The sequence below is a fragment of the Streptopelia decaocto genome (genome assembly GCF_964273445.1).
Source record: "Streptopelia decaocto genome assembly, chromosome: 2".
Lineage (NCBI taxonomy): Eukaryota > Metazoa > Chordata > Aves > Columbiformes > Columbidae > Streptopelia > Streptopelia decaocto.
This window is the reverse complement of record NC_138655.1, coordinates 30394583-30516478: the sequence shown is the minus strand read 5'-3', so window position 1 is coordinate 30516478 and position 121896 is coordinate 30394583. Positions and strand designations below refer to the sequence as shown.

The 121896-nt window shown below is 41.9% G+C and overlaps 1 protein-coding gene across 2 annotated transcripts; it reads right to left on the bottom strand.

The window, feature by feature from the left end:
- Positions 1 to 290: 290 nt before the first annotated feature.
- Positions 291 to 107321, bottom strand: PAG1 (phosphoprotein membrane anchor with glycosphingolipid microdomains 1). 2 transcript variants are annotated; one of them, XM_082046235.1, is made up of 9 exons: positions 107192 to 107207; positions 81530 to 81589; positions 41822 to 41886; positions 16587 to 16798; positions 14434 to 14485; positions 13840 to 13936; positions 10498 to 11093; positions 6206 to 6265; positions 291 to 4259 (listed from the first exon to the last, which is right to left on the bottom strand). In XM_082046235.1, exons 4-9 carry the CDS (start codon positions 16709 to 16711, stop codon positions 3909 to 3911), a joined length of 1281 nt encoding a protein of 426 aa, XP_081902361.1. In that variant the 5' UTR covers positions 16712 to 16798; positions 41822 to 41886; positions 81530 to 81589; positions 107192 to 107207; the 3' UTR covers positions 291 to 3908. The 2 variants fall into 2 exon arrangements, with proteins under 2 accessions (XP_081902361.1, XP_081902362.1); XM_082046236.1 differs by lacking the exon at positions 81530 to 81589 and having other exon boundaries at positions 107192 to 107321.
- Positions 107322 to 121896: the final 14575 nt, after the last annotated feature.

Here is a 121896-nt window from a genome sequence, read left to right as displayed (position 1 = left end):
TGGTTTAGGTATGTGGCGAGAACTGGTTTAAGTATGTGATCAGAACAACTCCCACATGATTTATGGAAAAGATATCTAAACAGCATTTCCTATTTCTACAAGTTCCCAGAAGGAAATCAGCAAAGACCTTTACACTAGTGTAGTTAAACACACATTACAGGTTGTCTTGGCCTCACTGTGGCAACATGATGTGAGACCTTATATTGTTATGACAAAAAATGGGGGCAAAGCAATAGACCAGGGGTGTCAAACCCATTTTCACTGGGGGCCACATCAGCCTCGCGGTTGCCTTCAGAGGGCCGAATGTAATTTTAGGACTGTATAAATGTAACTACTGATGTGGCCCCCAGTGAAAATGAGTTTGACGCCCCTGAAATAGACTGTGAAGCCTCCCCAGAAAAGATCACCAGGTAACAAATACTTAAATTTGGATGATGGCATTTTATTTAGGCATACAGTGAAAGAGAAAAAAACAGCAATTAAGAGAAAAATAGAAGAGACTCCCTTCTCCTTCCTGTCAGATCAATCTATTTGGGGATTACTGTTGGAAAAATCTTTCCATCCAGTATATTCGCAAAAAAGAAGCATTGGCAACAGCTATAAAGGAACAGATCTTACTTCTGGAAAGAGGGAATGAAAACAGAAGCTTGATTATTTGTCAAGATGTCATTATTCACTTAAGAACCTTGGACCGAATTCTAAAATGTTTTTCTTCAGCATTAGACTATAATGGAGACTGTAGGCGAGTTATGGACTCCTCTGTGCGTCCTTGTTCAGAAGAGTAATTCCTTTTTGCAGCTCCCAGTGCAGGGGGGTTCTCAACAGCTGAGGGCAGATGCACATGTTGCCAGCAGCAATCCACAACGCGAGCTCCTTCCCCACCTGGCTGAGGGTCTGGTGGATGCTGAAAAGGTGGTGACCAGCCCAACGGTCATTTAAACAGGAAGGAACGTGCCGGCACCACAGGACTGCAAACTCAGTACCAGCTCCCAGTGCAAGGCTGGATGAAGCCGGTTCGAAATAAAAACACAAGAAAAAAGAGAGGGGAAGGGATTTCACTGTGGAAAAGGGATGTCTGGTGGTCTCAAGGAACAGCTGTTGGAACAGGGGAAAGAAAGGAAGGAGCTGAGTCTCATAGCCCTTTCCCCAAACCAATACTCTTTATTCTGCTCTGAAAGACCACAGAGAGCAGTGGGGCAGCCCTCCTCCTCGCTTTGGCTTGCTGATCTCCATGGGGGCACTTCTACAGTGACGTTTAATTTTCTCCTCTTCCACCTTCAAATTCTATAATCAAGAGTTCAGTTTTATTCCTCATTATTGTTAGCCGGCATTATTTTTTATTTTTACACTGGTCTTGAAACTGCATCTAGTGAACCTGACAAGCCTCACGTTGCTACTGTTTCTCCAAAAGCAGTTGTCCACATCATGAGCAAGACAACCTTTAAGGGATAACTGCATCTTGAGATGTATTTGGGAATTTCAGGAGCTGGGGTGTGCCTGCCACTAAGATGCAGGAGTCAGTCTGAGGACTACATATATAAGCCCCTACCCCTGAGCAAGGAACAGACCGCAAACACATAAAGACTTCAGAAATTCTCCAGACTTAGCACAAAAGATCTTATGAAACATGGTGCATCTTATCTTTGGCCTTAAACAGTGTGAAGCAGAAGGAGAGAACAGTCAAAAAGCGAACTTAATGAATTCACAGTAAAGGGAACAGAAACCTTTTTTTGAGAGAAAAATTTCCAGAAAGGAAGTCAGCTTTAAAAAGCACTGCAGTGAAGTGGAAGCAAAAGGTTTGCTGCAGCTCTGGAAGCATGGTGGCGTGGTCAAGAACCCGATGGATGTAGCCTGATGCAAACTGCTTCTCCTTGGAAGAAGAGTCATAGCTCACACATACTGCACTGTCGCGTGAGGTCAGGACCCACAAAGTCTGAATCACTCTGCGGGCAGAGTTTGGCTGCTCTCCTCAGGGCCATACTCCTTACAAGCAAAGCGCATAAATTAGTACACTTCCTTCGGTTATGAAGTTATTTCTAATAAATGTGTATAACCAGATGTTTGTTTGCGCTTTATAGTACCAACTAATGTTGAGCACTGGCCACTGATCTGAGAAGGACTCAACCTGATATATCAAAATCCAGTACCAACCGAACTGAAAATAAACCTGTTCTAGGTTACTATGGAATAAGCCAACCTCAGTTTATGTACTATTTACTTTGAATTGAAAAGAAAGTACTCTTCAAGCACATGCCAAATATTACATATGTCAATGTTATTTGAATACTACCAGGTTCAGACCATAGTTTATGCTTGTGTCCAAACTACACGTGTATGCTTATATACATGGGGATATATGCACATGTGTACACATAAATGTGTACAAATGCATATCACACAATGCCAGTTTTCTACTGTTGGACTACTCTTGTACTATTGTACTATTCATTGCACTATTCTTGAAGAAAATAAACGTATCAACCCAGTACCTACTTATTTCATACAAGCACCGTACTTTTTAATAGTAACAGAATAACTTGATAACTTTGAAGAGCCAGTGGCTATCAAACTGCCTGTCAGAGGCCCAAGAAGTTCTTGGTCGCCCTCCTGCTCTTTTTAGCAGAGGAACAAGGAGGACCAGCGGCCATCCCAGACTAAATACCACTGTCTCTTCTGCTTCTTTTTTTTGCCCTTAGGCAGTGTTCTTTTACATAGGCTCCATTATTTTGAGCTTAAAAACAGCAAGGCATGTTCCACATCCCTGTTCAAGAAGACCAAAAAAAAAAAGCAACTGTTCATTTACATACTTCTGAAATAGAAAAAAATTTAAAAATATTAAAGGAAAACTGAATAAAGCCCAAAGAATGGGATTCCTCCTGTTACATAAAACAGTACATTATCTACAAAGACTTTGAAGATGAAAAATAAGTTGTAAAAATAAAAAATATCACCCACTCAGAGTACATAAATTTTCCTATATAATAAACCAGACAAACATTAAAATATTTTCAGTCTTACAAAAGGACAAAATTCTTAAAAAAAAGGACTCAACACTGTTAAGGTTAGACTAAACATTAAGCCAATGCATTCGTTTGCACAACTTTTTTCAACATGATAATTGTCTGGTGTCTATGTGTAGAAATATGTGTTCACGCGAGGGGAGTGGCACAAGAATACTAAGGGTGTCACTTGCAGTACTCCACAAATAATTAAAAAAAAAATCTACAAATACCAGTACACATCTCAAATATTGCAAGTCATATGCTACAGCCCTTGACATTAAAGAAAAGAAAAAGCCGACAGAATGAATTCAAGTACATTTGGATTAGGTCCCTTGTGAAGTACTGTTGTTTGCACTTTAGTTGCAATGAACATGGACAGAGCTCCCCAAAACACACAGAAGTGAGCACACTGACCCCAGCCCTGCTAGGTAAGTCTGAGCTGAGGTACGATGATCTGTGATTTGCTCAATGTTGTGGATGCCCGCACTTGAATGAAAAATGATGCATGAAAAACTGCTTGGAAGCAAATGACATAAAATAATCTTTTCAAATGAAAAGTTAGCTTTGTGTAAAGGCAGTCTTTTTGGTATTGAATCCTATTGGGGTGACAAGCCCTGTACTCCATCACAAATTCTGGTTGTTGTGGAGCTAACAATAAAGAAGCCTTTACGTTGTCCTGGTCGTCATTCTGACCTGACATACCCTTTCCCGTGAGCCTCCATCCACCACCCAGAATAATCTATGGGTATCACACCCTGGCTGAAATGTACGCTGCTTCTTCACAACTTTTGCCCTCTACTTAGCTTTGTTCTTCAAAAGGAGAAGCACTTCTCTCTCCATGTTTCACATGTTCCTTTGAAAATACCAGCGAGTAAAATACATGCTGAAATCTGCCTGCCGGAGTAGTTAAAGTCTGGTGATATCCCTGTGGTGCTGCAAGTCCCCTATGCTCTCATAGTCATTCTCTCCCAAAAGAGCAGAGTGGTTTGTGTGAGGCACAGACAAGGTCCTGTCTTCTTCTTGGCTCACAGACTGGATAGCTTCATAGTCAGGCTCCAGCTCCCCGTTTGGTCTGTCCGCTGACTGAGGCACAGTGGTAGCATTTAGGGTGTTTTCAAAGTCCTTCACGCTTGCATAGAGGCCACTGCAAACCGACGGGGACCTCTGTGACACAATTTCTTGGATACAGGTGTAAGGAGAATCCAGTGCTTTGATGGCCTGTCCTGGCTTACTCACCGATGAGTACATAGCTGAGATCTAGAAAAAGGAGACATTTGCTGAGTGTTTAAGCATGGCATAAAGCTTGTCTGCCAGTTTGTACCTCTTCCACCACAAGGATGTTAGTTATTTAAGACAAGACAGGATCTCCTAAACAAACATATCCTTTCTTACAAATTTCTTACACATCCTTTCTTTTCTAGCATGCATTTCTAAATGGATTTTTGTTCAAAAAAGAATGCTTTATAAAATAAGTTCATCAATGTAAAATTTCTTTGAACATAAATCCTGTGCAGACAAATTAGACCCAGGACAAAAGAGAATGGCTTTGTGAGCTGGAGCTCTTGCAAGTTTTGCTATGGTCCTGGAGCCAGCTTGGGCTCAAGGGGGTGACAGGTGTCAAAGGGGTGATCAAGTTTAGCTGCTGTAATGTAGGAGAATGACGTTGTCTGATCCTTGAGGTTTTAAAAATTATTATTATTTTTAATGGTAGCGGCTACTTTTCTGTTCTCAGAGACACCCCAATAGGAGAGTAGTTATTTGTTGTGTTCACAGGCGGGACCAAGGAGGCACCAAGCCATGTGAAGAGAACATGAAAAATCAGGAGACAAATTATGCACAACAGAAAATGGCAAATAGTCAGTGCCAATCTGGACACTTAAGATCTGTTATTTTGACTAAACTCTGCCTACAAGGAGGTACTGCATCTCAGTCACTGCATTGCAGAACTTCAGCCCAGAGACTGAAAACTCTCAGCTACTACAAACACAAGAGAGGGAGCTGGAGTCTCACTCCTCGCTCTAAAACTCCCCTCTGAGAAGGTGGTGTGCTTAAACAAGTCTGTGAAGAGTCAAAGGAGAAGCCTGTGTCCACATGCCCATCTGCTCAAGGCTTGCCGGGGCTGGCGCCGAGCACGGGGAGCTGCTCTGAACTCCCTCTCCCAAATAACATCCCTCAAACTGGGCAGCTGGCTGAGATTCCCTGCGCTGCTTCTCTGGGACCCAACATCGCATTTGCAGCACAGCTCTTCTGTTACATTGCAAGTCTTTCCCAGGCACACAAGGCCACTCTGGATTTGTATCAACCCAGTTTAAATAGTAGATTGGCATGAAAATACCCATTACCATTAAGCAACACTGAGTGGTGCAGATGAACCAGATCACTTCTGTTAATTGTTAATTCTGTTTGTTGTTGTGTGGTTTTTTAGTTTGTTTGTTTTTAGTAAAAATAGATATCCAGTTGCAGACGGCAATACTTCTTACTTTTTACTTACTTCAGCCAAACAAACAAAAAATGGCTTTTCTGCTCATCCATACTTCAACCCTTTTCCAGCATTAAATTGCATGAAATCAGTTCAAGGATCAATTTATTCATTAATGTCTGGGAGTGCTCCTCCTGGCAGAAAGCATTAGTTCACTCAGCTCATTGCCAAGTTTATGTTTACTTTTATGTCCGAAGAAAATATTTATAAATTGCATGGGTGTATTGCAGATGATCACAAGCAACCTTATTTCTGTTTAATTATTCTGTCTTTGTTTCAATGTCCTCAATTTATTTTACTAACAAACATTCTGAAGAGCAGTTTATGTTCCAGTGCTTTTACTGTGCTTCCTTTTATTTCCCAGAGCCACAAACACTCTGCATAGGGCAGGTGGAGCATGTTTCAAAGGGCTGCTCATTATTATGTTCAAGTAGAGCTCGTCATCCAAACCTAGGAAGCTGCCTTAACGATGAGCTAGTTGTGGCCTCCCGGTATTTTCTGACACCATTTTTTAACCTATTGGCCTGATACAGCCATATGCTAGAATACTACTGATTTTTGGCATGTGGCAGCACAAACTCTGTGCGGAGAAACTTTGGCTTTCATTTTCCCTTCAGACGAATTTCACCTTTTTTAGATCTTGCTTAATCATGCAGAGCTTATGCTAATTTCTGCCTGAAAAAAGGTCTCTAGTCAGTTATTGAATGTTGTGCAAGAAACCTACCTCATCTTCTGTAAGAGATGGATCTTCCTCTCGAGACTTGTAAGACATCGAACTAAGCCTCTGTAAAAAAGGAAGAAAGAAAGAAAGGAAAAAAAAAAGCTCATTACCAGTCAACAGTGTGAAACCTGTAATAAAACCCTCCCATTACAATCAATCCATTATATTTTATGGTCATTTGCTTGCTAGTTCCATTTTACATAGCTAATATCCCTAATAACCAGAGTACATCTCTGGAGATAACAGCCCTGAGGTTAGCAGAGCTTTTTAATGTCTCTCCTCTTGTCCTGACCTGAAAAGGGTAAAAATAATGTAATGGTTAAAACAAGCTCTGTTCTGCTGTATCCCTGCCTTTACACTTCTAATGAAGCAAGAAAGAGTCTGAAAAGGCTTTTGAACAATTAAAACTCAGCTGTTGTGACACACTAGTTGGCCTTCCACGTGCTTTTCAGATATGGTTTTAGATGACAAAACAACAGTACTCAGCTGGCACCTTCCTGACGATTATGATCCTTCATTCAGTGGATCCTGGAGGTGCTGTGAGGGAGGTGCCATGTCCAGCTCCCTCAGGAGATGCAGCAGCTGTGCAGAGGTGCCCACCGCTGCCTCACAACTGCTCGGACCCTGACCACGGAGAAGACCTGCTGCAACACACCTTGAGACGGGCAGCTCAACCCTCAAAGCCTCTGGCTGGGTCCAGTTCACGTATCAAAGTCACTAAAGGACATAGGCCTTGGTTTGGTGTCATGTCTAACTTCCAGCATGCAAAGCGTCATATAGAAATTAGGTGATGAAACACTGGGGGAAAAGCACTTTGCTCTTATGAAAAACGTCTTAGGACCTTTATGGCAAGGAAGACCCTGGTGTCTGATTTCCCGCTCCTGGGGTGAGAAGGCTTTGCAGGAGTCCTGCTCCACAGTGATTCGGAGGGAACTGTTTGTAAGGGGCTGTATTTTGGAGTTTCATGGACATTCTCCACCTAAAATACTTCAGACCTCCTCCAGTGCAGACCAAAGTGGAGTAGAGCTATTTTTAGCACTGTTGATTGAATCCCGCTTCCAGGCACATACTAGACACACAAGCCTTTTTTTTTTTTCCTTTCTTTTTTTTTTCCCCACAGAGGCTCATTACAACAGATTCTTTCCTACTCCCATTTTTCTTGGTGTTTTTACTTCTGGTAAATATCAAGCTTCAAACCCCTGGGGCACTTCCGATAAAGACCCTGACCCAAAGCACACAGAGGTCTGCCCGCTGCTCCCAGGAGGCTTCCCTCATGCCTAACAACTCCCTGGCTCCTTTCTGACCATCTGGAGAATGTGCTCCTTAACCTGTGGTTTGTTTACTAACCAAAAAACAGAAGGGAAAAAAAAAAAAAGTAAAAGGAGAAGTTCAAATGTATTTTTGCCCTTTATTAGTTCTGCTTCACTGCAGCAGCTCAGTTTTGTTTTTCCTTATTTGCAGGATATTTTTTATGTTCAGAAGTAAGTTACTAATTTCTTGCTCGCACATAAAAACAAATACACATTTGCAAAATTCTGCAGTGACTTTCTCTCATCAGTGCGTCTATAAACATCAAGTGTCAGGACCCCTTCTACAGTTTCCCACCCAAGTACTGACAAATACCCCAGAGTGTTGGCAATCCTGTCCTCGTTTCCCTAGGACCTAGCGTTCTTTCTTCTAAATGTGGAACTTTTGACACATCAATTTTGAAGGCTATCATCATCTTGGATACTGAAAAAAAACCTTCCTCCTAAACATTTTGTACTTAGCAATATTATAAATAATACCTGAAACCTCAACAGCAGCAACGCAAACAACATGTGCCCCTATTTGCCTTCCACTTTCCTTTTGTTCCTCAACAGCACTTGATTTTTTGCTCTTTGGCTCAGCTGCTGCACCTGCCTCAGGCATCAGAACAAGAAGATCATTCTCTTCTGGTGCATTTATAAGAGATGCTTTGCCCATCCTCAGGCTGCGCAAGTCTGAAATCGGATGGCAGCAGCCAAATGTACACACAGAGAGCATTTCCACCAGTGCTCACTTGGGAGAGACGTGGGTGAAAAAGGAGATCTGTAATTCCCCTTTTTAATTAAAAAGGAAGAATTAAAAAGAAAAACTATTCTGCCTCTCCAGTTTTATGAGAAGAACTACACCCAAGTTTTTCCAGGTGCTGGAGGCCTGTAAGAGGCATCATACTGTTAAAGGTGCCTTGCTTCACCAAAACCTTCCAAAGGATTTGGCTGGGTCATGGCCAATAACCAATCTAGATAACTAATTTTAACCCGGTTATTTGATGCCTGGCTTTATCCTTTCCATGCTGTTATATACTGGAATGATCTCTGGCTTGGTCCACTTAGTGCTCTCCCAGATGAGTGTCCTTCAGGAACCGGCATAGGCTGGATATCATCCTGGCTGCCCTAGTAAAACAAAGCCTAACTGCAGTGAGAGAGACTCACATGACTGCAGCCTAACCTCTCTCTTCATCAAGGTCAGGGCAGAAGGTTGAAAAGCCTGGGAGACAGACGTCAAGTTAAGCAAGGCAGCCAAGTAGCCTCACAAGAGAGGAAGCAAAACCAGACACCTATGGAGTCTGTTGAACTAAAAGAGTTATCAGTGTAACATATATTTCCATAAACATCTTGGTTTTGGTTGCCACATCGGAAAAAACACGCATTGCTGTGCATTGTTTGAAGCAGCAAAACAGAGGGGAAAATTACCATCATCACAACAGAAAAACAATCCCGTAATCCCACACAATGCCAACAATAATGACATTTATATATTCCATCAATTACCATTTCCAACTCTGCAGCAGCTGTAGCTCTGAAGGACAGCACAGGCGCTCGCTTCGATGCATAATGCATGTACCGAGCAGCGAACGCGGGAACGCTCTGATGCTGCCCAAGCTCTAACTCGGGATGGCTTTAGCTCTGAATAAATTTTAATTAGACAAACACCTTTTTTTCTGGCACTTGGGGGACTGCATGTGTCATCTCTTGATTAATCCTTCAAAACCTGAACCATCTGAATCAATTCCCACTCCTTGCAGTTACTGATACTGTATACACGGTGTGCTGGGGAGCTACAGAGCAGCAAATGCTTTTCCTTTGTATTGGTGCCTGGGAAATACAATGATTTTCTGCAAGGCTTTTCACACCTGGTAGGAGTTATGTCACTGTTACAGAAAGCTGTTTCTCTAGAAGTTTAATTAGAAATTACATATGGCTGGAATTTGGAAGGGGAGAGCGTTGGTGGTTTATTGTTGACAATCACATCTTAATTTTTTACTTAATGAGCTTGTTATTTGTACGAATGTGCACTGAAAAGTCCAGATAAACAATTTTTATATTATGAGTAGTTATTCATTTCAACTCTATTATGCTTTATAGTTTACATGGTTAATCAGTTATTTAACAAGGCATTTTTCTGCCCTTTGCCTGGATTACTGAAATGCTTCAAGTAAAAGAGTAACCACAAACAGGCAGCAATACCTCAGCTCTGCTATGATTTTTCAGGTAAATGTTTAAAATGCCACATCACATCTTAAGAACTTTTTGGAAATTTTCATCAATACCTAATGTTATTTGATGTCTCAGACACCAAAATTATACTAGCCTGCTAAAATCACAGTTCTTTCATTCACAATTAATAACAAGCTACGTAAACTAGTTCTGAAAAATGCAGACTCAACACTTCATGAAAACTCTGGGCAATGGTCTGAAAGCATCCTTAAAATTAATTCTGGTGAAACACTAAAAACAGGAAAATAACTTGTTGAAAATGTCATCATTCTGTATTTTTCAAGAACACCACTGACTTATCCCAAGGCTGGCAGAAAGAATAAGCTGCTGAGGAAACATAACTTTTGGCCATGATTTCAGCAGGTAGAAATTCATTACGCTGTTTACATGGGACATACGGAATTTGACAAAAATAAAAGCTGACAGTTGCAATCTCTCTCTCTTTCTGTCCCTCTCTCCCAACAGAGATGGATGAGACAAATGGCTTTGAGCAGATGCCTCACACACAGCTAAGCCTAAGTGGCCCAACAAAGTATATAAGGCACATACTGCAATGATCCAAAATATAGGTTGCAAGAAAATGAATACATGCCTAAAATATGAAGGCTATACTGTACATTTTAATATTTCCATATTTTACAGTCTTGTATCACCTTGAGTATTTTTGTTTGTTTCCTTGGCATTTTTTTGTTATTAAAAAAAAATCCTCTCCTGTCCATATCTTCTCTATCATTATCTGCCTGTTTGACAAGGACAAGTATTTGCAGTATTTACCTTCTCTGGTTTACTTGCTCCTTCCGTCACTTCTTCTTCCACTTCTTTCTCTTGCACATTCTCATTTTCATCAAGAAGCTTCATGGGTACCGGAGGGGGAAGCTCATCCTCTACATCTGGTGTGTTGTCAAGAGGGCTTTCTGAATTAGCACTTTGCCGACTTTTTTTATTTCGGTCAACAGATGCATATTCTGCTGATTCAATTCTGCACTCAGGAATCTGATCCTGACCTTCAGAAATTGTCAGTGAAGCCTTTGATTTGCTGTTACAACTCCCTTCCATGCTGACTACTGCTCCAACATCTTTGATTTCCTTCACAGTTTCATACAAGCAGTCTTCGACTATGTTCTCTTGAGAGGAGCTGTCTTTCAAGACTTCGTAAGGCCCTTCCATTCCAAGACCTTGATCATTTTCTGCATTTCTAGCTGAGATGATGGTTTCCATGGTATTGTTAGGGGGAATACTGGGTAGTTCCCGGCTCTGGTGACATTTTATAGACTTTCCGAGACTATCCTGTTGATCTAGCAGATCAGAGACAGATGTTTGTACTTCTTCATAAGGCTGGATACAGGCAGTTGTACTGTCCTCTGAGAGTACTGGAGAAAATGATAAAGAAGTATTTTAAAAATTGCCTAACTAAGAAAAGTGAGTGCGATTTGGTACTCTACATGATTTTGGACTCGTGTTTCATCTGAAAAGTTAAATGATACTTAATGCATGGAAACATCTAGTGGTCATCACACTTTTTGTTTATCAAAAGGTTTCAGCTACAAAGTTTTCTGCATTCTACTGTTAAAATATCTTTCTTTCAGCATCTTAAATACTCTGCGCACCCCCACATCACATTACACAGCAACAGCATTGACGGTATGAGCTGGGGATGGGTGGGTAGATGTGGGTGTGCATGGATGTTCTGCTGGCTTGTGCTTGGCTATATTGAATTCTGACTGACTGCTCAGTAGTCTCAGATGGGCAACACTGGTGGGAGGCCTTGAACCAAATGCCTGTAATAAAAGCCTTGTGAGATTTTCCCCTTTCCACTTCCCTGTCCTTTGGAATCAAAACGGAAAGTGTTCTGGCTTGCTCCTCACCTTGTTTAACACGCTGGCCAAATTGTCGTTTGGATCACCCCTCGCCCAGCCCTGCTGCTTCCCTGCACGCCACGCCAGAAGCTCCTGGCTGGAAGGCTCTGCTGTACTTAGTCTCGCAGCACATAATGTAGGTTGACAACCTACTAACGAGCCAGCCATATGCACAAAATAGAAGACTAGACTTCAGAAAGTAGTGTTAGGCAGAACATGTTTTTTAAGCCCCAAAAGTGGGTCACATGTCACTGTCACTAAAGGGTGTTAGGGACTGAGATCTGTGGGACTTCTCATCTTAGAGTGCACACGTATGACATTTGCCTGTGTTCAGGGATGTATACATGGGAACACACAAGCATGTTTCAGGTGATATATGGCATGTAACTTTACATGACAGCGTTTCTTTGAAAAATCACTTCTGAAGAGCTTTACTTTTCTTAGGATAGTTCCTATGGCACTCTCTCAGCAAAATCAACCTATTCTTCCATTTCCATCAGTGTGTTTGATAGGATGACATAAAGTGCAGCTGAAGCAATCAGTACCCTTGATTTGGTGAATGTTATGGATGTTGCTTTGTCCTGTGCTCAGGGCACAGGAACTCAGGCAGCACCCACAGTGAGCTGCACCCTGGCAGCAAAATTCTTTGTGAAACTCGAGGTGTGAGCCAGTAATTGCTGTCTGGATGGGAGATGGGAGGAGAGGAAAAGGAAAATATCCTTTTTCATTCACTTGGCTCCTGCATACAACTGGGGAGGAATAGATGGAATAGGAAGAAGTGTCCACTGTGCCCTGACTAGGACTCAAGATGTCCTAGTCACTACCCAGGATGGCTGCAGACTTCCCGAGGAACATCAGGAACTGGCCTGGAGAAGCTGGAACGTTTTCCCCTTCTGGTGCTTTCTCTCAGGGGTTTCTGTGCTATGCAGAGTACTGTCACAGACTCTAGAGAGCACCCACTCTGTTCAGCCTGGCAGGGGGGATAAGCAGAAGTAATGAGAGCTCACATTTCCATGTTCCTGTGGTTATGGGTAGTGACACAGAATGGGCTGGTGTAAATAAGGGGTTGGCGTAGATAAACACAATGGTGCCACATTGGGTAAAGGAAAAAAACCACAACATTTGATGGTGCTGCTTCCATAGCCCTGCCCCTACTCAAAAGGCAGGCAGAAAAAAAAAGAACTAGCAAGAAAAAGAACACATGAAGTATAAATAAAAAAATTAAAGCATGTTGGTTCCTGCTATTGAGAAGGCTTGTTACGCAGAGTGTAAACTGTGTAGCATCAGACAGTCTGAAAACTGTCTGCTGCTTGACAGCACAGCTTTTAGTAGCAGCTTTGGCAGCTGCATGCGTGGTGACTCATGGCAAAGAGAAATGCTGCCCTTCTGCAAGGCACTGCTCTGCACATCCACTCATTGGTGAGCCACGCACACCTACATATGCAACAAGCCAATGGATGGGAACAGCGATTAGCTGCAAAAACAAAGTTTAAAAATTCCCTTGGATACTTGTTTCTGAGGGGTAAAGACTGAACAGCTTATCTCCAGCTGGGCAGTGAGCTGAGGAGGTAGGAGATGAGGAGCGCAGCCCCCGGTGTTGGTGCCTAGTGTGAAGACAACAGTTGGCTCCCGGCGGTTCTGAGCTGAGACTGTGTTTATTTTTAGGTGCAGCTGAGTAAAATATTTTCCAGTGATACTTCATTGTGAATCATTTTGAGTGTTCAGCAAAACAAAGACTAAGGAAAAAAAGGAAGCCCATTTATGTTGCCTGTTTTCTAAAATACAAAAATACACAGCCTCACACAGCACAGGACTATGTTCCAACGCTGTAGTTCCTGGAGGAGGACCTGAAATATTTCCACAGCCTCCAGGAGTGAAGCTCCAAGGTAGCTGGATGAAGTCTGGGAATACAGCAGCATTTGCCTGCTGGCCTGGTCTACCTGCAGGTATGGCTTGGTGGCCCAGAGGAGGACCCCAGCACGTTTCCAGTGTTGGCTGGTGTGGAGGACTGGGAGTCAGGGTGCAGGACTGTGCCAGGGCATGCCCAGCAAGGAAGCACAGATGCAGCCTAAAATGCCAACATCTCCATGGGATAGGCTTCTGCCTTCCCAGCAAGGCAAATGCACTCACCACATTTCTTAATTGAACATAAGTTTTGTGTGAATTATGTTCTGCACCATCAACGTGCAGCTGCGGTGGGAGCTGTGGGCAAGGGGACAGCACCGCTCACCCACCCACCCGCAGGGGCTGCGCTACTCACCCTCGCCATTGCTGAGCACCCCGTTCTGGTCACTGCTCGGAGGGGGCTCTGTGGCCGAACTTGTGATGGAGTGGCTGAACACCTCCTTATCGGAAGGCTGCAACACAAATTAGTAAGATCTAATCACTGCTGGATCAGAACAAATGTTTGCATAAGTAGATCACGTGACAAATTTCATTCTGATTTCGGAACCCTGACTCATGGCTGGGACTATGCTGACTATGCTCAAAGATTTAGGTGCTTGGGTTTACAGATGTTTAAACAAACAAATACATATATGTCCAGAGTGATCTCCCTTCCAACTTTTATGGTAATAGAAATTACCATGGCTTTAACCTGTGAAAAGAGAGCAGCTGACAAACAGGTACAGTGAAAGAAAAGCAGGAGATCTGGAGTGAAAATGGTGACAGAAAGAGCATCGAGAAAATGCAGATTATTGGTGTCTACACAAGTTCTCCTCCTTTTCCTCTTCTGCAACATTTAACATTTCCCTTGCTCAACCATCTCCAAACTCCTGAACTATTTTCCAACCTGCAGTATTTTGCAAGGAGCTTGGTGCAAGCCAGCCACAAGCTGCCAGAAATAAATACTCACCACATTCATCAGATTTTCATGATCTCCATTCTGATGTTTGGCCTTCTTTTCCCTTAATGAAAAAGATGTATGAACTGTTACTACAGGTTATGCTAATATACAAATGTCAGTCATTAATAGATCTTACACACTTGCAGGGAGCAGAACCGTGATTCAAAAAAATATTGAAAATGGAATAGCTGAAAATTTATTACAGGGACTAATATGGCCTCTGTGTAACAGTCCCAGGAATGGGGCATCCACAGCTTCTCCGGGTAACCTGTTCCAGTGTCTCACACCACCCTCACAATAAAGAATTTCTTTCTAATATCTAATCTAAATCTACCCTATTTCTTTCTAATATCTAATCTAAATCTACCCTCAGTTGAAAACTGCTACCCCTTGTCATATCCCTCCACTCCTGGATAACAGTACCTCCCATCTTTTCTGTAGGCTCCCTTTTAGTACTAGAAGGCCACTAAAAGGTCTTCCCAGATGCAAGTAAAAAGGTGAGAAAATATTGTTAATAGAAAATCTGTGCTTCTTCTGAAGTCCGCAATGCACTGTACTTCCCACATTGAAGTGAAATAAGAAAATGGAGCAAGTTAAGTCTGCATCAATGGCGAGCACGGTTAAAGTTTACAAATACTTATATCCTCTCTGGAATTTTTCTGACTGACATTTTAGAAGGAGCAGGTTTTATTCCGTTTTTCATGTCCTTAATCATTTTTGAAGACTAAGCTAGGAAGAAATTTTACATAATTGCATTTATGCATGAATGACCTGCCCTACAGAACGACCTGAAATAAAAGATAATGCGTCCAGACTAGCAACACTAGAATTTATTAAAAAGCATCACTGGTTTCCAACAATATATGTCTGTAACTGCAAAGACATAGTCAGTGGTTTGATTCTGTCTTAAAAATGTATTTATAGAGATGTTTCAGGGGTTGGAGTTTACAAGACAAAACATGGTACCTAACTGCAATGTTTGTTGTGGGCTTAAAGGTTTTTCAAATAAGTTTTATGCTTTTAAATAAATTTTTAAAAACCCCTAAACATATTTCTACTATTTTTGTTCAGGTATCAGAGGAAACTGCGATGAATAAGACACTGAAATGTCATCTAACAGCTAATAATGCAACAAAAGCATTTCTCCTGACTCACATGAAATTATGCTTTTTAGGGTTTCAACCAACTTCTGGGGTCTGGTCTTGCCCATGAGTGTTTTTTGCAGCATGGGCATTAAAGAAAACCTGTTGGAAAACAGGCCCTTCCAATAGACACAAATGTCAATATAGGGTATTTTATGGCTGCACAGGTTCCTTAGCACTCTCAGTGCTGAAAGAATGTGGTCCTATACGCATGAGGGTCCAAAATAAAGATTTCGCTGCTAGACTGAGTTATGGATAGAGGTTTTTTTTCCTCATACACTTGGTTTATAAAGCTATGCTGGCAAAATGTAGTGATATGGACCAAAACAGCCCCTCTCCTCACGGCAAAGGGTCTGAGGTGTTGGAAGGGTGTCCTGGATTGAGCGCAGGCTGCCCAGCTTCCCTGTGCAATCAGTGGGTCTCAGCTTATGTGTCATGAAAGGGCCTTGAAATGTGAATAAACAAAGTCAGTAGAAGTGCTTGTATTGGTAAAACTGAACCCTCTTACGGAGAAGAAAATAAGGATAAGGTACAAGTACAAGACATTAAGTAGTATCACTGATTCTTACTCATTTTGGTTTCAATGTCAGGATCAATTCCCTAGCCTTCAGAAATGGCCAACGCAAAGTTGAGATACATAGAAATTATTTTCCTTTCCTTTTTATCTATACTTTTTGGATCCTGTTTGGCCAACCTAATTTTCTCAGTTTCCCATCAGTGGTGTGATCTGCCAAGTGTCTGCCTGAGCTCCAGGCTTCAGCTTAGGAGAAAGCACCAAGCAAACACATAAGTGTTTTTCCTTCACAGCAAAAGAAAAAAGAGAATGTAGATTTTGGAATGAATAGAACTGTTCGAATTCAGGTTTGCTCTGAAAACAGATTTTGTACTTTTTCTTTTTTTTTTTTTTTCCTGTACCTAAGTCCTCAGTATTTCTTCCTAACTAGTTATTCATGAAGCTATTTCAGCCCCTGCACTTTTTGACTCAAGAACTGCTACTGCCCCTAAGCTCCTGAGCCTTACCTGTTGCAGCTGGAGCAGAGGAAGATGAGGAAAGTGAGGAACAAGAGTGTTGTCACGGCTGCCAAACTTCCCCACAGGATGATGTGGACCTGTCCACTGCCTAAGAAACCACCCTCTGGCCCCATGGTCCCAGCAGGAGCTGCCGTCACTTGGGGATGAAGAGGTTATTCCTTGGAGAAGGCTGGCATCTGTGCTGCGTGCACCTTCTGTTTCTGCAGAAAGAAAAACACCATTATAGGTTAATGTAAATTTTGAAAATAATGAATCTGACAGCTAGAAATCTGACAGGAGAGGTTTTCAACTAAAGATCTTACAAAAAAAAAAGTTTTGAGTACAAGCCAGTCAGCCGAAGAGATTTTTAGCTACATTCCTGACAGTGACATAGAATAAACCTTGTCAAATATTAATGAACGCTGTTACCTATCTACAATCTCAACACAAATAAAAGGTAGTCCAGTATCTCTGTAATCGTATTTTGAGGCAAAAGTTTATAAATCCACTTTGAGGGACAGAGTAGTCTACTTTACAGTGATATTTGTTAACTTCATTGAAAAGCAAGCTTTCAAAACCAACTACAACTTCTGCAAAGCTGACAAGCCAAAAAGAGAGGTGCAGCAGGTGTTTACCTCCTTATTTCTATGTGAAATGCTTCCTAATAGTATATCTGGTGAGTAATAATCCTGAACTTTCTTTTTTTGCTTCTTCCCCCCAAGTCTAAGAAAACAACTAATGAGAAAAATAGAGAGTGGTTTTTAAGAACTTGGATAAACACAACTTTTGCTACAGCACAGCAGCCCCTGGAGAAACATCCTGGTCAAACGGTATTTACGCTATAGAAGTTTTGGTATACAATATATTCTAAAATTTTATACATATTTTTTATGTCATACATAGCGAAATTAAAAAGTTGTCTTTCATTGTGCACTGCAGAAGATATAAATTCCTCCATAATTTAGGAAAGGTCTATGCAAAGTCTATTTACAGGCTTTCAGCCACACTTCAAGATTAATAAACACTGAAATATACCACAATGAAGAAATAAGCAGTAATTTTTGGGGAATTAAAAAGTAGCACAAACATAAGAATGAAGTCTAAAGTCACTAGGATTTACTTTAACTTTATGCATATATTTTCATATATATATTTTATACATGGAATATATAAACTTTTTTTTTCTTTGCAGCAGAAGCACACTTTGTAGTAGTAATTCAATTAGATACTAATATCATATCTGTATCAAAAAAACATCATGTCACCATTTTGTTATTAAAATCTCATGAGAAATAAGATTAATTTCCAGAAGAAGGCCATTCACACCAAAGGAAAGCTGGTGAGTGAGCAGAAGAAATTTCTAACAACTAAGCTATGTGACTGGGTAGCTCTTACAAGTAACCAAGTAACAATTCTGTTCCTACATAAAATGGGCTCATTGGTTTCTACCATGCAGGATCAGATTTCTGGACACCTCCCAAGAAGAACCAATCCTTATTAATTTATCCATGGTGACCTTAACGGCATTTCAATAACTTGAAATGGAAAGAAACAAAAGATGGTAAAAGTTGCCGATCCTGGAAAGACAAACTTCAAAATACAGTTAAATAGTTCTAGCTTGGCCAAGTTATAAGAAAGATAATCTGTAACTCCTCCAAAACTCCATAAATCCCCAGGATGGGAAGAGCAGGTGTCGTACACCTTGCCAAAGCACAGAGATGTCTCACTGGTGTCCTTGAGCACCAACACCAAAGAGCCACCACTCTTTGGGGATGACAGCTGCTGTGCAATCCATCTCTCTGTGGATCTTGGTAGAGCTTGAAAAATTAAACATGTAAAAGCAATGGCAGACCAATCTAAAAGCGACGTCTATTGCAGACGTCAATCTGATACAGCCCTGCCTCATCCCTACTTTAAAGCAAATCTTGGGTTATGTCTATGCTGAGTCACAGTCCCATCACTAACTGTGACATGGGGACATCTTAAGAGAATCAGAATCAGATTTAGTCAGGAGAAAACTTGGTGCAATGCCCTCAGAGACCTCTCTGATGAAGTGCAAGGGCATTGTACACTGGGATGGATTCCTGGAGAGGCGACAGGCCATCCTCATTTAGAAAACCCTACAAAGCACACTGCACTGGCTGTCCCAGCTAGCTACAAACCTTTGTTAAGTGTTTTGAATAGGAAGTATTTTTCTTTTCAATTTTTATTTTTTACGAACCTTCAAAGACATTTTCTGACCTGTTAAAGTTTTAAAAAAGGTTCTTAAAAGATCTTTCACTTTCTTTTTTTCCCCTCATCCTTTTGTCTTAAAAAAAATACTTTTTTCCTTCTTTAGAAAAAAAAATAAAATGTGAAAAAAAACCTGAATAAAGTATTTTTTCAGCATTTTTGTTGTCTTATCTTGCTTAGTCTTCCCAGGAAATAAAAAGAGAGAAGGCAAATGAAAAAGAAATATATTTTGTGTTCCCCCCTCCCAAATATTGGGCAAAGAAAAGCATAAGAAAAAGAATAGGGATTTCATAATATTTGCTTTTTCTAAAAACAGAAACACATGATTATTCAGTTTTTAAAGCAGACATAAAGTTGTCTTGAGTGCTATGACTGAAATTATTCCTACCAATAAGTTAATTATTTTACCTACTCTGAAGAACAATACCATACTTCTCTCAAAAAACTATGCAATATACCAAAAGCTAGTACAGCAGGAAAAGTGATTCTCTTATTCTACACATACATTCTTAAGGCTGCTAGCCTTCAAATAAAGAAAAATTTTGAGCTAAGAAAAGCTAAGGATGCATGGGGAGCAGACCCATAGAAAAGCTGCATCTTTGAAGACTTCAGTAGAGAGGTAGGAAGTGTTGAGATGAGCAGGAGCAGATGAAGTTGAGACTGAGCTTAAAAAGGACTGATATTAGAGAGAGAGAGTTGAGGGAGATCCACGTCTGAATGTCAGGAGTGAAGTACAGGACTGAAGCTGGACGAGAGACATCCCACTGGGCAGAAGCCAAATGGAGCAAAGAGAATGGCCAAGGACAGACACTGTAGTTAATCTACAGCAAACAAGCAAGAATTCAGATACCAAAGCTTTGACTGTAAGTTGAGAGAAAGAGGTCAGAAAAGGTTGGAAAAGTACAGTGGCACTTGATCCAGGGAAGGCAGCTGCTGGAGACACTGGTTACCTGTGCAAGAAAAATAGAAAAATAATTCAGAACAGCCTGATGACAGGTGAAGCCCCATGTGAGGGAAGCTGATCAGGCAATAGGTGACCAGTGACTCCTCTCAGATCCTTGAACGATGAGAGTTTAGCATAAGTGCTAGAGGACCTAGAAGCTGCTCAGCATACAGGACAGCCAGAAGTAAATGTAATTGTAATACAAAAAGAGCATGCCTACATTCACCCTCTGTGAACGCTTCTCATGAAATGCCAGCAGAGAGCTTACTATGACTGTTGAATGCCTCCCAAGCAATAAGGCTGAAATAGTATTCACTTGGGCTGGTGCCTTTAACACAGAAGAGCCTCTGAAATACTTGAAGCTGGACAAGCATCCATCAGCTGCCCTGACCAGCCCTGGACAGAAAGCTGGCAGGGAGATACACTGAAAACACAACTGTCTGGACTCCCTCTGCTTCTGCTTGGTGAATGCCTGGACACTAAAACGTTAATGTATGCCTAATATAATGGTTGTTGGAGCTGCTTCAGAAGCTGGCTTTAAAGAGAACCTTATTTGCAATAATAACTATGAAACAACAAACAGCTAATTTCAAAAGCTCTTTTGAAGGGCTTTTTGATTCTGAAATGGTTAACACCTTATTTTACAATAAAAAGTGATATTGTGCTGCCCTCTGGTGAATCTCTCCATTTGGGGACAGGGATCTGTGGCTCTTGTGAAGGTGCTTCAGAGCTGGATGCAAACCCTGCTGCTCAAGATGGAGCTTACACAGGGTCTTTCATGTGCTGGGTTTGAAAGAAGTCCTACCTCCATTCCTGAAAGACTGCCAGACTCAAATAGTTTAGCCTTGCAGACAGACATCGCTGAAACAGGATAACGGTCAATTGAACTGTCTGAGGTTGTTGTGTTTGGTTTTTTTTTTTTCTGTATGTGGCAATCCTTTACGATGAAGATTTTTGTTGTATCCTTTCCACAGACATCTCCACACAAGTTGCCAGTGATGCTAAATTCTAAAAAAGAGTTATAGAGACAGGCCTGGTATGAAAACTAGTTATTTCGTCTAAGGCAAAATACAAACCACAGTTCACGCTCACATTTCAAAGCCATTATCAGTTCAGAAAACTAATCCTTAAATTATATTGCATAAAATTTCTCCATGTGGCAACTTTCTCTTGCTTTTTAGACATCAATGTTTGCCATCAGTGGAACCTATGTGACACATAACGCCCATAGCCATTTCCTCAAAATTGCGCTTAAATGCACAATTACATTTGTGGTTTCAGAAAGACGGATATTTCATTGCATGACCTGCATTTTCATGGTGAATAATGTGTCATTTTCCTTCCAGCTGTTGCAGGGATAAAGCAGAGCTGAGGCTGTTCAGCCCGAGTTGGTGATGAAGGGACTGCAGGATGTGCAAGTGCAAATCTGTTGCCAAACTGAAGAATAAGAAATGCATCTGGGGTGAAGCAGTTTTTAGCGTAAGATACCGGCTGCAATTTTAGGGAGCACATGGAGTGACAATTTCAAGTAGTGAGGACAAGCTTGGACTGAGACCTGAACTCCTTTGAAGCCTGGGAATGGACATGTGCTTTGGGTCCAGGATCTGATCTGGGTTTTCTGAGCAAAGACCCACATAAGGGGATGTGCTTTGCGAGAGGTGGCTACCATGCCCTGGTGGCCTGGGAGGAGATGGCATCATGTCCCTCTCTCACCTCTTCCCCTTGGCTTCTGGATTTTACAGCCCTTCATTCCTGTCCTGCTGCAAACCACACTTCGCCCATGCTTTCCAAAGGAGAAAGGAGCACCTCTGTGCTTTTATTAATGAATTATAGATGGAACGTAGGCAAGGGAAGAAATTGTTCTGACAACTGAGCGACTTTGAATGCGAGAAGCCAAACGTGACAGGACAGGAGGGATTCGGAGAGGGCTGTGGGATCTCAACTCCCTGTCCGGGACTGTCAGGCTGAATTTCGGCTAATGGGGGCACTGCCCAGGAGCTTCACATGCTGAGCTTTGGTTACAGGGCTCCCTCGGTCTCCTGCTGCTCTCTTCTCCTTTCCACCCTTCCTGTTCCTTCAGTTATCTGCTGCTGAACTGCACAACAGATCAGCCAGAGGGGATCAGGTAGATGAACAGATCAGGTAGAGGGGATCATCCAGATGATCCCCTCTACCTCAACTCCTTGGGAAGGAGAGGGAAGAGCAGGGAAGAAGGCTGTAATTTTTAAGGGAGAATTTACTGGTCTAGTAGCAAGCCCCCAGAGAGCTGTGTTAAACCAGAAAATGGTGAAGTACAAGATATGTGGAACCATGAACTGAGACAGGAGCTGAGAATTATGAAACTAATGTCCTCTTGTCTACATCCAGCTGCAAATACTGTCATTCAAACAGAAAACCGGAACAGAGACCCGGGCTACAACAAACAGGCAGCAGCAGAAACAGTTCTGCAGGTGTGAGTAACATCTGTGGATGCTGATCCTTTTTATCTTCTGTTCCACCAAATACCAAAACAGACTTTTTCTATGAAGCTAGAGTCCTACAGGAGACCTAATGAGGTTCTGTTACTTTACTCCATCTCTCCAGAAAAGTCCCGCTGCAACTTGAGACCCAGGTCAGGCATCAGTGGGTACAGTGTATTTCCAAGTGCCCAAGGACTGAGCACATCCCTTGTATGTAACATCCTCAGGCCACCCTAAAGAAAACACCTGAAGGAAGGCAGGTCACTACCACAACTCCTGCACGAACAAGACTTCACACCAAACCATGTACTTGATGTAGAGAAGAGGGAGGACACGGTAGGTGCATTCTGCTCAACCCAGAACCATTTCCATGTCAGAACTGTTCTCTGCACACATGGAGACGCTACACTGCTGGCAGGGAAATACCATTTATGCTCCTTGAAGGAACTTAGGTGTGAGGCTATGGTGAACTGGGTTGAAATGAACTCAAAGCATACTTCCTTCACCCAAACATCCTTTCTCTAAATCTTTTGATTTTAAATTGAACTGGTTTTTGACCTCTTTCACCATGTGGCCTCACCATGCTTCAGCAGCGGAGCAGCTGGAGGCAGCTGCTGAGTGTCTCCTTTTGTAGCTTCCCACAGCTGGTGGATTCCTGAAGCATAACCCGATATGGCATTATGCTCAAATATTGTGACGCCATTAGGGCTGCATTTGTTCCTGTGTGGGCTAAATACTTGGGCCAAACTTTTCACAGGTATCTCCTACTGCAAGTCCTGGTTTGGAGCCTGTATGCACAAGTTGGTGGGAGTTGTGCTCTGAACATTAAGGTTACATCCATAGCAGTAAATTAAACATGTCAGGGATAATTGTCTTGTACTACAGCCAGTTGGCACGGTGCAGCCCTGAGCCCACACTTTTAAACTTTCCCATTCTCTAGAGAATGGTGGTTGTATCCAAACTGTCTTCAAGGAGTGGTCCCTGACCAGAGCTAACTCCTGAGTGGTGCTTGGGATTAGTTTGGGAAAAAGCCTTTTGACTGCAGCTAAAACTATGCCTCAGGCTGTTCTAAGTTGGTAAAACCAAATCCCTTGTATCTCAGACTGAGAATGCAATAACAGCAGGTCCTTTTGACCTCGATCCCCCTTCCGTCAGTCCTCCTCCACCACAGAACATGCCCAGCTTTCTACCCACTCCAACTCCTCTCACCAGTTCTGTCTCTCTCACAGTTCCCAGTTTTGTTTGTTGTCTGGGGCAACCACCTCTGTTATAGAAGACAAAAACTACATTAAGATATCAAAATAGCAATAACATGCATGAGTACCTAATAAAGTAAATACAAAGATGTTGACATTGTATCAAAATGAGAAAATTCAGATAATTGTCAGGCATTGCTACACTGAAATAGATGATGCTATGGAATTGCCTCAACACACAAACTTTATCTTTGCTTTGAATTGGTGCTAGGTGCATAAGAGCAATTGCTATTAAATGCTTCTGGAGATGACAGGCAAGAGGACTACTCTCTGGACTGAGGTCCTGCTTGGCAGGACCTCTCCTAACACGACAGTGTCATCAGAATCAAGATTGTGAAGTTTCTCCAAATGCACCGTAAAACAGTTTCAAGACTGATTTATGTTATTGTTTCTGCATTTGCATTGGCTTGTTTCAGCTGCTAGCTGTTTATATGTAGATTCTGTACCGAACTATGCAACCTGAAAATCAAGATCACCTTTCTCATGCGGTACCTACTGCATTTCACTTTTGGGGTTTCTGTGCACTAAATCAGGATAAATCCTTTCCTACAACAGATAAAAGCTCTTCTGGTGCAGCTGTGTTTCGAGCTGCTTGGCTTGGCAGCACCAATTTAACAAGAACAGTTAAAGACAGACACGTCTGATTCCAAGCAGTGAAGAACTGCTGCAGAAGACCAGATGTGCACATAATTAAGGCCTGGTTCTGAAAGCCTGATGCTGGAAGGAATTACTGACATGGACTGCGCTGCTGTTGCAGACTGTCAGCCGAGCCTTGCAGAGACTGTGCGTGCCGTAGCCTTCGAAATAGCTCATGTTTCTGCTTTGTGAAGCGGCAGAATAATGAGGTTCTGATCTAATTCCCCACTGTACCTACTTTTACAGAAATCATAGCCGGCTTATCAAAGGATGTGTGTGCTCTATAATGCAAAACCAGATCTAAGACAAAACTGAGCAGTCCCAAAACACCGGTCATTTTTAACCCCTTCTAAGTCGTAACATCTCCTAAAGAAAAAACAAGCCTCTCTGAAATGATCTATCTGTGACATAGCAGAAAAAATTAAAAAGGCTTTTGCAGCAGTAAATGCTGATCCATGCCACAGTCTACATTCATACTCCAATCAACTCATTCATGCCTTGTCAGACCATGTCACCTCAAGGTCAACATATTCAAAGTTGACCTGACTTCTGCCTCCACACTTTCCCCTCTATTCCTACTAGAACTTTAGCGATTCTACATAAGCCTGCATCCATAGAATCATAGTCATCTAGTCCAACCCCAATGCATTGCATGCTCCCTCTCCTCCTCAGAAAGACATCTGGGAAAGTCAGAAGGCTCAGGACAGTTGTACGAACAATTAAACGTGGATTCAAGAGCCTGATTCAAGGCGGTGGAATAGTTTCTATTAAAATGCTGGAGAATCTTAGAAAATAAGAGATGTTACTAGCAAGGTTTTCTAGTACACCGTAAAACTAGATTTTCAAAGGAAAGTGAGCATAATTGTATGTGAACATGATTATGTCCCAGCAAAACGCAGTCTGCATCACGGGGTTAATACATGTGCATAATTACGTGCCTAAATTATCACATAACTAGGACATTTATTTCCCATATTCTCAAGGTCTTTCTGCGTATAACCCATACGTTCACAAATCTCTGCCAAAGGTATCTTCCATTATAAATCAGGTCCCGAGCAAACAGGTTTTTAAACCAATAACTTGAAGCTCACAAATTCATTCCACGGTGGCTAATAATGTTACCGCCGCTTCACTCCCAGCGGTACAACCCCCCCGGGCACAAGCAGGGAGAAGCGGAACGCTGTGGACACAGCCTGTAAGCACAGAGCATTGGCTGGGCTAGGCCAGCTGCTGAGGAAGAAACCAATAATGAAATGTCTGTGAAACAGCTCCCAGGAACACCACCACATATTCTCCGCAGGCCTGCGCAGCCCAACAATGACTGTCTCGAATGCGACAGCAGAAAAGCTTTATCTGACGAGTGACCATGCCAAAGATTACAGCTTAATTGTAGCATATTATTCTCTTTCCCACACCCCACAATATCCCATATTGCTTTCTGGCTGCAGTGAGGTAATTAGAGCACGATTACTGCATACTTCAGAGTGCATAGAAATGAAAGCTGTCTTTGTGAAGTGTTTTCCAGCTCTGACACAACTACTCCTGATAGCTTTGCTTTTCCTGGAACTAGATGCGACTTCTTATTAAACACAGCCTGTTTATAACTGCACTTTGCTGTTTATGTAAATCTACCACGCCAAGCCCGCTGTTAGTCTTTACAGTGCAACAACAATTGGAGCAGCCCTTTTGCAAACTCAGGTAATAATGCAAAAGCAGGCACACGCAGAGATTGCCTCTGTAGTCTGACCTAAAAGACCTCTAAAATCCATGGCAATTATACTTGTTCTCAAATTGGTGTTTGAATCAGGCCTATGAAACGCAATGGATAGTACTTTTCCAGAGGCTACTTCCAATTCAAAAGACTCTGAAATTACAAAAATACAGAAGATTGCAAAATATGCAGCAGCAAAACACAGTACTCTGATTGTTCCCAATGAAATGCTGCTGAAGAAGTGTTTTGTTTTGTTTTGTTTTTTTTAATAATAAGCAAGACTTCTATTTGGAGTGGGATTCAATTTACGTATGGCTATGTCTCTAAAAATAAGCTTCTGTTCACCCGGACACTATCTATGGGATCTCACCTCTGTTCTCACCACAGGAGAAAGCTAAATGACTTCCACCAAACAGATACTTAACTTCTAGATTGCTCAAATTTTATTACTTACAGTGAGATTAACTCCATCTGAACGGAGAAATTTACAAAACGCCTTTTATCCAACTGTCTGGATATTACAGCCTTTTAAGGTGTCTTGAGTGAGATCCCTCTAAAATGAAGCCCACCAAAATCACCCTAACTTTGAAAAACCTAAGCAAATAATTTTAAATCTAGAAAGCCCAGATTACTGAGTACCAACACTAGCATATAAATATGATATTGGTAGATACCATGACTGAAAGACAGGAGTGTTCCAGGGAACCTAAGTGATGGTCCTCAGAGGTGCAGCACAAATTACATCAGAGGGGCTTCTTCATATTTCAGATTAAATAGACTTGAAGCAAAAGAAATTAGTGACAACTGAACTGAGTAAAACAGTAACTCTCTCACAACAAGAGAAGTATCCATCAGTCATTTAGCTTAGCAACATAGCAATTTCACAAAAACAGTGTTCACTCAATGATGTGCTTTGTAAAGGTGAAGACCTGTTTCAAACTCAAATTTTTTTATTCACTCTAATTCATTCAGCAAACTGATTTTAAACTTTTTAGCATTTGTATTTCTTTAGGAATGTCAGCTTTTCTTAAATATTTGGTGCATACACGCAGGGCCGCCTTCATTGCTGGAGAAGGTCCCTGTCCTGAAGAGTTTACATTTTGCCTAGATAAGACCAAGGCAACACATGAGAGAATCCCTGTGTTAAAACCTTCCTTTTCATGAAAAAAAAGTCCAAGACAGAGAAGGATTTGGTGGTTTATGAAGGGCTCTCTGGCAGAGATGAGAACTGATCCCAGGTACCTGGCGTCCCCAGCTAGTGCTGCATCTATGTGATCTTCCTTTTCTCCCTTGATGTGGAAACAGCTGTGTGGCCCTTGAGGGGAGGCGCTGCCTTAACTTCAGTCATCTGAAAATAATGTGATCTGGCTGCCTGTGTACTCTGCATGGTCATAAAGACTAACTTCTGCCTGTGGAGAGAGGACTACTGTCAGAGGTGGAGACCAGATATGACCTTCAAACCTGGTCATACCCAGTCTCCTCTATAGACCAGTGAACTTTCAGACACCTAGAATTAGCAGAAGAGATACCTATAAATCATGGACAAAAGCGGGGGAGATTAATGTGTGGTGACCTGATGGGAAAGGTCTTCAGACACACTTGTTTGAGTTGACTTCCTTGGTTGACGCATCAGAACAGAAAACGTGGCTAAGCCATTGTGCGGCGGCAGCAGCACCGACAGACCATGTCTTCTCATGGCCTCATATTGCTGCACTGTTTCACTGCAATTTCTCTCTGAGACCAGCATAATGATGTCATTCTGTCCTTTCAGCTGGAAGCAGGGCTGGAGCAAATGAAAACACCAGGACACTCTGGTGGCTTCACCTTCCCAGTGAAGCACAGGCACTGCCCTGCTTGCCAGCTGGAGGAGCGTGGGGTAGTGAGGCAAAATAAACCTCACACCAATGTACTGGCACATGGTGCATCTTATCTGCCTGCTTGCCTGCTGCAGAGAGGGAAATATAAAAGTCTAGGCTTGATCCCAATGGACCGCGGCAGTACAAGCTAATCATGGGTCCTGTGGGAATGATCTATGAGCTGGGTTCCCCCTACGCACACCCAAACCCTTCACTTCCTCATCATGACACACAGCAAATACGATTATAAGATCTAATGAACTGCAACTAATGTAATTCCAAAAGTCTTCACAGCTAATGAAAACCAGGTCTTTCCCTTCTCAATTTAATTGAGACATTTGGTGCATACTCGGTGGAAAAGAAATAAAGCTATGTATGAATACTGCATTTACATACCCAGCAAAAGCAGCTGCCTGTCACAGTTCTGGGCTCTTTCTCCTGACTCCAGGACATTTAATGGTAGGAAACTATCTGCGAAGGGAGATGGGCTTCAGAAAATAAATACTTTATCATGTTGTTTCGAGGGAAATCTCCAGTCTGAAAGTCTACTAACAACTACTTTGCAGCCTGAACTTCATATAAACAGAACATTTCCTAAACATGAATGATCATGATCTCTAATAAAAATATACCCCCTCCTGCACCTAAGCAAGAATCAGAAGACAGAATTTGGTCTGTAGCTTGTAAATTTGAATTTGTCAAATAACATATGACTAAAAAAAAAAAAGAAAAAAAATTCATTTTTTTCCCCTTCCTCCAGTCTGTTCTTTTTGCTGCCTGTTGGCATCATTTTTTCTGCAACTTAAGCATCACTAATTCTGTGAGACTTCCCCTGCCTCTGTGCTTTCCCACGTTACTATCACGAGCACTATTTTAGCAGGAAGCGCTACAATATGGGTAGCACTGCAGAGAGAAGGATAAATACATCATGCCTGGTGCAAAAAGTTTTGCCACTACTCTGAGTTAAGAGCTGCCAAAGCATGATGACAGAGAAGCAATTGCTGGTAGGCAAGACAAGCATCTCATCACACAATCGATAACCAGCCTGGCTTTTCTTCTTCGAGGTTTCAGTTTTGTGCTGACCAAAATCATTACTTTTCCCCACAGAACTTGGTTCTTGTTAAGGTTTTGATGGAGAATAATAAGACGGGAATTTGATGAAGACCCATACTGGATACAGGATAACTGCTCCCCAGGGACAGGAGAGACAGTCAAGGCAGAGCAGGTAAGAAGAACAACAGCCTCGCACTGGTGATGTACGAGGGGAAGAGCAGACAGCAAGCTCAAAACCTTTGTATGGCTGGTCAGTACTGAGCATGTCTCTTTCACACAGCAGCTGAGCAGAGTCTTTCAGCCATGCAGATTTGACCACATCATGCACATGGGTCTGAGCCTATGTCCACATGCATGCACACCGTGACGACAGCCACTGTCTCCACTCCCGCACAGCCAGGAAGCCTCCGCCTCTGTTGTCTTGCCTTCTTCTGGTACCTTCACCCACCCTGTGACACACATAGAGCCTCATTCCTCCTTCCATATCTGCCTCCTCCTCCTTTCCAGAGGCCACACCAGTGTTTCCACAGCTCACTTCTGCATGATGGCTCCATGAGCTGCCATCAGTTCTCCAACCACCTCCAGGCTTGGTCCTTCTAGCAGGGCACTGCCACCCTTGCCATTAGCCGAGTATGTCCCACTCTGGGCAACATTCTTTTCTTCCCCCCTTCCCCCCCCCATTATTTTTCTATAATAATATACCAATGAAACATACTCACACAAACTCCTCAGAAAATTACCAGTACTGATATCAACATCTATTGATTACTTTGGTTATGGCCTGTTTATATTAGGATGCCCAAGTGATAAGAAAAGGCAGGGTATGTAAGAAATACAAAGGGCAGATGATAAGAAATACATTAAAACACTCTCTCAGAGAATGAAATGGTAGGAATGAAGTCATAGGAGTGCTTACCTAAAATGTGATAAATTAAGTAACACACGAGACTCAAACATATACATGATAATCAGATGTCAGCTCAAGAACATATCCAGGTACAATACACCCACTCGTCCCCCCAGTAATTTCAACAGCTAGTTAACTTTTACAATTTACCATTACATCGCTGTTACAATACACTGTTCAGGTCTGCTTTTCCTTCACCAAGCAGTCTGGGTTTAATCCGCCTTATCTTTATTCTTTGAGAAATTTGCCATGCTCAGCCTGCTGCAATACCCTCCTGAACATGGCTCATTTTAAAGGATAACCTAACGCTATAAGGTGAACAAGCCTCTTTTTATCCTTTTCCATCGCTTAGGGAGACAGTTTTATTGTAAAGCAATCAGATTCTGCAGAAGGAAACAATTTTCAAAGAAACCATTCATAGATCAAGAGGGTGACCATTAGTTATTGAACACTGAAACACTTACAGGTTAATTTGATGGCAGCAATACCAAATTAATTTTTCTTTTTGTTGAAAGATTTTCTCGACTGTGACGAAGAGCTGGCCAACTGCCTGAAAAGCAGAGGTCACCCAGCTCTGCATTTACTTAGATGCAATATCAATTGAGACGTGCTACTATCAGAAAAACAACTACCCCATACTTTCCAAGAATCGTTTCAAAATTTTCAGCTGACTTGTAGCACATGACTACAGACTTCAGTTTGAGTCAGCTGCGAAACTACTTGCTCCGCTATGTATTTCTATGAGTTATTCAGCTAACAGGAGAAAAGCAAGACTGAGTTTGGCTGCAAGAAAGCAAAAACAACAGAAAGACTCCTCACTCTCTTTACCCCAGTGTCACAAGTCTCAAAACAGCAGAACTGAGCTAGCAGATATTATGTGGGCAAGAACAAGAACTCAGATTGGTAAGGGAAAATTTATTCTTAGAAAATCCCTCATTTTGGAATGATTATACACAGGCATGCACTGACCCAAATAGATCATGGCTTCTATCATCCCCTAGTGCATGCAGATAAAATGCTGACACGCACCAAAAAGGCTTGGGGCAAAAAAGCAAGCAAAATCCGCAGGGAAACTGCCAAAAAAAAGAAAAAGCACAGCAGCTGTTACACAACTGCTAATAGGCAAAGACAGCACTGCTGGCAAACACAGGTAAAGGCAAGGGAAAGGCAAAATTATAATGGAAAATTCAAAGATCAGCCAAAATGGATGGAGGAAAAAAAAGCCAGTTACCATGGAGCACCTACTGGTGTCTCAGAAAGACAGTCATTTGCCCCATTTCAGAAGTCCCAGTTTATTGCACTGTGCTGGTGCTGCCCAGTGATCAAGCCTCAGGGATACTGATTTCCCCCAGGGCAGATTTCTGACTTGGCCTGATTGCCCACATTGCTGTTCTGTGGCTCTGCAGATGAGACAGGACAATCGGGAGACCATGGGTCAGATTCACAGTGCATCTCACCAGCTGGGTTACAGAGCACAACAGAGCAGTAATATGAGCAGCAACTACAGCTTTCTCTCCTTTCTTCCTCTCAGCCCTTCCATAGTTTTCTCATTTTCTGTCAACGAAGTCCCAGGCGGCACTGCAGGCTCAGTGAAATGTCACACGTGTGATGTGATGGGTGGAAGTCAGCCACCCATCATGAGATGCGTGAGATGCCCATGCGTGTCTATGTGTGAATGATGTGTCTGAACGCTCCCAGGGGCTACCAGGCAGTGATGGTTCACAAGGGATGTGCCTGACCAGCCCATGGGGGTGCCATTTAATTGCCTAAACACGGGCAGCCAGGATCATCTGAGCTGGCTGGGGACATCCGAGCTATCTGGATGTCTATGCAAATATGTCTATAGAGATGAGCAACTTAATGCAGGAACTGCAGAAGAATTGTGCCCTTCTGGAGTGGCAGCTGGAGGCCAAGGGGCATAGACTGTGACATTTAAAACAGTATTCAATACCCTCTCTTTAGGCAGATGAAACCTGCATCTGGATATGGTTAGCAGAAAACGCCCAGGACCTACAGAAAACTCTGATGCTTCTCAAATAGAGATTAGAGACTATGAAAAATGTCCCAAGGCATCTCAAATGGCACCAGCTGCTTCTGGGTGGGCAGCTGAAGGTGGCTGCTGACTCTTAACAGGGCCTGAAGGAGCCTTGCAAGCACTTGCCTAAATGTAGCCGTTTTCATTTGCACTTGAATCTTTTACCAGTAATTTCATGCTTACTTTTTACACAGATACAAGCACCTTCCATCTGCAATCATTTCCTACACGAGGCTGAATGCTCTTACCACTAAATCATTCTCAGAAAGACATAAGGATTTATGCAGGGATAAAACATTTTAGTCTAACACTTTTCTCCAAGCAGAACAACGCCTGAGCATCACACTTCTTCCAGCTGGCAGGACAAAAAATGAACCTCCAGATTTTCAAATGTTCACTACCACAGACTCTATAATGTTTAATTATCTGATGGTGCTCAGGACTCGGGGTAGAGAAGAAAAGAAGCAAATAAAACCACATGAGTCTGGCCATCATATGAATATTTAAGACCCCTCTACTGGAGCATCAATGCATGGGCTCATATCAATGTTGCATTAAACATCCCCGTGCAGCTACAGAATGCAAATGTAAGCAGAAGATTAGCAAACAACTGTCAAAAGACCCATATTCAGGGGAAAAAAAAATTAACATTTCCCTTCATGAACATTTTTAAACAAAGTGTTCATTTCCCTCTAATTTTTCCCCATTAAAATTTTAGGTTACTGCAAAAAGACAGGTATGCAGGGAACTTTTGGCCCAATTCTGTTCCAATGGTTCTCATAAAATAACTGCAGGCAGAATGTGGTCCCCTCTGTGGAATTTCGTGCAGCTCTAGGTTTCTTTTTTTTAATACATTAACATACAAATCGACACACTAAAATATTAAATCTGCATTAGAGGCAACTATTTGCCAACTACTTTACATAAAAGTAGAATAAATAATAAAGCCTCTTATTATCCAGTTAGAGAAACTAGGAATACTTATAAAGCTACAAGAAAATGCAGAGACTTTAAGAAAAATACAAAAGTATTCTTTCTGCAAGAGAAGGTTTCCAGGAATATAAAAAACTGTAAGTCAAATCATGGACTTATTTTGTAAGCTATTCTCACTTTGTCTTTAATACTGGTGTGCTGCTATGAAAAATAGCTAAGTGTCCTGCAGTTAGTGCTAAGCATTAGTTACCATTTTGTGAAAGTAAGCTGAAACTTAATTGTCAGCCTTCAGTGTAAACCTGCTGAGATTTAGCCTCTTCCCAGAGTAAATCTATCATACTTCAGTAAATAGATGGGATATAAATAAAGTAGGAGCTCTGCAGAGTTTAAAACAGGAATTGCCACTGTATTAACAGGCTTATGGCAATGTTACTTAGAAGTATTTGTTTTAAAGTCTCAGCAGGCTTGTCCTGATGCCGATTGTGTAAAACCATCTGCCAAGCAGACAGAATCGATCTCTGAGTGTGTCCTGCTTGGTTTGTAGAATTACCTACTGTGACTAAGTACATAACTCGTTATTAAAAACAGTCAGACCTGGTCTTTCCTGAGGGTAAACTAATGTTTCTCATCATCCAAAAAACCAAAAAAAAAACCAAACCACACAACAAGAGATAAGGAAAAGGTAAAGAATTTAAATAAGAGACGTTATTTGAAAGGCTTACTCCTATGGCCTGAATCAACATGCAAATGTGGACTCCCAATCATTTTCACAAGATAATTATAATTCATAATTGGCACTTCTAAAGCATTTTCACAGAGCTGTGCAAATATTGACTAATTAGCCACAGCAGAATCCTGTGGGGTAGATGAGCAGGTACATTAACCCCCTTTTGTATCTGAGCAAATTGCTGGGGAGAAAAACCCCAAGCTTTGCCCACTGAGGGGGCTGGGAAGGTGGGGAGGTGTCCAGCCCCATGCCCCTCGCCCAGCCCATGTTGCTCCCACCCCTGGTGTGTGACCTGCTCCTTTCTTCCCGAGAACAGATGAGATGAGCTCTGTTCTAGCAGAAGTCTGGAAACAGTGGCTAAAAGTCAGTTTGTTACCCAAAGTCCTGTTAAACAAAAAGTCTAGATATTCAAATGTCAAAATAAAGCCTGAGGATTTGATACAAGTACATGCAGTATTTACATGAGAATGGTAACCTCTTCTGCTGAGAACACTCAAACAGGGATGTACCGCACAATTGTGGCTTAATCCCAGAAACAAAACATTACACAGGTACTTCTAACTAATAGAAAAAGAGCTCTACATGTATGGAGTAAGACACTCCTTTACTCAAAATTCAGAGAAATCTTATTATCCACTGTGCACACCGCGCAATGAAGGGTGAAGAAACCATGGAAGTCCTGATAGAGCCCCTAAGAGGCTCTACCTTCATCATGTAATAAAACACGGAAGGCAAATTTAATGTCATTAGCTTAGAAGAAGGGTCTAAAAACAGAGTGAAGATCCTTGGAGGCCACAGCATCTAGAAAATCAAATACGACACTGAATATTGCCTACATTAAATCCAGCTTTCCAATTAAACTGCCCTTAGGAAAGCAATGATTAGTCATTAGTGTCTCAAGTTTTCTGGTTTAAACCAGCAAACACTAATGATGGTTTTATTCCAGAGCTTTGTTATTAATCACCATATTTAGGGTAACAAACAGGTCTTTTCTAAGTAACTGTATTATCACAAGTTTACAACATATGCAATATACACAACATGAATCATTTTTATTTGGTGTAATCCTGCTTTGTCTATTGAAGCCATTGGTTATATGTTGTGTCTAATTTCAGCTACAATCTCTTTAGGGCAAAGATTATGTCCCCGTGGTTTTGTAAAGCCTCATTCACAGTTATGATGGCATACAAATTAAATAAATAAGGAACTGCGGGAATTTATTCTCTCTTTATCAGGAACTCACAAGTGAGGATTTACATATTTTTAAATGGATTTTATTAAGATAATATCTTCCAGACATCTGGTTCACTTCTGTTGTTTGGAAATTGGGAAATGGCTTTTAATTTAACTGCCGCAACTATCTAGGTAAAAATAACAACAGGCCAAATCAAGCCAGTCTGGTGACTGGTTGAATACTAAATTCAGCGTTATTCTACTGTGAAGCTCATTCTTCATCCTGGTTCATGTACAACTGCTTCTGAGACAAGCATAGAACATTGACATGACAGTATTTTAACCACTGCGTTAGTTATCTAATCTGAGCAAGGTTAGACAAAACACATAGTAGGAATAGAGCAGAACTAGAGGCTCTAGTGAGCAAAATCCAGCAAGAAACACCCAAACCCAAGGATTAGGTGACTCAGGTTACAATACAACAGAAGAACAAAAAGGACTCTGTGCTCAGAGGGTTTATATTGGTGGAAAAAATAGAGAAACAGTCCAACAAAAATTACTAACATTTTCTACATTTGGCACTCTGGGCCACTTGTCCCCGACATGCTGGAGCAGGGGCTGGGGGATCACACTGCCAGTGGTAACACAGAAGAGTCTTAAGCCAAAACAAGTCTATGATAAGGCTCCATATGCTACATTTTTTTTGTGCACACATCTTCATCCTCTCCAGGAGGAAGAGAGAAAAAATAAAGTGTCACTTTTTATATAGAAATACGTTGATTAAAATATGCATTCAGTCTGTTCTGAGGCTTTGATGAGCAGCTCCAAGGGCCTCAGGTGACTGCTGGGCTTTCATACCTGGGGCTGGCAAATTAGTGAAAACACAGGGCAACTTTGGTCTGTACATATAGGGGATGAAGAATAGGGTGAGTGCCTCTTTTCAGGCACGTAAGCGTCCATCTACAGTAGGTAAAACACAGCAGTACTGATATAATGAATCAGCTGCATTATCAGAAATGTTAATTGTCCTGGCTAGCCTTCTGCCCTTAAGAGTCCTCCAATTTCACACACCTCTAAGGTGACAGTCTGGTCCCTACAGACCAGACTGTGCAATTACAGATGGACATTCTCCATCCTTCAAGATACCAAGCCTGAGACATCAAGCTCATAATTTTTCTTGTTTTTCTTCTTGGTTAACAAAACTACAACCTGTAAAGAGAATAGCATGTGAGGTCAACTCTGTGCACTAGGTTGGAAAATGCACCCATTTGCACAGAGTTAATAACATGTCCGAAAATGGCCATTCACCCTCAAAAGACATCAGCATCTAATAGCAGCTGCTCATTTTCTGAGTGCAGACGAGTGTTGGAAAAAGGTGCTGAGAGGCTTTGTCCTAGAATTACATGTCACTGTTTTAAACGTGATGTGAGGAAATTATTTTAATTGCCCACATCAGTCTAGGACTGAAATGGCCCTATATTGGTCACTATCATGGTAGGACGGGTGCAAATGTCTTTCTCTGGCCAGGGTGTTGTTTGAGAAGAACATGTACATACCTGAATGTCTAGAAAGCCTCTCTACAAAATAAAATGAAAGAAAATTGCCCCAATAAAATAACTTTGCAAAATATTAGCTAGTAATGAGAGTTTTTGACCACAAGTCTTACATACAGCAATTCGATTTCTTGCAACTATGAGCACTCAAAGAGCAAGAACTGCTATTTTTGAGATAAATGTTACAGTTCAAGTGTCACAAACTGTATTAGAGGCATTCACAATTGGCTCTGGGATTTAAAGAGAAAAAAAAAAAGACACTGTTGTAGGAAGGTTGGTGGTGATCACAGTGCTAATGACCATGAGAGAAATACAAGATTTTTTTTTAAGCATCATTATCTAGTGGCTTTGACTGCTAATCTAAACAAGGACTATAATGCCTGCTTTAATGGGGTTTGTCTCAGTAAGGCTCCTAAATGGAATAAACTACATTAAACCCAGACAAGCTACAAAGAGAGACAAATGGCAAAACAATACACTGAAAACCTAAAGATTCTTTTAATCTACTGTTAACTGAGTTACCATCCATGGCATTTGCAGTTAACTGGGGCTGTGTAATCCATTTGCTGCACATCACAAGAAGGATGCCCCGGGCAGACCTAGGGCCTGGCAAGCTCCCTCACAGACCACTGCCATTCCCCGTGGCTCCAGGGCTGCAGGGACAGACATTAACTGATCTCAGTAGGCTACAGATTGTCCTCTTAATGTTTAGGGGATAGGGCATTGAATGCCAGGAAGATTAATTCATTGCCATCATCCGCCCTCCTTGTTCCTTTGGCCTTGCTCATCTCTCCTCTGCATGTGCTGGCCCACAGCATAGCCATGCTGAATATCTTCAGCTCAATACCTTAAAATATCAGTTACATTCGGATCCCTCAAAATCAATTAAATGGGCTTTCCGATGTATTTGTTTTGCTGTACGTCTCACACTGAGACGGGAGGATCCTCAGCAGCTGGGGGGGGGAATGCAGACTACAGGGTGGATGAGAGATTGGCCATGAGCCGGCAATGTGCGCTTGCAGACCAGAAGGCAAATTGTATCTTGGGCTGCATCAAAAACAGCGTGGCCAGCAGTTCGATGGAGGTGATTCTGCCCCTCTGCTCTGTGCTGGTGAGACCCCACCTGGAGTCCTGCATTCAGCTCTGGGGTCCTCAGCACAAGAAAGACATGGACCTATTGGAGGGGGGCCAGAGGAGGGCCACCGAGGTGATCAGAGGGCTGGAACACCTCTGCTATGAGGACAGGCTGAGAGAGTTGGGGTTGTTCAGCCTGGAGAAGAGAAGACTCCAGGGAGACCTTATTGTGGCCTTTCAGTGCTTAAAAGAAGGCATTGAGAAAGATGGGGACAGACTTTTTAGCAGGGCCTGTTACAACAGGACAAGGGGTAATAGCTTCTAAATAAAAGAGGGGAGATTGAGGCTGGACATGAGGAAGAAAATTTTTACAATGAGGGTGGTGAAACACTGGCACAGGTTGCCCAGAGAGGTGGTAGATGCCCCATCCCTGGAGACATTCAAGGCCAGGCTGGACAGGGCTCTGAGCAACCTGATCTAGTTGAAGATGTCCCTGCCCATTGCAGGGGAGTTGGACTAGATGAGCTCTGAAGGTTCCTTCCAACCCAAACTATTTGATGACTCTATGATTTTAGGCAGATACTGCAGGAAGAGGTGACAATTTACAGACGAAATGACAGCCAAGGTATAGAAGCAGTGATACTCTTACGTTCATTTAGAGGCAATAGCGCAATGTTTCCAATGGTCCAATCTTGGAAAGCTGGATTAGCCCTTTGTTCATGGTGTACACAAAATGTAGGTTCGTGCACCTTATCTTAAGGAAATTTTCAATAAAGGTTTTTAAAAACTAAAGCTGTAGCTTAGGGAACATATAATTCATTCTGTAGTTAATGGGTTCTTCCCAGTATTACATAGAAAAAATTCCTATGGTTTGTATTGCTTTTGTAAAACGGTTGCTCTCCTGCTCTCAAGGGACTGCGAAAGGTCAGTGGTGTTGAATATACATGATTTATACAGTACTCTGGGATGAGAGGTGCTGTGCAAATATAAAATATTATTATAGCATACTCTCCTTAATTGACATATACTGAAATGGAATTGGTTGGGCCACAAGAGCAGAACTAAGAAACCAATTTAGCCTGATGATAGCAGATTGTCTGAGGCTACTGACAGACTACGACAGCGCAAATACAATTTCACCTCACAGACAGATTTACCTAATGCTGGAAGTTAGTGCTGTTCATCTGGAATAGGTGATATGTGGATATGAATCTGAAAACTCTCTTACACAGAAATGACTAAACAGGCAAAGTTCACAGATTACTCTGTACCATGATGAAAAAGTGGCTTCTGAAGCAATTATAGACATGGGAGTCCCATGTAGTCCATCCACCTTCCACAGAAAAACTGTCTCACCCAAGGCAGTTCTCAAATATATGCCAGAGATGCTTGGGATGCCATGGTCTTCACGTGCTTTGCAAAGGCACCCTCAATGCACTTTTGTACTCAAGATATGCATCCTATTTATCCCTGGCTGTGATAGAGACTTCCAAGTTCTCCTTGCAGAGTTGAACCTTGAGATTTATTCACTTACAGCTATGTCCAAAGTGGCTTCCTAAAAACCAGTCTCTTAGCAAACTGAGTGAGAATGAGCCGGACTGGACTAGTGGTCCCATATCCTCTCAGGAAGCATAAATTATGCTTTCACTCCACTTTTTAGGATCTATTCCAGTTTCTCCTTCTTTTGACAACAACAGTCCATACTTTAACACTGCAATAAATAATCAGTTTGAAGTAGATTTTAAAATATTTTAACAGCTAGGGCAATGACATTATTACTCCACTTTACCGTACATGGAAACACTCCATTCCCCCTCCCAAACAAAGACTGAGATTGCAGATCATATTCTGAATTCTTTTCAAAACCTAGGTCAAAAGATCTCACCAGCACAGTCTGTTCCCCTTCACATTATTATTCTTACTCTCACAGTTTCTTTTATCTAATTCCCTTTCTCCCTGAGGTTTACACTGTCATTCCAAACATTTTTCAACGATACTTCTCTTCCCTCCTCTTAAATTCCCTCTTTCTCATCAGCCATCTAAAACCCTTCTTCAAATAATGCTGTTTTCTTTTAGAAAAATGATGCTATGATGCTATGCTGTTCCTACCTTTTTTTCTGGTGCTAAACCAAGCCATTTTAGATTTATTTTTTTTTTAATAAATAAGGCAAGCACAATACAGCACTTTAGCAAAAGTATATGAGCTTCCTGCTCCTAAATGGAAAAAATGAAGTTCTTACTTTTCAATGTATTCATGCTTTCCATGAAAATTGATACGTCTGTCTGGGAGGTAAAGAAGATCGGGATTATCTGTATTTGCGAGAATAGTTGCATGAATTTATTGCATAAAATGATTGATTTTCTAGCAACAGAATTTTTATTCAAGGATAATATCAAAGGTATTCTCATCTATTCTCATCACTTCTCACCCATACAAAAAAAAAAAAGGCTCTTAACTTCCTCCACACAGAAAAAAAAATGCTATTGTAGTTTTCTTTTCACTGATGACTTAGGTGTTTGGTTTCTTCTACTTTCTTTAGATAATTTTCACTCTTAATAGATTTGCTCATTTGGCTACATCTAAATTGCTGTAGTAGTGGCAGACAATGACACTCTTAGGCTACTCTATGCTGATTAATCTGTTCTTCAACAGAAAGCATTTGTCATCTAGGGGCTACCCTTCCCATTTGTCTTCCCCCGTGTTTCCAGCTCTCCCTTCCTAACAAGGACAATGACAAAAATCAGTATGGGTTTCTAACCCTGGAAATGACATTTTTAGCCCTAAAGCCTATGTGTTAATGTAAATTTCCAGCTGTAAGAACAAAGAAATAGCAAATGTGAGATAGATGTTAATATATTACCCATTGTTAGCAATACAAGCAAAAATCAACTTTAAAAAGTCCTAGCTATTCCACTCCGTATCCTATGCTATAGCACTGTTTCTCGGGACCATATTCAGCACCAGAAGTTAAACCCCATGTCTGGTTTCCATCAAGTACCACTTGACCGTAAGTCTTCAAGCACTTATGAAGCCACCATAGGCAGCTGCTCTGAGCTCCCCAAGAGCTCTGCTTTCCTTTGAATCCACCAACTGAAAAACCCACAGCATGTCCATAAATGAAATAAGGCAGGGGTGTCAAACTCGCTTTCACCGGGGGACACATCAGCCTCGCATTCAGCCCTTGGTAGGCAACCGCGAGGCTGATGTGGCTCCCGGTGAAAGGGAGTTTGACACCCCCGAAATAAGGTGCTTCTTTGTTTTATCTAGTGTCTTTGTTGCTTCTACCACCTTCTAACCCTTGAAAACTTTTGAATTAACTGTCCTGGCATGGTGACCACAAGTCACAGCCAGAGGCATGGAGGAGAATGGATATTCAGAGCACACTTAGAGTTTAGGTTCTCCTCCAGGGTCTCCAGCCTCCCCCTAGTTCTTAACATCTCACATCATCTCATCTGTCATCTCACATCATCCTTCCCATGGACCTAAGATTCCAATGAATCCTGGAAGTCCTTCCCACTAACATTAATAAAACAGCGACTTTTGACCATCTTGTGTCAGGCACATTTGTGTTTGTGATTCCTTTCACACTAGGCAATTCATTAAGGGCTCTGTTTTGATTACCAAAATGTGTGAACACAATTTTGTGTCTCATCTATCCAGGGTCACTCTTATGTCAGCTAATTTTTGACTGTGACATTCTTTTCCCATCCTACAGGCAAAACAGTGTTTACATTTGGTTAGTTAAAATATTTACATTGCACATTCAAATGATGCGTTTTCCCAGTGACAGGGCTCTCTGTGGTATTTCCTCCTGTACCTACTACAGAGCGGAAACAGATGATTAAGATGAATATTCCTGGTGTCTCTAAACAAGCAGATTAAGGAAATAAGCAGTCCAGATATACTATACTAACACTGCTGGACTTTGTAATATCCATGTGAGCTGTGTAATTTGCCTAATGCTGCTTGAAAGCCTGTCTTTTAGGCCCCCAAATCAGAAGAGCTACACAATTTCCAGTCATTTCAAATACATTCTTAATTTATTGCCTGTTTGTTTGTTCACTGAGTGCACGAGGTAAAGTAAAACACGAGAGACACAGTTCCTGGGAGAAGAGGTAAGAATGATGCTGTTTGCCGATGATCAGTCTGCCTGTGGGTAAAAGCCTCGAGCCATGAGGTGCGTGTTTGAAGGGCTGCAGAGACAATGGGGACTCCTACCCACAAGGAGAAGAGAGAAGTGAAGCTGAGAAGGAAAGGTGACACTAAAGCTGGCAGGGGAAGGCCATGAAGTGATGGTATTTCTGGGAATCAGAAAACACACCAGACTCTGCTATTTTAGTTTAACACTTCGAAGATTAATAAAATACTGCAAGTGATGCTGCACAGGGACCTGCTGCGCCAAGAGGTACACCAGACACATAGCACGATCCTTTCCCCAAAGGGACTGTTTGAGGCTCACAGGAGAGAAAACCTCACAAAACAGTGAAAGTCAACATCATGTAAGACATTTTATCATCTACACAGTAAACAGTTAGTTCATTTTGCTCACGTATTTGTTACTACTGAACATATATAAGTCCTTCTGAGAAGAAATCAGATGCAGAGTGAAGCAACTTCTCACATGGGAAGTCTGTGGCAATGTAAAATTAGGAAGAAGAACCTAAAACCCTGGCTCTCAGTGGGAGTATTCCTTACCTTACAGCACCGGCCACGCTAGTCTTCATACAGCCTCTCCCAGGGAGGAAGCAAAAGCTTCTGTGCTGAAAAAAAATGATGAAGTGCTTGTTAAGAAGTTACTGCAAAGGCTCTGCCTGTACTTACGTCCATCACTAACTCTGCTGCATCTTTTTGTTTACAGAAACATATACAATAGATGAAAGTTGACTGTGTAAGCAAAAGCTAATCTATTTTAAATTGACCCTGCCCGCTTAGTGTCATATACTCTGGAGGAAATAGGTTATAAAAGTCACTGTATAAATGAGGCATGCAGCATTTAGCAAACAAACTTTAAGCAGGATAATTTAATGTGTGGGAGACACATTTTCTCCACTTTTTTAAACTAACAGCGAATGAAACTTTGTCAGTTAAAAAACAGCAGTAAAACAAAGTATCAGGCTCTACAGCAGTGTAAGTCCATGTATTCACAATGATAAATGTCCAATTTTGATTTAACATAAAACCACATTTATCCACATATATTTTTATTTCCTGATAAGAGTGCCTATGGTAAAGCATCCAGTGAAAAAATGGGTGTGAATTGCAACCCCTTTAATTACAGGGTGTTTCAAAAAGATGGACTCAATTTCAAAGCAGTATATTTCACAATGGCAATGTTACAATTACACAAAAAATTACAAATGGTTTAATGAGTTATCAAGTAATCATTTGAAACTTTCTGCCCTGCCCTTTCAATTGGTATGAGTTTCTTTCATGGGTGGCTCACGGTTGCAGAGATATAGTGATTTCAAATTGGGTCCATCTTTTTGAAACACCCTGTATTCTGGCTCCATTTTTTTGGTTGTGTGGACTAGCTCTGATTTGGGATTTCCACACTTGCTGGTCCTTGACAAGTGCAAGAAAATCACTCTGACATAAAGAATCTAATCTAGGGTCTCACTTCTCTCCCTTCTGGAGGTAAGGAGTGTAAATATCTCTCATTTGTTAGATTAAAAAAAAAAATGAACAGGTCTAAATATACTTATTACTCTAAAATGTCCCTCTTTACTGTAGCAGGTAATGTCTACAATGTGTTTCCTTGATGAGAAAGGCATTGTTAGGATGCTGATGTCCAAATGGCCAGACCTGCGGTCCAGCATCATCCCTCCAAGCCCTGCTGCCCAGCCAGGGAGCCCTCCCTCTCCCTCTCCCTCTCCCTCTCCTTCTCCCTCTCCCTCTCCCTCTCCCTCTCCTTCTCCCTCTCCCTCTCCCTCTCCCAGCAAGGAGGGGCACAGGGGTAAAGCCTCCATGCAGGGACTGAACAGGCTCATGACCTGCCTGCCTGGTGCTGATGTGGCCCCACCACTGAGCAGCCTGGGGGTTGTGTACGGATCAGCAGGGCTGGGACACCCACAGGAAGGGGATGCCTCAAACCCCCAGTCCAGGATGAACCCAGGCACCACGTTTTGAGCGAGCAGTTGGCAGCCTCGTGTTTTCCCATGGATAAGCCTTATTTCTTCTGGCCACCCTCGCTTGCTGTCCCATCGTGCCAGTCCCCTCACGGTCACACAGCCTGCAGCTCCCCGCCTGCGAGCAAAGCCCCGCCGGGTTTGGCAGCGGGACGTCCAGTGTGACGGGCAGCGGCTGCCGCTGTCACTAGCAGGATGTTTTCCAGAGTTTCTCCTACAAGGCAATGTGTTCATGCTTGGAAACAGTTGCTCCCTAAAGATTAGAGCCGAACAGGAGCACAAAAGCAGCATGTGCTCCTCTGGGGCTGCTACGTGCCATCGGGCAAATGGGAGGTACAAGCTGGATTCTCCCACATTACGTGCCATGAACAGTGCTGCACTGGGAGAAAGGAGTGAAGTCCTTCAGCACACCAATTATACTGTTCTCTTTTTTACCCCTCTCAGAAACACACACACCCCACACCCCCCCGCCCCGCCCCAGCTTTCAAATGCCACTTGTGACATTAAGAGCTCCAGATCTGGGGTTGTGTTGAGGGGTCCCCAGAACAGCTGAGCCCATTCACCCCAAAAGCACGTCAATATGGCCACACAAAATGAACAACCACCGCAGCTCCAAGGCATGCACTTACTAGACCCTGTTTGTTACCATCCTCAAATAGCAGTATGCACCCTCAAAAATATAGTTAACAATTACAGGGGACAGACTGCAATACAAACAACAAAAGACCTGGAGAAGTGCTCAGACAAAGTATATCTTTAAACTAGAAAAATAACAGTAATTTTAAAACTACCAAAAATTTCATTGAAGTAGTAAGAATATAGGAGAAATATCTGCACAAAAACATAAATTCTGTTTAGAATAGTCTGCATAATCTTAGTTATTACAAAGTGGCTGAAAAAAAAAAAAAGCAACAACAATTATTCTTTCTGCTGAGGTGTGTGGAACAAATGTTAATTTTTTACCACTGTACAGGATGTTTTCTACCCCAGGGAGCACCTGTAGGGGAGAGGAACTGTCTCTGGTAATAGGAAGAAGTATTTACCTTGCCTAATGGCTATATGCTAATGTATTTCTATTAGCAAAATCCATTTAATATTGCATATACACAGTAGCTTTTGGCTTAAAAAGTAAGAAAGCTGGAGAAAAGACTAAATGGTCTTTTTTTCCTCTGATGGGAACACATACAGATTTTCTCATTATGGGTAACACGAACGAAGCCCACATACAGGGGAACAGACAAACTTCAATAACCCTCAGCTCCAGCACGATGCCAGCCTGAAGCTTTATTCTCCTAAGGAGTATGGCAGACTTTACAAACTCATCTCCCAGTACTATCACCCACATTTTAATTAATAACTGAATAGCAGCAATCGCTACCATGCTACTGTAAAAATAAAAACATTACCTTCAGTTAACAAGGACTCCTCATCCCGAACCCCACTTGCATTGCGCAGAAGACACCAGGACAAGCTGCCAGCGGGGTGCTGTGAAACTCCCTCCTGTCATTCAGGCAGCTCTCGGAGTCGCGGGACCCCCGTCCTCGGCCGCGGGCCGATTCCGTATGCGCCGCAGACCCCCACCTTCCCTGGCTGCCAAGCTGGCCACAGCCGGGGAACAAAGCCGCCTCTGTCAGCCCGAGCCAGCGCTGGCACAAAGGCACGCTCACGTACTGCCCCAGACTTTTCTTTTTGCTTCTTCTTGGAGTACGGACTGATGAGAATGGATGGGAGAAAAATGCATATGTATTTGTGATTAGGCAAAGCTCTGGGATGTTAGGGAAGATGATGGTGTCAGTGCAGGACGGGCACCCCAGCACCCAGAGAGGAGACGAGATCTGCACTGGTGAGAGTGCTCCCTGCCTCGCTTCGCACATTTTTGTTTCAGATCAGTGGGTGGCTGCGTGAGCAAGCAGCCGAAACAGGGGAGGAGTTACATGAAATACAATTTATGACTTGAAGCCTTGTCTGCCTTTGAGAACAGGATGGAGAGGCGAAACCACAGTGATGACACAGCAGCATGCCCTACCCAGCCCACCTGCCACCACCTGTCCTCTGAAAGGGGCCAGGAAGGTCCCCTCCCTGCCACGGCGTTACCCCCGGCACACAGTTCCAATGCGGCAGCTGCTCTTGCCCTGCTCCAAAACCACACTCTGGAGAGCCTCTGAGCACGCTGGCTGTTCGCTCCCTCCCCATGGCATTACCAGTTTAATTTTCAAGAAGGCACGGCGCTTCACAATCTTAACGAGCAACTGTAGGATGAGATAATGAATGACACCCTCAGCAGATGTTTACAGCTGTCACTAGGATGGGAGGAAGACGGCAACATCTTAAATCTCAGTTTTCTCCAAAGCTCCCCTTGGAAATCAGAGAGGCAAAGCAGAAAGCCCTTTTAAAATCAGACCCCTGTATTTTTCTTGTTTTGAAAGGACTATGGTGTGCACGTTGCAAACATTTCACATAACTTCAGGTTTGTTTTCTTTCCTATCAGAAAACGAGGAGCGATCTGGCCCAGCTCCAGAGAAGTTGGTGATGATTCCTGCTGAAACCAACTGGAGTTTTACAATTTAACTCAAACATTCCCAAGCCAACTCCACAATAGATGGCAGTTGTTTCAGATTCCTCCACATTAATTATAATTGAGATCTCAAAACACTGCAAAAATGAACAGAGCAGCAAGCAATAAGCAGTATTCTTCTAGAAGCAAGTACCAAGGGACACAGAGCCCTAGGGTGCAGCACAGCCATTAACTCATTCCAGGTCCCTGATGAACCATTGCAGCGTTACCATAATTTCCCATGCAATTAGTATTAATTGGTGACTTGCTGGCAATCCCCCAGGGGCCCTATCTCACCCATTTAGCAGGTCCTACCAGGTCAGGCTTGAGGATTATCAGCGAGGCCAGGCAGCCATGGCTGGTGCCCCAGCTCTTGGGGCTTGTTTTTACTGCTAAATTTTTGGGGAACTGGCAAGGGTTACCTTGAGTAAAAGACAATTACAATTATGCCACTTCCACATTAAAGCATATGAGCTTATAACATGAGAAATCTAATTAAGAGGGAGATTTCTAGAGAGAATTTATAAATATTTTCAGAAAAAAAACTTGTTTGAAAGCATTTCACTGAGGCCAAACTCCAACACCATTTTCAGGAGAACTGAGTAACAGAGCCAGTGGATATTAACTTCCCAGTAAGACTCTGCATGTCAGACTCAAAATTAAGCTGAAAAAGGAAAGCTGTAAATGAGCAACCACCTCTTCTAATTTTATTCTTTAATAATAGTTCTTAAGGAAACTTTTGCCTTTTATCCATTAATAAGATCACGATATTTGTCTTAAGCATCTTGCCAAATGGACTTAAGCAGGATCAGAATTGCTTTATATCAGCAGAGCCCCATGACTCTGTGGTAATACACAAAATCAAATGTTCTTTGATAGAGCATCATAAATATCTAAACCACCTTTTAAGTAGCTTCCAGGGTCAGAATCACAGCCGATGGATCTCAAACACGATCTATTTTTGCCCTGTAGAATTACATAAGTAATCTCAAAAAAACATATACTTCTATCCTTTAAAAAAAGTGCTGAGGCGGTTACTTAGAGTCAAAAAGATGCCCTAAATGAGAACTGCCTAAGAGGTCTGCCGACATGAACCATTCAATAACTTGTAAAGAATGCAACATCTAATGGTAAAATACATTAGGAGATGCTTGTTGCTAGAGGCAAGAAGATTTACTTCAGCTAAAATAGGTCAAGTATAATCAAGAGCAACGTCCTGCAGGCCAGCTTTATTCCTCCTCCCGTTTCTGCTTCTCCTAAGTTTCTAGTCCACACAAACCAGTGGTCCTTGACACTACTCTTCTCCTACCATTTCCGTCCTTTACTTCTCTTGCAAATCTTAGGTCTGGAGCAGAGGAGAGTGCTACAGCTTGCCTGTGCCATCTCACTTCATCTCTAACAATTTGCACCTCTACATTTTACTTGAAGGTTCATGCTGTACTTAGCGTACACAAACTCACATGTGACAATCAAAATTTATAGTATTTGCATTGGTCAGCAGATGTGTAAAGATTTCTCATTTACATATATGTGGTTTACAGGGCATAGCTTACTGATTTTTTCCTTAGAGATCCTTCTCTCTCTCTTTCTTTGTGATCTTATTTGATTTTGTTTTTTCAAAGGCCTGTCTTTTTTTTTTCCTTCCATGTCTATGGCATGTAAAGATCCAGCCATTATTTTTAGTGTCACGTGAAAAAAAAAATGAATTCTTTCAGATAATTCTTACAATTATTTTGAAAGTACATAAAATTACTTCATTTTCACTGGTGTAACCCCACAATAATACCATTAACTTTGGAAGTTAATGTACATCTTTGGATGTACACCACCCATCCAAGATGTCCCTCACATATATCTCACACATCTTTAGCTCTCAAAGAGTATAAAACCACAAAGATAATGCTCAGGGAACTTTAGGTCACACAATAGTTTTTCATTAAATGGAGGGATGGATTATGGAACCACAGAATTAAAGTTTTGGAGATCTTTTCCTTAAAAACGTGCAAGAGGAAGGAGCACAGTGTGTGCTCTGACAGGGATAGTAAGGAGCAGCATGTGTCTTGGGAGTTGCAGAAGGATTATTAGATTTGTTAGTGTGCTGCTACTCTGAAAAATCTGGTTTGCTCACAGGTTGTTACAACACACACACACGTTCACACTCCTACTTTACATCTACAACCAAGAGACAGAGGGATGCAACATTTAGTTTTCAGAAAACACAAGACCAAGAGTTTCTTTCTCCAATGAAGAGTGCCAAGACTTACTGCCACTCTTATACCCTGATATCAAATTCAATCTCTACAAATATAGAACAAATATCTTTAAGCAAATTATGAACATCTCTGTCCATACAGATAAAAGTTACACTTGTAAATTACTTCTCTAAATAGGTGTTACATCAAATCTTCCACCAGACAAAGAAAGACTTGTTCAGGCTGCATCAGGTGATAATGAAAACTTAACGCTAGAGATCTTAGTTAAATTTGGATTAGCTGTTGATGAAAACTAATTTGATAACACTGTTTATTTTAGACTTGACTTAATTACAGTTTTTCCAGTCAAACTTGCTGCTCCTCCTTTCCCTCCTGCATTAACTTTTTAAGAGAGTTCCTTACAGTGAGAGTTCTGTTTGTAGCACAGCATGGCATTGGTACGCACACCTCATCAGGTCCTTCCAACCTGTCTGAGCCCAGTGCTGGGTTGTAGCAGGTTCTCTCCATCTATGGGAGATCCAGGGACTAAATACATAATTACACTTAATCAAGCATCACCTTTTGCTCTGTCTGGGAGCTTGTCAATCCTGGGAAGTACCTGCATATCTCCTATGCACGCTGAAGACATGCACAGGTTGGACTGTCTCCACTGCTGAAGTATTTCCTACAGAGCTATCCATCTTACTGAAGTATTTCACTTGGACATAGACCATTTGAGCCTACAGTCTGTTCTCCACTCAAGGCTCGTGACTAGGTGAAGACATCAGCCACACAAGTTACAGAAGACTTATCACCACGAGAATTTTAAAAGCAGTCAAGTCAAAGCCTTACAAAGATTTAAAATGTAACCAACACAATCTAAGTTTTTGTATTACAAGGACATGGGGAAATGGCCTCACCAGGGGAGGTTTAGACTGGATATTAGGAAAAAATTCTTCATGGAAAGAGTTGTCAGGCACAGGAACAGGCTGCCCAGGGAAGTGGTTGAGTCACCATCCCTGGAGGTGTTTAAAAGGCATAGAGACGAGGTTCTTAGGGACACAGTTAAGTGCTAGAGTTAGGTTATGCTTGGACTTGATGATCCTGAGGGTCTCTTCCAACAAAAATGACTCTATGATTAAAGAATGCAAATAATTTTCTTAAATACTTTTTTTAATGGAAGTTGTTTTGCAGCATTACAGCAATAATTAATTATTATACATTCAGGGATGCATTTTATTAAGACCACCTGATGTTGTCTGCAAATTTGTTTCTGCTCTTTCCACCCGTCTGATCGGCACTGATAATGGAACTGAAACTTCCACCTCATCTGCTTCCAGTATTTATCAACCAAGTGAGCAAGGCTCTTCAGTTTTTGTTTCCAGTAACCAGAATTTCCAACTTTTTTTTCACCCAAATGCTTGATAGATTTGGGCTTGCTTAGTCCAGGCAAGACCAAATGTATTCAATCTGCTGCAGTCAGGACTGAATACTTACATATGATTTCCAATGCTGCTCATTGGGACATGGATGGCTACAAATGTACTTCATTCAACTTCAGCTTGCCTCTCATTCTTCCCTGCAGCTTGCTCATTTTTATTAAAAATGAACAAAGAAATCACATTATTAAGTTTTCATTTTCCACTCATCCTAATCTTCAAATATAACCCATTTACAAGGCCCAACTATTCTATGGCAAGAGCTTTTTAGATCATTTAACAAGAGCAAAGTCTTGAAAGACCAGGGACTTTCTTTTCTGCTTAATCCTCTAGTGCATCCTCCCACTTTTCCTATTTTCCAATCCCTAATCAAATTTCAGGTCAAAGCTCTTTCTGACTCACGGCATTCAAATGTTTTCAGATTTGGTTAAAAAATAGTGCAAATCCGTTATCCTGTATTGTCATAGATAACCAAGAGAAACTCTCCTGAATTATTTGGATATATGGACAAGATCTGATTACCTAAATCAAATTGCTAAACTCTAAATGCACAAGGGATTTTTTTTTTTTCTTTTTTTTTCCTTTAATGTCAAATCTGATTAAGCTGTGCTCAAAATAATTGGCCAGACCATAGGATACTAGTGGGCAAAGGTTCTGGAAATGGAAGTGACACCATGCTAATTGAAAAAACAGCCAGCAGAAGACAGAAACCTATTCATGATTTGAGGATTTCATCTTGAGGTTATAAATGCAAAAGACAAAGAATGACATCCACCTGTCACTGGCAGGCAAGTTGCGATAGAGCAGCTGCGAAGAATGAGACCCCTGTCACTACAGCATCACCAGCCACGACCGCTCTGCCTCCCGCCTCCTATGGCTGACTCGTGTTTCCGAGACCTGTCCGAACTATCTCAGTTTTGCTGCCAGAAGTGGTGGCATCATACTCAGCAAAAGCATAAGAGATAAAACTGTTCGTATTCAGCAGTATATGAAAAGTAATTATTAAGATGTAATTTTCTCTGTCCAAGCAAGTATTTTCACAAACTAATACAAGTCCTCTTACCAGAGCTACTGCTCTGTAGAAAGTGTTGGAAGCACACTTAAGTACTGAATCAGTGCTAAAGATGTCTGTAGCATTTATTTATACAGAAAACAAGAGATAACCAAAAAAAAAAAAAAACAAAAAAAACCACCCCACACTCTTAGAAATCTAATTTTTAACCACAGTGAATTGAAATAGTGTTTAACACTGGAAGATTCATTTCAGGAAAAACAAGATGGGATGCAAACTGTCAGCTAACAGCTCTTGGTCCATTTGATTATCATCACTATAACCTTCATAATGAAAATTAGATTAAACAGCAAGAAAAACAAGATGAACAACCTTAATCTTCTTCAACATATGAAACTGATTAATAATGTCAAACATTTTTTTAATGCCACCGAGACTGTTTTGTGCTGTTCTAAGCAACCACAGGGCACAGCAGAACAGAGTGCTGGGTGCCCGTGCACCTGCTTCGTGTGGCACTAGTCTGAAATCTGGCAATATTGCCCAAAATTTGACCTATGTTGCAGGTATTAAAAAAAGCAAAACAAACAAAAACAAACAAACAAAAACAAACAAACAAACAAAAAACCACAACAAAACAGTCTAAAGAAGCCGCTGGCAGCTCAAATTCATAAAGCCCATGGAGCAGATGAACAACACATCAGTAAGAGAAGGTGTTTCCAGGTTCTTTCTGCTACTGTTGTCTTGGGATTTTATGCTTTTTGCCTGGACTGCACACTACCTATAAGAGATCAGACTTGGGTTTATATCTAATATTGTATTGTTCTTGAATACAGTGGTCTTCCATGGATGTATTCAACATGGATGGACTGGCATATATCTGGAAGCTTCACCCAAACTTGGTTCATGAGGCTGGACTGAAAGAATTTAGAAAGTAATTAAGAAGAAAACTTAAAAGAGCAAATCTCACAAGTGTCTGATAAAGGAAGTCTTACGCAAGGGTGCTGAGAAACTGGTCCCTGCCCTGATTTTCAAGTATGCTTTCAACTCCATGGCACATCTGAAGCAAACACTTCTCAGGGTGAAGAGGCCCAGTAAGCCAGAGGTGCCTGATCACCACAGGAGCTCTCTGAAAGTTCTCTTTTTTTGTTAATTTAAGCAGATAGATATACACTTGAACTCTTCAGATGAGTTTCAGTCCAGAAATGCTCATCCCCACTGCAAAAAGCCACTGAAGCAGAATACTCAACCTCTCTTCCACTTGCTTCCAGCAGCAGTAATTCATGTGGGAAGTGCAAAAAATAAAATAAACTAGAACTGCCAATTCCTCCCTTCTTGTATCTGTTCATAAAGGTTTTGCCCTGATCACACAGCATAGCTGTGACAAAAAGTAGGTTGGTATTGGTTTTTGTTTCTTTTTAATATTTAATAACAACATAATAAAAACTATTTTGAGCATCAAGAATCAATCACAGCCAGCAAGCGGAGGCTCAGCCTTCAGCATCCCTCCACTCCATCAGCCCTTGACATACGAAAGCCAGTATCAGCAATGGGGACTTCACCCTGTAATTATTAAGTAAGCCTCAGTAGAACCATGGCTCAATAAAGCGGGTGATGCCAAATCGAAGCTGCGGAGGCAGACTAGCACCGACAAGCCTCGGTCTACCATGATGCCTTCAGTGGATGAGTTTTGCAGGTACCAGCTGCCTGTGTGCCATCACCCACTGTCTTCCTCCCAATGTGTTGGAGGTAGCAGACAGAGTGGACTGATGGACAGGGAGTGCTCCGGGGAGAGTGCATCACCACCAGAACATCTGTATGTCTCTGTCTTTGGGAAATAACCTTTTATAACCTTTTAAATCACTCTGCCAGTTGGAACTGAACACAATGCTTAAGGAATCCTGCAATAACTTGTGGATGATAAGATTTTTTAGAATCTTTGAGTGTGACCTCTGTCATTTTACATAAGCTGCTGAGATATGCAGCAGGTTAGCAGAACCCTGTTCACCACCTCCAGACTCCGTGATGGACAAAATACAGTGGACAAGATAGTAAACAGTATTGCCTATGCCAACTTATTGAACTGGGAGGGATGCTAGCATAAAACCCTAAAACATAGATCAGAAGGGGGATTTGCTTAATCAAGCAAGCTTTGCCAGAAGATGTACAATAATTGCACGCCACAGAGGATCCCATTAGGCTTCCTTAGGAAAAAGCCCCACACTTAACCAAACCCTGAAATTCTTATTCAATATTTGCATTAAATCCATGAGAATTGTATGGGCTCCAGCATGTGTTTTCTCCCACACCAAAGCAGCCAGATGGGCAGACAGGGATGTGAGAAAAACATTTTCCATTAAGCCTGCGAGGAGATGAACAAGTAAAGAAGCCCCCAAGTACATCACGCCCCTGCACTCAAAGCCTGGCTTTCACAGAGCTGCCTTCCCTTCTGCACGGAGACAGCAGTGGCTGGGCAGCCAGCGGGGCTGAGCTCCTGCCAGCACCTTTGCCACAGCTGGGAAGCATCCCTGGGGTGCCCATGCCACAGTGGAGTAGGGGGCAAGCCCCCATCCAGCACAGCCCCGGGAAGAGAGGTCATCCTGTTTCATAGCTGTCAGTTACCACAACACTGAAGGTGGCTTTGTGTAAATAGTTTTCCTTCTACTAAACTTCATCTTCCCTAGCTCGTTTCCTTCCTAACAGTTGTTAATGGATTTCACTACAGTACTTTTTTAATGCACACCCCTGCCTCCACGAGGAAGGTGCCAGGGCAGCTGCAGCCACATGTCAATGTGCCCACTGCTGCCTCAGTGACAGTCCTGTGATGACATGGAGCATCCTAACTTCAGACGAGATCACTTGCTGCTGCCACCGGAGCCCGGGCAGTAAAGTGCTGCTCAATTTGCATGAGTGTGCCTTACACAGTGTGAGCAGGATAAACATTTCAGCCGAAACCAGTGGGGCAGAGGAAATAATCACACAATATGTTTAGGAAAGCCTCAACTCCTCTGAAGTGTTCCAGGAATAATGGTGATTAGACCCTCCCTTTGCTTTTACTGTCTGATGAAGGGAAAGATAAAATATTATCTCTCTTTTCCCATTACTTTTAAAATCAGATTTTCAGGGTGGCTGTTAGCAACCTCTCTGTATTACACCCCAGAAATCACAGTGAGTCGAAGCCTAAACCTTTGCTCAGACAAATCTCCAAGGAACAACAGCTTCAAAAACATCCCCCTGGAAACCAATTCCTGTTCCCTGCCACTGGAAGCATCACAGCAAATAATCCCAAATGGCAAGAAAACTAGTGTGGGTCTCTTGACTTTTTTACTTCACTAATTTTATAGAGCACAGAGAAAATAAACTCAAATAGGGGCAGGTTATCTCACATGGTTAGCCTTCTCAAAAACTAAACCACAGAAATTAAGAATATGTCGTATACTGATCTTCTCCAAGAGATCCTATTAGTGTAGACATACAACCGGGCTGGTAGATACACTTCAAAAACTTACAGGTCTTGTACATGCTCTTAGAAATCTCCTTGCCTCTCTTTATTAAGCTGTTTTTCTGGGTGTTGTTTTGGGTGAGGGGTTGCTGGGTTTGGGTTGGTTTTGTTTGTAGTTCAGAATTTCCATTAATTCAAAATCCTGATTTAAAACAAAACAAAACAAAACAACCCCCACACACAAAACCCAAACCACAAAAATACCTCGAATTTATTTTGCTTGTGTTTCATGGGCTTATGACCAAGAGCTTCAAGCAAAAATTGTGTTGTTTAGTTGTTTGCTTATTTAAATAGGAGGCCATTCTTTGCTTTAATTTCATGTTGTCAGTAAGCACAGGAGGTGTCAGAAGCTTATGTTGTTTCTTGCTGATACAATAATTGCCAATAGTGCCTTTTTTTAAATGTAAAACACAATGATTTTTTTGTTGTTGTTGTTTTTTTAATAACAATATTTAACATGGGGGGGACATAAATGGATAAGCAGCTGAAGTCATGCCTCTAGACAAAGTATACATTTTCCACCCAGTACAACTGCACAGACAAAACCACTGCTAACAGACAGAAAGACCAGACCTGGTTAAGGTCCACTGTTACCTGTGAGCTACCACCTGTGACTTCTGCTCCATGTTTCTGCTCCAGCCACCCCTTTGCTGCAGATGCGTCCCCGTCCTTCCCCTCCTGCGGCAGCCCCAAGCAGCATGGCTCCCAGCACGGGATGTTGCTACTTGATTCATCACTGGATCAACACAACATAAATCCCCCAGGCATGCCTAAGCATCACTACATTAATGCTTCAGCTACGCTGCAAGAGCATCTCTCAAAATGACTGGAAAATCATTTCAGATGATCATGGCTTTGTTCTCACTGCACTCTGGCCAGGACACAGTTAAAACAGATGGCGAAAACCACAGCAAACAATCTGAAAGATTGTATTTCCATCACATTTGCCAATTTAAATCCTATTTTTGCCTATATAAATCTTAGTGCAATGCTACCCTGTTGAAATCCTTAGAAAGGCTTTGGCTTCGTGCAGGTGGACAAGCCCAGAAGCTGATCCAGTGGGCAGGAGCACCACCGCTTCACTTGCCACGGGCTTGCGGTGCCGTGTCAGTCATTTATTTATTTCTACACTCTCTCCAGACATCCACCTGCTTAGGACAAAGCTTTTGAAGGAATTGTTTTAACTACATTCTGTCACATGCAAGCATGCAGTCAAAAAAAAAAAAAAAATTAAACCATGCTATTGACATAGTTTTTTTCAATACAGATAGAATTATAGGAACCATTTATCCTTCACAATTCACATGCTCAAGACCCCTTGTGATATCTCACTCTTATTTTAGTGCGAGCCCTACAAGAGTTACACATACAGTTGTTTTGACTGAGCTTCACCTTGCTATGCTCAATTCTGCCTTAAAGTAAAAAAGGCAAAAGCCCTACCCCTCCAAATAATTTTATGTTCTTACTAATAGTGTCCAAAGGGCAGATGAACACATGAAAACCTAACAGAGCCGCACATGTGCAATGTGAAGGATTGCTATTGCTGCAGAGACCTTATCTTTTGTGTGTTCCTGACTCTGTGGTAAATTAGACACTCTCGAATGGCAAAAACTAGTGAGGAAGTTTGCTTTGCAAGCAATTCCTTTTAAAAAAGCCTTGCAAGGAACTATTTGGTAGTGTTAAAGTTTTTGTCTCTTAAACATGCAATTCTCTACCCAAAGTGAATAATGTGAAGTACCGGAAAATGAAGCAGTTTAAGATTATACACAGTCAGTTGGGTTTTCTGTAAAGAAACATTACACGGACCCTTCACAGCTTGCAGAGCTGCGTTTCTAGAAGGTGAAAGAAGAAACATAGAATAACTTAAGGCTTGGGTCAAAGGACAGTAGCAGACAGGACGCCACACAATGGGTTTGCATTGCAACTACACTAATACCCTCATCAAAGGAGTGATAAATGGTAATGAACGAGATTAGTTCCTGGTGGTTTTTAGAGCTAGCAGCCAAACCATCAGGGCAGCAACACCAGCCAGGATGCTTTGCTCCCCATGGCCAGGTTGGTCCCTGCTCTGAATTGGGACCTCAACTCTGCGGCATCACAAGCAGAACACCTCAGAAACACTACCGATGAGGAGGCTTTGGAGAGCTGAATGTGGAAACTATACAAGGATGCAGCACTTGTTGCTTTAGGATACTCAATTTTGGCCATTGGACCAGCCCATCATTTCTCCATCGTCAGTGTGGGAACATTTCCTGCAGGTTCACACTCCCCGTAGCACTGCAGGAGGGTCTGCCAGATGGAAAGGAGAAAGATGGATTTTCAAGCCTCTGGAAAGATAGGAGCATCTCAGGATAAGCAGGTTAGATGGGTATCTGGGCTAAAAAAACAAGCAGTGAGATCAAGGCACTTGATGGCTGGGCTGGATGGCCACCTGAGATTCGCCAGGCTGGAGCTTTCTTTCAGACAGAGTTTTGGAAAAAATGCTCTGAAACAACCTTTAATATCTTTCAATTGAAATAAAAGTTCAGAAACCCCAAGATAACCTTGCATGAGTTCCCTTTCTCCAGTGAAATACCGGTTTTGTCTGGTAAATACTCAGGAGCTCCACAAGGTCAAAGCTTTCACATTCTCTTGTGGAACATGTGTTGAGAATCTTAGAGCATTTCTAGTTCAAATAATCTCATTCATGGCTTTAACTTTTGAAAAGAGTAAAAATAAAAGCAAAGGAATGACACTAGTGATGCTTGCGATCACTGCCAAAAAGTGGGATCTTCCATATGAGCTGAAAAATTTAAAATATAAAAGAAGAGTTTAAGAATGTAGGAAGAACAAGGTGAAATCAGAACAAAGATGTGTCTTAAAACTGACCTATGAGAAGAGCAGTAAATAGAACTAGCAAAAATACCGGTACACTTCAAAAAAATACAAACAATAAAAATTATTGAAGTCATCGAGTTTAAATTAAAACTACTTAGACTTAGCTACAGGTATGAAAATAAATATACCTCTAAGGAAGAAAATAAAGCAATATGTACCTGACAAGGAATGTAACTATGCTAAGATAAAGCCATATAAAATTGTGTACAGGTTGAGAAAGACGTTTTGACTTTCTTTTTTTTTAAATAGGACAGCTTCCCATCTGCTTGTGGACAGCAGATGAAACCTTCATGCTCACTCTAGTCTCCCATAGCACAACCCCACTAAACTTCAGCTCTCCATACGTCACCACAAATGTCTCCAAGGAAACTGTGGAGCTCTGCATGGAGAGCCACTGGCCCCCAGCAGAGCTCACAGGCCCAATGGACAGAGTGGTACTCAGAAGCACCAGCACCCAAAGGAAAACATCCGTTCATTTTGGCGCTAAGCTTATGAAACAGCCTAACACAACCGTCCACGCCAATCTACAGAAATTAACGTTCCTCTTGGGTGCGACAGCCGGTGCGATGCACGGTAGGCAGCCAGTGGTGTTGCCCCTGTCCCCAGGCACCATTTCGGGAGCCAGGCCTGGGGCTGGCCACAAGGGAGGGCTGGCCAGGGAAGAATAGCCAAGAAACACAGTGAAAATGAGACAACAGTTCCCTCCTTCATCTCTCCCCGCACAAGGACATGGACCTTCAGTTTTTGAGCAATATCATCACTTTTCAATTTTTGCTCCTCTCCTCCCTGAGCACGGATACCGTGACCCCTTCCAGGCTGAAGCAGACCGCTGCCACACCAATATTCGTAGAGGAGATCCTGAAGAAAGTTCATTTATTTTTCAGCATTATTACAGTTAATTGGAAACATCTGCTACAAATATCTGTATGCCAGAAGCATCCCAATCTACTAGGCAGTCTCTGCAGGAATACCCACTCCATCCTCTCTGGATAGGTTTTGCCAACGGCATCTTTATTGTCAAAGACAAGACACCATAAGACTAATCGGCCGAATGCAGAGTTTAAATTGTCTCTGCTCATTTTCACACAAAGTAGTAACATATGTTGTGCTGTCACAGCTGTGAAAGATATTTTCATCTCCTTATTTGGCTTTTAACTGGTTTCTTGCAGGGAACCAGGTCAAAGAGTTTTGGGAACATTGCTCCATTCTGATACTCGGTAGCATCTTAACATGCAATTAACATTTTACATTTCTATTGAGATTAATGTCAATATATTACATTAATATAAATACATTATTTAATGTAATGTGAACGTTAAATATTTGTGTAAGCATTTATGTGAATAAAGTATAATTATTTGAATGTCCAGTGGAAAAAAAGTTCCTGTGGGAAAACAGCTCAGCCTACGTACAAATTCTTTGCAAAACCTAATAAAAATATTCATTGAGACCCTCTGGAAATCCAGGCTGGAACTTACAAACACAGAATTTCTAAACAAGTTGTCAAAAATAATGAAAAATTTAACTGCAGACTGGACACTCTAAATATTATTAGCCCTCTGTCTAACTCTGCTGTAATTTTCTTTTTAATAGTCTGGAATATGAACCATGATCATTTTTAGTAGAAAAATTCTGTCAAAATTGTGAATAATGAAAGAAAAATAACAATGTCAATTATTTTTTTTTTTTGGAGGGGCAGGAGATGAACAAAGACATTCATATTAAGGAATAAAGTGTGGTTATATCTCTAACGAAGACAGATGAAACTACACAATGTCTATACTACAGAGCTTGCCTACAACAACTGGAGACTTCTTGCTGGCTGTACAAGGCAGCATGATGGAAAAACTTGAAACAGATGCTCTTCCCTGAGATGCCAGACTAGGAAATTTTATTCAGGGAGAACAAAAAAGCAAAACAAAACAAAAAGGCAGCTGAGATTTTGAGCCAGATTTTTTTTTTTTTTTAAATAAATTACTATGGATAAAATTTTCACACAGATGGTCACTACAAATTCTTACCTCCAACCACATTAGAAACAGATTTCCATTTTACATGAAGAGCACAAATCAATCTTCTGTAATATAATCTTTTTAGATCCTCTCCCACCCCAAGGCTAAGAAGAACCACGAATTTATATTTTAACAGTGTGGGAATGGGCATTTCTTTGTTGACACCATCAGAAAGCTCCAAATCATGGTGAAGGAACGTGCACTCACTGACAGACAGAAAAAAACAAACTGTGAAAAGCACAAGACCACGTAATGTCTGGACACATTTTCCTTTGGCAGAATCGTGATGCTGCTAGTAATAGAAGAAAGATAATAAGGCCTCTGACAGAAAGAGCAAGTATTCCCTTATTCCCTGTAACAGAATAGTTCCCACACCGCATTATAACTGCAGCAACAATTAGGATGTGAACTTCTGTGCCAGTTTTCTTCATTTTACGTAATGATTTTATGAGGACCATCATCACTTCATCTCTCATGCTTGCACAAGCTAGTTCGTACTTCTTTCTGCCTTCCTCAAGAAGCAGCAATGATAAGCAGTGATTATCACCAGTACTAAATTCAAGAGATATTAAGTGAAAAAACCCATGAACCTCAGTGTTCAAGTTGAAGATCAATACCACTTAAGTAGTATTCTTGAATCCTCACCACACTGCTGTATAAAAATTAATACAACTGCTCCACAATTTTAAGGCATAATCAACCAGAAAATTGTATACTGAAGTGTGTATTTCCTAAGCATGTTCACAGGTCCTTAAACCATGAAAAATAAAATTATGCAGTTTTGCTTATTTGGACTGTGAAGCAGCTTTCTCTCAGAGAAGTAGTGGGTTTGGTGGACAGTGCCACAGCTTCCTCTGTCCCCTTTGGGGAAAGCCCTGATCAAACTTTTCTGGATTCACTGCAGAAATGCAGAAGTTGTACTCATACGAAGGTGGGAGATGTGCCACTTCTGTTGGTATTAAACAGAACTAGACGGGGGAAAGAAAATAGCACATTCTTGCTTGTATCATCGAGTCACTCTTGATTCTCACGTCTGCTGGCTTGCCATGCTGCGCGTCTTGACACAAAAGACATCATCTTACTCTCAAAGCAGAGTAAATCAGCAAGTAAAATTCTTGGAATGACAGCAGTGAAATGTGTCCAAGACTTTCCTAAAAATGCATATTAAACCTACTTCAGCCATGGAAACTTGATTAATGTGTTTAATATATTTGAAAGAAGTAGTCATTCATGTCAAGGGTAAACAACGTAAACACAGAAACTGGGTGAGAATAATCTGAAGAAAAAAAAATGAAGCAGATGCTTCAGGATACAACCTCACTACCAATAACCATTGTTATGACTAGGGCAAAAAGCAAGCTTCGTGCACTCAAAGCAGAATAAACTGTCATCTCCGCTCCTTCCTTTGTTGGCAGTTAAGGAAACACGAGCATTAGCATATGAATGCACGAAACAAATGGCTGGTTTTCCTGTGAGATCTTCAATTCTGCTTTTTCAAGACTAGAGAGAACAGAAACGGTGACACAAACTTTCTCCTAAAATCCACAGAGCCCTATTAACCTCAGGGGACTGCAGGCAAGGAGGAAACAGGAGCAGAGAGAAGAGGCGGCACCTGCTCCAACCTGAGCATCAAAAGCCTGGTCCTGGCGCAGACCTGCCCGTACAGCTGGGGCTGACCCCAGTGCCCAGCAAACCACCCGCTGCACCTTCCTCTCATGCCTCAGCTGCCTCTTTCACACATCCAAGGTCCTCTCCCAATGGCAGTAGCTACGCAGCAGAGAAGCCATGCTTTGCTCAGAGCATGGATGGCACAACCACAGTATCTCAGGGCACTTATCTGTCTGACTCGGGCTGGAAGACGGCACAGTGGAGCTGGTACTTGTCTCCCTCATCTCCCGTGTGGCACCTCACTGCAAGCCCAAACCTTCCTGTAACTGCCTGGAATCTTCACATCTAATGCCTGTCTACATGATTTCAACCTACCTCCACAGAGAAACTTCCACAGTAGTCTCTATCCTTGGAAATATTCAGAAGTTGCCTGGACATGGTCCTTGGCAACCAGCTCTAGGTGGCTCTGCCTGAATAACAAATTGGACCAGATGAGCTCCAGAGATCCTTTCCCACCTCAGCCCTCCTGTGATTCTGAGAAACAGCTCAAGTTTCCTTCACAAGCACAAGTAGGGAAACCTATGTGCTGTAGGAAGGGAGATTTTCTATTTCTCTGCAGGCAGGTCAATACTTCAGTTGTACTCATGAGCAGTGATCACTGATTATTAAAAAAGGAGCTGAAACTAAGCACATTCCCACAATAGTGAAGGACCTGGGATAAGTGGATGCAGCTGATGACCGTCCCTTGAGGACACGCAGAGTTTGCTGTCTCTTAAGTGTTCCCTTTTTCTGCTGCGTTGCAGCTGCATGCACAAGAACACACCTCCTGTTACGCTGCCTGCAGCACACAGACACATATACACACCACCGGGGAATGCTTCAAACACACGGAAGCAGGTAGCAATTTAATTAAAACACTCACACAGCGAGGAACGTGCACGTCCCATTCCTCAAGAGAAACACCTTAAATAAATACATGAGCGCACGACTGCAAGAAAACCACTGAGTCCCTTCCATCAACTGAAGAAACTCCATCCTAGAGCTGCTTCTTATTTTTACCTCTGCTGGAATAATCTGGGAACAGGATACAGATACCAGGAATAATCTGTTCACGAACATCAGAGATAACTGAGATAACTGTGGACTGTCTTCTATGGCCTGGCCTCACTCCACCCATGGCCCGTTTACTTCCCCAATGGCCCACTCTGTCATTTAACCTAAAATTTAGCTCTTTTCACTCCCTGCTGTTTACTCTCCTCCTGTATATTTATCCTCCTGAAGAAAGGAGTATCTCAGCCTCTGCTTTATTCTCTGAACAAGCCGAGGTTTTTACAGGGCCTTCTGGTACAACACATAATTTATTGTCCCCCCAACTGTTCTGTCAGCCTGCTCCAGGTTAAACTCATCTTCGTGTAACGTGAATGGTACACACTGTTCTCACTGTGCTTCTTCAACAATTCAAAATATGTTGTTAATACTTTCCCTGCTAGAAATACCTCACCCACTATCCTCTTGGCATGCATTTCTCTTATTTACAGCAGCATCATACTGGTAGCTTAATGCTAGATTGGATAGTCCTGTTGCTTTACAACAGGTCATAGATGTAGGATCCTGGTCCTAGATGACCTAACACAGCTGTAAGTATTTTTTCCTGTTTTTTAGCTGATGAGTTGCCAGCTCACAGACTAAATTAAGATGATTATTCCCTTAAAGCATGACCTTGCACTTTGCACAATTGCATTTCATGCCGTATCTATTCCTCCAACTTGGAAGAAAACCTAATCCTTCTTGTATGATGTTATGATCCTCTCCTGAAATGTCAGTGACTCTAACCTTCGAGTCATCTGTAAATTAATACGCGTACTACTGCTTATTTGTGACAATGATAACAAGATATTAAACATTTCACCTCCTTTGAAGAACTTAATTTGCAGCTTCCCTTTCGCTCAACATTCCTGTTTCAAGACTAATGTTGCAATCTCCTCTTTATTCACTTCTCTACCTATTTGACATTTCTTCCACAAATCTCCTTCTTTTCTTACCATACAGATAAATTACCATGCAGGTACCATATTCAAATTCTTTATCAAAATTGAGACAGTTTACATCTATTGCCTTTCTTCAACAGCAGATATTAAGAAGGTGAAAGAGCTACCTTTGGCACAAATATTTATTAAATTTTTTTTTATTTTTATCCCATTTCCCATTTGGTTCCCTGACTTTATTATCTTGTTCAAAATTTGCTCTAAAATATTACATACTCTAGAGATTGGCCTAACATGCTGTCATTTGCCCAAATCCACTTTCCCTGACTCTATGTCATAATTTGAAGTATAAATTTTGTATTTCTCATTCCTATGCCTCATTGTTCAATATATTCATTGGAAACTCTGCAATCTCATATAACAATAGATGTCTTTCCAGGGAGCAGCAGAAATTGTTTCAGAAGTAAAATTTGATGCCCTCTCACTGTCAGTCTCTGGAAAAGAAGTGCTGGATATTGTTTCTCTAACTTGGCCCTGAAACTGTATCGCTGTTCTTAATGTCACACTGGACTGTTATTGTGTTGCATGTGGTGTGTTTTTTTTTTGTTTTAATAGCTAATACAGGGAACATGTGGTTCCTCTTTCAAGAGGCCTCCCGAGTCAAACTCAAAATCAAATACCTCCCCATAACTTAATTTAAAAGGTTAAAAAGGTCAAGATTCTCTTCATCACCAAAGTACTTGTCCAATTCTCAATAAGAAATTTAATTTCTCTCATCTGGAACAAATGTGTATAATGCAAGTGGCAATCAGAAATTCTACCGCACTTTGGAATTAAACCCAGTTTTTGCAGCTGCAGAGTTTAGAAATGAAACAAAGCCTTGTCTCATTGACATGTTCCTGTATTAATATTAACTTCAACAAATGAGCTGAAGTGGTTTTGGCCACCAGCTGTGGAACTCTGCTGTATATTCCATTGTACACTAGCCCTCAACCTAATTAGCAGCACTGCAAATATTCTAGATAACTACTGATATTACGCACAAACAGTTAACTAGAAGTGTGTGTGTGTGTATGCAGATACATTTGAAAAAAGAGAACAAACATACAGCTCCAAGTGATATGTTTATTAACTCATTCTCAGTGGCAGTATCATATACAGGGTTAGTGTGAGGTTAATGTATACCCCACACTGTGACCTTTCTAGACTGAATTTAATTGCATCCCTACCAAGGATATAGAAAAATGATACGGTGCATGCTGACTGATTTTCTTCCTTGCAGACCACAAGAGCTCATTTCAACAAAACCTTGCCATAAAATTTACAGCACAACTAAAAGAAAGTTTAAAATTATATACACTCTAATCTGATTTTTGAAACAGTTATATCAAAGACTATCCATCATAAGCTGCAAAATCCCCATCTACTTCTTCTGTAAGCCCTATATACTGCGTACAGTATTATCCTTCAATTGGTAGTATGCTTAAAGTGTGTGTAGAACATTGTCAGAGCCTTGCTGTCAAGCATTTAAGAGCACTTCTAGGCATTCTGCCTGTGTTGTCTTTGGGGACTTCAATAACTACAAGTCAAAGTAAAAAGAAAGACAGGTCATCATGAGTCTAAATGCAATGTAATCTCATGATAGATGTTTCTACTACACATGCACAACACATTTAGGTTCTAAAAGAATTTTACTGTCCTCACTTTAGTAAAGCTAGGATGAGAACGTTTGTGAATGTACCAGCGTACAGCAAACTACCTGAATTGGGAAATTTTGTCAGAATATTTTACACTGTGATTGATGTATAAAATATTATATGCCTCATTATAAGGGTTTTATTTTAAGCTTTAGTTTCTATTCTATGATACCAAGTTAGAGTTTTTATCAATTTTTCATTATTCCTTTAAATCAATTTTTGGTGATATTTTCAGATATTCAATAGTAAGACTATATTCTGCACTAAAAATGCCCATGGGGAACTTTGCAATATGGGTTTGTTTAAAACAGTTTCTCCTTGCAGTGGATGAAAGTAACAGCCAACCACACTGGGGTTTCAGTGTTTTTAAAGGAGGTGATGGCAGACACATTTTGTTCTTAATGTGTAGGGGTTTAGCTATTGCACTCATCATCGTGGTCAGAATGACCTGTCTACATTAAAATACTGAAGAGCACTGTGCACTTGGATCAGTTGCATTTAGAGGAACAGAAACTTGGATGAGCCCCAAATTATGGTAGACCTAATATCTCATTTGCCAGCAAATAATTTGTATCAGAAATCACTTTAAATGACAATACTAAAATTAAATTTGTCCCATGTTTAACATGCCCATTAAAAAGAAATCCTTCAATGCCATTCACTGAGGCACAGATGCAGGTAGCCAAAATGACCATGTGGCTGGCCACAGCCCACCCTCAGCAATATCCCTGACAGGCAATTTGTAAATGCTGTGGAGTCGAGGATGAAATTACTCACTCAAAAATCCACCTTTGTAGCTACTCTGTTTCCATGAGTCTCTGATGCACAAAGGTTCTGGGAGGACCACCAGGAGCCTCAGAAACCAAAACTTTGGGTAGATTGGTAGAGTCTGACCTGTGTGAGTTTTTGTTGCTTTACCAAGACTCGATTTTAATTTCACAGCAAGGCTGTAGGCGAAGAAGCGCTGGAGCCTCCTGAAGCCTTCAATCACCCACAGCTTCCATCGGATGACCCTCAAGAAACAGAGCCCCGTGGCAGCAGCAGGCTGGGGGAGTTTCACAGAGCTCTGAGCAAGAAGTCAGTGCTATAACAAAGCCATCTCCTAAGAGCCCACTGTGAACCAAAACTCATAATTTCTCATTTAATTCATCAGAATGGAAGCTCAGTGTGAACAACTCCATTAAGGCAAAGACAGAACTAGCCTCATCACACACGTGGCAGCATATGCCTCTTTCAACATGCACTGCAAAACAGATATCGAATGGAAAACAGATGATTTTTAACTTCCTATTCTGTCTACTGGTAAAGAAAACATTCTCAAAACCCTGCATATCTTCATGTAAATTATCCTATTGCAAAGATAAATATCAAAGTTATGTGAGATGCTAGATAAGTAGGACAAAAAGGCTTAAAAGAACAAGGAAGGAATAAAAACACCTAAAAAATCTTCAAAGACTAAAAATAAACAACAGTTTACTTGTGTTCCCTGGAAAGCCTAAAGCCAAACATTACCATTTTCTTTTGGAGGCAACTTTCTGCATATTGAGAACCAGCTTAAATAAACGTCTGGCTTTTCTTTTTAGAATATTTGGGCATTCTGCAGATTTTTTTCTCCTTTGAGAAAATAAGCATGCACACCAATGCAGGAAGAACTCCACATAGGAGTAGTGCAGAAGAAATTCAAATGCCTTGGTATAATTATGAATGAAATCTTGGACTGGCAGAAATGCAAATGAGATGCTGTCAGGTGGGAGTGTTTGCCAGGCATCCTTCAGGAGCAACAATCACAGAAATCCACCCTTGTCATCTTCTTGGTGATCTCCTTCCCCTACCCTTCATGAATTTTATATGGCTTTTCATTTTTATTCTTATACTTCTTTCTTAATTTTGCCTTAGTCCACTCCCTGCTAGATCCCAGGGTTCTTGTTTTCTATTCTTAAAATCTCAGTTGAGGATTTGCTGGTATCTAACATGAGAGGTTCAGGGGCTCCACTCAGCTTTAGGATGCAGTCATTTTTCTCTAGTTAGTAAAGCCTGGAGGAAAAATACTTTTCCTTCCTTGCTAGATAGTAAACAATCCTCTTCCACTGGGCAAACAAATTATCTTCTGTTATTTGTAGAGACACTCAAGTAATATTCTTGTTTACCTTCATAAGTGTCTTTGTGCTATCCATAGCTTAGCTCAGGGAACTGAGCCGAAGGTGTTGCAGCTAATAACAACATTTGGGGAACAAGAGGAAGAGCCTGAACACTGGAGAGCAGCACCCAGAGAAATCGTGGGCAGGAAAATACAGAAACAATCACTCTGAAATCTGAGTTAGTGCTAAGATAGCAGGAGCAAAATGGATCACAAGACAATAAGTATCTTCGGTGAGCTACTTCATTTTACTCATCAACTCAGCAGAAACATAGTTTTCTGCCTCCAGGGAAGGGTGCAGCATGTACTCATCAATGACTGTTTATACAGATCAACGCTACCACTGTATTAATCCTTCCCCCACCTTACATGAGTTATTTCATGATCAAAGTATTGAAATCAGCAGTGCCAAAGCAACATTGCTTGAGCAGTCAAGTTAAGCACATGCACATCTGAAGGATCAGATCTTAATGAGGTTTTCTGGTTGTTTTTTGGCACGAATACAACAAACACTTCAACACAAATATAACTCTGCCCATGCAAAGTGAAGGGCTCTGTTCATGTAATTAGCATCTACAAGCACAAGTATTTGTTTATAAGAATCAAACAAATCATTAAATATTTACTAGATTATTTCATAAATAGACTAATTAGTTCTGAAATAGCTGTTTTCTTAAACTAAATGACCAATATGTCATATGTTACCTTTCATTTATCAGTTTTCATTGAAATGAATCCTGCAAATCTGACACAACTTCATTAAAACCAACAGATGGTTGGTCAAATCTCTATAGGTGGTACATGAAACTCAATGCATCCAAATAAAAACCAGTGTACTGCCATTCCAGTCAATAAGGCCGTAGACAAACCCAAATCTTTAACTTGGGCATCACAACCTCAACTCTTTGATGTGCATCAGCATAGACACCTTAGAGAACATAAAGCCTGTTAACTGATAGGGTCCTTCTGAAAATGAGAACACATCCACTGTTCACCCGGGTTAGTTTAAATTACCAAAGCTGGCTCTGAATGTATCAAATTTAGAAGGTGACTAAAACGTTTTGCACCAATAAGTCACTTCCTAAGAAAGCTGATGTTTGAAATATTTCTCAGACGTGGGTTAAAATTTCAAGATGAATAGAGAGAGCAGGAGAAAGCAGGAGCTACGTGTCTCTGACCAAAAGCTGCTGACTGTATTTGACAGCATTAGTTCAGGACGTGCCACATGAGAGATCTGAGGCTGGGTTCTTGGTGCTACAGTGAAGTGCCTGGCCAAAATACACTTGGCTGCTTTGGGATGAATTTTTCTCCATATTGCTTGATTAATGTTTCCAAAAGATGCAGTTTTGCTTCTGTATAAAAAAAAAGCAAGTTTCAAATCTAGCATTTGGCACCAAAATAAATTTGACACAAGCACCCACGCTTCCAGTGCCACTCCTGAACTACCAACGCATAACAGAAGCTTAATATAAACTCTTAATAACATTCAATATAAAAGCTTACCTAAGCATCTCTTTCAAAGTCCTATTAGTATTTTCCATATCTCAGACTACCTTTTTCTTTTTCTGTGCATTTTCCACATTCAAAACCATTTTAAACTTACTTATGGCATCAATAAGTTACATGAGGAAAAAGGCGACTGACATAGCAAAACCAAATCTAACACAAAAGGTCTCTAATATATACTGTAATGCTGTCAGAAACGGACAATAACTGAAGAAACATCATAGAAATAATACAGGCAATAAATTGAAGCTATGTGAATATCTATTTTTATTTTCAAGACAGCTCCTGAAATTATGAGATCAATTTGGCTTTGTTTTTCTCTCATCACTTTTCCCTTTTGTCAGAAGGTAGTGCAAAATCACTGCAATCAATACTCTCTTGCTAGTCTGGATTAATAGACTGATGTTAATTGCAGCCATCTACAGAAAAACACTCCATAGTATTCTTCCATAGGACTCCTACTGAGGATGAAGTTCTGAACACACATATAAGGTAAAAATAAATGATTTTTTTTAGGGGAAAACTTACCTTGTAGGCACACTTTCAGCAGATGTCATGAAGAGGTCTGACTGCTCCCAATGGCTTTGATCTTGCTACCATGCAGCCGTTCCTGACTGAAACAAGTGACCTCAGGGGGACTGGGCGGGAATGGGGATCGCTCAGCTCAGAAAGGGTCTCCTCACATCAGACATGCTTTTTTCCTACTTCATTTATTTTCAGGCTGGACTGTATGAACAATCAAATCTCTGCAGCTCCAGCTAATGGAATGGGAGTTATCAGCTCCTCAAAGGTTCATTCCTCTCGGCTGCAAGGACAGCAGGATACCTGCTCCCACCAAGACCCTGCTGATTCTCGTAGGGGATGCTGGACTTCACCTTGGTTCTGCCAGGAACATCCAACAGCAAAATTACAGAAAAGCAACTAGCCAGTGTACAACTTCCAGCTTCCAGATGGGAAGAAAGCTAGGAGAAGAAAAAGCCTTAGCCAATGTTCTGTTTGTTTTGTAGCATTTACCATTTCTTTCAACAGCATGAACTAAGCCTCGGTAAGCATCAAGTGATGAATGAGTTGCTTGTCATGGCTAAATGCTGAGCTTAGATCATGGGACAGAAACTAACAAGAAAAATAATTGAAAATGCAGCTGCAGCACCTGTTGACATTTTTCAACACGCACTGACCTTTCCAGTACCCTTACATTTGGCTTTGCAGCACAATCACATTGTTTCAGCTATACATATCAATAGGATCCTCGTTATCTGAATCCTATCAAAATCTCTACACTTCTAGCAAGAGCAGAGAAAAAGACATAACTGAAAAACAACTGTCTCAAAGAAGTGTCAGTGACTTCTGGTGACAGTAGTAGGTAGCTAAAGAGCACCCAATGCAATATTCAAGGACAGAGTATAGAAAATGAAATCTTGTAAACACAAGCACACCTACAAAACAGAAATCCTTTCATGATATGTGAGAAGAGTGCAAGATAAGTTATCATGCAGAACACAAAACTCCCTATTCTCCCTTGTTTAATTCACCTTGTGAGGTTATAATGATTAGTTTTATTTCTAGAAAATGTACGAATTTGGTTTCCTTCCCTTCCCTTCCTCCATTTATATTTGCTTAATATGCAAAGGTAACGTGTTTTATTGAAGAAATAAGGAAGACCTACATTAAGTCACGTTTGCTTTAGAACTCAGTTGACTCCCCACCAGATGGAACCTATTATTTGATTAAAAATGCTGTTGTGCCAGCTGCCATGCAGCATGTTTCACTCCCCCGATTCCTGGTGGAATTAAATCCATACCAAAAATGTAGTCTAGCATGAATCAGCCTCTTCTCAATATTAATGCATACCTGGAAAATGAAAGCATTAAAAAAAGAACCAACCCTCCTAGACCTGGCTGCCCAATCTCTAATAGAGGAGGTGTTCAGTGAGGAAAAACTTCATATTTCACATATTATAAGGGAGTAATTTCATAAGGCAATTTCCTACTTCTACACTCAGGTTTTGTTTTTAAAAGTGATCTCTATTACCATAAAACCAAAGCAAACTTCTCTTCCAACAGAACCAGTCCTGAAATAAAAGATGGTTGCTGAGTTTAAAGAATTAAAAGCTCTTGTATTTCACTGATACAGTGAAGTATTTACTAGTGGAGGGCAATTATGAGGGAATGTGCCCAGAGCAAAAAATAATTTAAAGTTAAATCTGTTACTGATAATTTAGTTAGAATGAGAGACTGTGTCAGGCAAAAAGCCCATTTAATTCAAGGGGGATTTCTGCCTGATGTGGACTGCAGGAATATATGCCAAGACTATATGCTATGAATAAGCACTGAAAGTGTTGCTCAGCTACTTGCAATGCAAGAACATTAAAAGCTTTACAGCAATCATTTGCAAAGACATGCTGAAAAGGCCTCTAAATAGAAACAGCATATAGTATATTGATAGGACTGATTCTTCCCATTTTATTTTTCAGTTACCTCGAAGCGAGTTTCAGACTACAGCTTCACTAGCTCTGAAAAAAAAGTCCATCGGTGGCTCTGAATAAAGTTTATATACAATGAGAAGTTTGCCACTCTCTTTGTTCAGTGGATGGCCACAAAACATCTTGACAGCTTCAGACAAGGTATAGTCTCTTAATATGCAGAGGTAAGAACATCCAGAGGTAAGGCTGAAAGCTGAAGCCCACATCCATTCTTGGTGGTGTCAAGGCAGAGAGTTCTAAATATTTTCTTGAGAAAAACTAGAGAATTAATATGTGGATATTTCACTAATTAACAATAGTCAATCTAAATTTCCAAGTAGCCGTTAAGTTATGCCATGTATAAAATACTTGGAAGAGAACTTGGTAGGTTTTAGTCCCGGTACTGAACATAATTGCTGGTCAAGCCACTACTGAGCCAAGTTGCTACGATGGGACGGTTGCTTGACCTGAAGGGATGATCTGAGCACGGCTGGGAGAAGCCCAGCGCCCACACTACAGCAAGTGCCATTGTCATGGGCAGCTTTGCTGACAGTGTCTGCAGGGAGGAGAACCCTGCAGCTGGAGTCCCACACGTACTGAATTCCTCTTCTGCCCTGAACACGGATTTCCAGGTCAGACTCTCTGGAGGAACAAAAACAAACTAACTTTGCTGCATCTTAGAGATCTCCCTTCCAAATACATTTTAATTCAGTTTGGAAAAGCTTGACCTAAATACTTCTGATTTTGTGGGTTTTTTTAATCTCTATTTTCAGATCCATTGTATAACTTCCTCAATAAGCAAGAAATGTATTATATCATATATTTTTAGAGACTGAGCTTTGGGTATTTAAATTTTCACTCTATAACCCCTTTCCCACCAGTAAAAAGTGTTGTAGCGTAGCCTCAACTATGTTTGTTCAAGCAACAATTAGAAATGCATTACACATGCACATACTTACAAACATCCTGCAAATACAGAAGACATGCTAATTATGTTTATGTGCTTCTCCTATTCACTAATTTTTCTCGCAGCATACGCCAGCAACCCCAAGTCACCATCATCAACTGAGTCAACTTGTGATGGATACATTCCTCTGGTCTATCATGTGAAATGGAGACATTCTCCACACCAAAGACACAGGGTACCTGGACCTTCAACCTACTTTACTGAAACAGAGCAACAGCCCATCTAAAGATATCACAAAGAGGATTTACACCAGTGAAAAGGCAGTTTAGTTTCTCCTTGGTACCTACTACTTGTCTCAAATGTGTCACAGACAGTGACATTTAAAATCATGATGTTCCTATACACTAAAAAAAGCCATATATTGAGATTTAGCATGATTTCAGGAAGGGAACACCATCAAAATGTGTATAATCAAAGTCCAATACTGAGATTTGCCAACAGAGATATAAAAAAAATAGATTCCATGTCAATTACAATATTCCTATCCCAAATGGTAGCTAAACTTTATCCCACCTTATACTGGCATGTATTGTGTGTAGGTCCTACTTTTCAATAAAAAGGCGCAAATGGTTTTAACAGCACACTGGAGTGCTTTTATGAGATATGCAATCTACAGGAAGACTACTGTCCCTCAATAAACATTTGTTCACTAAATGTCCTACTCCAATTTGCATAACTCTTATTGAAACAATAAAAGACACTGAAGTTTAACTTAAATTGTAAGAAAACTACTGAGTAGTAACAGCAATAAAACAACAAAAAAATATTTAATACTTATATCTATTATAATATTTATATTTCAATAGTACTGGTGTAAAAATCCTCCACACACGTGGCTGATGTGGAGGAACCTTTTGTGGTGCGAGTGCAAAGCCACCCACACCTGCCCAGGCTCTTAAGAAAAAAGACACTCTGTATTTCAGCTCAGATATTCAAAATTCATAGTAATATTTTAAGAACATTCCTTATTAAAGGCATATGCCTTCATTTTTCACCACTGCCATATAATAATTCATTTTCCTCACATGGTGCTGTGAAGAAGCCTATGAAAGCTGCGGAGCATTGAGCCATCGCAGCTATTTTCTCTTCCTTGCATCATGGTAGCACCTAGGAACCCCAGGTCAGGATACAGGCACACTGGAGGCTGTGCTGAAAGAGAACAAAAACGATGGTTCTTGCCTCTGAGAGTCACAATTAAACATAAAATAAAGGCCAGTAAGCAGATAGGGATGGTTGACAAGGAAGGAGGAGGAAACAAAGAACAGCATCAGTCAACACAGGAGGCAGTGGCTGTAACACATCACTAACCTACTTATTTTATTTTTTTTTTCAGGGATTATGGCAGAGGAGATTTTAAGAAGGGATTTAAAAGGAGAAAATGAGGTTAAGTATGTTGATGTCTGCCCACAGCTTATCCTTAACCTCAGCAGTAGCAGCGAATAAAGCCCACAGATGCTGGTTTGGATAAATGGCAGGTCAGCAATGAAGCAGATACGCAGATGAACTGGAGGGATGTGTGAACGGATGGGCCGGAAGGGCTTTGAATGTGAAATCAGGCTGCTTCTCACTACCATTATTATGAGAGATAGATGAATATTACAGAAATGCTCACAGGAAAACAGGTTTCTTTTTACAGCAGGTTTGAACAGGGTAAAAGCTAGACAAGCTATACGTGGACTGTGCCTGACAGAGCACTGAGGGTTGGCATTGCTTCACGACCACAGGCATCCCTAGGGCTGGCTCCTAAACACCTCTTGGCCCACAGACATCTCTGGAGTTAGAAGAATGACTTATTCAATATCCTTCACAGTTGATTTTTTTTATCCCAGGACATTGTTAGCTAAGTTAGTTGTTTTCATGAATTATTATCTTCTAATGACTCCTAAAATATCTGTACACAACAGCTGGAAACTTCTGTGTTCAACGACTAATTTGGTCTTTTATAAATTGATTCACATATGTACTCGCTATTTAATTTTGTTAGAAATATTTCAGATAAGGTTTTTTTCCGTCATCTCCTTTGCTCAGCCATTTTACAAAGTTAAGAGAGCAAAGGCATCTGGGTTCCATTTGAGCTCAGTAATGAACCTTGGTCTTAAACCACATTTGCCTTTCAGTAGATGACAGTCTTGACAGCAGTGCTGCCTTTTATTCAACTGATCCATGACATGGACTAATATCTGCCAGCCTCTTACTAAGCCTCTGAAAATATGTTTGTTTGATGGGGCAAGGTGTTTACCCAAGACATGTTGACCTTAGGTAAACTATTGTTTAGGGGGAAAAAAGGTACAAATAGAAAAAGGCAGATGTTTTCTTCCCATACACGACCTTTTTAACGGTGGTTTCCAAATCAACCACTTTTCATCAAAAGCTCCAGCAAAGCATGAGAAGAAAGCAATTTTAGGAACACAACATCACGAAATTAAGGAAACTCTTTTTGCAGTACTGTCTTCAGATAAACCTTAACAATGAAATGCCTTTTAAAAATATGCTTACCTTTCATTTTTTTTTTGCTTAGTGCTCTTCACTACATCTTTTAAAAGCTATTAAGAATTGACACCCAAAGGACATCTCCACTGATGTGAAGGGAGATGCTGTGCTCACACGTGGACCTAGATGCTCAGAAGTAACTCAACATGCTTGTCTCAGCCTGAAGCTGAATTCCACCCCACAATCGGGTACCTACAATCCCTTCAGACTACAGCATCCTGTAAGGCTCTTATAAGATGCAACTTACCATACAATAAAATAAGCCTCCAAAATATGTTAAATGAACCATGTCCTAAAAGTGGCTGCTTCTCCCTCCTGACTAGTGGGAGACCTTGGGTGTCATCCTCTGTCTGAGTGTCCTGAAGAGCACTCCAGGTTGGTGAAGCAGAAAATGCCTGCATTCATGTTTTAGTGCTTTATCTAGGGGTAGGTATTCTGCTGTCAAAAGCAAGAGAGTTATGTTCCTGACAACAGTAATGACAGAACTAAATTAAGAATATAGAGTTCAGAGAGGCAGAGAGATGCAGTTGAGCTTTGGATGAACAAACTCCATTAACTGACTGGCTACCAGCTTTCTCAATAGATTAAAAGAATTATTATTACAGCTGTTGTTTAACAGTTTGGAAAAGTGACATTTAAACCCACTAAACATTCAGACACGCTTAACTCTATGCAGTATATTTGTTATTTAAAACCTACTTGTAAATACATCGGAACTCCTGAGAGTTAACAGCAGCATTCAAAAGAATTGGCAAGAGCAAATCAAAATGCATGCATTTTTTAGAAAAGAAGTATTTTCATGACTTCATATTCTCATCAGATAGCAACTGTAAAAAATGTGCCCATTGCAACATGTACAGTAGCCCAGAAAAATGTCATTTTTGCTACCCTTTCTTCAGATCAAGTCAAGTGAAATCGGATTTTCAAATCCATGAAAGGCAGATGGAAACACTGTAGTGCTTTGCCAATGCCATCATCTTCATATGTCAGAACACTAAATGTGAAAGTTCATACATTTGATTTCCTAGAAGATACCAACAAGGTATCACATTTTTCCCTTATTTTTAAAATCATACCACTTCCTGGGGAAAAAAAAAATATAAATGTGTGCATGCTTCAGGCACTCTTCCTTTTTCTGGATGGACGCAGATTATGCTGTCCCAGTTGAGTGATTTAAAATTGCGTTTATTGTGATGTTTAATGACTGAAGAGGTCAAAGACTTCCCTGTGGAAAACAGCTATAAGGTGTTCTGCAGAACGATTTAAGGAATGTGCATGAACTTCGTAGCTTCGTGAGGTTACTGTGTGCCTTGGTTTCACTGTAAATAACACGACCTTTTTATTAACCAAGAGAAAGACAGGAACTTTCATGTCTATAGAGTAGAAACTAATTATTTTCTTATATTTCCCATCCCCCCCTCAAAATATGCAAAGCAAATTTTGAAATTCCCAACCCTAGATATCAAAGAACATTCAGGTTCAAAGTCAAGTACTAGAAAGTCAAGAAATGCCAGAGCAAATTCAGTTCAGCTCTCTTGTGTTTATATATTAAGATGAAATATCTAATTACATGATTATTTTTTTGACTGCATTATTTGTGTTTTAAATAACAAGAAACAAATTCCACAGTGGTCTGATTTGATGAGATATTCAGATGTCCATCTCATTTCAAATATAATACTTAATAACTAAAGTTATTTATTTGGCTGAGAGAAGCATAAGGTCAGATAAAAATTTTCCTAAGATTACCCACCAGTTCAATTTTTTTTCAATAGACATTTTTGGAAATAAAATATATCTGCCACCAGCAAATACTGCTTGATAGTATGCTGTGATCTAATTTTGAATGAACAAAACCAGAACAAATCTCCTTTTGCCTTATTTTTTTTCCAACAAGTCTATCACAATGACTAGCTTATCAAAATATTTCAACTCACATTCTAAAAATATCAGCTGTTTATTATTTTAATCTGCTGTATAGACATCAGTCTAACATTCAATTAGAGTAAGTGGTTATGAATCATGCACATTTTAGGAATATCTGGCTCCCTGAACAAAGTTCAAGTTTCAAATCTTTATTGATAAAAATATCCCATAGAAATCTACATACAAACATGCAAATCAGGGCTAGAGCAGCAAGGCTGCTTTAAGGCGGAGAGGTGCCTGGGCTTGGCCAGCTGCCTTCAGCTCCTCCTTCCACCTTGGCTCGGATAATTGGAATAAAGATGAATGAAAATTTAGGCCTACAGTTTTCATAGTAACTATTTGTTATTTAAATTCCCTTTTCCACACTGAATGATTGCAAGAATGTGTGCTCAGAATTAAAAGGCTGCTCTTTAGCATCAGCACATTGATTTCTTGGGGTCCTTGCAAAGCTTTTCACATTGTTTCAGGGCTACAGCTCTACACCCCTCTAACTGCCTGTCAGACATCATTTCTGCTTTATGAATAAATAATATGATGCCCAGGGGAAACGTTGGGCTAAGACAAAAAAAATCAATATGTGTCTAGCACGTGTTAGGCAGTTGTTAGCTGAAGTCTGTCTCAAATATGTGGAGTAATTTTAATAACAAAACCAATGCTTTCTAAACTGAGCTTAATGGAGGGTTATTAAGCAAGCACTACCACTATGTCACTCTGTATCTTATTTGAAGAATAATAATATTATCCTCCTAAAACGTGAATAGATATTCTGATTGCAAAGTATTTGGTGATTACTTGTCTATGAATTTCAAATACTCATGTTATAGAGATACAGTAGCAACTGATTTTTTAGTCTGCTCCTCTTGCAGTAGTTTTGGTGCATAACTGTGTAGTTAAGCTGTTATTAAAACTGATTTATTTTTTATTTCAAAAATGTCTTCTTCCAAAATTGCCTTTTTTTTTTTTTTCTTTTTCCCAGAGGGCCTGGAATTGAAAGTGAAACAAAATCAGTGTAATTTAATCATTCATGCATCTCAGTAACAACCTTGGTCATTCCTGCAATCTAAGCCTATTTTTGCAGTCAGCGCAGTTCGTGGATCAGACACCCACCACTGTAGCCCCACAGATGCAAATCCACCACAGGAATATTTGAATCCCTCCACTTCTATAGGACAGGTCTAAATAAAACAACTCCTGTTGCAAGGCAGCTCTTTAATTCCTTTACGTTATGTCCGAGAAGGATGGTTTATAAATACCACAAGGGTGGGTGTCAAGAGGACGGGACCAGGCTCTTTTCAGTGGTGCCCAACAATAGGATGAGGGGCAACAGACACAGACTGAAGCACAGGAGGTTCCATCTGAATATGAGGAAAAACTTCTTTACTTTAAGGGTGCCAGAGCACTAGAACAGGCTGCCCAGAGAGGTTGTGGAGTCTCCTTCTGTGGAGACATTCAAAACCCGCCCGGACACATTCCTGTGCAACCTGCTCTAGGTGAACCTGCTTTAGGAGGTGGGTTGGACTAGATGATCTTTTGAGGTCCCTTCCAACCCCAACCATTCTGTGGGTTATGTTAAACACACCATATAGTGAGCACCATCGTAGGAATTGCTGCTCACTTGCTTTCCCACATCTAACTGAAGGTGGACCTGCACAAGCTTGACTCCTGCACCTCCCTCCCTCCTTCCTTTCACCTACGTGTCCTCCAGCACCAGGAAAGCTGGGGCTGTGCCAGGTGGCAGCGCTCAGCCCCTGCTGATGGTGCTTCACCTCCCTGCCCAGCTCACTGAGGGCCAGCGAGGCCATAGTCTCACGGATCCTCACCTCCTCCCACCGTGTTCCTTGCTCCTCAACCTGACACTGGAGACCCATAAGGAGGTGGCTGGATTATTTTGGCATGGCAGCAAGCTGCCAGTGGTCACTGCCAGCAGCTTTCACAACAGCCACAAGCACCCAGGCTCAGCAGTACGGTCACGCAAACACCAAAGGAGGAAGAAAACAAAGAGGTAAAGACAAGACAGCAAGCTGTAGTCAGACCCATGAATGACCTCTGAGATCACTGACTCCAAGTCACCCACACCCAGCCCAGGGACATTGCCCTCAAAAGGGTTCTTTCACCCCCTGCGCCATGCTGTTATGCAGACATTTTAGGGCAGATCCTCCCCTTGGGAGCATGTGGACACAGCAGCTCCTCCTGTTACATCCACTGTAATGAAAAGCACAAACTTCATGTATTTATGACTCTTTCAGACTGAGAAGCTGCAATGAGTGCCCTTGCCTGGGGGTGCTTCCTCCTGCAGGAGAGCTGGCCATCTGGAAGGGCAGTCTACAGAAAGCAGAGGGAAAACCTGATGCCCTGGGGAAGGAAAGCTGCAGACGTGCAGAAGCTGCCACTGACAGCGGAGATAAGAGATGTCTTGAGGTCCACCCTAGCCAACATCGCTACCATTGCCACAGACAGAAAACACTTCTATCAACTCTAAGAAAGGAAAATGCTAAAGACAAGGAGGCTTTATAGGAAAATCAACCAAACAAACACAAAAAAACCCCAAACCATCCAACCAAAAATCCCCCACAAACAAATAAATCACTCCCCTCAAAAACCCCCAAAACCCACACAAGCAAAAAGGAGAAGGCTCAGGCTGAAGCTTGTACCGCTTTTTATTTATGCTGAATATATGCAAGCCTCAACCCCTGGGCGCGGCAGTGGACTGTTTGCATGTGAATGTTATTAGGGAAACAGGATGGAAACCACAAGCAAAAGCAGTTATTCCTGAATTACTTCCAACACAGGCAAACCATAAATTTCAAGCACCAAACCACACATCCCATGCATAGAAGCCACTCTGGGAGAAGCACATCTTCATCCCTTCTCACTGCCTTTCCGGCAGCTGGCATGGCCCCGGCATGGCTGGGCTCCTGATGGTGCTCCTCCAGCCTTCGTGAGAGCTCAGATGTCAGTAAGCCCTCTCCTTCAGGCACCTGATCACCAGCTCGCACCCTGTCCTTCAAGTCCATGCCTCGTGCCTCTGCCATGCCAGCGCCAGGCCAGACAACCCAAAACAGAGACATGGAACGTGGCAGACCACTGCAAAGCCCAGCAATGGCCATCATGCACATCAAACCAGGCCTGTGCAACTTATGCAAGATGTAGGTTTGCAGGGGTGGCCTGTAGACACCTCGGCTGTCCAGCTACAGAGACCTCTACTCAAAAGAGCCCTGCCCTGCTCTTCACCTCTCAGACATCCCTCACCCCACAATACCTATTCACAGGAAACCACTGTTCCTCCACTTCTAACAAAATGACCACACAATACATATTTCTGCCAAACCCTTGGATGACAGGACCACTTGACCAACAACCACTTGACTTGTACTCTTTTATGCTTCTTATGCTATTAAAATGAATAATTATGCTTCCTAAAGCTGAAACATGCTGTAACCTCACAACCTCAACATGGCAGAGCCATACCAACCTTGGGGGAGGAAGCCCTCAGTGAAATATCCAGACCCATCTGCGCATGTAGCACCTGGAGATGTGGTTCCATGCTGACAGACCCTTGGTAGCCTAACTGGCTCAAAAAAATCCTTTATCACTGGTCACACTTGCCTTCCCTACCTCCATCTGAAGGTACTTCCTTTGGTTACTCTCTAAACCGTACCTGCCAAGTGACCCATGGAGGGGTTGTTTGGTTTTTTACACAGTCAAAAATCCCACACTAAAGTTTCATACTATTTCTCCACCAACACAGCTGGTTGAAAGGATCCTGTCTTCACCTTTCAGCCTCATTCAAGGCCAAACAGCTGTTTCTGGGCTGTACTATAAAGGGGATCAGAGAAGTGCATCCAGATTTTTAAAAGACCCTAGAACCCCGATAAAACAATCTTGTTTTTTCAGCTCTGAGACTGCTAGCTTTTTTGAACTGGTAAGATAATTCACTGGACCCACAGCTGTGCTCATATAGTACTGTGCGACTGTCTAACATTGACAGAGAATTACACGGTGTGATAATCTGTTCACAATTTCTGATTTCCTGTGCAAGATTTCAGGTTATCCAGGTCCTTTAGAATAATCAACACATTTTTATTGCAAACAGAATTTCCAAAATGATAAGCTATTAAATAGGAAAGAGACAGAAAAAACCCTTACCTTTCAGAGATGTTTCATTTCTAGATCTGAGTATCTTTTACAGAGAATGAGAGTTCAAAACTAAAAAGCATCATCTTTGACACATTTGAAAACAACTATCACAATCCTCTGGCTTCCACAAGGTAAGACTCCAGAAGCATGAGTGGTATTAAATTAATTTTACATTAATTTTATCTCTAAGGTGAACCATCTCCATGGGGCGAGCTCATGGATTTGTATGTTCATTTTAAATCCAAATGCTACCAAGAAGCAATGACTGACATATGATTAATAGAAACATATTTATGCATTTCTCATGAGCTCTGGATTTGGGATCAAAGCATCTCTGTACTGTGTACAGATAACAAAAAGAGACTGAGAGAGGGACTCGGAGCACATCCACACAAACTCATACAACCAGTCACTGTGGTTCAGGAGGCACCTGGTCAGACAAGTTGTGGTAACCAAGTATGCTACCAGAGGTGTGCACTCCACTTTTTCAAAATTAAACCAGTAAGCTTGTCTCAGCAAAGCAACTTCAGGAAAAGCCAGGAACATGCACCAGGTCAGTTAATGCAATGTGGTTACGTTGAAAGTTTTCTGCTTGTGGTCTTAACAATATGCCCTAAGCAGAGACCACATGCTTGGTATGCAGTAACAAACACTGATAGCCTGGAGAGTTTAAAGGCTATCACTGCATTAAGAAAAGGACTTGAAATCTTCCCAGTATTTCTCAATCCAGCCACAAATTGTGTGCGTTACATACAACCAAATCCAGTCCGGTACCATATCATCATTTATGAGAAACAGCCACCCAGCAAGGGCCAGGATACGTGGAATACAAAATAACTGCATTGTTTGAAAATTCACCATCTGCCAGATGTTGGGAGATGTTAATTATTAAAGTGGCAACCCAATATAAATATGATGTTGCTCAAATCTCATCAGACCTCCAGTAACGAATGCAAGCAACACCAGTCTGGACATTGAAGACTGGATCTCACTGGTCTCCATGGAAAGGCACCAGATATGCTTTTGAGGCTGCACACCCAGACTAACTTCCTAGCCACGGTATTCTGTTCTGCACGCTCCTTGGTGGGATAGCTTTGTAACTGGAACATGAACTATGAACCCCCAGTTGTCTATTTTGTCATCTAGCTACGCTATGCTATTAGCTATGCTTTCAAAACAGGCTTTGAAACAAGCCAATGCAATGTATAGATCTGTGCCATCTACAGCAATTACAACAGAAACAGCTTTTAAGAACCTGGCAGAGTGATCAAAGATAGTAATGTCTGAGGAGACAGTCATCGCTCTGCTTGACCAAAGCAGATCCACCGCCCAAAACCTGGGGCAGGAAAGGCTGTGGCAGCACCGCAGAGCACCCGGTGCCTCCCGCACAGCTCCTGGAAGACAACCAGCTAGAAGGCTGAGGTGCTAAGGAGTAAGGAAAGGCTTTCTGAGTGGCCATATACAAACCCATACCCAGCTGATTGATTTTACCTTTCAGCTGGGACTGGTACTGCTGCTTTTTAAGACGTGAAAACAACAGCTCCATTTTCAAAATGTATCACATCTTTATTTTATACACGCACACTGGCATCTCACATGGCACCTCATGGATCATGAAGCTGTAAGCAACAGCTTCTGAAAAAGCTTCTTGTAACATTGCTGCTACCCAGTTGAATTACTTAGCGCTGGCATCTTCATAAATTACAGGGTCTTCACAAAACTGAACTCAAGCCAAGCCGACCACCACAGGAAACAAAAAGCAGTTGCATAAATAATTACCCTGGAGCCTCTGTAAAGCTTGATGTTCAAGTGATATACAGTATTGACAAGCGTTTTCTCCTAGGCAAGAAAAATAACAACTTCACAATTCTGAATTCAGTTATGCCACACTATGAGAGTATAACAGACAATATACATCATCTCTTGTTTCTTCAAATTTAAAATCATACCCAGAGAAAAGTACTTCAGAAAAAGGTTTTCTTCCTGTATTTAAAATACCAGAGAATAACTAATACAGTTTTTAAACTCCTTTTTATTATTTTTGTCTGTTTACTATCTTCTGACTTTCAAAAATCTGGTAAAGAAGTTAGGCTTAGAATTAGGACATTTTAATGCTCTCACCTATGTAATGTTGCCAATAATATGGATTTCATAGACCAAATCAGAATTAAAGGCTCTTTATATGTAAAGTTAGGATGGTTTACACAGATGCAGTCACAGTATCTTCAGAGAGATTTCTGCAACTGCTTGGGTTTTATAAGCAGAAACGCATTGTTTCTTAGAAATTGCATTGGTTCGGCATCTAAAGAACACCCAAGTCAGCCATGAGAAATTTACTAGGAACAGAGAGAGGTAGAAAAGTTGCCAACTTTCCCTTAGCACCAGCCTTGCAACACATACTTGTAGTTATAGGATAAGGGAGTTGCCATATGGTTGCAATCAATCCTTCAATGCCTACGTAATAAAAATGTTGAACATCTCAGACTGATTTTCGTTCCATTGCCTAAGTGAAAAATTAAACTAACTTGGTTTGTAAATTGATTTAGCTAGAAGAGAGCACCTTCCTTTCAATGGATGTTTATTTCAGATTGAAAAGGTCTTACACCATTTGTAGCGAACTGGCTTGCTATAGTATTGTAAGACTAGTCTAAACCAAAGTTAGAGTCTGTCTACAGCAAGTGTTTGCAATAACTTATTTAAAGGACTTTTCAAATTAATTTAAACTACTGTCCAACTTTTCAAATAAATTAGGTTGTACAGTACTAACCAGTAAGATTAGAAAACCTAATTACCACCGAAATAAGCAGAAATAGATATAAACCAGAATATTTCTGAAGGAATATGCCATTTCTTCTACATCATTAATTTTCAGAAGAGCCTCAAGTCTCTAAAGGAGCTTAAGAAATTAGAGATACTGTCAGAGTATCTGCTTGTTCAGACCACAGAAGGATATACTGATTCAATTACCTTCTTTTGACATAAACTCAAATTAAAGTTGGTATAAGGGTATATTACAATTCAAACTTTTTGCACAAAGAAATAATTACTTTTTTGTAAGTATTAACCAGTTGCTTTGCTCGTTCAGTCCCCCCCGCTGCCCTTACTGGTGCAGTCTACTAAAAATAAAGCAGTGCAAGCTCCTGGAGAACTGTTGCTTAGTTACATTCTCAATTATCACAATGCTGGCCTTACTTATTCAGTGTCAAGGTCAAAGCAATTGTTTCTTTACTTTAATGATGAAGTATCCTGTTTATAAAAATCTTATCTGTTTCCTACTTGGTAAAATATTGCACATTTCAGTCAATCATTGCTGGCTAGTCCTCCAAAGAGACAAAGTGTGAGAACATAACCAGTAGTGTTAATTTTTGCCCGTAATGGAGAGCTTTTTTCCCAACCCCACCCAGAACGCCAGCTGCCTCACGCTGACACAGAGGCTGCCAATTGTACCAACATTTCTTTCCTTCTTCACTGTAGCCACGCAAGTATGGCAGAAATGCAGTAGTTGTATATTTATTCCTATTCTTCTCCCCCTCCAATGAAAAGCATAAGTAAAGCGGCACTTTTTAATTACCATGCACCTCTAAGTCAGCACTGTGGGAAAGCACAGAAGAAATTTCCCCATCAGTTTTAAACACGAGAAGTTTTTGGTTCCTCTTTGCCTTTGGTTTGGCTGCAAAAACTGCAATTCTCCCCAGGCTGGTCCTCGCTGTTGAATATTTCATAGCCCCTGAGAAACGCAGCTGTAATCAACTTGCAAATAATGAAATGGGCAGCGATAATAGAGCAGAGGTAAAGTGCGCCATTAGAAAGCATCAGTGCTTTGGCTGCTGCTGCAGTAGTCTTGCTGTAACAATTTATCAGGTTATTTGATAAAATAATAATGCTATCAACTACAAAATCAAATTGAATGTTATACAAAAAAAAAAAAAAAATTAGAAAGTGTCTCAGGTGGCCAATGTGAATAGCAAAGAGAAAAAAAGTCAGAAAGAGTGCCAAAGGAATCACACTGAAGATCAAAACTCCATTAAATATCAATTACACACAGCCATGTTAGGGTATTAACAGATAAGGAGATTTACAAAAGTTAGTTAAGGCAGGAAAAGTTTTACAAAAATTACTGTAAAACAAAGGAAATATTTAAGAAGCAGTAAACACATCCATTTTAATCAAAGCTTGTAGAGTAACTCAACTGCTGCCCTAACAGGATCTTGAGGTTTGATATTTGGAACCTCAAATGTTTACAGTGTCCTCTCAGTATTAAGCACCAAAAGACAACAAAAGACCAACAGTAAGATTACTATAATGGCACTTCCTGAAGATATATATGAGCTATGACTAAGAATTTCATGTTGAAAACCAAAATTGAGCAAGAGGTGACATGAAACAGGCAGTGATCGGGCAGATAACAAGATGTATCTGTGAATTATGCAAGGAAACTCCACAGAAGGTAATTCTTCATCTCACCCCCAAAACCTGACTGTTCTTCATCTGCCTCGGGTTTCTGAGGAACAAAGCACTGACTGCTTGTACAAACATAAGTTAATGTCACAGATGAGGCTATAATAGCTATGAGGTAAAAGAGGCAAGTTCGTACATAATATGACCCATATGGATAAACAGTGAGATACCCTACGTGAGTATTTCCTACCAACAAAGATGACCTCTACACATCTTTATGACTTTGGATGGAGGTGTGATGCAGACCACTAACTTTCTATCCTGATCTGCAACGACTAGCATGGGTAAGTCAGGAAATACCATCTGCATGTAGGAAAAGGTCCCCTCACAAGACTTTCTCCTCCAGCACAAGGGGAGTGGTGACTGAGGCACATAGGCTCTCACAGGCATTGCTTTTAACCTCATAGTCTGCTATGTACCATTAGCACAGGTGAATTCCACGGCATAGCCAGTGTCCAGACTCTAAAACATTAGAGTAGAACAGACTTTTTCAGTTGGAAGGAACGTACAATGATCACCTAGTCCAATTGCCTGCCCACTTCAGGGCTGCCCAAAAGTTAAAGCATATTACTAAGGGTAATGTCCAAATACCTCTTACCCACTGACAGGCTTGGGGCATCAACCACCTCTCTAGGAAGCCTGTTGCAGCGTTTGACCACCCTCTCAGTAAAGAAATGCCAATGCTAATGTAAAGTCTGAACCTTCCCTGACAGTTGCAGCTGTTAACCGTTCCTACATGTCCTGGAACTGGATCCCAGGGAGCAGAGACCAGCACCTCTCTCTCCACATCCCCTCCTCAGGAAGCTGTAGAGAACAATGAGGTCACCCCTCAGCCTCCTTTCCTCCAGACCAGATTAACCCAGAATCCTCCATTGCTCCTCATAGCACATTCCTTCCAGCCCTTTCACCAGCAAACAGCTGATGAAAACAAACTTATTTCAAGTGACTCTATGTGATGTGCAACTGTGAGGAAAAGCAGATAAGAAACAAGCACAGGCTGAAAAACACAGTGCTCCAACCTTGCTTGCTGGAAACACAGCCATCCCCCAAAAGTGCCATGTGGACTCTCCTCTTATGGACCAGAACATACTCCAGTGCAGAAAAAGATACAGACTGTCTTCCTCAGCCCACATTTCCCCAGGCCCCAGAGGAAACCCAGCTGAACCTCGACTCCCACGGCTGCAGAGTCCTCTCCTGTTCTACCTCTGAGCAAGGACTGACACGTGTAGCTGCTTTCTGACAATTACGTGCAAGTAACATGCCAAAGTGGCAGGCAATTCACAGAAGGCTAACATTGGCTCCATTACTTCTCATAAGAACAAGCTGAATCTTATTCTTAGAAATTAAAGGAAGGCCTGCATGCAAGAGTGCTGGTAGGTTCACCTGCAGCATTGCATGATGCAAAGAGAAGTCTTGACAGAAGTGTGAGGTTGCTCAATGGGATACTGCAAACACGTGCAAGCACAAAGCCAACAGTAGTGGGAAATAAAAACCACTACACTCTTTGAAAAAGAACCTCTACATTCAGAAAAGACTTCAACTAATGTCATCTTAATCATATTTTACATGTTTCAAAAAGTAGTTCATAAAAACTCCAAGAATCCAAGCAGACTGTAAAACAAATATTAATGACGTTGATAAACACATCCTTTTCCTTCAGTTCCTTTGTACTTGCTATATTCTCTACATGCATACTCTCTATTTTCCTTTCCTCACCAGCAACAGGTACAGAAAGTGGATAGCTTTAATATCGCTGAAGAAAATCTGGCGTACACACATTCAGTGCAGCAGGGGTAAATCAGCTCTAACATCCTAGAAACATCACCTGTCACTCTGAAAGAAGATCGTGTCTCAGGGTGATACTGCACTGAAGTAATTCCCATGCTTTGATAATCAAAGGACTCCTCCTAGTGTTATCTACCATCTGCCAGATAAGAGATCACACAGATAGACCTTCTAGCCAGATGGAGTCACCAAAATATTCTCTTCATCTATCAGGAAGCTCAGACATAACTGAGATACACTCATTCATATTCTCCTGCTCGCCCTCCTGCAAATATCCAAAGATAAATTACTCAGACAAACTCAGATTTAGTCTTTAAATGTCACAGACAAATCTTATGTAGCTCATTTTTCCTTTCACTTTTTTCCCCCAGCATGAAAGAATTATTCTTATTAAGTCACTGGGGATCATGTCTTCCTTTTACTATCTGGGGAAAAGTACAACACAACAGACAGATCTTGTACAATATAAGCCTGGCAGAACTGCTCTCTGAGTTTACCCATTAAAATCCAAAAATCTATTTCTACAGTTGTAAATTTTCTGCAGCATCACCAACTGTCTTCTGGGTGCCAGCTTCCCAGTCTGACCCTTCTAGAAAACATAAAGGCTACAGTGATACAGTCTCCTGCAATTGGTGAGGTGTCTTTTATTTTTTTGATTTACATATATAGAACTAGCCTTGGAGCACGGATGATTAGGATATATATACACACACACACACACAGAGTCCTACCATCAAGGGACTCCCAAACAATGTCCAGCTCCAAAGTGGGGCTCTCACTCAACTAACTCTCACAAGCCAGCAACACAGGCAGCAATTCACTGCTCATGCATCTGCTTCTCCTTGGACAACTGACTCTACCAGGAGCCTTGTAAAATTTGTGGCATCGTTATCAAATCTTCCCAAGACTACATATTTGTCACCATGTTGAGAAAAAGGAATTGGAAGACTGTAATGGCATTTCCTGATGATGAATACCAGAGATGAAGCTGGCAGCAGAGCTGCTTCTCACAGCTGTTGGGCAATTCCCCTTGCTCAGAGCCAGTTTCAATGGTTAAAAAATGCAGCCTCACACTAAATATGATTTTGGGTATCTCCATTAAAATGATGCACATGTATCTGAAAATAAAGCCAAAGTACTTTTCATTGCCCAAGTTAGAAGGTCTTGGCATCCTTTTTCTTTGAGAAGCTCAAGTATCTCTTCTCTTTGAAGCAGGGAGTTGACATGACCTAGGAAAAAGCTTTATGTCAGAGATGCTTTTTACTGCCTTCTGAAATGGCAAAGGCATAATCCTGTGAAAAGAGGAACAAGAGTAAGGAAATGAGAGAAGAGGAAGGAAAAGAGGGGAAAACTGGGACCGAGAGATATACGGGGAAAATGATGGATAAGCATAGGCAAAAAAAATTTGGTTGGGGAGCCAGAGAGACCTGAGAGTTGCATGGGCGGCTGGTGACAACGCGGAGTCAAGTGAAAGACAGGACAGTAACGCAAGTCCATTTGGGCAAAAAGAGAAAATGGACAGATTGCTAAGATAGGAAGAGTGGCTACAGAGGGAAATACACCTAGGAGCGTGGTGAAAGTGAGGCAAAGAAAGAATAAGGCTTAGGAAAAGACAAACAACCTATGAGAAAAAGGAACAGGTCTAGTCAAAAGAAGAAGGTCAGAAAAGACCAGAGCCAAGTCCATGAAGGAGCACAGGTATGCAGCCACAGTAAAATATACACTCTGGGGACAAATGGGCTAGAACGTACCTTTTGCTTTACCTAATTTCTTAGCTCTGCTGGCACCAATAGCACAGAACAGTAATAAAACGGACTGATATTACAGTATAGCTTGTTCAAAACATGAAACAATAATGTTCTGTGCCTGTGTTAAGGATGCAATACCAATCTACACAAGCTATGGATTTTGTTCAAACTGTCTTTCTTAGACATATCAACAGCTCAAGGGTCTGCCACAGGGAGACCTGTAGTCTCTCCCACCCAGCATTTGCTGGACACCGTGAAGAGCCAGCTACAGCTCTGCAGGGCACTGATGTCCCACATCCTTGCAGTGCCTCCAGCACAGCTACTGTTCCTCACATACAACCATGAGGGTGGAATAAATGACCCTCAGCTTCTGCTGGACAAGACAGGGACAACACTGGCAGACTGCACAAGAGGCGAGCAAGACAGGTAGCCAGATCTTTTTGGTGCTTGTGACTGAAGGATAAAAACCACTCGCTGAAGTAAACACAGGTTTCAAAACCTGCCAGAAATACTCAGGTGCTCATGTCACTACATCCCTTCCCAGGTTTCTGGAGGCTGGCAAGCAAAGCAAGAGTGTGGGCAGCTCCCTTTGAACCCCACACCCAGGTGCCATTCCTGCAGAAACCACGCTGCAGGGGAGGAAGAGAGACAAGAAGAGGGGGACACCTGCCCCAGGCTCACCCTGATGGGTCACACTTATAGTATCCCCAGATCTGAGGGCTCCTGGGTCCACTAATTTAAGTATACCCTTAATTATTTCCATGGTAACTGGTAGGTACACAACCACCCTCCCTTTGTGCTGCATTCTCTTTGTGCATTTTAATTCAGGGATCTGGTGTGCAGAGCCCAGGAAAAATAACTGTGAGATTTATTTCTTTATTGAAAAAGCTGCAGAAGTGGTGCTGCTGATGGCTGCCCCTAGAGTTATAGATGCATCAGGGTAAAATACTGCACTGAAAACCTTTCCCATGACCCAGTACGGAAGTAGTTTTTAAAGCAACTCAGCAATACACTTAGATGTCAACAGCAGCCTCTTAGCTACTGGAACAAAAGTGCATGCAGGAGACTTCATTGCTGCTTGATGCAGTCATTCTAATGAAGTTCAATTTCACATAATCAGTTAGAGCAAGTTCAAGGGAAAATCCAGGGTGGGGGAGAGGAGATAGGAAAGGCAAGAAAATATGCAGCTGTCATCCAAAAACATAAAAGCCGATTTCCTGGTATTACACATTCCCATGAACTGGGGTTTCTGAGCCCAAACCACCCTTAAACCATTGGGCAACATATATTTCAGTCCTCACCTTAGCTAGAAAAGTTCAGCTATCACAGAAACTTAGAATACAAAAAAGTATCCAGCAAGAGTTTACTATATACACCTTGAAAGAAGCGTGGGAGAATCTGAGCCTCATCTCCTAACACCAACCAGTATAAAACACACACTATTAATAGCAGTATCTAATTTATGGATTTTCAGAATAAACCAAACAGAATAAGTTTATAAATGTTTTCTCCCAGAACTTCCCCATGCCCTGCAGAGAAGACCAACATGTGGTCTGGTTCAAAGCTCTTGAGGCAAACAAAGAAGTGAGGTTCCTGTCTTGTATCTCCAGGGACCTTTCAGCAGTAATATCCCAGTAAATTCACATCACCCTTTGCCCTGGGGATGCACCACTTATTTCTGAAGCAAAGAAACCAATTTCAAAGGGTTGGGTAATTTTAGGAGTGTTTTATATTAACTAGGGATTAGATGATACCCTGCAGATTGAGGAATATTGTTGCTACTGCTTCTACCACTTTTTGCTTTTTTTATTCTTCTTCATCCGAAGGCTGACACAGTACCTCAGACTACTCCTTTGCCTACACAGTCCCAAGGAGATGGTAGCAAGTATGAAAGACTGAAGGTCTCCATGTACCTCTGTCGAAACCTCCCATACCGACCACATTTTAGAAGAAAACTGATACTGGAAAAAACGCTCTTCATCACAGAGGGATATGTGGGCTGCAAATTATTCCTTTACAAGTGAGTTACAGTAAGATACAACTAATAAAATCGCTAGTGGCCCAACAGCCAAAATGCGCTATCTCCCCATTAGTCTAGACCCAACTGCAAGGCACCAAGGGCACATGATATATTTAAAAACACTATCCAAACACAGTTCTCTTTACCTTCCTTCCAACAGCCCAGCACAGACCAGCGCTAACTTGCCCGAGGAACACAGAGCACAGCAGACAATCATTGCACGCTACAATCTTAGCAGACTTGACTTTAATCAGGCAGCACAGTTCAGAGCCAGTTCAAAAAAAGGCATCTCGCTAAGAAAATACCTTGCATCTCAGCCACAGAGAACTTGCTTCAGGAAATCTGCAGACAACACTGAAAAATGTAGCAATTTAAAAGGAGTAAAATTGGACAGTAAGAGCATTTACCTTTTATCTGAAAATGATTCATGAAACACCTCTACAAAGTGTCAGACAACAGCAAAGCAGTTCATCTACTATTGATAAACCAGCATTCCCAAGCCATCAATAGCTGTTTGAGTACTCCTAAAGTAAATTTAGCTTCATCTTCTTTATTTTCTGTATTGAAAGGCCAGGAACAAATTCATAGATGTTTATGCAATGGCAAGAGAGCGCAGTATTGTAAGTTTTATTACACTACCAAAGCAGAATCTCGTTCAGACACAGCTAGTGTATAATTTCTGTCTCTCTAAAAGCTGTAAGGCAATCATTAGCATGTTGGATCTGGCAAGTTCGTATTATCTATCTGATAATTATAGAAAGATGGAGAAGACTTCAAAATAAATACCCTCCAACTTCTGCACTTACTACACACCTGATCAAAATACTATCACCATTACCTGAATTAGAACATCTTTCCCATAAACCATTATTCAGAACACACTAGCATTAGTATAAAAACATCACATAATTATTAATGGCTGTAGTGTATTTTCTTTGCCTTTCCAACTTCAAAAATATAAAACTATACAACGACAACCTGAATGCAGGAAAACATTTTATTGACAGCAATGACAAGCTAAGCTATGCAGTAATTTGTTGGGTATTACCAGCCCAAATGAACGCTACAATACAGCTCTAGTTTTTCAAAAGATGTATAATATTAGTCAATGCCATTCATACTGCAGCAGCATCAATGTGCCAAATACACACCAAAAGATAATCCCATCCTCCAGAGACTGCTGTAGGAAAGGACAGAAAAATGAGAGACAAGGGAGTAGGTTAGAGCATACATATGCATACACATACACATACATACACAAAGTAATTGAGATGACCGGTCTCTGTCTCATTATTTCATTTATTCATGCTTCAGGTAAAGGGGAGACAAGGAGGTGCCAGGCAGATGGCAGAAGCTGGGACAAGATGGCTACAAAAGGAGCTGGAAAGAGAAATCAAGCAGAGCAAGGAAAGTGAGGCCAGGGAGAAGAGACCATGAGTGAATGAGTTCAGCCAAAAACACTGAGGGTAAAGAAAAAATACAAATGCAAGGCTGAGACCACTGGGAGCAGAGGGGTGCAGGAAAGGCCTGTGAGCTGCTTTGATAGCTCCATTCTCAGGCAGGAGCTCCACACGCTGCGGCATCTCACACACCCCTGGTAGGCCCCATGTCATGGCCCGAATGACACCAACTGAAACGCCAGAGCTCCTTATCTCTCTGGCTTATGCACCATTTTAATTACACTGGTTGTGCTGGCCCTGGGCGGGTTGTCCCCACAGGGCTGGCTGCCCAGCTCAGGGCCAGTGAAGATAACCGGGGTGTCCCTGGGGAGCCCCTTCAGCCCCTGGCTCTTGCTCCAGCCCCCCGCCTAAGCTGCAGCACTGCCGACCCCCATCCTGACCCCCACCCGCTGTTGTTTTTTTTTCAAAGAAGCCTTAGGATAAGGTGAGGCTACGAAGGCTGCAGTAAAAGCACATCAGCACATGCATCTGCTCCCCGCTAATTCCCGAAACTACAGCAACAAACAGATTCAATTACCGAGCTAGACGCTAGCCCAATTCAAGGGGATTGGCACATGTGTTATAACAAGATGCTGGAGCCGCAGCCTGATCGCATTTACATGAAGAAATCATTTTATGCAAATCTCTTATCCACGAGTGAAGGCCATACAGGAGAGGAGAAACAGGGCTGTAAAGAGATTCACGATGCATGGCAGATGGGCAATTTAAGGTAAATCATACAGTTCAGTTATACAAGACATATAACCTGGGGAGAAAGTCTGTAGCTTTGAAGTCATAAATTATTTATAAATAATACAGCCTTCTCATGAAATATCAAAAAGGCCAAGCACCCATTTTTCCCATTATTTTTCTCTGCTTTCACAAATCAGAGAGAAGCTGAAGATTTGTATCTTACTGAGAATGAGCTAGTTTTGGGTGAGGATGGGCTTAGATGGTGGAGTTAGTTACAAGTGTGTGGGCAGGAGAGCAGGAACTGAAGGCAGGAGGACCACTGTGCCCACCCACCTGGAGGCAAAGCAGCAAAAGTCAAAGAGAAGGAGCTGGAGTGGGCTGAGGAGAGAAAATGTCCCCCTGGGAGATCACACCCTCTCAGGACTGTCCCTGTCAACCTGTTCAAAATCACCACTCGCTTTTGGCCAAAAATTTTGTGGGTTTTTTTAAGTGAAATCCAGTGCACAGATTCACAAATCACACCTGCAGCATCCATGCACATGGCATGTTTTCTGTCAGTGGTGCTGCCTCTTCAGAGCGCTGGCTGTGCTCTGTACAACACACGGTGACACCTCTGTATTCAGTTCCAACTTCTTTCAGCATTTCTGTTGTGATACCTTGGCAGTCTGACACCTTTTCATCTTCACTACCATATGCAGAACCTGCCCAAATTCCCCTGCAATTACCAGTTCAACTAGCTTCTCATTTTTCTGATATCCTGCCTGGTGATCCTGCATGCCCACCAGTGCTCTTACAGGTATCCGCCTTTTTATAGATATATACACAGTCCATAATTTACTTTTATGTTACAGACTCTTTGCTCTTCAAAGTCCTTTTCAGACCTTCATGTTCAGTTTGCATTTGATTCAACACAGTGTGGCTGGGCTTTGGTTTTTTGGGTTTTGTTTGTTTGTTTGTTTGGGGCTTTTTTGGTTGTTGTTTGTTTGCTTTTTATTGTTGGAGTCATTAGAGGCAGATGCTTGAGGATATCTTTGTAGCCTGAGTAACTCCTAACGTTTGTGCTTTCAGCAGACCACTGTTTCTGCTTGCTCATATACAGATGCAGACGCCTTATGTGACTTTTACAATGTGTTTAAGCAGCCTCCCATGACGAGTCTGAGGATATTATTATCCCTCCTGACTTTCTCCTGTTTTCGACTAGTCTGCTGTTATTCAGCTGTGGGAAAGGTATTTCAGTAACTAAAAAGCCCTAAAAGTTAAAAGACAGTATATGTACACACATAATTAAGACCTTTTCTGAAACTCTTTGAAGTCTTGGTGTGTGTTTTCTTTGTATTACAAATGGTAAATTTGCCTTAGTGCAACAGAAGTATAATTCTTGAGTTCACTGCTCATGCCACATGTGCAGTATAAGGCAAATAAAATATGCAACAGGAAAAAAAAATACCAGAGTATTTCTTCTCAGTTTTAGTGTCACATTTTTTACATGAGCAAAACTAAACCAAAGCATACTTCTTGTATAATAAAGAGCAAATGTAGCACCAAGTGTCACTTCATCCATGCATTCACCTCTCTGCAGCAGGAGTTTGCCTGTATAATTCCTCTGAAGCCACAACAGGGTGTGAACATGCCAATTTCAAAGCGATAAGAAACCTACATTTTCAGTTATCATGGAAATCTTCTCAATAGCTATCGTTCATGTACAGTTTTGCTTGTCAATTTTTGCTACCTTTTGTTTACGAAAAAGGTTTGTTTCTGAACCTTCCTAAACATTTTAAAATGAATCAAAACGATGTAGGAACTCATATCCTCCCAAGCATTTTTCTTCACACAACACACACTTTAAGTACCAAAACTACAGAACGAAATCTCTTTTCTATAGGAAGGAATATCTCTCTTGGTTAAACCTGTTCCTACCTTGCTTTACATCTGCTTCCCAGGTCAGATTTTAGAGAAAGAAATTTTCACCCATTTTACAGTTCACTGAGGTCTTAGCCACTCTATCACACATGCAGCTGTTTCCCTTTTGAAGGCTCTGGTATTGCAAGCATATTCAAAATTAAATGGTACCTAAGCCCTCGTACATGCCTTTATTTGGGGAGGACCTGTGTAAATGCTTGGATTTCATCTTCTCATAAAATGGGAATGCTCCTTCTCTCTTGGGAAAATCAAACAACTTACGTTAAGACTGTTCTTCTTTCGCCTCAAAAAACTTCATCCCTAACACGGAAAGCCCCCTGTGGTCTCCAAGGACTGCACTAGAGCAATAGTATTTACACTGAGAAGGCAGCACCAGTATTTCTAAGATCAGGCTCTTTGTGAATTTCAAAAATCCTGAATACAAAATACATTTATATGAACATGCTTTCATCTTTATTTTGCAAACAGAGAGTCAGGGGATAAATACAAATTGGACATCAATAGTCATACGATAACTCCACTGTTGCTTCCCCATTGACAAAGATTAAAGCTACACATTTAATTAATACAAAATTAGCTTGCAAGCCAAAATGAGAAGGCTAAGGTCACCGGTAACAGTTCCACTGCTCCTGTGGGCTCAACATGCAGCACGTTTGGTGGGGTTTGTTTCCAGGCAGCTGTTAACTCGCCAGGAGGAGGAAACACGCCGTGGCACACCGCGCCGCTGTGGTTTACAACAAAAGCCCTCTCTGTAGGCTTATGTTGATTGAAGTCTCCTGCCTTGAGTCTTGGCTATGATACCGCTTAAGGCCTATTAGTATGACAGCAAAGCTCAGCACCTCGTCTGCCATTCCATGGAGGCACATGGGACACAACGATAGCGACAAATGGCTTGGAAACAGAGCTAGTAAGAACCAGGAAAGGAAATATTTAGAAACAGCAAGAGGCTTGCACAATAAGCACTATTTTTCCAACGTTTACAGGTTCAAGTCACTGCAAAGAATGAGCCTGTTCATTATGTTTCACATCTGTGGTCAGCACAGAGATGAACTAACTCCTCTTTTGCACACATTCTGCAGGAACAGGAGATGATGACAGATACTGCATCCCTGCTGTACAACCCAGGGAGCATGTAAGAGATTTTCAGTTTTAAAAACTGAAGGTCAAAAAGTGGGAGTGAACTGAGAAGCAAACATAAAGTACCAAGAATATGTTGCTATCCTTTTTTTCGGTGAGAATGGAGAATCTTTTTCAAATTTTTAAAGAACAAACTAGAGAACTGTTCTTTCAGAACAGGCTCTCTAGAAAACAGACTGTCTGCAAAGAGGGTTGCACAGAGGTGGCCCTACCACCCATCCAGCACAGCTGCTTAACAGCATAGTTGGTGCTAACATAGAATCACAGAAGAGTTGAGGTTGGAAGGGACTTCTGGAGGTCACCTTGTCCAACCCCTGCTCAAGCAGGGACACTGAGAGCAGGCTACCCAGGACCATGTCTGGATGGCTTTTGAATATGTCCAAGGATACAACCTCCCTGCCAGTGCTCAGTCACCCTCACAGTGAAAAGGTGTTTCCCCATGTTCAGAGAGAACCTCTGATACTTCAGTTTTCAGTCACTGCCTCTTGTTCCATCACTGGGCACCACTGGAAAGAGCCTGGCTCTGTCTTTTTTCTGCCTTCCCTTCAGGTATTTTTTTTTGAGATTACCCCTGAGGCTTCTCCAGGCTGAATAGTCCCAGCTTTCTCAGCCTCTCCTCTTACGAGAGATGCTCCAGTCCCTTGATCCTCTTCATAGCCCTCTATGGGACTCTTTCCAGTATGTCCATGTCTCCCCTGTACTGGGGAACCCAGAACTGGACCCTGCATGCCAGGTGTGGCCTCACCACTACTGAATAAAGGGGGAGGATCACCGCCCTCCACCTGCTAGCAATGCTTTGTCTAATCCAGCCCAGGACACCGTTCACCACCTCTGCCTCAACGGCACATTGCTGGCTCAATTTCATGTTCGTGTCCACCAGGACTCCCAGGTCCATTTCTGCCAAGCTGCTTTCCAGCCAGTCAGCCCCCAGCACACAGTGGTGCCTGGGGTTTTCCTCCCCAGGGGAAGGACTCCACATTTCTCCTTGCTCCTGGTACCTGCTGCTCACAAATTCAAATTTTGGATGTGGGATAACTCCTAGCTGCCCTCCATATCAGAGCCAACAATGACAGCCCCTGGACACAGTGCTGATCAGCTGGGCCAGACACAGGTATAGCTGCCCCACCAGAAGCCAGGCTCCTGTCAGCATGCAAACGTCCCATGGCCCTCAGTCCTACACTGGCCACATCCTCCTGCAAGCTCCACTTTACAATCTGCCCTGTATCAGCATCCCCTAATTGAAACATATGTAGGCACCAAATTGCCAGACTATGCTTTTGGAAGTTAACCCTTTTCGTCTTCAAACACCCATCACTGCCAGGGCTGAGAGATGAGAATCCACTGGAGAGGACCATGCACAAGAGTGAGAAAAAGGCAAGTTTAAGTTTGCAGTGTGTGCCTTCAGCCAGAAAACTCCTCTACTGTGAAACTGAAACACCGGTTGCAGGAAGAGAAAGCAGCACTGACTTCTCCCAGCCACCAAAACCTCGCTCCTCAGCTTCAGCATACACCTGGCTTAACAGCACTAATTGTTTTGCAAGAGCTTGCATAAAATCAGGCTGATACAGACACACACCACAGGTACTGGAGTGTTAATAAAACCAAGTAGCTAGTTGTTTAGAGAGTATAAATCTCTCAGCTCTGGTCATTTACCTACAGCAAGCTTTACGCTTTTTTTTTTTTTTATTCAATCTTTCTAAAGTGCCAGCTGCTGATGAACTGCAGGGAGTGTGATTTTTATTAAGTGATGAACACTAACATTTCAGAGTTACACCTCAGAAAACTGATTGCTATCTACTGACAGATAGCTTAAGCACAGAAAATCCTGAGGGTTTTTTGGCCAGACTCAAGTGAAATTAAGCCTTTTCCCTTTAAAATTGTTTTTTAAGCATCTGTGTAATTAATTATACAAGCTAATACTTAATAAAGTACTACCACTCTGTGGAGCAGGGCACACATCGTGGCGGGTGGAACACAGAAACTGCAAAGTCTTGGAAATTCTCCTTCCCAGGGAATCACAGCACTACAACATATAATTTCTGCCTAGTTCAGAAAACCAAGTGAAAGGAAGTTTTCTTGGTTGTTGCATTTCCTGAACAAAATATTAATTATTGCTGATTAAAACTGACAACTCGTGCTAGTTTTATCACTGTCCAAGAACTAGTATTTCAGTAACTCCCTCAGCTGGGAGAGGCAAAGCAGTGACAAAAATCAAGCAAGGGTTTCCAGGTTCCCAGACTGCTGACCATCAGGTCCAAACCTCCAGGGTTTGGGTGCCCTGGGGCAGCTACAACCAGTTCCTCAGGCCACCTCGCTTCTGCACTGAGCCCTGCCCCATGGTGCTGGATGGCTCCACTGCTTCCAGGCTCCGTGGTCCACAGATGTGGACAAACCTCCAGGTTGTGGGTCTCTAGAAAACCGCCAAGAGAAGACTCCCACTGCTCCATGATCTAGCACCTGCCCTATTCTGCCAACATCTCTGCAGGTGCTGGAAGGCAGAAAATGGCCAGGCAGGTCCTTCAAGACCACCCCCAGGGGAATTTGGTGGCCCCATCACTTTTTTCACAGACTAGGCTTCTCTTCCCAGCCCAGTTACAGGTGTGGATGTGACTGTTGGGAACCCACCACACCATGCTGTTTGTGCACACCGTGCCCGAGTGCTGAATAAATGCGAAACACACAAACGCTGAGTTATTTGCTATCTGCCTGCTCTGGCAAGTAAATAATTTAGCTAATTTCCTCATAATAATGACCTCCCATTTTAGTGGGATATCAGTCTTCTGCTTCTGGGCTAGTTTGCTTTCTCCAGTACTTCTCTAGGGCTGTTTTAACCAAACCTGATGAGGAGGATGATAAAAGAAATCACCTGGAAAATCACCAGCATCCACCAATTCATCATTAAGGGTCAGACTCCACATTGTAATGCACCAGACCCAGACATGACTTCTTTCCCTATCACCTACCCGACTGTTAACACTAATCTACTCCTGGCATATGTGCTTTCCAGAAATGAGATGGACTTGTTAGGCAAAATTAAAGATGGAGCCACAGGGGCTCAGGGCTCACTCACACAAACTAAAAACCACAATTCATGTAAATGTAAATCAAGAGTATGAAATCAAAACTTGTGTTAAGAATGGAAAAGAAAAAAAGATTAATTCTTGCTTTCACTTCAGTAAATATAATTGACTGGAACAACAATTTAAAAGATTTGACAGATTGTCCACCAAGATATCCTGCAAAAATGAACAGTTGTACCATACATCTACATAATCAGCATAAAAACATTTCCAAGTACAGCAGCAAATTTCATGTGCTAAATTGCCAGGAATATTTTTTCCCAAATTCAGCCACACTGGCAACACTAGGTGACCAAATGTATGCACTCCATTTGACTACCAAGGACATTGCTAGGAAAAGAGATAAAACTAAAAGGAAAGAAAAATAATGCAAAAAAAAAAAAAAAAATCATACTGCATTAACAGATAATACATGAAGCACAGATTCATTATAGGTGGTCTATATGTAACTGTTTACCTCAGGTCCACATGCATTATGTCACATGCTACTATTCCCTTGAGTGATAAATTAATCCACACAGAAAAGCTCTGTGACAAGTCACATCACAAGAGTCACGAAATGGAGGTCACTGTGCCAGTTAGCAAACGACACGTTAAAAAGGTGGGGAAAAAGGCAGAAAATGTTCTTTATACTTTCCACTTCACTATGAATGTGAGGGATTTATTTCACTAATCCACGGCTGGCAGCATCAGGTGTACTTGGAGCTGCAGTGATGGAGAGAAATATCCAATTTTCAAATCCCCTCCAGCTACATAAAGGTAAGAAAGGAGCACTTCTGCCCTCACTGATCTGCTATTGCACCGCCATCTGTATTAGGCCAACACCATTTTCTAAAAAGCCTAAATTAGAGGAAGGCACACGTCACAAACGCTTTCCCCTGTAACTAGGACAGCCAATTAAGATGGCCAAGATAGTGCCAAAACACACCTTTTTACGGCGCGTTCATTTGTAGTTTATTCTGCGTGCCCCATTACAATGTTATATCGCTACATGAAGAGTGTGAGGAGGAGGAGTTGCACAAGAGAATTTGCCTATCTAAATATGAGCTTATTCAGACCATTTAAGCATTAGGTCACAATTTACCCTTTTGGGGGAAAAAAAAATCAGTGTCCTTTCTTACAAAGTATACTAGAAATGACACAATATTTGACAGTACCTCAAAGTGCAAGACAGAACACACATATCTAATTTGGCCTTTCTATATTTTCTTCTTTTTCCTTAGGCAAGCAAATCTATAAAGCCTCTCATCTAGTGTGTTAGATTAATAAATGATGAAGCTACAAACAAGAGAGCCCCAACCTTCCATGATGTGTGCTCAATTATTTTGCATTTAACAAGAGTAAAGGAAAATGAAATTAATTTGATCTCTGTAATTGCCAAACTAAATGACACAATCTTGCCTATTATAAAAGATCAAAACAATATGTTTACATCTACCAAATCATTGTAAAAGGTGTAATTTTTACTCTGAATAGCTTTTTGTGATGTATTAGCTTCCACCCCTGGAAAGTACCTACCAAATATTGCAGCAGAGGTCTTGAAGATCTTGCTTTTCTCAATGACAAGGCTCTGGATCAGAGCTACTTTTAAGCTAAGCTCTATGACAGCATTTCAAAAGAAAACAAAATTATATTTTAGAATTGCTTGGTGAATATTACTCACTAAAGTAAGTCTGGAACAGCAAGTTGTCTTATTGTTTGCAGGCTTTAATAGTCTCAATGTTGGTCTATATGCTCTACTAGAAGGACAAGTAGCTATTACTTATTAGAAGAATAAACTTCTGCAAGCAATGAAATTTGTTAGGATATCACCCTCAACATTGTCAGTAGCAAATTCTTTAGCAATGTCTTCAGAAAGTTCTTCCTACATCTCCCTTACACTCCAGTCTCTTAAACCAATGTCCCTGATTGACAGCTGGTAGGAGAGCATGGTGTTGGCAGCAGTGCTCCTCTGCATCCCTCACCCCCAAACCCACACCCATCTTCTGCTGCTCTTCCTAACTCCTGCTCCCATTGCACATCTGACCTCCTCACTAACCCTCCCCACCATGGCAGAATCCCTAGAAGAGAACTTCAGGTCATGTGTCTCCATGTACCTCTTCCTCTTTGAAATCATCTCGCTTGGGCATGAGTAGCAAGGGCTCTCAGCAGCACCCCAGGTAAGGTGTCCCTGCAGCCCCATACAGTGGCAACAGCCCTTTCACACATCTCTGAAAACAAATTGCCTGAGGCAACTGAAGATTTTCCTTTGCCATTTCTGTGCCACACCTCAGTGGTAGCTCACACCCATGTGGCAACAAGCATATCCAGGTCTTTCTCTCCTTCAGTCACTTCCAAACGACGAGTCTCTAATCCCTTTGGCTTCAGCTGCAAAATTCCCATTGACTGATAATGGATTTTCCACCGATGTAGAAACAGGCACTCGACTACACCACTATGAATTAACAGAAGAGAGCTCTGTTAATCCTTTATAAGCAAGCTTAATCTTTTGGTTTATAGAAGAAGGAGAGAAGGCCTCCTTTTCTCCAATATCAGGCAAAAAAAGTGACCATTATTTCAGAATTTTTTCCTCATTTTATTTGATCAAAACCGGTATTTTTTTTGAATGTACAAATCCAAACAACACACAGATGCACACTTCTGCCAGGTAAAGAAGGAAGAGTTTAAGCTATGAATCCTGAAGCTGAAAGCTGGGAACAGTGCTCTGGGACTTACAGTTACTGCATAGAAAGTGCTGTCATCTGGAAACAGCAGACTGACAAAGCCTTTACAGCATTCACCTTTCAATTAAAACAGAGTAACATCTGAAACCTCACATTAAAATAGCTGTAAGATTTGTTAGGGTTCTCTCTCAATGATGTGATTTGAACATTTCCTGTACATTAGCAATAGTTAGGGCTATTAAACTGCAAGCAAGTATTAGCGCCTTTACTGTTACAGAACTTGGCTTATAACTCTAAGGCAATCAAGTCATCAGAAAGATGAACTGATCTTATATCAAGACACTTTTTCCATTAAAATTAGATTTTGTTAGATCAACTCAAATACACTTTATTAAGTCAGTGGGTGGTAAAACAGCTTCTCTTTTTTGCAGGAAAGGAAATTCATCACTATGCTTCAATGTCTGGTAAACAGGAGCTCAATCACACAAACCCTTGCTCAAATGAGAAATAACTGCTCACAAAGACTTGGCCCATTGAAGTCAACAGTCTGAGCAAGGATAGTTAACCACAGTAAAATCTTGAAAGATCAAGCCCAAATATCAGAGTTTTAATTGGTATTGCACATCAAACAGCCCTTAATTTTATGTCCTATCCTGCAGTGCACTACATGCAAATTATTGTCATTGATTTAGTAATTCATCATAAGCACTGCTCCTGTGCTAGGATGAAAAGAAGCCTTAAATACAGCAGCTAAGTGGTTCCTTTGAAACACTGGAATGCCACATATCTCCATAGGACAATAAAATGTTTATCTTTTGTCATGCATTTCATTGCGCTGTTTAGTTGGGTGACCTTTTTAAAAGGTCCAGTGAGGCTGACACACACCTTCATTAAAGCAGCGTCTCCTCCTTCCCCCGCGAGAACAATGAGCGTGGGAGGGAAGAGGTGAGCAATCCACGGAGTAATGAAGAGATTTTGTTTCAGAGGGTTATCAATTATTTATGAGTAAATCCCCAGACGAACACATCCAAAGCTGAACAGTTTTTAACACGTTTCACTTCTGTACCCATGGCACAACACAAACAGACACTAGCTAAATTGGATGTCTGACTATTTGAGGTGTCAAATAGTGAGTTGAATCTGGACTTCAGTAAATCACTGTTGTGTTTTTTAAGTACAATGGTCTGCTAGATTTAAAGCTCTTCCACAGAATTCCTCCAATACTCAGAGAAAACATTCTTTATAGTATCTCCTGCTCATCAAGATCCCAGCAAAGAAAAAGCTCATACTGAAGAATTTCTGTAATTATGCTGACATAGTTGTCTAAATAGTCTAATATTCAAACTCTCAGAAGCATATCACCCAGCTTTGAATGGAATTTTATTCCACAATGGAATGAAATGGACCTGAACTTTTTCCATTAAGAAAAGACCAAGTTATGATCTTTATCTCCACAACAGGGTTTATATTTTTCAAAACAAAGCATTTGACTTCAAAGTAAAACTGTTTTATAACTGTGCTTTTTAAAAAGAAGATCCAAAGACTCTGTGATACAGTCTTTCTGTGATATAGGAAATACAAATATTACGCATTGGTTTTCCCCACAAAGTAAGGACAGTGAAACCAAGCAGTTGTATTTGCTAGGCACGCTTTCCCCAAGCCGTTAATCTATTTACAAATGCTGTCATGGAAAACAGCCATCCTGCATGTCTCAAAATGAAACCAAATCCACTGCCACGCAGTGAACATCCAGATCTGCAGAACTCTTCTTTGAGCTCTTCCGACCAACAAGATGTTGCCAAAGTCAACGCCACCGCTACAGTCAGACTTCAATGACTGTGTCTACAGCAGCTGTCACGGTGGCCCTGAGGCCACCTTTAGCACGAAATTCAAGCACCCTGTGAACCCAGGAGCCCAGCTGAGGCCCGCGTCCTGTAGACCAAGCCCGCGCCTGGCAAAGCAGTGGCAGGCCACACACATGTCCCCATGGTGGGTGGCCAGCCCTCCCACGCGTGGAGGAGCTCTCCGTGCAGCCTGGGCCCAGACACGGGGCACCGGGCCGGGCTGCGGCCAAGAGCGAGCAGACAGCAGCCAATGTAGGTTCCCCTGCCTCTCAAAGGCTCATCTGCAGGCTGCTTTCCAAAGGGATGAGTTCAGAGTGAAGTTCATAAAATCATGTCTTTTAAACCACACGTGGAACAAACACTTTCTGTCTTTTTTTTTTTTTTTTTTTTTTTTTTTTCCAGAAAAACCACAGGAGAAGAGCTGTTTAGATCAGCACTCTTCCCAGCACCTCCACAACTCTGGGAGCCAGCTCTGCTCCTACCCTCGCTTGGCTAGACTAAACTGCTCCTGGACAAAAAAAAAAGAGCCACTTAGAAATCCATTTTAGATTTGTTTGCACTACTTTAGAGGGTTTGTTATGTATTTGGATGAAAGGAGCCCATTAAGTACATCTATATTTACTTCATTACAGTGTGGCTCTTGAAGTTAGATGAAAAGATTTGCTCTGGCCAAGTTTGTTTATTCATCAACATCAGCTAAGATATGTTTTCAAAGGCTCATCCTCATTGCATTTACATGAAAGCATGCAGATTTTTTTTTCCAAGGGCTGAATCAAATTCTGAGAGCTGGAAAAGGACAAAATAAACTTTTGTGAGAATTACAAAATCAAGGAGCAGCACAGGAAAGCTTCCTACCATTTCCAGTTATTTATGAGGGGGAAAAAACCCCAGCCCTTCCCACCTAGAGTCATTCTTTCTTAACCTGTAGATTTATCACAGCCACAAATGGTAAGTAGATGATCAACCACCACACCCCTGGCCTAGATACTGGTGGCTGGCATATTGCTTACCCAGGGACACCAAAAGTGAAGAGTTAACCTCACCTGAAACACAACAGTTTAAGCAAACGTAGTTTCCCAAGTTTCCGATTTTTTTATCCACACTTCAACAAAAATAACTGCATTTCTTTCACAGGTGGTGTTGAAGAGCACTCCACTACTGCTAGCAAAGCATTATGTAGAAATACAGCCCACCACCCACCAACCTTAGCAGTACAGGTCCTAGTTATCTCTGACGGGAATCCCAACATGACTTGGTACTCACATGCCTTCAATATCAAAATTTTATCCCCAAGTTATGTAAATATTTAAATGACATTTATGGACAGTATCTTTCCTCATGAGTTTACACTTTCCCACGGAAGACTTCCAGAGTGATTAACAATGCTGATCTTTATCCTTCACACTGACTATTCATTCATGCTTTCTAAAATGAATACTGCTTCCATATGACCCAAGAGAGCTCTAACAAGGCAGTATTTATCTGCCCTAATCATCTACCACCACTGCTCTAATTAAAACTTCGCTATATCACATCCACGAATTGAAGGAACACCTCCTATCACCTGCCAGCACTGCCTGCCCTGCCTGGCACATGCGGTTTTCGGGAGGTGAGGGCCCAGGGGGGAAGGTGAGCTGGACACAGCACATGCACCCATGAGTGACCTATGGAGAAGCCATGGTCCAGCAATTCAGAGCATGAGGAATATTAGGATGGAGATGGGGGAACAGAAACCAAGGACATGTCAACTACCTTCAGTAAATTTGCAGATGAGTCTTCAGGCTTTGGCTTCCCCATCTGCACAGCAACATCTTACAGGTCCTCCAAGAGCCCACACGAACGCAGTGATTTCAAAGTCTAGAGTTTATTACCAGCATTGTTACACAAATGAGTGTGCACTGCCTGCCCTTTCCATGTTTTAATTGACATAAGCAGTCTCTGATGACACAGATGTTTAGAAACACACTGTATTCCCAAGGAAGAAGCCATCCTGAACTTTTTCCCCTACCAGAACAAGTGTTTTGGCATCATTATACACAGCATAAGCCCTGCAACTGATAGCATCCTTGGGATGCAGGGATGGGCAACGAGCAGCCAGGGCAGCCTTCCTGCAAGCTGTACAACCAGGGACCTCACCCAGTGCATCTTCCCTGCCGGCTCCACGCGGGGCCTGGGCCAGCACTTGCCACTCCTTCAGCAGAAACTCAAACTTGTGAGGGGCTCTCTTGGCCTAAGCTTGACAAACCACAGGTGGGGGCAAGTATCAGCATGCTGTGTCCCCTCACCCCAGCAGGTTGCAACACGCCTGCCCTCCCACCGTTGCCCTGGGGCCAAGCTACCCTCACACCCCCCACCCGAAATTTGCCATGTTCTCAACACCTGGAAGCAGAGGCATCACTATAAGAGCCTGGGCAATGTTATTTGAATGATTTATTGTTTCAATTAAGTGTTAAACAATGTTTTCAAGCCTTCTTGGTCTATTAATCTTACTCTTTCATTATATTTTGCAGTTACAAATGATATGGTGTTGGAAATACCTTGAAAAAGCCCCTCCATTCTCCATCCCCATCCTTAGTGGAAGGAAAAAGACTGTCCTGTTCCAGCCATTGAACTCTACAGTACTTTACCATCAGCACCAATGAGCTGATAAACAGATTTAACCCCTTTGTGTGTCAATGAAGACTGCACTGCCCCAGGAAAGAGTGTTCCTTAACTAAATGCCACTGCATAGCCACTAAAGAAAACTCAATTGCATTTCTTGTGAATTCCTCAGAACAGTGCTTATTACAATATAAATTAGCTCTAGATTACTGAGCATTTCTTATTTAGAACTTGAAATCCAGCTGCCACTTTCTGATCAATATAACTTCAACAGTATAATAAATTTAGAGCTCAAGTTATCTAGTAGCAGTCATCTGTATACAATACATGATCAAAAGCCATATTAATGTTCAAGTGCCTGGTGGTGAGGCTTATTACACACGTGGTGCCTTAAAATGCAATGGATTACCTGTTTCTTTTCCTCATTAAATGACATTTCATAGAAGAAACTGAACAAAACATAGGTGAGCTTGCTGTCATATCCCACAACCTTTACCCGCAGGAGCAATGTGTTGCCTTCAGATCAGCTTCTCAGCTGAAAGTTGCAGATCCTCATTGCTGACCTGAATATTGATTTTATGTTAATAAAACCTTGTGTTGAAATACTGGTTAAGGATAAAAATGCTCTTGCACTTCAGGTCTGAGAGATGTTGTGCATACTGTACTCACAGTTTCTTTCAACGAGAGCAAAAGACACTCACCCCTTACAGGAGATGCTCCAAAGGCTGCAGAATTTGGCCACAGTTAAACAAGCTTAACACCTGAATTACTAACTTTTCCAGTACAGGACAGCACTTCTGCTATAACGAATCTGCACACCTCACATATATGTAGATTTATCAAGGCAAAATTTTTAAAGATGTAAAATAAGAAACACTGGAATTTGAAAATTCTGCTTCGGTGTTCTCTGAGAGAAAAAAATACCATAACGGGGTACTTCCGTTTACCTACTGGTTATCTTTAGTAGTGCTTGCTTCTGCAAATTCTCTTTAACAGACACTGCTCTGATCATCATTTAACTGCAACGCAGACAGACTTCAACTGCATTACAGAGGATTTGCTTCTGGTTTCACACAGTGCACTTATTTTTTTTAAAGCTTAATTTAACAAAATAAGAACTCAGGATAAAAAGTTAATTAGCTCGTAGGAAGGAGAAAATATTTTCTGCCAAAATTTTACCTTTGCTCTTTCTCTGTCTCTCTTTTTCTGCATTTGTTGCTTAATGGCTCAATATTACTTCAAAGGCCATTCTTTTAAAAATGTAATCAACTCAAGTACTCAGCACCACAGATGATATATTACTCTCCTTAAAACCAAATCTCTGAGGGACAGATTAGAAAGAAAGGTTAAAGAGCTCTATCGTTCAAAGCATTACAGTTCAGACACCTATAAATCACTATGTTTGTTTATTTAGATAATTGGGTCCATTAGCGTGTGCAACATTCAAGCTGCACAACTTTCTGGTATGACCGTTTGCCAGTTTTTTTCTTGTCCCTCTCAGAAGCACTAAGGGAAATAAACGCTCCAAGCAGCACACACGGCAAACGATGCGTTAGGACTAACTTGTGCTTGCAGCTCTCTTCGCAACGCTTTGAAAAGCAGCCCCTGACCTCCCCGGGTGCTCCCTTCCTCTTAAAAGAGTTTCCAAGACCAAGAGCAGATGCCACAGTGAAACAAACTGGAGTCTGTCACCACGTAATGGGATTTCAATGAAAACAGAGTTAAGGGGCAGCAGCCGGAGGCGCAGAGGACCCCGCCGCCGTGGAGCGGCACAATAACCCCGGCGGGGGCCAGATCCTGCCCGCTCGGGCCGTGCCCTGCACCTGTGACGGCTCCTGCCCAAATTACCCTGCCAAATAAACCAATGGCCGCCGCGCCCGCAGCACAGACCGCGGCCGGACAGGGGCAGCCCTGCGGTGCCCGCCGCGCCCCCCAGCCCTGCGGCGGCCCCGCCACCAGCCTCCCGCAGCCGCGCAGCAACCCGCGCCCTCAGCGACAGTAACCCCCCTGCAACCCACAGGCACAGCAACTTCGCGCACCGCCCCCAACTCACCGAGAAGCGCCGGCTCCGCGGAGAGACGCGCCCGAGGATGCTGCCTCCCGCGGAGCGCTGCCCGCAGGGGCCGGGCAGCAGCGCGGCGAGGGGAGGGAAGAGAGGCAGCAAGTTGCGGCGCGTCTCTCTCTCTTTCCCCTCCTCCTCTTCCTCCTCCCTTTCTCCCTCCTCCTCCTCCGCTCGGCAGGAGGGCCGAGGGGAGGAGGCGGAGAGGGTCGGAGCGCGGCCGCGGAGCGGGCGCGCAGCAGTGCGCATGTCCCCGCGCCCGCCGCCGGGAGGCGACCGCTGCGGCGGCGGCGCCGCGGGCTAGCAGCGCGGCAGTGCAACCCCGCCGCCCCCCCGCGCACCGCAGCGCGCCTTTGCGGAGGCTGCGCGGGGTACGGCTGCCGCCGCCGCATCACCTTACTCCGCGGAGGCGGAGCGGGCGGGGAGGGCACGGACATGGCAGCCGCCGCCGGGCTGCCCACCTTGCGGCGCTGCCGGCGGCCCCGGCGGAGGGGGCTCGGTCGCCCCTGAGCAGCGGGGCACGCAGGCGGCCCGCCGGCAGCGGGCGGAGGGCTGGGGTCGGCGGCCAGGGCTGCAGCGGTGGAGGCGCCACCGCTGTTTGCTGCCCATGGTTCTCCAGGCTGCTCGGCTGGAGGGTGATCCGGTGGCCAGCCTGGAAAAGGAAGGAAAAAGGGTGAATCCCGGAGTCCTATTATTTTTTTCCCTCCGTTAAGTGAGCATGACTAATGAAGACAGGTATTATGACAAAAGGGGCCGAGGTCTTTTAAGCAAAAGAAATAACCATGTTTTACATCATGTAGGGAAGTGCAAGGACTTTGAGAGAAAAGCACTGTAAGAGCAAAGGCAGGAAAGGCTGCAAAGGCAAAATGCCTAACTTGGATCTCTGGGTATTTTTTAGGGAAATTGCACAATTGCTATAAGTTTCCACGCAGATGTAAGGACTGACCTAACACCCAGTGAGTTTCTTCCCGAGAACAAGTTCAAACCCCATGTTCCATTCTGCAGCACCACAGATGTTGCAGACGTGGCACGCTCAAGGTTTGAGCCAGAATCTGCATTAGATGCTTACCAAATAATAATTTGACTATGCAGGAAAAATAATGTTGGAGTTTTGTTTGCTTGTTTGCTTTTAAATAATGCAAATACAGCATTTCATCATCACCTAACCTTTGGCAAGATTGCAGCTCAGTTTATTATCTCCATGCACATCCATCCAATGAATCCTCAGAGCTGATCCTTTCTTCACATCATCTTTCAATATTGCCAGCTGTTGGGTTCCTCTGTTGATGCTTTGTTTTTCTTTTGAGCCTTCTTTAAGCTCTTTGTCCAACAACTTCTGTCCTTGCTGGGCAGCATAGTCCATATCTAGCAGAGTCCAGCCCATCTCAGTTTGTCCACATGGCCCCTGCAACAAAATGGATATTATTCTACCATGTAGCCTGCCAGCTCTTATAATATCCAGCTGATGATTGCAGGTTTGCCAATCTGGTGCTGCTTTTCTTTGTGGCAAACGTGCCGCTGTATTGGCACATTGTAGCAGACCTAATGATGTTTTCCTCAGACTTCATTCTCTGGTTTCCTTTGCCTGTCCTTGCAGAGAGTTCCCATCAAATCCCCCCATTAGTAACAAGCAGGCTTTGTGAAACCCCTCACATCTGCATCCATATCCCTCATGGTGACTCTGCAATGAACTCAACTCTCTGAATGACTTTAACTGTTTCCCCTCCATTTGTGTTGGTTTCTTGACATTGTAGTCAACGAAGATTTGCACACATGGAGTACTTTTGTTCTACCTCTGTCCTCCCTCATTCAAGACCAGTGGTTCTCCAGCTCTGCTCAAGGATCACAGATGTCCTATAAAGTCCTAGTAAGGTATCGCAGCCATTTTGTGTGTCTGTAATGTTTGCAGTAAGAAAACATATTCTGATTAGTAGGAAATTTTGGAGAGTAACGATAGTGTGTAGATCCAAAAAGACTGGAAACCAATTTTCTAACAGCTACTCCCCTTCAGCTATATCTTTTGGCACAGTTTGATGTCATCAGCAACATGCAGTTTTCCTTGAGTCTTCACAAGGGATGCACACAGCATGCCAGTGCACTGAAACCCTTAGGAACCTTCCGTCTCTTTAAACCTACAGTAGACATTCCTAGTCCTCCAGATACTTAGTTTATTTGGATTTAATTAGTTGAAAAATCTAAATAAGCTAAATCAAACCCATATACTTGCTTTTGAACAAGAGCCACTACATGTAGTAGTGTAAAAAGGGTATTACCATAACAATTTACATTCTCATCTTAACCTATACTCCTGTCTGTTCAAATGTAAACAAAGCCAAAGACAGCTCCAAAAGAGAGGGGCGGCTCTCTTTTCTTTCTTCTCTGCCCACCTCCTCTCTCTCCTTTGCCCTCCAGCTCCAAATACCATTTGGTTTAATTTATCTTCTCCTGTATTTAGGAAGAAAACAATTGTTATATGTTTCTTTTTTAAATCTAGACAAGTGGGGTTTCCTCACTAACTAACCTTTACTTGCAGCCCTATTCAGCACACAGGCAAAGATCAGGAAGGAAAGGAGAGATGTAGAGAATGAAGGAAAGGAGGCAGCCTGCAATCTCTTGACAAAAGGGAAAGATCAGCCATGGACTCAAAATGGAGGGGTAGGTGGGGAGTGTAAAGGCAATGGACAGCCAGCAGAGATGGAGGGAGAGGAACTGGGTAGGCAAGAGGCAAAGATGAAGTCTTTCAAAAGCTAGCAAAAAAACAAGCACTCTTAGCTATGATTAATTCTGCACTCCACGAGAGTGAAACTATTCCCTCCTGTCATTTCTGTGACAGGCACTCCCAAAGGCCCCCATAGCTGCTAGAGCTCCATTATCTGAGGCATTGCGCTGATACATAAGTGATGTGGTCCCTGCCACAAGGGCCTTACAGTTTAGCACGAGCCAAAACACAACAAAGGAATGGAAAGAATAGCATGAGGGCCCAGGAGAGGAAGGACAGCTGAAACCTTGCAAGCCTATGTTATGCAACATCATGGTTATAATCATATGTAAATAACGTAAGAATAATGTACATGCATAATAGCAACCCAGCCTCCATCTCAGGCACTTCCATTGCTTTTTGTTTGTTTGTTTTTGTTTTTGTTTTTTTTCCCCACCGTTTTAAGAACCAGGAAGAATCCAGCACCTGATTTAACCTTTTGTCCAAACATCTGTTGTTGGTAGTCACTAGCAGTACTGGGCAGCAGGATAACACCATGATAGCTGAAGCAAAAGGCATACGAGCTGCTGGAAGTGACATCCCTTGACTTGTAACGTTCTGGGAGAGCAGCAGCAAGGTGCAGCTGGACAGGCACAACCTTTGCTCTAACCTGGGCTGGAATAGCCTGACTCTGTCCCTTGTTTGGCCCCTGCGCTGCCCCATCATCCTGGTACAACTCTTTGTGAGTGAACTGGATAAAGAAGTTATTTTTCGGCTGGATCAGTTCCCAGCCCAGCTCTCGGTGAAGGCACACCAGTACTCCAGCCACCCAGCTGGGCAGTGTGGGAAGGAGCAGCAGGGGCAAGCAGGGAGGCAGCGGGGCTTGTAGGAGCTGCTGGAGGTGTAACACTCCATATGCACAGCACTGGCCTCAGCTGTGCCTGTGCAAAGCAGGTGGTTTCACTAAACTGCATTTTCAGATGTCTAGAATGGATTTAGGTGCTCAAATTCAGACACCTGAGGTCTCAGTTTCATAGGATGGTATGCACTAAGCCAGCAGTCCACCTCCACCAAAAATGAGGAGGTCCTCTTCCCAGCTGTGCAGTCCCATTATTTGTCTTTTATGAGCTATGCTAGCTGTGAATAAATGAAACCCTTCACTTACCAGTGCTGTTCACTAACCAGCCAGAAACATGACCCAGAAACAGCTGCCTAGTTTTCTGCTGGGTCAGTGAGTTAAAACAGCTCACAGGCAAGTCAAATAAGGACCAGAACCACCACAAGTAAGGAGGCAGGGTCTTTGGCTGGGAAGGGGTCTGGGTTAGAGAAGAAAGGAGGAGAAGGAACAAGACTTCCCCCTTATGGCAAGAGCAAGCCATTGGATATGCTCAGGTGCTCATAGATGCAGCTTTAGAGGTCAAGTTACACGTGTTTACCCAGGAATGCACAAATTCTGTGGAGGCAGGCCACTCTGCAGTTTGCTGCAATCCCTAAATTAATTCCTATTTTATATAATATATAGGGTGGTCCTAGTTCCACATCTCTTATTCATGTAGAAATACTCATTAAAGAAGTTTTAGTAAGTAATTGGGGAAAAATCTGAGTTGTCAGACTGCAGGGTTCTGCGATTTGGGGAAACTGAAATATCTTTTGAAGATATGTTGAGGTATATCCCCTAATTATCATTCGTGTATAGTATAAGAAAACCTGTTATAAAGAGAATGCTACTTTACATGAGTGTAAATTGCCTGTGGGTGACTAGGGCAGAGATGTACCTTAGGCATACAGGAGCCCTTAGAGTATCCCTCACCCATGCCACTTGGTGTGATTTAATGTGCTCTATCTGCCTTGCAACAGGGGAGAGGCTCATCCTTGCTCAGCTCCCTCTCCCTGCACACTGAAAAGAAATAAAGTTGAATAGGCTGATGTGTTTTTCTTTCTTCATGCGGGATTTGCCTCACTCCTACCCTCTCATCTGCCTCCTCCATCTAGTGTGGACTTTGTCCTCACTTAACAGAGTGTATTATGGAATGGCCCTGAGCTGCCCACAAACATTACCATTACCCCTCTATAGGTACGTTGTTGGCCTGGTTTTCAAAAGGTCTGAGCAGTCCTACTTCTTTAAGGAGCAAAAGGACCTGAGGAAATCACCTCTGGAAATGAAGCCATTAGGGATTGGAAGGGGACTTTAAAGGAGGCAGGGGAGCTGGTAGGAAAGCATTGCTTCTATTCAAGGAACACATCAGTAAAAAACTGCCACTGGCAAGGGGACAGATTAAATAATCTAATAGAACTTTCTTACAGGCCAAAAAAATCCTGTGAAAGCCTGGATGGCTACATGCCGCATCTCTGAAATCAATGACAAATCGCATTATGGTTGAGGTGCATAAAATAGTCCTGTCAAAGAAATGGCTCCTACCGTGGCAAATATATCTGAGACGGTCATTGTTAGTTCTGCTTCCCAGTTAATGCCAAGGCCTTGCAGGCAATTAAGCTATCTTCTGAGCAAAACATTGGGCCTAGGTTTCCCCCAAAGGAGGGAAATTTATTAAATGGACAAAGTAATTCCTTGTGACGCCACTGCTGGGGAAGCCCACTTCCATGCTTCTTGTCAAGGAGGAAAGAGAGAAGACTAAAGGAGCTGCTATACCTGCTGAGCAGTGCCAGGACCTGTGATCAGCCTTAGCAGGCCTTCCCCATGGCAGGGTGGGCTCCAGGGGCCTGGCTGTGCCTTCGGACTGACTTGGCCAGCCTCGGAGCCCTGGGCTTGGCTGCAATGGCTCCTCAGAAGCACAGCTACTGGGGAGTGGAGCGAGGCCTGCAGTGCATCTGCCTGGAGCTTTTCCACACACAGCTTTCCACCCCAGAATCCTATTGTCATGAGACAGTAGATTTTTTAGGCTCATCAATTCTGGTGACACAATCCAGCAATTTATTTTTAGAGGGTGTGAGCAGGTGTCCATGGTAGCATTTTAGCTGGCAGTGCTGCAGCATTGCTATTCAGGAGCACTTGGTTGCTTTTGTATCTTGACTAGTTACTGGAAATATATGGTTATTTTTTACTTGTTTTTAGCTTTAGGAATGGCCTGGGTGAAACAAAGGAAAACACTTGCACCTTTAAACTGACTTTCATCCATCAGACTTTCAGCATCCCGATAAGAAACTACAGAAGTGATACTAATGATTCATCTGCAGCATTGATTGTAGATGACGGCTGGGAAAGAGAACTAAAATAATAAATTAAAACTAATGACCGTAACTGATTGAGAAAATATTTTGGTTCAGGAAATCACATCAAATGTTGTTTTTTTTTTTCACAAGTATTAGAAATTGCATATGAATTATTCAGTCAGAAGATTGGTTGCTAGTATTCAAAATAATGACAATCTACATTCACAGTTACAAACTATTTTGATTATTTTTTTCATAACTACCTTTATGTATTAGTCTTTAAGACTGCTGTGATATAATCCTCCATCAATATTTTTAAACTGTCACTCAATAAAATGTAGGATCATAGTGTTCATTTGCTTGGAGAAACAATGTAGCGAGTTTGACCCAAACCCATCTTCATGTAATTACGAGGATGGCAAACTGGCTTCTATTGACATTCACAAGAGTCATGCTTGAATCTACAAATTACTTAGTCTATCTGAGCTCCCACTCTTTGTATTAAAAATATGATAACTATGCAATTTCAGTTTGCTGCAGCAAAATTTGGGACATATTGCTGGCTTTGGGGAATAAAAGACCAATTTCCCATTGCTGAATATGAACAGAGATGCTGCTGCATCATGTGTAAAGAGGCTGAAGTGGTCCTTAAAAACACACTGAAAAACCCCATCAAGAAATCCAAGCCATTACCACAGAGGAGTCCATTACTAACATTTAGCCTGACTGCAGAGCAAGTGTTTGGAAGCAAATCAAAACTTGCCTGAGAAACGGAGTAAAAAAGATTTTCTGAATTTACTAATGCTCATTTCAATTGATAGCCCACCTGCCAAGTGTAATGAACCTGAACATATTGTGGCCACTAGTGCTAGAAAGTAGCTTTTTGCCAAAAATAGAGAGAGAAATTATGGAAAGGAAAATCAGTACCATTGCCACTTTTTCACATGCTGAGGTAAAAGGTTGATTTTTGCAAAGGCTAAAAAAATTTCTTTGCCTTTAGGCTAAGAATGATTAATTATTACTCACAAAGACAGCAGAATACAGAGATTAAGAAGGAGAAGGCCTGAAGTAATGCTCCAGCGCAGGAGCTGTGGTGGTGCAGGAGGTGAACTGCATTTCTCAAGGTGAAAATTGCCCTGCTCTGAGAGCAGAAATTAGTGGCACTGCAGCCCATGGCCACCCCAAATGGGAAAGTACAGGGTCTGTCTCCCTGGTTCACAATGTGGGTGAGGGGCTACTACCCGGAGAGGGCTCAGGTCCTGGGGGGTGGAAAGAGTTGGGTGAATGCTCAATTTGAATGACAAATGCTTCATCAGTGTATGACTTCTTTTCACAGATGGCTGCATTCAGGAAGAGCTTTGAAGGATTAGAGCCTAAAGTGTTTGACCTTTCCTGCCTCTCTTACCAGGAAGCCGGAGGTCAAATTAAAGGTTCGGGTTCCATGGCACGCTGATCTCCGTGTGTGGGGTCAGGCTGGTGGCTGTCTGTCTGTCTGACAGGATTCACCATCACAGGGGCTGCAGCTCGGGGGATGACCAGGGGGACATCAGCTCCTCTGAAAGCAGCAGCAGCCGCCAGGAGCTGAGCTGAGCTGAGCCAAACCAGGCCTAGTGCCCAGCTGTGACACCCAGGAGTCCAGTTCCCACAAAGACTTTTGCCTTTTACTCCTGTAATAGTTCTTTCAGCCTTCTCTGACTGGCTTTGAGTTGTAAGGCAATGAGAAGAGAAGCCTGGAAGACCTGAAAGAATGAATAAATATATTTGGAACCTCAAGAATTATTTTTATGGCTGTGTATATCTCCCCTCCCTGTTGGTATCTCACAAATAGGAAAAAAGGATTTTTAAAATAACCTTGAAGTTCATTTTTAATACAGGCATCATGATTAATTAAAACAGCAGAAATTAATTTTGAGCTAAATGCACACTTCAGTTGCCCCAAGACAGGGGTGTATTTAAAATGAGAAGCAAACAAAATCCATCACATAGAGAAAAATTATAGACAGAAAAAAATTTAAACAAGTCATTATTTGAAATGCAAAAATGTAATATATGTGTTTTAAAATAAGTTAGATGAAAGATTTTTCTACTTTCTTTTCCCACCTTTTCAAATCTTGTGGAAGGAAACATGCCTGAGGCAAACTCAGGAACTATTTCCTTTTTGATAAAAAGGCCTTTGGTTTCAAAGGCTATCTGCTCAGTAATATAGCTAAATCTATTTCAAATTCAGGGAGAGTAAAGCTTTTGATTTAGTACAGTGTTAATGTTGGGAAAGACATTTAATCCTCAATTTTCTGGAGTCTCTTTAAACTTCTGGCAAATATCACCCTATATCACTATGCAACATTCACTCTCAAAAATGTCTGCTACTTTTTTTTTTTTTTTTTTGGTAACAAGGCAAGTATAAAAGAAAATAAACCTAATTAATATATAGGTTGGAAGTGTTAAGTTGCTTTCAAGGGACCTGTTAGAGGGGGGGTGTTAGTTGTCCCATGTTGGCTGGGACAGTCCTGGGATGCAAACCGGTTTTTTTGACATCTTCAGACACTGTTTTTTTCCTGGTCTTACAAACCATAGGCTGCATAGCCCACTCCTGCCTTTGCAACCTTGCGTGCTCTATGGTGAGTTATCCGCTGGGATACTTCTGTAGGGTGTCTGGTGGGTGTTTCCACTCCCGTAAAAGCTGATCTCCTCATCTCTAACTTATATGGTAGGGTACTAGAAGGAAAATTCATAAAAACTCATAAAAAGAGGTGATATGGTTGGCACCTGCCATATTTGCCTCCCTCTGTCTTGTCTGCCTAACACCTCTCCTGTGCCGGCAGATGAATTCCCATGCAGTGTTAGCCTGGGAGTGATGGGGGAGAGTGGGACAGGGGCAGGACCCCTTCCCTCCTTCACATCATCAGTGGTCCCGACCACAGCAATGGGGACACACAGACAGAGTTGTCCTGGCCTCAGCAAGACACGGCAGTGCCAAAACACATGGTTCCCTCATTCAGTGCTGTGCTGGTGCCACCACTTTTTGACTTATCATAACATTTGTATCAATGATCACCCAGCATTATTCATAAAAATGCATATTGCTTTAAATATTGTTCTCAATTCCATGAACTGGTGACTGGATCTGAAACAAGTGATGAAGAAACAATATGCAGTTTCCTAGGTGTCCTTCAAACTACAGTGTAACAGCTAATTTGCTGACTGTGTCCTTTTTTCCTTCACCAGATCCTTTTTCTTCTCTTCCCCACTGGCTATACTGTGTAACTCTCCACAGAGATATTAATGTAATTACTGGGCAAATCAATGTGGGTTCTGAACTGCCTGGGTGTTATGTTCGTGCCCTCTTTTCTGGGGCAGCCCCCGTACAGCTGGTGCAGGGAAGCAGAAACATGTCCTCTAATAACCTCACCAAATCTTCAAAAGGACTGAAGCGATGCAGGGGATCATTTTATGGTTATAGTGGTAGTGATACAGCAGTTACAATGTCTGCCCAAGCTTCTCCTATAACATACTTCAGGAGTTCCCAACACAACTACAGAAAATGTAGTTTCACTTTTCACTGACGGTGATATTATAAAATCAGGAACAAATCCTTAAAGAGCTTAAGATAATAATCTGTTTGGGTTTAATTTATGAGAAGTCTTGTGTTTAAGAGAATGATTAAGGATTTGCTCTGTATAAGCTCACACATCTCTGTCTGCTGGCATCGGGGTCAGGGATTCTTTTGTCTTTGTTTTAGGGTGAAAAGTCCATGTGTATACACCTGGTGCCATGTCTCCAGCACTGGTACTTTCTACCACCTCATTTAACAGCTTTTGTCTACCATGTGCTCAGCTTGAATACTGCAAATGCAGAAGGTGCTGAAAATGCCTGTCCTGGACTTTCACCACCTCTGTCTGGGGCTGGTAAATATTCCAACCCTACCTCCGCAAGAAACCGCCTCAGCAGGGAGCAAGGGCTATGGACAAAGCTGGTGTTACTTTAACCTCAAGAATTAATATATTCAACTGAGGCAGACTGTGCTGTGCAGCACGTAGCTGGTGCAATTCTACAGACACATGAGCCTGTTTTTAGTAAAGCTGCTATTTCGCATGAAGAAATGTTTTAGAAAGGGGGGAGGGGGAAAGGAGGGGGAAGCCAGAGTCTTCAAGGAACTTTCTTACAAAATGGGGAAGAGCAGAAGAAGAAGGTTATCAAAGATTGTAACATCTCTAGTGACACAGAGACTGCCCATAGGGCATTCCAGTTTGCTCCATGGGTGTGCTCATTGTGAAAACTGTCATTGTTACCCACCATTAGGCTTCCAAACTCCATTTTGTATTATTTGCCATCTCAGGAAGATGCTATATCCCAGTAAAACATTTCAATTTTATTGTGCTGAAACACCAGAAGGATTTGGCGTGATTTTCACCAAGCCACCTGAAAAGTAGGTCAGTGGCTATACATTTTGAAGATAACTGCAGTGCTACAGTGGAAACTGAGTTAATCTTGATGTATATGAATATACCCCCTGACCTCGCTGCAGGGGACAGTCTGAACATAAATATATCTTCACTAATCTTTTCTCAACCAGATATTTGTGAAGGGGAAGGCCTCATGACATTTTCTTTTTCATTAAATACCATGGGGCAAAATCTGTTGAGTTTGTTTGGACAGAGGCATCTAAATTTGGATGTAGCCTGTAAACCCTTAGGATGGGAGAATAAAATTTAATGGAAACAGAGAATATGACATAAAACTTAGTTTAAATTAATTTATATCTGGAATTCCTCTTCACAAAGTAAATTTGCAATTAGCTATACTCAGATAAAGGACAGACCTCTTTTAGTGATGGCTCAGCTAATGAAATGTATAGATTTAGGTCTATGCAGCTGCACAAAGTCACTGTTAAAACCATGCAGGAAAGCCCTGGCATATTCTAAGTTCCTGAGTTTCCCTAGAGCAGTTATTCCCTGCTGTATCTCATTTCAGCCTTGGTTTGTTGCATTTAAATATGTATTTTTGAAATTCTGAAATCTCTTTATAGATGCAGGCAGAAAGCGTAGGCTGCAGGCAGGGAGATGGGTATGGAAAAGGAGGGAAGGAGGGAAAACAAATGTGAAGTATTTCAGAGCTAATATAAACATCACATTACACAACATAACATTTAAACTCTTTTTAAAACAAAATTAAACCCCTTTTGGACAGGGTAGACACCAGGGCACAGAGCAGGGACAAACAAGTTATCCAAGCTTACACATATTGCATGGAGGCCCTCTCAGAACAGTTCCCATTGAGTTATAAATGCTTGGATTAATGTGAGGGGGAAAAAAAAAAAAAAGAAAAAAAAGGAGAAATTATGTGTCAATAGATAAAAATAAAACCAGAAGCATTCAAATAGCTATAGGTTGCCTAAGAGGGAGACTGATGGGAGGAGATTAGATACCGTGCAAAGAATTCAGTTGGCCTCCTACATGGTGGCTGAAGATGAGCTCCTGGTGGGACATGTGGCTTCAGAGGATTGATGGGGGCTTGAAGAAGCAGGAGATGGACATGAAGAAACATGGCAGTGACAGACCTATTACTTGATGAACATCCAGGCTTTGAAGGCTGCATGTCAGAGATGCTGCAGAAAAATGGCAGCAGCAGCAACCAGCAGTGTGTCTGGTGCTGTTGGGGCAATCAGCAGGGTGGGCAGTGATGGTTTGATGGCCTCTAAAGGTTTTGTCCTGATGAAGAGGAGGCTTCTGGTGAGGAGCAGCTTCTCTGCAGGAGACTCTGCTGAGAGGCAGAGGCAAGAACAAGCTGTTCTCCAGGGCTTTTCTTTTGGTGAGAGATATACAAATATAAATTTTTTAAAAATCTAATTAGCTTGTAAATGAGGAGATTCTGAAGTGATCTGTCACAGACTATAAATGACATGGTTCAGAAAACAAAGTCCTAACAAAGATTCAGTGGATGGAAGCTGAAGCTGGGTAAGTTTGAGCTAAAAATAAAATGTAGGTCTTGACCACTGAAACAGCTTATGACAGGATGTGGTTAATTTCTCCCTCAAGTTAAATCTTTAGATCAGGATTAGATTTCCTTCTTTAAAAAATGCCCTCATTCAGCCAGCACAGAGGTGTTCAGCTCTACACTCCTGGGGCAAAGGGTAATATTGTAGGGAGTTACACTGAAGCCTGCAATGATGCAGCCTGGACTTAAAATCTGTGACTCTAGAATAACTACCCTTGAGCAATATGTGATTACAAGGGTTGAAAATGTGCATTAATTAACACTGAAAAGCAGTCAAAGTGGGCTGGTAAATCAGGCAACCATAAAGGACAAAATACAGAAATAAGCTAAGTTTCAGTGCTGGGAAAACGTGTAGGAAAGAAAAGTGTTTCCAGAGTGTAACACTGGTCCTTCAGAACAGCCTTGTATAAAATTATTATTTTATTATAGGCTTTTTGTGGCTAATGCATACTTAAATGTTCCTCACTTGTGCATAGGTGCATAGATGGCAAAAGGTCTGTGTAGCATAGGACTGCATAGGATTACAGAATTGCAATTAGGCTGTACATTTTGAGAACAGCGAGTCTCGCACTGAAAGCAGAGATGGGACTTGGGTCCTTCTGCACAGCACGATTATTTCTCTGAGTGTAGGATGTTAGCTTCTATGAGACACAGCTGAACAGTTCCAGCTTTGACCAAATGAGAAAGGCTGCAGATGAACTTGCCATAGGAAAGTAAACCTTAGAAGCATGTAGATGCTTGTGAAATCCTCTCGGGATTTCACCCCTAGTGTCTTAATGCATCTGGTTAATTGTCAAGTGCCAAGTCTACATTCATCAATTAAATGAGAATCATTACAAACTGTATCACCCATTGTCACAGAGGCAAAGGTTCCTTTCAACTCTAATAAATTAAATTGGCTCAAACCCTGCAACCATAGACAGATTGGCTCTGTGTTGAGAGGTATTAGTTTGATTGACACCTGTCTGGTTGACTGGGAATGGTTACCAGAATGAATAGTATCAGACAAAGGGGTTTTGTGTGTTATGGGAGGCATTTTACATGTACGGTCACATCATCAGCTGGTGGATGCAGCGCCTGGGAGAAGCATCTGACCTGTTATGTAGCATTACTGGCTTTAGGTTAGAATATAGGAGTCTTCTTATGGAGCTCTGAATGTGTGGCTAAATATTTGTAAAGGTTGTTGCTATTGCTCTTTTATCCATCTCTGTTGCAGGTATCAAGCAGGAAACAATGTGTATCTGCATAGAGCAGCAATTCTGTAAGAAAGTCTATTTCACGTATGAGATTTTCTCCCCATTTCTTCCTAGTTAGCAAATGCTCCGGTGACCACAAACACCTACAGTTTACCTTTGTCACCAGAAAGGGAATCTAGCTGATCTTTACTTTGTCTGTGTTTTTAAAAAGTCTTTTTTATGGTAACAGCTGACTGCTCACCAGAGCTTCCTGGTTTTTAACAGTTTCATCAGATCACTGTCTGCAAACGTAAGCCCCTACACAACATCGCTGGCAATTCACCTTTGCTAAACCTCGTCTGCTTTGGATAAATTCTGAGCAGCTGCTGCAGACTTGCATTGGGTATGAGGAAGCTGCATTGCCATGCCAATTGCCACATGTTTTCTGGCAGCACATGGTTGCATGTGTAATATGTAGGTGGCTGGGACCAGTTCAGGATTGGTGCCGACAGCATAGCTGCACAGCTGGTGCAAATCAAGGTGGCTTTACTTAAACAATTGAGCATGCTTTCAGCTAAGGTTGTGTTGCATGGGATTTCAGAGAAGAATGGCAAAGGCTTGAAAGAAAATGCGCACATTTTAAAAATTTACTTGACTATTTGAAAGGTGCCCTTTGCTCACATGTTGTGTAATTGAATCACACAGCCACAGCTGTGGCTACTTCAACAGACAGTTAAACAGGCTGCAATTTTACAAACATTTAAAATTGAGAATGAATAGCAAGGGAACTGGATAGCTATGGTTATATGCAAATCAATATCTTAACTGTATAGGAAAGGCTTAACGTTCTGATTTTTTCTTATGAATTTAGGTACAAAAGAATATAAAGTGATAGTACCAAAAATGGATTACTGAAGAGGAATATGCCTATAATTTCATCACGTAAATGTAACTGATTGCACTCTAAATACATTTAGTGTTGAGTTTGCTGGGCTAGTTCTTGCAGGACACCTCATTCTGAGAAAGGTTCAGTCAAATTTGTTTGCAGTATTTTCTTCTGATCTCTGTTACTAGAATCCCTAGGTTAGATGTAGTGGTGTCACTTCTGTCTTCCTTCCTTTTAAGGCTTTTGATGAGATTCTCATAGCACAGACACAGGTGGGTGCAACCACAAACCAACGAATGAAGCAAGAACAGCAGCCTGCACAGGCAGTTTCACCAGAAGTGGTGGCAGATGGGGCTGACGGCTGATAATGTTGCACGGGGGAACATGGTGCTTGTGGTTTTTCTCAGTGCCCTGAAGATAAGGGCTCCTTCTAATCTGCTTCTCCTCCTCCCCTCAGTCTTCTGAACACAGCAGAATTTAGTGATTTGCTGCTGACTTCTCCATGTGCTACAGGCTGTCGTGTGAGTCAGTAAGAGTGATTTGTATAGCAAAGCAGTTGGTGCTGGAGACCCAGTGTCTGTACCATATGAGGAAGTTGTATTTTCACAGGGCTTGTGGCATGATTATGCAATGGCACCAGAAGTTTGCATCTTTCAGGGGTTGTTTCTGGACCAGATCTTGTCTATGCCTATGGTTTGAATGCCCGTTTGTGACTGGAGCACATTTGGTGTCTTCTGTTTTAGTTTAATCTGAAAGGAGTTAATCTCATACCCTC

Excerpts from the sequence above, each read along its gene's own strand:
- PAG1 (XM_082046236.1), bottom strand. The coding sequence starts at position 16,711 with ATGGGGCCAGAGGGTGGTTTCTTAGGCAGTGGACAGGTCCACATCATC. Across the intron at positions 13,937-14,433 it reads ATGAAAATCTGATGAATGTG|CCTTCCGATAAGGAGGTGTT; the intron begins GTGAGTATTTAT and ends TTTGTGTTGCAG. Across the intron at positions 4,260-6,205 it reads CATCTCTTACAGAAGATGAG|ATCTCAGCTATGTACTCATC; the intron begins GTAGGTTTCTTG and ends TCCTTTTTCTAG.